This window comes from Callorhinus ursinus, unplaced genomic scaffold, assembly GCF_003265705.2.
Source record: "Callorhinus ursinus isolate GAN/ISIS: 27379988/994484 unplaced genomic scaffold, GSC_fseal_2.0 scaffold16, whole genome shotgun sequence".
Lineage (NCBI taxonomy): Eukaryota > Metazoa > Chordata > Mammalia > Carnivora > Otariidae > Callorhinus > Callorhinus ursinus.
Genome location: NW_027397078.1, coordinates 3,054,210 through 3,168,577, shown reverse-complemented (window position 1 = coordinate 3,168,577; position 114,368 = coordinate 3,054,210). Strand labels below are relative to the sequence as shown.

The 114,368-nt window shown below is 48.5% G+C and overlaps 4 protein-coding genes and 1 long non-coding RNA gene across 25 annotated transcripts in view; all 5 read left to right on the top strand.

Annotated features, from left to right (window-relative positions):
* The window catches only part of RBM10 (RNA binding motif protein 10), a 29,679-nt gene extending 28,882 nt beyond the window's left edge, over positions 1–797 (top strand). For all 7 annotated transcript variants that reach the window (XM_025857919.2, XM_025857917.2, XM_025857918.2 and 4 more), the window contains 3 exons: positions 58–164; positions 241–370; positions 467–797. In XM_025857919.2, coding sequence (XP_025713704.1) covers positions 58–164; positions 241–370; positions 467–592 — 363 coding nt within the window. In that variant the 3' untranslated portion in view covers positions 593–797. The remainder of the gene's footprint in view (positions 1–57; positions 165–240; positions 371–466) is intronic.
* A 3,455-nt stretch (positions 798–4,252) lies between these two features.
* UBA1 (ubiquitin like modifier activating enzyme 1) lies at positions 4,253–27,093 on the top strand. Of its 4 annotated transcripts, XM_073901853.1 has the most exons (27): positions 7,532–7,746; positions 12,054–12,176; positions 12,327–12,443; positions 12,578–12,636; positions 12,736–12,904; positions 12,993–13,127; positions 14,174–14,280; positions 14,537–14,627; positions 14,741–14,873; positions 15,394–15,491; positions 15,566–15,712; positions 15,868–16,044; positions 16,166–16,270; positions 16,358–16,438; positions 16,811–16,966; positions 18,649–18,814; positions 18,961–19,157; positions 21,207–21,271; positions 21,513–21,708; positions 22,410–22,484; positions 22,604–22,793; positions 24,349–24,437; positions 24,730–24,822; positions 24,974–25,165; positions 26,342–26,443; positions 26,554–26,654; positions 26,770–27,093. In XM_073901853.1, exons 3-27 carry the CDS (start codon positions 12,327–12,329, stop codon positions 26,903–26,905), a joined length of 3,177 nt encoding a protein of 1,058 aa, XP_073757954.1. In that variant the 5' UTR covers positions 7,532–7,746; positions 12,054–12,176; the 3' UTR covers positions 26,906–27,093. The 4 variants fall into 4 exon arrangements, with proteins under 4 accessions (XP_073757955.1, XP_073757956.1, XP_073757954.1 ...); XM_073901854.1 differs by lacking the exons at positions 7,532–7,746; positions 12,054–12,176 and adding an exon at positions 4,253–4,395; XM_073901855.1 differs by lacking the exons at positions 7,532–7,746; positions 12,054–12,176 and adding an exon at positions 5,115–5,217.
* Positions 27,094–30,424: 3,331 nt separating this feature from the next.
* CDK16 (cyclin dependent kinase 16) lies at positions 30,425–41,372 on the top strand. 9 transcript variants are annotated; one of them, XM_073901880.1, is made up of 18 exons: positions 30,849–31,232; positions 34,190–34,259; positions 34,368–34,451; positions 35,650–35,857; positions 36,418–36,551; positions 36,652–36,777; positions 36,879–36,935; positions 37,033–37,147; positions 37,834–37,928; positions 38,021–38,083; positions 38,341–38,464; positions 38,663–38,783; positions 38,892–38,989; positions 39,072–39,177; positions 39,242–39,305; positions 39,485–39,575; positions 40,939–41,016; positions 41,102–41,372. In XM_073901880.1, the coding sequence occupies exons 3-18, from the start codon at positions 34,446–34,448 to the stop codon at positions 41,137–41,139; spliced, it is 1,524 nt and encodes a 507-aa protein (XP_073757981.1). In that variant the 5' UTR covers positions 30,849–31,232; positions 34,190–34,259; positions 34,368–34,445; the 3' UTR covers positions 41,140–41,372. The 9 variants fall into 9 exon arrangements, with proteins under 9 accessions (XP_073757979.1, XP_073757983.1, XP_073757981.1 ...); XM_073901881.1 differs by lacking the exon at positions 34,190–34,259; XM_073901879.1 differs by having other exon boundaries at positions 34,190–34,451.
* Positions 41,373–44,972: 3,600 nt separating this feature from the next.
* USP11 (ubiquitin specific peptidase 11) lies at positions 44,973–61,103 on the top strand. 4 transcript variants are annotated; one of them, XM_073901857.1, is made up of 21 exons: positions 44,973–45,403; positions 52,568–52,677; positions 52,854–52,984; positions 53,267–53,384; positions 53,770–53,915; positions 54,041–54,102; positions 54,228–54,327; positions 54,691–54,864; positions 54,956–55,114; positions 55,452–55,676; positions 55,812–55,895; positions 55,993–56,087; positions 57,080–57,286; positions 57,978–58,030; positions 58,177–58,419; positions 58,508–58,578; positions 58,775–58,887; positions 59,855–60,004; positions 60,108–60,223; positions 60,408–60,496; positions 60,585–61,103. In XM_073901857.1, exons 1-21 carry the CDS (start codon positions 44,988–44,990, stop codon positions 60,720–60,722), a joined length of 3,000 nt encoding a protein of 999 aa, XP_073757958.1. In that variant the 5' UTR covers positions 44,973–44,987; the 3' UTR covers positions 60,723–61,103. The 4 variants fall into 4 exon arrangements, with proteins under 4 accessions (XP_073757958.1, XP_073757957.1, XP_073757959.1 ...); XM_073901856.1 differs by having other exon boundaries at positions 58,177–58,434; XM_073901858.1 differs by lacking the exon at positions 44,973–45,403 and adding an exon at positions 45,949–46,106 and having other exon boundaries at positions 53,368–53,384; positions 58,177–58,434.
* A 12,723-nt stretch (positions 61,104–73,826) lies between these two features.
* Positions 73,827–81,806, top strand: LOC141374268 (uncharacterized). The gene is made up of 3 exons (XR_012381015.1): positions 73,827–74,029; positions 79,988–80,046; positions 81,011–81,806. It is a non-coding gene; the product is annotated as an uncharacterized lncRNA (long non-coding RNA).
* Positions 81,807–114,368: the final 32,562 nt, after the last annotated feature.

The following is a 114,368-nucleotide window of genomic DNA, read 5'->3' as shown; positions in this document are numbered from 1 at the left end:
CACACACACACACACACACACACACACACACACACACACACACACACGTGTTTTCAGCAAATGAAGTACCGGGACCGTGCAGCTGAACGCAGAGAGAAGTACGGCATCCCTGAGCCACCAGAGCCCAAGAGGAGGAAGTATGGGGGCATGTCCGCAGCTTCTGTGTAAGTGCCCGGGGCCAAGGGGAGGGGCTTGGGGCCGGCAGGCCAGTCACTCACACTGTCTCACTGGCCCCTGCAGGGACTTTGAGCAGCCCACGCGGGATGGGCTGGGCAGTGACAACATCGGCAGCCGCATGCTCCAGGCCATGGGCTGGAAAGAGGGTAGTGGCCTGGGCCGCAAGAAGCAGGGCATTGTGACGCCCATTGAGGTGAGTCTCCTGTGATCCCATCCCCATCCTCCAACATCCTCTCTCTGCTGCACCCCCATCCCGCAGCCGACCTGACAGCTTGCCTCTCTCACGTAGGCCCAGACACGGGTGCGGGGTTCCGGCTTGGGTGCCCGAGGCAGCTCCTATGGGGTCACTTCAACCGAGTCCTACAAGGAGACACTGCACAAGACAATGGTGACCCGCTTCAACGAGGCCCAGTGAGCAGCTGCAAGAGCTGCTGCTACATATGTTGGGTCCAGCAGGGGAGGGTGAAGTGTGGGTGGTCTGAGTGGGGCCCTGCACCTGTCTACCAGCCCACTCCCCATCCAGAGAGGCCCTGACCAAGTCAGACTTTGAGTTGGTGACTTTTGTTGGCAAACTGGGCTGGGATCATGCTCTTTTTTTTTTGTAATAAAAGCTGAAAAGTCCATAGCCTGCATGTCTCTCTCTCATGCACCAGTGTGGTTTGTGGCCCACACGCAGGGACATAAACACAGGTGGACGAGGGACCTCATCAGGCCAAGGTAGGTGGCAGTGGTAGCATTCATGGCGTCTGGTGCATGGGGGCTACCGGCTTGGGATGAAGGTGGGGGTTATAACAGGAAGTTCTGGCCTGTGCCCCGACCCACAAGATCCTGGTCACGGCCCCCTGGCCATTGTCAAGTCCAGCAGGTCTCCATATACCAGGAAATCCCACACCAGTAGGACACCATCGGGCTTGAAGTCCCCTTGAGTCAGAGCCAGCACTGGGAACTTCCCACCCCTGGCCTTGCCACCCAGCAGCTGCACCCACTGTACAATCGCAGGGCTAAACCTAAACCACACTTGGCCCTCCCTGGGGCTGGGGACTGCCCAAGGGCATCTCCCAATTGGACGACAGTGGGCACTCTGGCCCCAGTCACCCCTCTGCCCTCAATGGGCAGATGACCTCAGAGGGGTGGAGCTAGAGAGGCTCAGCCTGCCAATCCCAGGTCAGAGATGCCCCATCAGGACCAGTTGGGCCCACACTTATTCCCATCCTCTCCACGACTGTTAGCACAGGACCCACCCTTCTGGTCACTGCCGACCAGTCTGCACCCTGTGATTCCCAAGTATGTGTGTGCTCTCAGCACAGGTTTGGGTGCAGTGGAACATGAAGCTGAGGCTGCCCTCTCCCGGCTGGCCCTGAAGGTTTGGGCGGGAAATAGGGCCAGGAACTGCCCCGGCCCCAAACAGAGGCTTGTGAGGTGAGAAGGTGAAAGGGGAGGTGCTAAGGGAAAAGCAGTGGGCACAAAGCCCCTCCCCCACTTATTGGCCTGCATTGTGACACCTCCCTGCACCAGCTGTAGGAGGCAAGGTGAGAAAGAAGGGGCCCCCAGAGGTGATGTGGTGATTCGGGGTGGGGGTGTTGCCCAGGGACAGAGGAGGGTGGTGTGGGAGAGGGGAGAGGGACAGGAAATAGGAATAGAAGGAGGCCACCTGTAAGAACCTGTCTCAGGTTGGGTGGGTTTTAGCCTGGAGGCGCCTATATGTTCCCTTCCCGCTTCCCACCCCCCAGGGCTCTCAGAATCCCACAGCAAGGAACCCTTATATATGGTTGGAAGTAGTAAATGGTGCAGCCACTGTGGAAAACTGGTTGTTTCATATAAAAGTAAACATATACTTACCCCATGACCCAACAATTTAATTCTTAGATATTTACCCCCAAATAAATGCAAACACGCCAACAAAAAGACCTGTTATACGTACATGGAAAGCAGCAGCTACGTTCACAGTAGCCAAAAACTAGGAACCCAAACATAAAACAAGAGGAGAATGGATAAATTACGGTCTATTCATACAATGGACTACAACTCAGCAATAAAGAAGAACAAAATACTGATATAAACATCAACATGAATGAATCTCACAAACATGAGTGAAAAAAGACACAAAAGAGTACACACTCTATAATTCCATTTATGTGAAGTTCTCAGTCAAAACATGTTGGTGGGGCACCTGGCTGGCATGCAGCTCAGTAGAGCATGCGACTCTTGATCTCAAAGTTGTGTAAGTTTGAGCCCCGAGTTGGCTGTAGAGATTAAAGTCAAAAAAAAAAAAAAAAAAACCATTTTGGTGATAGAGCAGAGTGGAGGTGGGGAGGGTGTCTTTCACTGGAAAGGGTTGCAAGGTAGCTTTCTGGAATAATGAATAAGTTCTAGATCTTGACTGGGGTTACTGGCCACATGGGTGTATATGTAGGTAAAAATTCAAGCTGTACAATTAAAATCTGAAGTTGTGCCAGGTACTAGAAAAGAATAAAAGATGTCTATTTTATGAAGCTAGTGTAATCTCTATCCCTGAAACAGGTAAGATAATACAAGAAAATCTTGCCCCACACCTGGTTCCTAATGGAGTATTTCCCATGTCGGTTGATGACAACTCCATCCTCCCAGGTGCTCAGGCTAATGACCTGGGGGGTCGGCCAGGACTCCTCTCTACTTTTCATGTCCTCTGTCTGATCTCTTGGCATATCCTGGCGTCTTTTCCTTCAAAATCAGCCCAAAATCAAATCTCTCCTCACCCCTTCCACTTTTACCATCTTAGTCTGATCCTCTCTCATCGCTTCTGGAGTCTTGCAGTGGCCTTTCCGCTGGTGTCTCTGCTCCCATCTTTCCCCTTACAGTTTGTTCTCTCTCCACCCAGAGCAGCCAGCTGGTTTACACTGAAACATAATTTATATAATGTGACACCTCCGCTTAAAATCCTTTCACGGCTCCCCACGGATCTTAGAACAAAACCCAAACATCTCAGCCTGGCTTATAATACCCTCCTTGACCCGGCCTCAGAGCTCATCACCAGTGTTCTCCCTTCCGCACTCCTCTCTGACTACACAGATCTCTGCACTCTTCCTCAGACAGGAACTTACAACCTCAAGGCTTTGCACCCGATGATCCCTCTGTCCGGAATGCTTTTCCCCATGTGCAGTCTCCTTCCTATGTTCTTTGCTGTGTTCCCAGTGCTCTGCACTTAGTGGGCACTCAAGAAATCCTTTTCAAATGAATAAATTTGGAGGTTGTTGACAGGATACAGGATATAGAATTTGGGATAAGGTGCTCAAACATCACCTCAGCGAGACCGCCTTTGATCACACGAAAAATGCAACCTGACCCCAGAGATTTCCCCTTATCTTGTTCTATTTCTCTCCATAGCACTTGGCAGTTGTCACATACATCTATACAACACGCATTTACATATATATTTAAGTATATATTATGAATATATGAATATAGAATGAATATAGAGTACATACAATGTATTTAAGACATTTACTATATACAATGTAAATTATTTACATATTGACACTAGCTATCATGTTTTGTCAACTATGTATTTATATGTATATTTTATTACATATAACTTACACAGTCATCTATCATAATAAATATTTGTATGAGAAACTATAATTTTTACTCATTTCCTGTATTTATGGTCTATCTCTCTCGCTAGAACGTCTGCTCCGTGAGGGCAAGCAAAGAATCCCTAGTGCCTGGCCCACAGCTTGAACTCCATAAATGTCAAATGAATGAACTCCTTTGACTGCCTTCCCATCTGTAGGATGGGTGTGCCTTTACATCTGGTGGTACCCCACGTTCCACTCCCTTTTCCCGTTCCCCCCCCGCCCCGCTCCAGAGCACAGATCCTGGAATTCCACAGCCCAGGTTTACATTTTCCCATGCTCTGGGCGCTGTAGCCCACCACGTGCACCGGGCACCGGGCACCAGACAGGACTACCACCCCCAGCATGCCTCGCGCGCTCGGGAAGTACCACAACCCACAGGGTTGTCTGGGTCTGACACGGGCGCCGACGGCGCGGGAGCAAGGGCGGCCGCCCCTCTAACTAAGCATCTGTGGTACATCCCAAACCGGGGGCCCTTCAAGGCCCCGCGCTTCCGAGCTCCGCGCAAACTCTGGCTCTTGTACGACGGAGCTGGTTTGCTCTTCCGTTGCCCCGTGGCTTCGGCTCATCTCCAGCAGGAAGGCGAGGCTTCCGCCCGGCGCAGGGGGTGAGCTGGAGCACGGTGCCCCCAAACCCTAGGCAGCATCCGGGGGAGGGGGCTCAATTTGGGGGACCCCCTAATGGGCGCATTTGGAGCTCCGGGCCCGGGATGGCGTTTCGGGGTGGCTGTTTTTGAGGAGTCCCTTAGGAAGTGGCATTTGGGGACACCGGGATGGGATTTTGAGTCTGTTTTAGGGAGTATCACTGGGAGGCAGGATTTGTATACCCCTCGGAGGCAGGGTTTAGGGGGATGTTTGAGGAGACCCTTAAGGTCCTTGTATGAGTTCTCTGTCCATGAGGCAGGATTTGGGGGTACTCCCCAAAGGGAGAGGCGAAGTTTGAGGTTCCTGAAGTCAAGGCGGCATTTGGGGACAGCTTGTTTCACGAAAGGTCCTGTGACAGTGGGAACGTTCGGGACCGACGTGGCATTGTGGATGTATCTATGGCCTTTGTGACCTCTGGTTCTATGATGAGGTCCCCCCGCGCTTGGGTACGCGGGGCGAGGCGACTGGACAGGTCGGAGCCAACACAGTTTTAGGAAGAGGGACCCCCAGGCCAGGCTGTGGAAGGGACGCTGGAACCCAGTGTGCTAGGCTCTTCCCGAGGGGACAGCGTGCTACCGGGCCTTCGTTGGCCGCGGCTTTTTCATTATTCATGAGGAGGTGGAGCCGTTGAGGAAGTCCATTTTTGCCTCTTTCGCACCTGGTCCGCAGGAAGTATCGGCTTGTGAATTATTCACGAGGGGGCGGATCAGCGTGCTGGAGGGGTGTGCTGAAGGCGAGTCCTGCAGTCGGCCGGGCAAACTACAACTCACTGATAAATCGGAAAGGTGAATAGCGCCCCGAGTTTTCTGTGGCTTTTCTAGGGGCGTAATTGTGCATAATTCATGAGGGGCGTAGCTTTTACGGTTTCATCTGCATGACCCGCTGTTAGCTTTCCCTTACAGGTTCCAGGATTTAAGCCTTAAATCTAGCGAAGGGAGGAGGCCTCCTACATTGTTCATTCCTTATGGCCCAGTAACTCCAGATTATCAACACAGGCTCTAGATTCAAATCCCATCGATCCTTGCCAGCTGTGTGATCTTTGGCAAATCTTTCCGTGAGCCTGACAATGGGTATGGGCATAATGATAATCAGATGAGTTTACACTCATTTCACACTTTATTAGCCCATTTAATCCCCACAACAATCCTAGGAGATAGGTTGTTATTATCCCATTTTATAGATGAGGAAACTGGGACACCGGGAAGCTAAGTAATTTGCCTAAAGTTAGTTACTCACAGTCAGTGAGTGGCTGAGCCAGGATTCAAACCTGGTCAATCTAGTTCCGGAGTCTGTAGTCTTAATCAAATGCCATAATGTCTCCCTCCGCCCCCCCCCCCCGCCCACCACCACCACTTTAATGGCCTGTACTACTACTAGTTTTAGTCATATAGCACTTGTGCATGGCACTGTTCTAAGCCCTTTCTGCCCATTTACTCATTTAAACTCCATCACAAGGTAGGTTACTATTGTTCTCATTTTATGGGTGGGGAAACAGTGGCCCAGAGAAGTGAAGTCTCTGGCCCCAGGTCACACAGCTAGTCACCGGTGGGTGGAAATGATTTTTGTGAGGGTTCAAGAACTCTCTAAGGAGGTCACCTTTGAACTAAGACCTGAAGGCCAGGAAGGAACCGATTTCCTGCTCTGCATTCCTGAGATCAGTGGCACAATGCATGGAAAGGACACATCACCATAATATGCGATCTGTTAACATGATCTGTTGTTATTTGAGAGAAATGTATTGGGTGCTTATTGTGAGCCTGAGGCTTTGGTATACAGTTGTATCTCTGGTGACCTGGTCCTCTATCCTACCTATTCAGTGGACACTGGTGGCCTTAGCATTCTGTTTTCCATTGTCCTTCTAGGCGGTTGGTTGTCTCAAGGCATTTTGTTTGTTTGTTGGTTTTTCTTTTTAGTCCTGAATAAGATTTCATTGCCTGGTCAAGACATTGTTTTTTAAATAATGCCCCAAGTTGGGGGTTTCTCTAGTGGCTGAGTATACCCTCACCCATAACTAATTTTATATTAATATAAATATATATTTACATAGTTCTTTTATGTTAATATATAATACTTAAATTTAACATCGCCCTGTGTCAGCACTGCTAGCTCACACCTTAATCCGTATTCTCTGATTTTCATAATAGCACATTTTGCCTTCATGAGGTAAATGGGTTCTATTACTATCCCCATTTTACAGTTGTGGAAACTGAAGCACCTGCCAAAGGCATATTAGTCTAGATTCGGTTGGACCAAGGCAGCCCTGATGTTAGTCAGGGGTGGGGAGAAGGCAGCTACACTTCCCCCTGGGTTTCCCCTGTGGCTCTGCAGCATCGGCTTTCATTATTCATGAACAGGAAGGCGTGGCTGTGTTGCCTTGGCTGGAGTACTATAATCCCTACTAGCTGGGCAGGGCTGTCTTGAGTGTTTCTGTCCATCCAGCCTCATACATAATTCATAAGTAACTAGGTGGGACCTTTCTTGACCTCTCTGAGTTTCCAGGTTGAGCTGCTGCAGCAGCATCATTCATTATTTATGAGCCGGGGGAGTGTGTTTTCCCTGTGGTAGCCCTTTTTCCCTGCTTACAGGGTATTAGATGAAGCAATAGGCGGACCCGTACCTTTTGTTCCAGCCCACCGGGCCTCATGCATTATTCATGATAAGATGTGGCCTTGGTCTCCTTGGCTTCCGGGCTGCTATAAGATCATTAATTATTCATGAGCAGCGGGGCGTGGCTGCCGTGTTTTAACATTGGCTTTTTGGTTGCCGGGAGTTAGTCCACCAACCACCCGGCCTCATGCATAATTCATGATCAGGAAATGTAGCCTTGAGGTCGTTTCTTAGTTTCCTTGTCAGCCTGGCTGCAACAATGTATTCATTATTCACGTTCCATGGGTCGTGGCTTCTATGGTTTTTTGGGTTTTTTTTTTTTAACTTGTTTTCCTAGTTGTGGCCACCTTCGCCACCAGGTGGAGCTCTTCCTCTTCGAATGAGTTACAGCGGGCCGGGAACATTTATACATGATTCATGAATGGGCGCGGCCTGCCTGCATCCGGGTTCCTGGGGGTGGGGCTCAAGGTTTTGTTCCGGCCTCAGGCTCTGCGGCCGCCATCTTGTGTCGGCGGCGGAGGTGAAGGAGGTGGCTGGAACGAGCACTGCCACTACGGCTGGGGGAGGAGAAGGCGGCCCAGGCGGCGGCGATTCTAGGCGGCCCAGGCGGCGGGGAGGAGGAGGAGGAGAAGGAGGAGGGTGGCGGCCGGGCTTGGCTTCGGCTCCTAGAGGAGTTGGCGGCGGCGCGACCCGGGGAACCGGCATTGGTAACAAACGGCCTTTCTCAGCGCCTTGGCCGGGGCAGGGGTTTCGGGAAGCATTGGATGAACCTGGGTCGGCGCTGGGCCAGGCTGATGTCGGGATGGGCGGTGGTGACTCGGATGCTAGGGATCCGTGGGGAGGAGGGAGGGGGACAGATCTTGGGGCGGGGTCGACATTTCCCATCCTGGACCAGCCCTCGCGCTCCGAAGTCTGACCTTGGGGTCAGATCCCCCCGCCCCCCCCCCCCCCCCCCCCCCCCCGCGGATCTGGCTTTGGAGACTCAGGCCCAGTATTCCTAGTCAGGGACCGGGACCCTGTCCTGAACCTTGTATCGCAACTCAGAACGCCTCTCAGTCGCCAACAGAGACTTACGGGATTGACATTCCTGGTCGAAGCCTCCCACCAATGTATGCCATTAAAGCCCTACCCCCAGAGTCTTCTTTCAGACCCTCCTAGTCCTTCAGTATTGGCTCTCACAGTTTCCAAGAGGGGCTAGACCCCCGGGAGGACCTTCATTTCTCTAAGTCTTCTCTAGCAGCTTCCTTCAGATCGCTCTGCCTCCTCCCCCAACTCACACAGGCGTTATCTGCCCTTAGAGCCTCCAAGGAAACTAGACCCTGTGAAAGACGATTTGGGCCTGTCCTCCATGTCAGAGACCGGTTCGCCACATCTCCAACCCCAACCTGGCCCTAGCATCTTCCATCAGAAAGCCCTCTGGGCCCAGCATTTCTAATCAGAGGTTCTCTTCAACATTTACCCTTAGAGACTCCTTTCATTTCTAGCATCCGCTTTTAGAGACTTCCTCTACTTTGAGGGAATGCCCTTTTCCATGGTCTCAGTATTCTCTTTGGAGACTGCCTCTTGTGGGCCTCAGCAGCTCCCTGATCACACACTCCTAACTCCCAGGATGTTCCCTCAGAGCCTCCCGAAGGACCAAATACCAGGGCGGAACTGTTTGGATACATAATTCTCCATCACAGATTCCCCCGGCCAGCACCTGCCCTTGCAGACCCTGTTGCCTTCCAGCTGCCTCCATCAGACTCACCTCAAACCCCACCCTTCACTCAACATCTGCCTTCAAAAGCCGTCCGGGGTTTCAGCTTCTCTCACAGATCCCTTAACCTCACATCAGGCCTGAGAATCTGTCCTCAGAGTCTTTCAAGGTCCCCAGCGTCAGTTAGAGGCCTTCAGGTTCGTAAGACCCCAGCATCATTGTCAGATGTCCCTTTTTCCAACAGGCCTAGTTGTCTTCAGTCAGAGTAGAAAACCTCCTCTTCAGCATCTACTCTCAGAGCCTCCATGGGATTCCACATAATTGGTCAGAGAAACCCAATCCTACTTGGAGACCTAGCCAGTATCTGCTTACTGAACTTTTTAGGGCCAGAACTGTCTGGGCTCAGCCTCCCCTTTCCACTCTGTTAGAGCAGCTGCTGTACCTAGCATGTACGAATCAGAGATCGACACAAGGCCTTTGTGCTCCATTAGAAATCCCTCCCCAACCCTACCCTAGGACTCAGCATTCACCTTCATAGATAGCCTCCTGGGACTCTTGACATCGATGTCAGAGACACCTGTCTCCCCACAGGTCCCTGTTATTTTTGGTCAAAAGGTTTTTCTGTGCCAACAGCATCCATCTGCAGAGACCCCTAGAGCCCCAGCATCCTCCTGATGGAGAGCACACCTCCCCCTAGACCCCAGCATCTTCCTGCAGCCTCCCTGGGCCCCAGAATCCCCCACCCATTCCCTGTGTAGCTTCCATGCGGCCCAGCTACTGTTCTCCTACCTCCTTGCAGCCTCAGGGGGCCTGTAGTGCAATTTCCTGGCCTTTCCCTCAAAGATCCTTTCCAAAGACCCAGATATGAGTCTTAACAATCTGGCCTGGCCCTCCCCTGCCCGCCTCCCATGACTTCTAACCCCCTTTTCCATCTCCCTCTGAGCCTCCATGGGCTCAAACAACTACCTCCTGACTCTTCTCTTATGTTCCCAGGGACTTCTCAGTTAATCCCTCCCAGGAGGCTTGACAGGCCCCAGCATCCTGTGCCCTAGCTTCTCCATCTCGATAACCTGACCCTGTGCCTGCCCCCTCTCAAACCTGCTCCAGGATTCCTGCCTCAAACCTTCTTCTCTGGTTTGGGTGGTAGAGAATGCTCAGGCTTCAAAATCACCAGTGTGGAGACCTCAGGCAAGTTCTGAAACTCTCTCAGCCCCATTTCAGCTTTGCTGAAGAACGGATAGTATATGCGTCCTAATTGGGGCCTGAGCATATGTTGAAGGGAAAAAAGGGTATCGATTTTGTACTGGGGGTAGGGGGAATTTTTAGCTCCTCTCTGGGGTTTCTGCCCTAGAATCCTCCTGCTTGCCTTGAGACTGGGCTGTTGCAAATCTCTGCAGTTGAAATCTTTTTGGAACAGTTACCCAAAACCTGCTTAGACCCTTGCTGGCAGCAACAGGAATGTGGAGATAAAAAGTGCAGATATTAAAGATCTCTCTGGCCCTGGGTCATCTCTGATTTAGGAAGTAAACGAGATGGTGTGTCCCAGACGAGCAAAGCAGTGACAAAGCAAAGAGATAACTAAGTAATGGAGGCCACTGCAGGTGTCCAGGGAGGAGCTTGCTTAGGTCTTCAAGTCGCTGAGTTCTGACCACAGAAGTTGACTTTTTTTAACCTCGGCAGCTTCTTGAGGATAGTTCTGTTTGTCCCTGCCTTTTGAGAAAATGGGGCTCAGTAAATGAGAGCCCTTCCCCAGGTCACAGAGTCAGTAAATGGAAAAATTATGATTTGCTTTTGTCTCCACACTAATTCACCAACTTTTTCTTGTCTAGGTTAGTGCTCTGCATTCCCAGTAATTAGGTTGGTTGGCTCCAGGGCCCTAGCCAGCCTCCTGCCTTCTGGGTCCTCCTCCCTCACACCTCATCCCTTAGCCCTGTGGGCTGGGTCCTGAGCTTGATCCTGAGTCTGTTCTCCCAGGAGGCATTTGGCAAACAGGCCCGCACCAGCTGCGTGACTGTGGGCAAGTGACTGAGTTCTCCGAGCCTTTTTTTTTTCTTTCTTGTGTTGTGGGCGTGAGGTTATCTCGTTCGTGGGCATTGTTGGGATTGGACAAAGCCCTTTACCCTGTGATTGACGGGCAGTGAGCTCTTGGTAGATGATGGGGAGGGAGCTCCTGTCTTCTTGCCTAGTGTCAGAGTGTGACAGGTGCCAAGATGGAACCTTAGGTACACTGGGGGTGCTCAGTGTGATATGGGGGGGAGGGTCAGAAAAGGCCCAGGGTAGGAGGACAGTGGCTTAGGAGAGCATTGGTGGTGAGGGGAAATGGTCGAGGGTCCTGTTGTCTCCGGCATGTGGATCCAGTCACACACAGATTTCACTCCCACAGCAGGCTCTGTCTATTGTTCTGACTCTGGGACCCAGTATGTGATGCTTGGCAGGTTAACTTGACCTCATGAGCTCAGGTTTTCTCATTTGTCTGGCAAGGGTGCTCAACCCTGCCTTGCAGGGTCAGGACCATGGAGGGGAGGAAATGTGATAATACCAGGCGGCGGCAGCCTAGGCTTCAGGGTCAGCAGGTCCTGGTCCGGGCCCCGCTTGGCCACTGTGTTTGTGGGAACCTCGGTCAAGTCACCACATGTCCCCGAGTGAATTTTTTTTCCTCCGGTGTGAGTTGGGGGATGTTATTGATAGATAGTAGTCCAGATCTCACAGAGACGCCCTGAGGACAAAGTGAGGCAAGGCTCATAAAGTGCTTACTTAGTATGACATTTGGCACAGGGAGGGTTCCTGATAAATGTTCATCCACCATTATTGTTAACCTGTTTAAGGGGCTCCACGTGCAGACAGGGCTTGGGAAGTTGTGTGTTGTCTCTCCCCGTGACCTCTTTCATTGGCCTGGGCCTTTCCCCTCCCAGAGCTGGGGGGAGGGGTGCGGTGGGCTTTGGAAAACTCTCTTCCCTGGGCCCCTCTGGGGACTGGGTCTCTGGCAAGGTGTCTCCCGCCATCATGCCACCCTGATGGAAGCCTAAGCCGCGTTTCCCTCCTGCGCCCCTGTCACCGGGGTTAAGGGGGAGGAGAACGGCTGCTTGTTGTTGCCTGCCCGCTCTGTGTCAGGCTCTGTGGTCTGGGCTCTCTTTCATCACTTCAGCAACTCCGTGGGGTAGGTAAGTGGCCCTGTCAGCCCTGTTGCACAGGTGAGGGAACCAAGCCCACAGGGCTTAAATGAGGTCTGTCAAGGAGTGGCAAGGTCTGACCTGAGCCTACAGCCTCCTCTGACTTTCCCACAAGGACATTCTTCATGTCACTCCTCTCACCCTGCAGGACTGGAGTCTCTCCCTCATGCTGGGCTGGGGAGAAAGGCGAATGGCCTAGTGGTCAGCAGCATGGATTGCAAGCCAGACCACCTGGGTTCAGATCTTAGCTCTGACAGCTGTGTGACCCTGGGCAAGTCACCTCACCTCTCTGTACCTGCCTCCTCCTCCGTAAAATGGAGATACCAGCCCTTAAGTCTTCCCTTCCCCCGACAGTCACCACTAACCAGCTGCAGCACTCACATGCCCCAGGCTCACCTCTGACCCTCCTTTTCCCTTCCAGATGTCCAGCTCGCCGCTGTCCAAGAAACGTCGCGTGTCCGGGCCTGATCCAAAGCCGGGTTCTAACTGTTCCCCTGCCCACTCCGTGTTGTCCGAAGTGCCCTCGGTGCCAACCAACGTAAGTGTCTTCTTTCTGCACCCTGGCGGGCAGGGTGGTGGGAGTGGTGGGTGGGAGAGCCTTCCGTATCACTGTGCATCTGTCCACGCTCTCTTCTGTATCTCCCCAAACCTGTTCTTCTCCTCTATTCCTAGGGAATGGCGAAGAACGGCAGTGAAGCAGACATAGATGAGGGCCTTTACTCCCGGCAGCTGTAAGTGGGGCCTAGGTTGGGCCAAGCAGCGGGAGGGGCACTGGGAGGACAGGGTCTGGAGGGCCAGACCTTGACCCGGAACACCCCCCAACCTGGCAGGTACGTGTTGGGCCATGAGGCCATGAAGCGGCTCCAGACCTCGAGCGTCCTGGTGTCAGGCCTGCGGGGCCTGGGCGTGGAGATTGCCAAGAACATCATCCTTGGTGGGGTCAAGGCTGTCACCCTGCATGACCAGGGCACTGCCCAGTGGGCTGACCTCTCCTCCCAGGTACTTCTTGGCAGCCCTTCTCCCTGGCAGAGGTGCTAGTCCTCCGGGCTCTGCCACCACTCCCTTCCTCCCTGGTTCCCCTTTGCAGTTCTACCTGCGGGAGGAGGACATTGGTAAGAACCGGGCTGAGGTCTCCCAGCCCCGCCTCGCCGAGCTCAACAGCTATGTGCCTGTCAGTGCCTACACTGGGCCTCTGGTTGACGACTTCCTTAGTGGCTTTCAGGTACCTTGCGGAGGGGTGGGGGGGGGGGGGGGGGGGCGCACCGCCCAGCCTCCTGCCCACTCTTCTCCCAGTCCATCTTGCTTTGTTCATTAGTTCTCTGGTAAATGGGCTAGCCTCTGTGCCAGGTTTCGTGTTGGGGACGCAGGTGGGATTTAGACCCCGGACCTGCCTTTTCGGGGGGGCAGGGCTGTGAATGGGCAGACCCACGGAGCGTGGTGGTGGCAGGCAGGAGCCAGACTGCCCTGGCGTGGGTCTCCAGTTCTACTAGGATGCCCTCAGGCAGGCCACTGGATCTCCTCTGCTTCATTTTGTTCTTGTTTGTGGACTTGGGACCCGTAGTAGTACCTACTTCATTGAGTTTTTGTGAGGGCTAAGTGCTTGGGATACCAGCTGGCACGCACTAAGGGCCGTCTGCTTGTTTGTTGAATAAAAACTGAGCCGGAAAGAGGAGCTCTGGGGGGCCGAGATTCTGCCCTGGGGCATCCCGGTGGGCCAGGGCGCCGCCGCCGAGCCTGAGGTAGTTGGAGGAGCTGGCCCTGGCGGGGAAGGGTGGGCGTTCCGGCAGAGAGCGAAGTCCCAAGGCACCTGGTTCAGCAGGCACTATCTCGAGAATTGGGAGCGAGTGGGTGTGGTAGGAGTGAGCTCAGACTTGGGCTGCGGAGGGAGGTTTACTCCCGTGTCTCATGGGGCAAGGCAGGGTTGTAGGCGGGTGGCAGTGGGTGTTGGTGCGTAAATGAGTTCCCTGTTCTCCACACTCTCTCCTCCTGGCTGCCTCATTGCCTTGCCGGCTACCTTGCCTGCCCTGATGCAGGAATGCAGGGATTCGCGTTTCCCTTTTCTCTGGGTCTTACCCTGGCTGAATTTGATACATAGTAGATACTTTGTGGAAGTATCTACTGAACCGCGGTAAATACTTTGAAAGCTTTAAAGTCTCTTCTGAGCCCACCTTCCCCCGCCTGCCGGCCCCAGGCACCAGTCTTCCTCCATTATTCTCTCCCCTTTGCCCCAGTGCCGGGCCCTTGCCCTGAGCCTCCACCTCTCCACAGGTGGTGGTCCTCACCAACACTCCCCTGGAGGACCAGCTGCGGGTCGGTGAGTTCTGTCACAACCGTGGCATCAAGCTGGTAGTGGCAGACACGCGGGGCCTGTTTGGGTGAGTGCCCCCACCCTGGTTCCCCGACCCCTGCCAGGCCCAGACCAAGACCCCTGAGCTGTCACCGCCCTGCCCCTCAGCCACTCGGGTTTTGGATTCTGTGTGTCCACTTCTCCCCACGTGACATGAGGGCTGTGTGATTCCCCGCAGTGATGGGCTGAATTTGCTCAGCAAGTATTCGCTGCATCTCAGGGGACACGCAGGTCCCCGTGAGCATGGGACTCTGGGGCATCAGCCCTGTTGCCTCCCTTTACAGGCAGCTCTTCTGTGACTTTGGAGAGGAAATGATCCTCACAGATTCCAACGGGGAGCAGCCACTCAGTGCTATGGTTTCTATGGTCACCAAGGTGAGGAGACCAGCCTCAGGGGTCCTGGCAGGCGGGTGGGCAGCCCCAGGCTTTCTGTCTGCTCCTGGTACCCTGAACCCGCCTCTGAGGTTCACTTCTCCTTTAATAATCAGGACAACCCCGGTGTGGTCACCTGCCTGGATGAGGCCCGACATGGGTTTGAGAATGGCGACTTTGTCTCCTTTTCAGAAGTACAGGGCATGGTTGAACTCAACGGAAGTCAGCCCATGGAGATCAAAGTCTTGGGTGAGCTAGGGCTGTGGAGGAATCAGGGATGATAAGAGGTATGACCCAGGGCTCTGAGCGAGGGGAGACAGACACATGCTGGGTGTCTGAGATGAATCAGAGACAGACCCCCCCCCCCCCGGGGTCTAGCCAGAGCTGGTGGGCCTGGGGTAGAGGTGCTGTCTCGTGTTTGAGCTGTTCGTAGGAGAATAGGTCCCTGGTATCTGCGCTGACGAGGAAGAAGTCTCTGGTGTGTGAACAGAGGAGGTCAGAGGATCCACTCATGTCTGAGCTGATGTGGGCAGGGAGCAGAGAATGTCTTTGAGTGTAGACTTGGATCCAAGAGCACAGGGTCTCGTGGCTTCTGAGCCTGGATCTTGGGCAGAGGGGAGATGGTTTCTGATGTCCAAGTAGAACCTGGGGTGGGGGTCTTGCCTCCCGAGGACCAAGCTCCCTGAAAATCCATGGATTTTTCCCTTATCTCGGGGTGTTTTGGGCTTTAGGGAGGGCAGGTAGCCTGATCCCTTCCTTGTCTACCTAGGTCCTTACACCTTTAGCATCTGTGACACCTCCAACTTCTCCGATTACATCCGTGGAGGCATTGTCAGTCAGGTCAAAGTACCTAAGAAGATCAGCTTTGTGAGTGTGGTGGGTAGTGGGGGGTCAGGGGTGGTTCTGGGCATTTCTAGGCTCTGATGCCCTGTCCCCCACAGAAATCCTTGCTGGCCTCACTGGCAGAGCCTGACTTCGTGATGACAGACTTTGCCAAGTATTCCCGGCCCGCCCAGCTGCACATTGGCTTCCAGGCCCTACACCAGTTCTGTGCTCAGCATGGCCGGCCCCCTCGGCCCCGCAATGAGGTGGGTGAGTGGGTGGGCCAACCAGGGCAGGTGACCTTGGCACTGAAGGCCCACTGTTCCTCTATGCGTCTACTCTTCCCGCCCCTCTTCCCCTCCCCATCCCTCTTCCCGCAGTGGCGTGACAGGTGCCTTCTTGGTTTCTTCTGCCCCACCAGGAAGATGCGACAGAGCTGGTGACCTTAGCCCGGGCCATGAATGCGCGAGCCCTGCGGGCAGTGCAGCAGGACAACCTGGACGAGGACCTCATCCGAAAGCTGGCCTATGTGGCTGCTGGGGACCTGGCACCCGTAAACGCTTTCATTGGGGGCCTGGCTGCCCAGGAGGTCATGAAGGTCAGTGTGGGTAGAGAAGGGCAGGGTCGGGGTGGGCCGGGCACCTCCCCGACTCCATCACTTACTGTCCGTCTGTCCCAATTAACCACTGACTGCTTCCTCTCTCCTCCCCAATCCCCAGGCCTGCTCTGGGAAGTTTATGCCCATAATGCAGTGGCTATACTTTGATGCCCTGGAGTGTCTCCCGGAGGACAAAGAGGCCCTCACGGAGGACAAGTGCCACCCGGTATGCGAGTGGGGCCCACGGGGAAGACATCATTGGGGGCATTTCTGGCGGGACCCCCTCTGACCCTCCTCCCTTCGCACTCTTCAGCGCCAGAACCGTTATGATGGGCAGGTGGCCGTGTTTGGCTCTGACCTGCAAGAGAAGTTGGGCAAGCAGAAGTACTTCCTAGTGAGTGATCCCCTTAGAGGCTCTCTACCTGCACCTTCCCAGGCCTCTGGCCACCTCTTCTGGAGTCTCTTGCCTCCCGAGGGAAGGGCTTTCGGTTCTGGTACCTCCGTTGCGTGCCTTTTGCCACTTTCTTTATCTCAAGGGAAAGCCTGGTGCGTCCTTCTGTGTCGTGTCCCCCCCACCCCGGTGCTGCCTTCCCTCAGATGGCTCTGGGTTATTTCTTAGAGTTCTGGGACTTGAGGATGTGGCACTAGCCCCACTTCGCCTCCCCTGCTGTCTTCGGGGGGGGGGGGGGTGAGGAATAATGCGTACCGTCACAGTCACCTGTGTTACCCCAACCAGCCTCTGTCTCTCTTCTCGGCTGCCTCCTAGGTGGGTGCAGGAGCCATTGGCTGTGAGCTGCTCAAGAACTTCGCCATGATTGGGCTGGGCTGTGGGGAGGGCGGAGAAATTGTTGTCACCGACATGGACACTATTGAGAAGTCAAATCTGAACCGGCAGTTTCTGTTCCGGCCCTGGGACGTCACGGTGAGTGGGGTGGGGAGAGGGGGTGGGATTTTGTCCTCTGGCTTTCCTTTTGTCTTTTGTTTCCATTCTTTCTGGAAAGGCGGGAGGCCTTTCCACCTTTTTCCTTCAGCTCTTTGTCTCAGCTTCTCTGCCTCACTCATTCAGCAAACGTTTCTTGAGTATCCTTGCGTTGGATCTGCCATTTTTCATCTCTTTTTTTTTTTTCCTTGACCTCTTATCAGTGCTGGTTGGGACAGTGTGTTGGGGGTCCCCCAAACCACCCCCAAGTTCGATGATTGACTAGGAGGACTCACAGGACTGAGCTCATAGCCGTATTCACAGCTATGAATTTTTTACAGCAAAAGGATGCAGAGCACAATCAGCAAAGGGAAAAGGCGCCCAGGGCAAAGCCTGGGGGAGACCAGGCGTGAGCTTCCGAGACTCCTCTCCCCCTGGAGTCACACAGGATGTACTTAACTCCCCCAGTAGCAAGTTGTGGCAACACATGTGAAATGTTGCCAACCAGGGAAGCTCATTAGAGACTCATTGCCCAGGGCTTTTACTATGGGCTGGTCACGTAGGCACCCTCTGCTGGGCACGTACCCAAATTCCAGCCTCCCAGAAGGAAAGCAGGAGTTCAGCAGAATCCGTATTTTGCATAAGCAGTCTAGGCACAGGGAGCCACCCACCCTTACCAGGTAAGGCATGGTGCAAACCCTCCCGAAATCCAGGTTCCCAGGTGCCAACCAAGGGCCGGCTTTGCCAGCAGGCCTTCCCTAGGAGGACATTTGTGTTAGGTTCACTCTTCCCTGCCAGATGGACCCCGGGCCGTACACGGCTCGAGCTATGAAGCCTTCCGTGGGTGACAGTGCCATGTGTGCCTGCCCAGGATCTGTTCCCCTCGCCATTCATTGACTTGGTAACCAGGTAGCCACTGGCCTAGGCACTGCTCTTGGCACTTGGGATACAGCGAGGAAAGAAAGCTTCTGGAGTGGGGAGGGCAGACCATAAGCAAGCAACACAGTGTAAGTGTGAGGTTTGGAGTTAACGCTGATAAGTGCTGCGCAAAGGAAACAACAAAAGCAAGCCAAGGGAAGTCAGGCACCCCCGGAAGATGGGTTGGCAGTTTTGGTTATAGTGGTTAGGGAAGGGCTCGGTTCTGCAGACCTGGAGGGTGGAAGGGAGTAGAGCCCCCCTTTTCTGGGTTCAGAGCGCTCCAGGCCAGGATCCTGATGGTGGGGAGAGGGGTAGGAGATGAGCTAGGGGAAGTGGGGACCAACTCCTTTTCCCCACTGTGGAGAGGGGGAGCCAGGGGGAGAGTTGAGCAGAGGAGGAACGTGACCTGACCTGGCCTTTGAAAGGATCGTTTGTTTGAGAGGATGGATCCCAGCTCTGGGTGCTGTTATCTGAAAGAACAGTAGATGTTGGGTAGGCATAGAAACAGAGTGGCTGGCCTCTTGCCTCTGATCTGCATTTGTTCACTGCTTCCTTTCCTTGAGCCCCTGCCATCTCTGTCCCAGCCCTGGCCATGTGGCGCTGTCGAACACTGTCTCCTGCTAAATTGAGGAGCCTTCTGAACTCAGAACCTGGTTCTTCCCGGGCATTAAGTAAATCCGTGTTTAGGAGGACGCGCTATAGAAGTTTGTTGGGTGAATGCATGAAGAGCTGAGCCCTGTGTTCCCATCCTGCCCTCGTCCCCCTAGAAGTTAAAGTCTGACACGGCTGCTGCAGCTGTGCGTCAGATGAATCCGCACATCCGGGTGACAAGCCACCAGAACCGTGTGGGCCCTGACACAGAGCGCGTCTATGATGACGATTTCTTCCAAAACCTGGATGGTGTGGCCAATGCCCTCGACAATGTGGATGCCCGTGAGTTTGGAGGCGGGCGAGGAGGTCAGGGGCAGAGGTGGTGTGCGCACGCACGCGTGTGTATGTATTAGGGGTGTCTGTCTTTACATTCTCTATTGACATTCCTGACACACACACGGTCTGCCCACCCCCCACCCCCCCAATAGGCATGTACATGGACCGCCGCTGTGTGTACTACCGTAAGCCGCTGCTGGAGTCTGGCACACTGGGCACCAAGGGCAACGTGCAGGTGGTGATCCCCTTCCTGACAGAGTCCTACAGCTCTAGCCAGGATCCGCCTGAGAAGTCCATCCCCATCTGCACTCTGAAGAACTTCCCTAACGCCATTGAGCACACCCTGCAGGTGATCAGCTGTTGGGGGGAGAGGGGTGGGGGCAGGCACCTTCTTGGCCACTAGGCCCCCTCAGGTGTCACAAGCCTAAAGTTCAGGATGTGCTTTCTCTTGAAACCTTCCTCCCTCGCTTCTCATCCAATAGCCTGGGTTTCTAGAATGATTCATTCATTTTTTTTTTATTTTGAGACGTTTTCAACATGTAGAGAAACACAAAGAGTGGTATGATGAATACTCAAATATCATTCCTCACCTAGATTTAATAGTTGTTAATGTTTTGACACATTTTTTTCTTAGATTGCTGTGTTTTTCCTTCTTTGTGCTGAAATGTATCATGGATATCATAACACCTCTTTAATCTAATATGCTTCTGCAAGGGAAGTGCGCTCTGCATAACCAGGGTCTCGACCTTGGCATTATTGACATTTGGGGCCAGATATTTCTTTGTCGGTGGGGGCTGGCGTCCTCTGCTCTGTCCAGTGCTTAGCAGCATCCCTGGCTTCTGCCCACTAGATGCCACTAGCTTTCTGCAGTTGCAGCAACTCAGAATGTCTCCTAGACGTTGCCAAATATCCCCCTCCCCTCCTGGGTGGCGGTGGGGGGGGGGGGGCAAAATCGCTCCCAGGTGAGAACTGCTGCTGTCTAACCAAGAGCCTACTTTCATGCTGAACACAATGGTAATTTCTTATTACCTCCTGCAGTTATTTAGGCCTTTCATGCTTAGTTCCTCTTCAGGTGTGCACAGCTATTGCTTGTTTCTCAGGATGATTCTGTTTGTGTGATGCGTGTGCATACATTGTACAGCCCAGTGCTCCTATCATCAGGCTGACTTTTTACAAAGTGAACGCACCTAGGCCGCTGGCCCCAGGGCCACGAACCAGAACCCAAGGGCGGCCCGAGGAAAACTCTTGTGCTATGAGAATGACCCTGTTGTCTTCGGGAACAAACTGTTTAGAATGTTTAGTTAGGAGTGTGGGGGTGAGAACCAAATAGGGAAAAACCGGTTTCCTCGGCCACTTTCCCTTCTGCCTGGAGTTCCAGAGTGGGCATGTTCATATTTGTGTCCCCACTGCTCTCTCACTGGGCTGTGTGTGATTTCAGACTCCAGCGCTCCGTGCCTGACTCCTCCTCTGTGAAATGGGGCTAATAGCAGTGTCGGCCTCCCGGGTTCAGAAAGCACTGGGCATTTACTGTGTATCTGTGGCCGGTTTAGGAAAGTTTCAGTAGATACGTAGTTGCTCGTTCTTTCTTTGCAACCCCACCACAGTCATTACTGTTACAGTATCTGTTTTAGAAAGGAGGGTGTGAAGGTAAGTGTTGCCGTGTGTTTCTGAAGTCCCCGAACTAGATACTAGGTAGCAGAGCTGGGGATTGAACCTAGATGCTCTCTCCTCCAAACTCCCTCACCAGTGAATGCATTTACTGTCCTTGGGAATTTTCAGAGTGCAGAGCGTCTGTCTTGTTTGCTGCTCAGCGCCAGGGCCTGAATGGCAATCGTTTTTGGTTTGGGTCTGAATTTTTTTTTTTTAATTATGGTAAAATAGAACTAAATTTTTTTTAATCGAGATATAACATCGCTAGTAAGGCACACAGATCTTTAAGAATCTTTTTTTTTCACGCATAGGCTAGTATAACCACCACCCAAATCAAGTTCATTGGGGGTTTTTTTGTTTGTTTTTTAAAGATTACATTTATTTATTTGACAGAGAGACAGGGAGAAAGGGAACACAAGCAGGGGGAGTGGGAGAGGGAGAAGCAGGCTCCTTGCCAAGCAGGGAGTCTGATGCGGGGCTCGATCCCAGGACCCTGGCATCATGACCTGAGCTGAAGGCAGATGCTTAACACCTGAGCCACCCAGGCGCCCCTCGTTCATTGGGTTTTAAATTGAGGCGCCGGAGGGTGGGAGAGTGGGGACGGTTGGGGAGCAGTGACAGAGGGCTTCCCTTTTCTCAAAGCAGCGGTGTTCTTCTGTTTGGATGCATTCCCTGATGGTCTCTCTAATGACAAATCCCCAGTTGTCAACCATCACTCCATGTCGTCCATCTGCTCTGTGTCTTACAGTGGGCTCGGGATGAGTTTGAAGGCCTCTTCAAGCAGCCGGCAGAAAACGTGAACCAGTACCTCACGTAAGTATCCAGGTGCCCCTTCAGCCCATCCCCTGCCTGCCCGCCAAGGCATCCTGCCTGCTTTCCGCACCAGTGACACCCAGCACCAGGCACACTTTGCAGATGAGGCAAGTGAAGGCTCGGGCCTCATATCGCCGGGGGTCAGGACTAGCTTTCCATGGAGAAAGTGGGGTGGCCCTGGAGCCCACTCCTAGGGCCGCTGTGTAATCCTGCCCCTCTGACCCCCTCCAATTCCTGATAGAGACCCCAAGTTTGTGGAGCGGACCCTGCGGCTGGCGGGCACCCAACCCCTGGAGGTGCTGGAGGCCGTGCAGCGCAGCCTGGTGCTGCAGCGGCCACAGACCTGGGCCGACTGCGTGAGCTGGGCCTGCCACCACTGGCACACCCAGTACTCTAACAACATCCGGCAGCTGCTGCATAACTTCCCTCCCGACCAGGTAATGCCCATTTGCCAGGTCCGTTTGGCGCAATGCGTTTTTCCAACATAGGAACCTGCTGTGGGCTCTCCACATGCTCTTCCCAGTCGATCGAGAGTCTGGCTGTGGCCTGTACCCCAGGGCATGGGGCTCTCAGAAGACGGCTTAAGTCTGACCCGTTTTTCCTGTAGCCTTGCCTTCGAGCAGGAGACTTGTGTTTCTGTTTCCTTTGCCTGTGGCGTGCTCTGAGCCCTGCTAGACTCCCAGGGCCATACAGATTATGGGGGAGAAATTTTGTAGTCCAGAGCACAAGAATCCGTATGGGTTCGCTTCCCAGCTCCATTTGCACTTGGGCAAGTCACATAACTTCCTCTGCACTTCAGTCTTCTCACGTGCGAAGTAGACATAATAGTAATCTATCTCACGGGGAGTTTTGTGAGGATTTATTGGTACTTACTAATAGTAAGTTAGTACAATGCCTGGCAGTCCGTAAGAGTTTGTGAAATGGCTGCATATCTTGCACAAAGCGAGTGCCCAGGAATTGGTAGTTGTTTGCTCAGCGAGGTCCCTGGTTCAGCCTGGCATCAGAACTTCCATCTACAGGACCCTACAGTCTGGGTCTTTCATGACTGACTCCAGGGCCCTGTGTGTGCCCAGCCAGGAGTTAGGCTTGTTAGAGAGCCCTCAAGTCCTGCCCCTCAAAAATCTCTTTACTTCTTTAGCTCACGAGCTCGGGAGCTCCGTTCTGGTCTGGGCCCAAACGCTGTCCACACCCGCTCACCTTTGATGTCAACAATGTAAGTCTCTTCCTTGGGGTCTTCTTGGGTCAGGTGGAGGGTGGGTGGGAGGGAAGGAGGCTGAGACGCATCAGGCGAGAGCCGATGTCCTCACCCTCCTGGGCCCTGCCTTCCCCCAGCCCCTGCATCTGGACTACGTGATGGCTGCCGCCAACCTGTTTGCCCAGACCTATGGGCTGACGGGCTCTCAGGACCGAGATGCTGTGGCCACACTCCTACGGTCTGTGCAGGTCCCCGAGTTTACTCCCAAGTCTGGCGTCAAGATCCACGTCTCTGACCAGGAGCTGCAAAGCGCCAATGCCTCAGTTGGTGAGGGTGTTTGGCCAGGAGTCACCACCCCCCTTGCCCCTGCCCAGGCCAGCCTCCCCACCTGTTCTCTGCCCCTGGTTCTGCTCTGCTGCCCCAGGCCTGGGACTTCCCCGCACCTTCCTTTGAGCCTCCCTTCTCCTGAAGTATGAGGAAGGTCGGTCGGTTGGGGCAGATTGTCTCCCTCACTCCTCCTCCCCACTCTCTGGTCTTCTGTGTGTGTTTGCCTTGGAAAAAAGAACTTCTGTTTCTTTTTTTTTATGTTTCTCCGGGGGCTGTGATCTCCACCAGTGGTCTCTCTGCCTTGACATCTGGCCCCTGTGTTCCTCTGTATGCTGCTTCACCCTAATACTGCCCTCCATATATCTTTCCCCAGAACTCCCTCCTTGTCTTCCTCTCCACGTCTCTCCCCTCCAACTCCGCATCTCTCTCCATCTCTTTCTTTCAGCTCATGCTGCATGTTAGGTGAGGGGCCACACAGTGACTCCCAGGCTTTGCAGGCCATAGAGTGTCTGCGGCTAATCGCCTGTGGCGGTGGAAGCATAAAAGCAGCCATATACAATGTGTAAATGAACGTGTGTGGCTGTTTTCCAGTAACATTTTATTGATCCAGCAGCTGGCGGGCTGACCTGGGCTCAGTGCTGTAGTTTGCTGACCCCCCAGTCTGTGGATTTTTGTCTTCCGCTCCGTACCTCTCCCCGTCCGCAGACTAGATCCAGCATCTGCAGCTATGTGGCTCTCCCTGCATTACCTTCCGTGCTCCCCATCGTCCTCTCCATCGGTCTTCTCCCTTCTCCTGTTATCTCCCCCGTTGGCTCCCCATCTCCCTTCCCAAATCTCTACCCCCTCATGTTACCCTCCGTATGTTTCTTCCCATCTCTCCTTCCACATCTCCATTCGCTTCATCCCTGTATTTCCTGTTTTTCTCCTCACGTACATATGTACACACATGCGTATAGCTGCGTAACTGTGCCCTGAGATCTGTGTGATGTACGTAAGGTATACATAAAATGTATATAAATGATATATACGTAATTGCGTATGGGATACGTAACATCTACATGTCTCATGCCCCCATTCTCCCCTCTTCATATCTTCTTTTCCCTCCCCGTATCTTTCCTCTATCTCCACATCTGCGTTTCCCCCCACCCCAGTATCCCCTCTGTATATTTTTTTCATACCCCTGTCGCACCCCCCCCCCGTATTCTCCATGTCTCCCCACCTCTTTCTGTAACATTCTCCCCAAGATCTACGGATCTCCCAGCCAGATCTCTGGATCTGTCCATGTTCACTTCCTCCTGACGTTTTCCTTAGGGTCTCTGGAGAGCTCCCTCTCCACATACCTGCCCCCGTTCTGTCTCCTTCAGGTTTGTGCTCTCGTGTCCTGCTCTGCCTCTCCGCCTTGCACCTCCTCTCTCCCAGGATAACTTTCCCTTTCAAGTGTTCTCTACCTGAACATCTTTTGCTCTCCCTGCCCCCACCCCTGCCCCGGCTCCCGTTTCCACCTCAGACATTGGCCTGGGATCTAAAGAGTCAGGGTGTCCTTTTCTTCCTGCAGATGACAGCCGTCTCGAGGAGCTCAAGGCCACACTGCCCAGTCCAGAAAAGCTCCCTGGATTCAAGATGTATCCCATCGACTTTGAGAAGGTGCTAGGTCGGGTCCCTGGGCAGGCAGGGGAGGGGGATGGCTACACAGAACGGGTCTGTGGGGATCTGGAGGCAGCCGCAGGCCTTTACGGGGATCGGATCATGGGCCTGCCACATGGCCCTGAACGTATAGATGTTCCCAGCCATGCCTTTGTGATCTAAGAGAACCCTGCGGGTAATTGCAGTGGAGGATACTGGTGTCCCCAGGGGCCGGGAATCCTTTTCCTCCCCCGACTCGGATCCTCTCATCATCTCCCCGTCCTTCCCCTTCTCCCTCCCCTGCTACTAACAGGATGATGACAGCAATTTCCATATGGATTTCATTGTGGCTGCATCCAACCTCCGGGCAGAGAACTATGACATTCCCCCTGCAGACCGGCACAAGGTGAGGGGAGTCTGGACCTGATTCCACTCCCCCCCCCCCCCCCCCCCCCCCCCACCCCCGGCTTGAGTTTTCCACGTTCCATTCATTCAGTGTAGGCTCTGAGCCTCTTCTACCTTAACTACCACGTGTCTTGATCCTTCCTGCCTCACAGAGTAAGCTGATTGCAGGGAAGATCATCCCCGCCATTGCCACGACCACAGCAGCTGTGGTTGGTCTTGTGTGTCTGGAGTTGTATAAAGTGGTGCATGGGCACCGACAGCTGGACTCCTACAAGAATGGTTTCCTCAACTTGGCCCTGCCCTTCTTTGCCTTCTCTGAACCCCTTGCCGCACCCCGTCACCAGGTAAGGGCCTGCATCAGGGCCGCTGGGTTTGTGAGTGGGATGTTTCTCTGTAGAGCAGCTCGCTTTTAGTCTGCTTTCAGAGCCTGTCACCAGGTGAGGGTTTCTGTCAGCATGCACCTACTTACCCCCTTTGTGCACACATTATTCGTTTATTCACTGACCCTGTTTTGTGCTAAGCACTGGTCTGAATCTGCCTGTGGAAGCCCTCAGAAAAGATGGGATTTTTTAATTGCATTCCAGGAGATTATTAGTAACATAAGAATAGCAACCAACATGTATCTGGTGCTTATTACGGTAAATACTTTCACTTGCGTCATTCATTGATTCCCTTCAAATATTTACTGAGCATCTGTGTGCCAGATACTCTTGGAGGTGCTAGGATTGTACTTGTGCAATAGATTCTTTTTTTTTCTTTTTTAGTTTAAGATTTTATTTATTTATTTATTTGAGAGAGAGAATGAGAGAGAGAGCACATAAGACGGGGGGGGAGGGTCAGAGGGAGAAGCAGACTCCCCGCTGAGCAGGGAGCCCGATGCGGGACTCGATCCTGGGACTCCAGGATCATGACCTGAGCCGAAGGCAGTCGCTTAACCAACTGAGCCACCCAGGCGCCCCTGTGCAATAGATTCTATAAATAACAGGATAAATTATTTTAGAACCTCCAAAAAAGAGCGCAGGGTAAGGAAGACTTGAGTACCAGGTGGCAAGGGCTTGGGTTGGGGTCTTTAAATGTGGGATGGTCAGGAAAGGCCCTGCTGAAAAGATGACCTGTGAGCCCAGACTTGGAGGAGGGGAGGAAGCAGACCACGCAGGCTCCTGGCGGGGGAGAGCATTCCAGGCAGAGGGATGAGTCTCTCCAAGGGTCCTGAGGTAGGAGCATGCCTGGCATGTTTGAGGAAGAATAAGTCACTAGAGCAGAGTGAGAGAAAGGATGAGGGGCGGTAGGAGATGAGAACAGAGCAGGACCCCAGCGACTGGGCCACGTCGGTCATCGGTCACTGAAGGGTGTCAGTGCTCAAGGTGCGACGGAAGCCGCACGTTTTTGACAAAAGGGGCTTGTGATCTGACTTAGCATGTTAGCCTGAGCTAACATGTGGTGGGCGGGTGAGGACGGGACTGACGGGGCCGGACCCTGTGGTGGCCCCCAGCCCATCAGCCCCGTTCCTTGTCCCGCAGTACTATAACCAGGAGTGGACGTTGTGGGATCGCTTTGAGGTCCAGGGGCTGCAGCCTAACGGCGAGGAGATGACACTCAAACAGTTCCTGGACTACTTTAAGGTGAGACCCCCCTCCCTCACTCTCATCCCACCTGCGGGCAGGGTGCGGGCGGGGCTCGCTGGGCCGTCCACCCCCATGACGCTGCTGTCCCCCCCCCCCCCCCCCCCCAGACAGAGCACAAGTTGGAGATCACCATGCTGTCCCAGGGTGTGTCCATGCTCTATTCCTTCTTCATGCCGGCCGCCAAGCTCAAAGAACGGTTGGATCAGCCGTGAGTTGGGGGGGGGAGGGTGGCGGAGGGCCTCCACTTGCAGCCCTTCCACCTCCGTTCACTGCCCTTCACCTCTGCCCCTGCCTCCCTGAGCCTCTGCTCCCCCGCCCCCCAGGATGACTGAGATCGTGAGCCGTGTGTCGAAGCGAAAGCTGGGCCGCCACGTGCGGGCGCTGGTGCTTGAGCTGTGCTGCAACGACGAGAGTGGCGAGGACGTTGAGGTCCCCTATGTACGATACACCATCCGCTGACCCCCGTCCACACGCAGTAGGCTGGCCCCAGCCCCGCCCCCCTCCAGCCCAGGGCTCCCTCCGGGCCTCTGGCAGTGGCCCAGCTAGCCATGCCTGGTGTTCCCTCCTCACCCCCCGCCCCGCACCCCTCTTGCCGCTGCTTTCTACCTTGTTTGGAACCTGGATCCTAATAAAGAATTATTAACCCAGATGTGGCATGCCCTGGTGCTTCTAGGGAAGGGAGGGACTTCCGGAGCTGTCGGTTCAGGTGGTAGCCCAGAGGGTTCAGCCCCACCCTAGCTGTGCCAGTTGCCTGGGCAGAGAAAAGGTGGGAATTGCCACTTCTTCCTCCCACCCTCCCCGCTTGGGAAGAGATGGAGGCACAGGGCACAGGTACCTGGGTCTGTGTGACTGTATTTGAGCTGGATTCAAATTCCACCTTGTCCGGCTCCAGCTCCTAACTCCCTGCCGTGTTGAGTTTGAGAGGTAGTAGTCGTGTTTGAGTAAGTCTTGTAACCTCTCTCACCTTGTTCCTCCTGTGAAGAAGAAAGCTAACTGCGACCCGTCAGCCAGGGCTTGGTCAGCATGGCTTATGTCCTGGCCGGTGGGGGGACAGATGCCTTCCTATCTGGCTTAAAGCACTGAGCCCCTGGACAAGTCTTTATCATCAGTGGTTCCTGTGGTGCCCTTGTTCAACTTCCCAGCTGCAGGGGGGGCCTAAACAACTCTGTTGGACTGAGGAATGTCCGTAACTATGTAGACTTCGCAGTTTTTAATGAAAATATTTGGCTAAGAACATCTGTGGAGGAAAAGCCCCTTTCCCACTCCACCCTGCTCCCCCTCAGGCCTGGTCTGCTTGTCCCGAGGCGGCCTACCTTTGAGAAGAGAGACAGCTGTGGGTTGTTGATTAGTTAGAGCAGGCTCAGCACGGCACCCCCCGCCCCGGCCCCCAACAGGACTGCAGGGCTGCCTATGCTTGTCCTTGGTCTTGACGGAACACTCCAGACAGTTGAAAGCACCAATCAGACTGGCCACCTGATGCCTGGGGATGCCACTCATATCTCTTCCCTCACCCAGCCAGAAGCCCAACTTCTTCCTCCCACTTGGAAACAGACCCCTCCTTCCTTCATTCAAACCTGGGTACTGGGAATAGCACAAGCTATTCCTGAACCCGGCCTGACACTCATCATAGCCTGCCCCCACATCTGCTGCCTCCTGAGCCAGCTCCAGACCCCAGGCACAGTGTGTGCCCTTGTCCACTTCCCCCTCGTGATTATTTTTTTCCTTGGCCTACTCTGCTTCGGTGATCTCATCCTTCCATACTTCCTTTTTATTCCCCTCCAGGACATTGGGGACTGAAGTGCTTTACCTCTGGCATCTACTTAGTGGTGATGCTAACTGCTTAGGTCAAGTGGAGAGGTTTTCCCTCCAGAGATACTTTCCCATTGCTGCTCAAGAGTACCCCCCAAACACTCCACACCTTTGTCCACTGTTGCTACCATCTTAAGACCCAAACTTTTTTTTTTTTTTAAGATTTTATTTACTTATTTGACAGAGACACAGCAAGAGAAGGAACACAAGCAGGGGGAGTGGGAGAGGGAGAAGCAGGCTTCCCGCTGAGCAGGGAGCCCAATGCTGCTGGGCTCGATCCCAGGACCCTGGGATCATGACCTGAGCCGAAGGCAGACGCTTAATGACTGAGTCACCCAGGCGCCCCGAACACAAACTTTTTCTGCCCCCTTTCTCTACTATCCCAGCTCCTTGTCCACTATCTCCCCCATTACAGCTCTTGATTCTCCAGACACTTTTGTCCCTTTGTTCACCACCCCAGCTCCTGGATCACCTTCCTACCTCATTCGTACCTGAAACACTTCTTTATCAAGAACAGCTTCAGCAGGAACCCTGGAATCCTGGTTGTGTCTTAGTTCTCCCACATGTGCCATTTTCTGTCCTGTTTGGCTACCATTGTAACACCAACAAGATAGAAGACCAGAGTTCTTCGGGTCACTTCACTGAGCCCCCTGTACCGGGCAGGCAGGCACAAAGAAAAGGGTGTACACGGTTGTCTTTTCTTGACCCAGAGCTATTTGCCATCAAACATTTGCCATAACATTTGCTGAGGGCTTACTATGGACCAGGCACTATTCTAGGCATTGGAGACAGTAATGGATCAAAAAAAAAAAAAAAAAATCCCTGCCTTGAGGCCTGTGGGCGTGTTGGGGGGGGGGTTATGTTCTGCCAGGGTGAGACCCAGAATAGAAAAACACAAGTAAATTTTAAGAAGTTGACCGGTGTCATTCAAAAGGTCTGTAGGGCCAGGTCTGGGGGTCTCCAGTGATGGGGGTGCAGGTAGGCACTTTTAAATAGGGCATTCAGGGAAGGCTTCATGAAGGTGACATTGAAGCAAGGACTTGGAAGAAGTGAAGGGATGAAGCATGTGGGTATCTAGAAGAATATTCCTGGCCAAGGGAACAGCAAGTGCAAAGTCCCTGAGGCTGGATTGTGCCTGCTTTATTCAGAAACAGCTTGAAGGGAACAAATACGTCTGGAGTGGAGTGAGAGGAAGAAGGGTAGGAAATGAGAATGAGGTCAGGGAAGTGATGGACCTGATGGTCTAGCCCGCGGTGGACTTTCTGTCTTCGTCAAGTATTTCCACTCCCATCATGCTCTGGTAATCCTCGCTAGTATGAACCTTACTGAAAACTCTAACCGGTGTGATCAAGGCTGCCATAAAAGGAAGCCCAGAAGAGGCGGGGAAGCTGGCTTTGGACTGGGGTGCAGTGTAAAGATGTCCCAGAAGGCCTGCCAAAAGCTGCCGCCATTTGAGCTGGGCTTGTTGATATCGTGTAGAGAGTTTTCCAGGCACAGAGGAGTGAGGGCTTAGGTGTGCTGGCAGTGCTTGACACACAAAAGGCGCGCAATAGATACAACAGAAAACCGCAGACCTGGGGAAAACCACGGCGGGGCTCTGGCAGGCAAGAGGCAGCTGAGAGACGGCAGGCGAGAAAACCCAATTCAGGGTGCATACGCAAATGCTCGCGTGAGGCGGCAACGAGGACTCCCTCCGTCCTAAAGTCCCAAGCATGCGCAGTAACGCACCCTCCCCTCTAAAGGTCCGCCTTTCTTTTCTCAGCCTAGGCTCCACCCCGTGAGTCTTGCTGCGGGGCGGGGGGAATGGGAGGGGTTAGAGGCGGGACGAAAGACGATTGAACGCTCTTTTGACCAATAACCTTGCGGAATATTCGGCCTATAGTGAGAGAGGCGCTCAGAACAAAAAGAAGTGCCCGCCCCTGGCGCCGAAAGCCAATGAAAGTCTGGCAGAGGCGTGGTACGGGGCAGTGAAATCACGCCTCTTCAGCTCAGCAACGCCCTTCATTCTTGCTCTGCCTCGCCCCAGGGGGCAAATCCGATTGGCTGGGCGACAACCTCAAAGGGCGGGGCCGCACACGTTCACAGTGGGAATGAGCTAGCGGAGGTGGGGGGGGGGAGCTGGGCGGGGCTAGACTCTGGCCTAAGGGGGTAAAGGCCAGTGATTCTCCAGGCCGCCTCTCCTAGAAAAGTCATCCTCTCGCGAACCTTTAAAATTTCCTGCCTTCTGAGGCACCTCAAGGGACTCAGACTGACTGCCTCATCTGTCTTTTTCCTCCTTGCAAAAGTCCCGTTTGCCACCATGGGGATGTACCAAGTGAGACCAAGTAGGGGGACCGAGTGGTGACCGGCGCCCTGGTTACTGGCTGCTGCCCACTTCGGCGCTAGCAAACTTCTAACAAGCTCGGAACTGAGTACTAAGCAACCTCTACATTTCCCCCTGGCGCCGTTCCAGGGCTGGCGCCACATTCCCCGGTGGGCGCGCAATGGCCGCGCCCCCTCCCGCTGCGGACGGGTCTTTTGGTACATGCAGTCCGAGGTGAGTCCCCTCCTTCCCACTTCAGCCTTTTCGGCGCGTGCGTGCGCATGCGCGGAGCGCGGCGCGCGCGGCGGTTGGGCCGTTGGGTGTTCGGCCCTGGGATCCGCCGCGTCTCCGCAAGCAGTCGGCTCTGAGCCGCGAGCCGCCGTGAGCTCTCGGATTCGAGCGGGCGCCAGCGAGCCCGGGGGCATCGCCCGCAGCGGCCAAGCTCATGGCCGGCTGAGCGGGACGCCGCCTCCGCCTCAACCGCCGCCGCCGCCGCCGCCTCCTCCTCCTCAGCCGGCGGCGGCCCGGGCCCAGCAGCCATGGCCGAAGACTACTGGGACGGGCGCCTGCGGCGAACAGGAGGAGAAGGAGGTCGCGCGGCCTCAGCCCGGGCCGCCGCCCCAGGCGCCGCCGCGCCGGCCCCGCGGCGCTGAGGTTGCTCGCGCGCCCCCGCCGGTGAGCGCGTCCCCGAGACGTGGGGTGGGGGCTGCCCTTCCTCTTGCAGAACCAACCCAGACCCCGGGCGGTGCCCAGGGGTCTGGGCTGCACCGCTGGCATGTGCCCCCTCCCCCAGCGAGTTTCCCAGAGTGCACCGGGGCGGGGGGTCATTCGGGGCCTCCCTGACCTTGGCCCCGCCCTGGGCCCGGTCTTGGAACTGGGGATGGGCAGTCCTGTGGGTGCTAATGGGAAGCAGGGTGATCAAAGGACCAGAGGATGTGGAAGTGGGTGGTGCAAGGCTCGAGGTTCGCTAATGGCCTGAGCTGTGGAGGGGTCGGAGCATGTGATAATAAGTCTTACAGCTGTGTAGGGCTTGAGGCCCAGCGTGTGCTAATGGGGGGGGGGGCAGTGAAGGGCCCCGACGGTGTGTGATAGGGGGGAGCATGTCAGGGGAATGCTGAGGTATGCAAACGGGGTTAAAGGTGTGCAGAGACCCCGTGTGTGTTAATGGGGGATAAAGTGGTAGAGATAGCAGAAGGTATGCTAATAGGATCAGGGCTCTGAAGCCCTGTGTGTGTGGTAATGAGCGTCAGGATGGTGTTAATACTGTGTATCTGCCCATGAGGGACTGCAGCGTGCAGGGGTCCAGAGAGTGCCCATGGAGGTCAGGGTAGTGGAAGAACTCGAATGTTGAGAGTGTGCTAATGGGGGTCATAGCTGTAGAGGGTACGTGCGTGTGTTAATAAAGGTCTGGGTAGTGTGAGGCCCAGGATATGCTAATGGGGACAGAGTGGTGGAAGACCTGAGCCTGTGCTGCTGGGTACCAGAAGTTAGGAATATATGTGCGGTGGGAGGGCACAGTGGTGAGGGAAATGTCTTAGCACTGTAAGAGATTCAGTATATTAAGGATCAAGATGGTGTGAGGCCAGTGTGTGTGTCCATGAGGACAGGGGACGTGAGACTCCAGGATGCGATAAGGGACAGTTATATGTGAAGTTCTAGTGACCGTGGATATGGGTTTAGAGCCTTGGAGGTGCGTAAATGTGTGCCATTGGGGGAAGAGTCAGAGCAGTATGGGGTCTGGAAAATGCTAGTGTCAGAATATTGTGAAGACAGTGTATGCTTGTGTCCACGGGGGACTGGGGTGTGTTGAGGTTCCAGGGGGTGCAGTAAGGAGGATCGGGGTTGTGAAGGGATTCAAATGTGAACCAACAGGCATTATAGGTGTGGAGGAGTTGAAGCAAAGAGAAATAAAGGACAGGAATATGTGAAGGTCTAGGTGTGATAAAGTGGATTTAGAACCATGGAGGGCTGAAGTGTGTGCTCGCTCATGGGGCTCCAGGCTGAATGGAGACCTGTGTGCGCTAATGAGGGTCAGGCCATTATAGAACACTGTGTTTGTGTGCCCCTGGGGAATGGGGCTGAGTAAGGGTTCAGGGTGTGCTAATGGGGAGGCACTGTAAGAGGCCCAGTGTGTGCTAATAGAGGTCAGGGTGAAGTGAAGGTCCAGCTTGTGCTGATGGGAGGTGGTGGGGACAGGGTAGTGAGAGGACCAGAATATGGGTTTAATGATGGTTATAGCTGTCGAGGGGTCTGAGTGTGGGCAAAAACAGTCAGGTCAGGGATTGGCAAGTTTCACTTTGTGTTAATGAGATTCAGGGCAGTGTGAAGGTCCAGTGAGTGCTAATTTGGGTCAGCTGTAGAGGGTCCCAAGTGCATGTTAATAGGGGTCAGAATTAGGCATGGGGAACAGTGTGTTAATGGGGGTGAGTGCTTTGGAGAAGCTAACAGGCAGCTGGGCCTAGGAGACGCCCAAGAATGTGGCGCTGAGCGTTAACTTAGAGGGGCCTGAGCCTATGCAAACAGAGTGCTCTGCTCTGCTGGGGCTTCCTATGCTGATGGGGGTTAGAAATGGGAAATTTCAGGTGCTGATAGTTAAAATGCAGAGAGGCCTTCTTGAGGGGCCTGTGTGTGCTTATGGGGGTCTGGAAGGGATGGGGATGGTGTGTTCTTGGTGGGAGTTGTGTGGTGACTGTGTCCTCAGTGGACAGTGTGGTGTGAGGTGATGAGTGCCCTTGGGTGTGAGAGTATTCTGAGGAAGGGTGTATGTCGTCAGGGGTCAGGAAGGACAAATGCCCCCTTTTTTTTTTTTTGAGTGGAGTTGTGTATCCAGTTTCTTGTTCCTTCCTTCACTATACTGAAATCTAAAAAGCTCAGAAAATGGAAATAATAATATTTAAAAGTTTTACTGTATATTAATGTTCAAGTGTCTCTGTTCACAAAGGTCTGCCCAGGGCACCCCTGCTGGGAATGTTGCGTGATACACAGATGTTGTATCCTGTCTTCCTAAAATCCCCAAAAAACTGAACTCTGGAACATGTCCAGCCCTTGGAGTTTCCAGTTAGAGGTCATGGACCCTGGCTCCTTCTGGCTCCCTCCTCATCTTCCATCCAGCCCTACTTACTGTCCCCCCAGATGCCCCATTCCCTGCCACAACAGGCAAAGCCGGCTGGGTATTCGTACCATGGATGCAAGACTGCCTTTGGGGCTGGCCATGCTTCTCCTTCTTCAGCTTCAGGTCCAGTGTACGGCCTACTGGGTCAGAATTTTTTTGTTATCCTGGGTTCTCTGAATGGACCTCATCCTCTTTACTGGGGTCTTTCCGCTAGGCTGGCCCCTCTGCTCCTGCTGGGGGTGGTGAGGCCAGGCAAGCGGAAGCAGGGTGTAAGGACCAGTGCGGTAAGCACCTGATTTCAAGGTAACAGATGACCCACTTCTCTCCTCGAATCCAGCCCCAGCCTCATCCTCCCACCTCCTATCTAGCTCCACTTCCCTTGGGCCCAGGGCCATCTTAGGCCCTGCTGTGAGTCCAGATGGTTCCTAGGCCAGGTCTTTCCCCCTCCTTGCTGGCCTGGAGCCCAGGAGGAAGCAGAAGAAGGCCAGCCTAAGCCTTTTGGTGGCCCTGTTCCCTCCAGCAGCCCCATCTAGGTCATCTTCCTGCCGATGCTAGTGTCCCTGGGCCACGTTTTCTGGAGTTGTTCACGGGTAGCAAACTTACCCTGCCCATCCTGGTAGAGATTGGTCTTAGGCCCTCAGCCCCCTGATTCATTAATTTCTGCCGTAAGCACTTTTTGAGCGTCTACTCTGTGTCAGTCACTGTTCCAGGTCCTCAGGATATAGCCGTGACCTAAACAGACAGAAATCTACCCTGGCGGAGCTGATCTTCTAGTTATGGCGGTGAGGAGACAGACAGTTAAGAATATAGAAACCAATAAGTAGTTGGTATCATTTCTGAGGAGGTGATAAGTGCTGGGGGGATAATTTGGCAAAGTGAGGGGGAGCTCAGTGTGGTTGAGATTTTAAATAGGGTTATTTGTGGAGGGTTATCCATGAAAAAGGTGGTATTTGAGCAAGGGTCCGAAGGGGGTGAGGGAGTGAGCTATTTTGAAATCTGGGGGAAGGGTGTTTCACGTACCAGGAACAGCCAGTGCAAAGGCCCTAAGGTGGGACTGCTGGGTGTGGTTGCAAAACAGCTAGCAATGGTTGAGGGGGAGGTGAAGCCAGAGAGATAATAGGGGTGAATAGGGTGAGACCTTGTGGACCACCCTTGAGGACTGGGACATTTATTTGGGGTGATAAGGGAGATGTGCACTCTCAAGTAGAGGAGAAATGAGGCTAGGCCTGGCTTATAAAAGTCTGAGTGGGACCCATAGGGTCCCAACCTGATTGAAACTTTCTAGCGGCCCTCAGGACAGCTGGTGTCTATTGAGATCCCCCCCTCCAGAACCTACCCAGTGGTTGGGTCTGGGTAGGACTCCCCTCTCTGTACACCCCTCACTTGAGTAGACCAGTGGGATAGTCCACTTACCAGTGGGGTAGTGACAATGGTTGCTGGGGAAGGCGGGCGGGTCCTTGTGGTTGTGGGGAGCATTCTGCCTTGGCAGTTGGGGGTGATGTGGGGCTGGTGCCGGCTGAGTATGCCATTCTCTGGGCAAGCCCGGGGTCGTATTGGTGGCCCCTCGGTCCTGGGCGAGCCGCTTGTCCCACCCACAGCTGGGCCCATCACCACTGCTGCACCTGAGAATGCCTGCTGTGGAGGTCTTTGTTCCCACAGTGAGGCTGCTCGCATAGAGGCCAACAGTCCACCAGTTGGGCCCTTGCCCTCAGCCAGCCACCCAGGCCTCAACTCCCAGGTGCGCTACTTAGGAGCAGGGTCCCCAGGGGCTGGCTTTAGGTGGGCAGGCACTGACAAGGGTCCCCATCTATGCCAGGTTTCCGGGAATCCCGAGTGGTTCAGGCCTCCACAGTGGTTGGGTGGGCACTGACACAAGTTCATGTCAGTGTACCTCGCTAAGTTGTCTTGGGCTTTAGGGGGCCCGTGGTGGTCAGGCAAGTGTTAACGTGGGACCCGTTCCCTCTATTCCCCCCTGCTCAGGTCGCCATGGATCGGATGAAGAAGATCAAGCGGCAGCTGTCGATGACACTCCGAGGGGGCCGAGGTGTGGACAAGACCAATGGTGCCCCTGAACAGATAGGCCTGGATGAGAGTGGGGGTGGCGGTGGCAGTGACCTTGGAGAGGTACCCACTCGTGCCGCTCCTGGGGAACCTCGCTCTGGACGGGGCCCCCTCAGCTCTGCACCAGGTAGGTCCACTGACCACTCCTGCCCCCGAGACTGGTCCCTAAGGTGCTGCCTCCCAGCCGAGCTCCCTTTAGACTTGTTTTATTTCCGTTTTCCTTTCTCCATTTTCTCCCCCTTCCCTGCCATCCTCTCAACACCCTCTCTCTATCTGTCCATCTGTGTCCCTTTCCTTGGCTTTGTGCCCAGGCCTCGAGGGAGGAAGAGTGCCCTGCCTGCTATAGCTGCCCCAACCTTCCTTTGCCCTTCTCCTGCACTCTGCTATGGCCCCCTCAGGCCTACGGGTGCCTGCCGGCCCTGGGCCAGCACCAGTCTCAGCTCACCCCTGGAATGGGGTGCTCCACTAGGTGACTATTGCCCCTCCGCCCCTATTCAGCCCATCCCGACTTGTCTGAACTTCCCTGGGCCTTGCCACCCTCTCCCTGAGGGACTCCAGGCTGCCCTGGGGGCTTGCTTGTGTGGACATGTGTGATGAAGGAATGTGTTATGCTGGGGAGGGGGTTCCTGGGGCTCCAGACCTCAACTGGTCTGCCCTCCTCCCCCCCTCCCCCGTCCTCACCACCAGAGATTGTACATGAGGACTTGAAGATGGGGTCTGATGGGGAAAGTGACCAGGCTTCAGCCACGTCCTCGGATGAGGTGCAGTCGCCAGTGAGGGTGCGCATGCGCAACCATCCCCCACGCAAGATCTCCACTGAGGTGCTTAACCCCCGTCTGGCTGGTGGTGGGGCTAGAAAAGAGGGTTAAACCCAGGGAGGTGGAGCTCATGGTCCTGTTTCCCACCTGTCTTGCCCGCTAGGACATCAACAAGCGCCTGTCACTGCCAGCCGACATCCGGCTGCCTGAGGGCTACCTTGAGAAGCTGACCCTCAATAGCCCCATCTTCGACAAGCCCCTCAGCCGCCGCCTCCGCCGTGTCAGCCTGGTGAGCATCTTCTGTTTCTGTCCTCTCCCCCCCACCCCCGACTTCTCTCCTCCCCAGTCCCCTCCCAGGAGCCTGCTTCAATCTGCCCCTTTACCCCACAGTCTGAGATTGGCTTTGGGAAACTGGAGACCTACATCAAGCTGGACAAGCTGGGTGAGGTGAGAGACCATCATGAGGCCTATGGTGGGGATGGGAGTCCGTGAGAACTTCCTGCAGCCTCCAGCTCCTTTCCTCTCACTCTTCCTCACACCCCAGGGTACCTATGCCACCGTCTACAAAGGCAAAAGCAAGCTCACGGACAACCTTGTGGCACTCAAGGAGATCAGACTGGAACATGAAGAGGGGGCACCCTGCACCGCCATCCGGGAAGGTATAAACACCCGGGAAGGCTGTCCCAGGGTTCCCGGCCTCTCCCCATGGCACATACATACAGGCCCCATGGTGAGAAGAGAGACTGGGGGTTTTGAGACTTCCCTTCTGACGCTCTGAGCTTCATATGAAAGTGCCCATTGTGCAAATCTCTAGATAATAATCAAGGTAACCAGGAATCTGTTCCTGTTTGGAGAGGAGACCAAGGAATTAGAAAGCAGGGTGCTTACTTTGGTTCTGAGAGAACCCATGAAAGTGCTCACCAGTGTCCTTGACACGATTTCTAGGCAGACTATCACACGAATGAATTTGAGTTGCATAGAAATTATATGCACAAACTCAATTTCACACGAAGCTGCAGGCCTCTGTCCCGAGGGTTGAAACAAAACCCCTTTCCAGAAATCAAAAACGGGTTGTCAAAATCTAATGTCACGTAAGCCTGGAGCTCCAACAGTCCCAGGTTCTTGCTCCCTACTCTTCTCTGAGCCTTAGTTTCCACATCCGGAACCTAGGGACACACCTTCCTGGCATTGCGTGGGATAGAGCCGGTGGCTGTGAGCCACCACCCCAAAGTGCACAGGGAAAGAAAGAAACCCCGGGCTCATCCCTGTCTGGTCCTCGTCCTTGCCTCTGGCCTGAGGGTGGGGTCCTGACTCTTCCCCCGTCTCACTCCCATGCTTGCTGCAGTGTCCCTGCTCAAGGACCTCAAACATGCCAACATCGTCACGCTACATGACATTATCCACACGGAGAAGTCACTCACCCTTGTCTTTGAGTACCTGGTAAGCTTGAGTGGCAGTGGGTCCTGAAGGGGGGAGGTGGGCAGATGGCCACTATCTCCTCTTTTCTCCTCTGTTTCCTCTCCTCTCCTCAGGACAAGGACCTGAAGCAGTACCTGGATGACTGTGGGAACGTTATCAACATGCACAACGTGAAAGTGGGTGTGGGGCAGGAAGCAGGGGCACATGGGGGCCCCCACTCACCCACTCCACCCCACAAATCTCCCAGAAACAGACTTTTCCTGTTTGGCTTTTTTGCCGGGAGCCCTTGGAGGGCATTGGGACCCTGTCCTCTTTCGTGAACTAAGGCTCTGGGCTCAGTGTCTTTGGGGGCGGGGCGGGGGGAAAGCAGTGTCTGCTGGGGGTCAGGCTGCCGGATACCCTTTGACCTCCACCTGCCCTTCCGGGTTCCTAGCTGTTCCTGTTCCAGCTGCTCCGTGGCCTGGCCTACTGCCACCGGCAGAAGGTGCTACACCGAGACCTCAAGCCCCAAAACCTGCTCATCAACGAGAGAGGAGAGCTGAAGCTGGCAGACTTTGGTACCCTGGCCTCCCCCTTCTTCTCAGTGATGCCCCAGCCTCACCCTCCTACACTCCCCCCTTCCTCATGACCACCTAATCTCCGTCCCCTTCAGCTTCTCCAGGCTTTGCTTAAGACGCCCTCAGTCCCAACTGTACAGTCCCCCAGACTGCCGGGGGCCTCCTCAATTCCAGCTGCCCCTTCTCTCAACCTATCAGGCCTGGCCCGAGCTAAGTCAATCCCAACAAAGACCTACTCCAACGAGGTGGTGACACTGTGGTACCGACCCCCCGACATTCTGCTTGGGTCCACGGACTACTCTACCCAGATTGACATGTGGTGAGGACAGGTGGAAGTGCGGCAGGGGCCGTGTGGTGAAGGGGGTGGCTCGGTCACAATGGCCACCAAGCCAGCTGCCTCCCTGTTCACTGTGCCCTCCCTGCCTAGGGGTGTGGGCTGCATCTTCTACGAGATGGCCACAGGCCGGCCCCTCTTCCCAGGCTCCACAGTGGAGGAACAGCTGCACTTCATCTTCCGCATCTTGGGTGAGGAGGGGGGTGAGGCCTAGGAGCCATGGGGACATTAAGAGATGCCCTGTGGATGCTTAGGGTAATTTTTCCCCGCCAGGAACCCCAACTGAGGAGACGTGGCCAGGCATTCTGTCCAACGAAGAGTTCAAGACATACAACTACCCCAAGTATCGAGCCGAGGCCCTTTTGAGCCATGCACCCCGGTGAGACTGGTGGGTAGGTGGGTGGGTATGAGGGGCCAGAGTGCCCAAACTCAATTTAAAGCAGGTCCCCTTGTCCTTGCTGTAGACTTGACAGCGACGGGGCTGACCTCCTCAACAAGCTGCTGCAGGTGAGTCCACCTTCCTGGGCCAGCCTTGGGGGTTAGGGGATTCTAGGTGTGGGGAAATGGACGAGCTCCAGGGGTACGGTCTGGGGTGGGGAGGAAGAGAGGCCTACTTGTTGAAGGTGTTCAATACACCACCCCTGCCGCCGCTGCCCCTGCCCTCCCCCGACCTGTCCCCCACTCAGTTTGAAGGTCGCAATCGGATCTCCGCAGAGGACGCCATGAAACATCCATTCTTCCTCAGTCTTGGGGAGCGGATCCACAAACTTCCTGACAGTGAGTGAAGTTGGTGGGGGGCTGTGGGGAGCAGGGCTCTGGCTGTGTCACCTCTAAGGGGGCACACCCTTGTTCAGACATGTGATGTGTTTGTTACAAAAATTATTTGCTTTTTGGTTCCTTTTTACCTTTCATGGGAATTTTCAAACATACATAAAAATAGATGCAACATCGTTTTTCTCTTTTTAGTAAACATTTTCTCATAAAATGTACAGGAAATGCACAGATCGTAAGTATACAGCAGAACGAATTTTTTTTTTTAATTTAATTCATTTGAGACACAGAGATAGAGCATGAGCAGGGGGAGAAGCAGGCTCCTCACTGAGCCAGGAGCCGGACGCGGGGCTCCATCCCCGGACCCTGGGATCATGACCAGAGCCGAAGGCAGACGCTTAACCATCTGAGCCACCAAGGCACACCGACACAATGAATTTTCACAAACTAAACACACCCATGTAACTGGCATACAGGTCAAAAACTAGGATGTGAGGGATGCCTGGGTGGCTCAGTTTGTTAAGCGTCTGCTTAACATAAAGTAACATAAAATAAAAAGATTTTATCTATTTGTCTGACAGAGAGAGACACAGCGAGAGAGGGAACACGAGCAGGGGGAGTGGGAGAGGGAGAAGCAGGCTCCCCACGGAGCAGGGAGCCCAATGTGGGCCTCCATCCCAGGATCGTGGAATCATGACCTGAGCCGAAGGCGGATGCTTAACGACTGAGCCACCCAGGCGCCCCTCCCTCTGGTTATTTTGAATCAGCTCCCAGAGATATCATTCATCTATAAATTTCAGCATGTGTCTCTAAGTTATTTTTTAGGGGCGCCTGGGTGGCTCACTCGTTAAGTGTCTGCCTTCGGCTCAGGTCATGATTTCCGGGGTCCTGGGTTCGAGCCCCGCATCGGGCTCCCTGCTCCGCGGGGAGCCTGCTTCTCCCTCTGCTTGTGTTCCCTCTCTCGCTGTGTGTCGCTGTCAAATAAATAAAATCTTTAAAAAAAAATAAAAATAAAATATTTTTTAATAACGATATCATTATCATATCTTAAGAAAAAATTGGCTCACTTCCTGTATCTCCCCCACTGGATAAACTAAATCAAATCTCAAACACCATTCATCACCTAAACTCAACAGATGGTAATTGCAATACCATTATCATGCTTGACAAAATTACTGATTTCCTGGTGTCGTGTAGTAGTCCATATTTCCTAGTTGTAGCTGGTTTGTGTGTAAGGATTATTTGATAGGTGAAAGTCAAGCCTCTCAAAGAAAAGGCAACTTTTTGTAATTCCCCCAATGGTGCCATGTGGGAGGTGATCCTGGATGGCCCTGTGGGTCATTTCCCACTGTCTCTCTTCCATCCACAGCTACTTCCATATTTGCACTAAAGGAGATCCAGCTACAAAAGGAGGCCAGCCTTCGGTCTTCGTCAATGCCTGACTCAGGTAGGTGTGGCCCTCGCCCTCTTCCCTGCCCCAGCCACCTACCTGCTTACCCACCAACAGCCATCCGCTCTGCTTTCCCCTGCAGGCAGGCCAGCTTTCCGAGTGGTGGACACCGAGTTCTAAGCTGAATTCTAAGCCACAGACCGAGGCCCCCGCAGGCAGCAGCTGAAGGGATGCTACTCCCCTCACAGGGCAGCCCGCAACTGCATCCTCCTCGCTTGCTGTCTGCTACCTGCCTGACTCATGCTCGCCTGCCCACATGTCCCCTGCTGCCTGTCCGAACACCCGACCATTGGCCTGTCAGCCCACCCATTGGCCTGTCTGCTGGGTGCTAACAAAGCTCTCATCGCTCCTTCGCCTGGTTTGTCTGTCTTGTCTGTCTGTCTGTCTCTCTCTGTCTCGGTAGTTGCCGGTGGACAGCATGGCCGTGCCAGCCTCCCACACTGAGGCCAGGCCTATCCCCCCTCCCCATCATATCCTCCCCCAGGACCACTACCCCACGGCCAGCCAGGGGTCCGGAGCTAGCCCAGGCTGGGGATCTCGACTCAGACAAGATGTGGCAATGCCTTGGGTCTGAGGCTTCCCCTGCCTGCTTTCCTGCCTGCCCCACCTGCCTCATGTTGTGTGGGCCTTTTTTTTTGTTTGTTTGTTTCATTTCATTGTTGTTTTTTTAATTATTTTAAATGAGGTTTTCATTTTTTAAATGCAATATCTCTGTATACAGACTGGCTGGGCCCCACCCCCTGCGTGTGGCCCTCCCACAGTATTTTGTGCAATGAAGCCCCGCTCCCAGCCTTTCCAAGGCAGGGACACAGCCCCTATTTTGAACCCTGACCATCACCAGACCCTGGGGTCGGCTAAGGGAAAGCATGTCTCGACCATTCGCCTTCCTACCCACCCCCCCGCCTGCCATCCCCGGCCACAGGGGAACCTGGGGACTACCGGAGACTCTCTGGGAGGTGGACGAGGTGGGGGGCCCCCACTCTTTCCCCCCTGCAGTCCCATAGCTGGGGCCTCCTTCCTTCTCAGGGTCTCCTTAGCCCAACCCTCCTGCCCCTGTCCCACTCGGTGCTGTTGCGTAGGGCCCTGCCAGGAACTGACCAACTCTTCAAGGAGCCATAGTGTGTATATGTGCACAAGCAGGGGCAGAGGGATGCATGGGGGTCTGTGCCCAGCTGTTATCCCTGAACCCCTGGGGAGGGTGAGGCAGGGCAGGGACAGTCTCTGGGGTCAGTCCCAGATGGGTGGTTACCTCCCCGTCCTCCACTCTAAACCTGGGGCCCTCAAATGGGGTGGGAGGGCTGGGGTGGGGGCCCTCCTAGTGGGGTTTGGGGGGTTGGGTTCCTGAATGCACCATAATCGCTGTATGAAATATTAAAAAGTCTAAAGTGAAAAACCTGATTGCAAGTCCCTGCAGGGGTGGGGGTGGGCTCAATCCAAGGTGAGTCCTGGGACCTTGGAGAATTCATAACTGGCCCCCATCATCTAGGAGAGCACTGAGCTGGGCCAGGGACATGGCACGACTATGAAAGGCATCTGAGGGGTTGCACACGCAACAGTGGAACATTGAGTTGAAGCAGGTAGGGCAGGCTGAATAGAGGATGAATTAAGAATCAAGCAGAGAGAAGAGATTCACCCAAGAGGATGAGGAAGCCAGATAGTGGTGGGGCCTGGTGTTCATAGAGGGGCTGTTTGCAAGACACTTGGGAAGGCCCAATAAAACGAGGTAGGGAGGAGAGGTCCAGTTTGACCACATGTCAGAACTGGACACCATGAGGCAGGCCAGTTGGAGAGGGAGTATGAGAGAGGCTAAATTTTGGACCACTGAGAGGTGGGGGAATCCTTAAATGGGTCAAATTCAGGAGTGGGGCCATCGATGGATGGAACTAGAAGTTTGGATTATTGGTGTCCAGAAAGTAACAGAAACCCTGGGCATGGGTGAGATAACCCCGAGGAAGGATGCAATGGCTACTGCAGGTAATAAGCCTAACTAAGGCTGGTTACTAAAGTCCAATGGTGGTGGCCCAAGGACCTCTAACCATTCCACTGTGGTAAGCATTTGGTGATATCTCAGCCTGCAGCCTTACGGTTGCATGGTGGCTGCCATGTTCCCAGAGATGGGGAAGCAAGCAACAAACAGGACATCCTTCCTGTCTTACTTCCTTGTAACAGGGCTGAACCTTCCACAAGCTCAACAGACCTCCAGGGCCATTCCGTGGCTAGAGTAAGATGATATGGCCACCTCTGGCAGCAAGGGAGGCTGGGAAAATGAGGACCTTGCAAAGGGAGGCAGGATTGCTAGGCCAGACTTCAAAGGACTAGAATTCACACAACTGCTCTGGGAAGTGGTAGGCCTTTGGAAGGTGAGGAAACCAAACAGTCTAGGCCTGGGAGGGGAGGCCTCTTGTTGAATTGTAGGAAGGACAGGCTACCCAGTGAATGGGGAGGGGGAGTCTGCGGAGGGGCAGTGAGGAGAGGCAATTCCGAGAATCTGACAACATTCAGCTGGGCTTGAAGAGCAGCTACTCGCCATGTGCCAGACCCAACTCGGTGCCATTATAGAGACCCTGGGGTGAATGGGCTGTTCTCTTCTCCCTCAGGGTTTACACAACCGAGTTTAACCCCTCAGCACTGCTGGGTCTGGGCTAGGGGCTGGAATCACAGCAATAAAGACACAATCCCTGCTCTACAGAGGTTAACTGAATAGAGAGGTAAATTATGATGTCCGGTGGATGGGTGGGGTTTGAAAATGTGCAGGAAGAGGGTATTCTGGACACTTCAGGCCCAGGGAGCTGTGTGCACCAGCCTAGAGGTGTGGGAAGGCAAGCTGTGGTCTTGCTTGTGGGGATGGGTGGTAAGGAAGTCACTGAACCAGAGCCACAATCACCAGCCTGTCTTAGGGGGCAGCCAACAGGCAGGTAGATACAGGGAGCCAGAGACTGAAATGCTCAAGTTATCAACAAGAGGTAGGGCTGCAAGCCCCAGAAGATAAGGATGGCAGAGCCTAGTCCAGTGGTTCTCAACCAGTGATCTCCACCCCCCCACCCCCCGCCCAGTGAACACTGGCAATGTCTAGAGACACTTTTGGGAATGAGACAATTAGGGCATGATAACTTGCTATTCAGTGGGTAAAGGGCAGGGATGCAGCTAAATATGCTACAATGCTTCCCATAACAAATGTCGGTAGCGCCTAGGTTGAGAACCCCTGGCCTGGTGCAATGGTTCCAAACTTTTTGGTCACAGTCCCCATATAGTCTTAAAAATTGAGGACGTCCAAAGAGCTTTTGCTTACGTAGCCTCGGAACATTCCACACACACGCAAGAGAGAATGACAATGAAAAAGTATTGTGAAAATAGTTTTGACTTTGTGAACGCTCCTGAGAAGGTCTGAACTAGTAGTAGGAAGACTCGAACCACAGACGGAGAATCTATGGCCTGGTGCTTAAGGTCACAGCTCTTGAGTTCGAACCACAGCTCAGCCATTTACCAGCCCAAACAAAATGAATTAACGTTTCTGGTCCTCAGCTTGCCCCACTGAAGTCCATAGGTGACCAGGATATTTATCTACTGCCTAAGGCTACTCTTTACATGCAATAAAGCACTTAAACAGGGCCAATTATTAGTTATCATTGCTATAACGCCAACAAATACACTGGGCCTGAGGCTGACTTGCCTTCAACACGTTTGCCAAGAAAATAAATCTAGTTCAGGCAGGGAAGCGGCCCGCAGGCCTGGGTGGTGACCTTTTTTGTACCAGGTTTTGATGGACGAGAGAAGAGCAGTGCAATGAAGGTAGGGCATTCTGGTCAGGCTAACAAAAACTCCCAGGGCAGGGGCCGCGGTTCCCCAGCAGAGCACGGGACCGAGAAAGCCCGGAACCTTTGTGTCCCTGAGCATTCCCCAAAATGTTCTCGTCCATATCGGGGACCTCCGCCTCCACCGTTCCACACAACTTTTTGCCCAGACTCAACATGGCGTTAAAATCCTACAAAGCACCTTTGTCTTTCTTCCCATCTGGAGGTTTTACCCCGCCCATTGGCCACCGAGATCCCCGCCCAGAGTCCGATGCCCGCCTAGCCCCTCCGCGCGTCCGAGTGTGGGGTCCCTTTCCAAGATGGCAGGAGCCCCCTGGCTGTTTGGGGGGCTCTGTTTCCGTTTCCGGGACCAGAATCCGGAAGTGGCCGTTGAGGGGCCTCTTCCTATCTCCAGCTGCGGTAGCTGTGAGAAGAGGGCGAACGGTGATGGCGGCGGTCGCAGCGAATGTGGCGGCTGCGGCCGAGGACCGAGAGCCGCAGCGCGAAAACGTGCCGGGCCTTGAGAGCCAGCGGCGCCAGATCGAGAACGGCGAGAGTGGGCGAGAGCGTCCACTGCGGGCCGGCGAAAGCTGGTGAGGCAGGGCGGCGAGCAGAGCCTCGGCTGAGGGGACAAGTGGGGGCGTTTGCGACGGTGGGGGGAACGTGACGGCCGAGGTCCGAGGAACTGCCGTGGGGGCGGGGGAGTGGCTTGTGGGACTGAGGACAGGAGGGGCGGGGCGGGGAAGTGCCTGCGAGTGGATCGCCTTGTCTGGGGAAAGAGGCGGGGCCTGTATGGTGGCGCCCGAGGCCTGAGAACAGGAGAGGGTTTGTTGTGGAGCGGCGGGAGGGCGGGGCCTGAGAAGAAACGGCCGTGTGGGTGGGGCCGGGCCTGCGTGATGGCACTCGGAACCTGGGAAAGGGCGGTCTCGGCGGCCGAGGCCGAGGGGCGTGGTCTACGTGGCGTTAAGTAGCATTTGGCGGCAGGGGCGGCCTGCGGTTGCCTGGAGCCTGAGAGTTAGGCAAGGCGGATGACGTCAGGCAGAAGAGCGGAATCCGAGCCGTAGGGCTGTGGGCGGGAGGGAGGGACTCGGAGCCTGCGTGGTAGAGGGAGCTGGCGCCTGGGAACGAGGCTTGTGACGTGGGCCGAGGGGCGTGTCCTGAGGCCGGGGAAAGACTGCAGAGGGGAGGTGGCGCCTGTGAAGCAGAAAATGGCGCCTGCGAATGAGCAAAGTTTGTGACGCGGCGAGGTTTTTGCCTCTGGCCGAGGCCTTCTTCCCGGGACGGGAGAAAGTGCAGGTGATTGGCACGGGAGGGGCCTTCGATGTTACATTTGCTTTCTGTTTTAGTACTGTTTTGTTTTTGTAATCAGGAGAAATAGCTATTTAAAAAAATGTCAATGCGTATCTTGATAAATCAGCTTGTTTTACTGATTTTGGCTAACCAGTGCTTGAAATGTACTGTTTCTGGGTTTATTTTGTTTCTCGCCGAGTTGCATCTCATTGTTTAAATTGTGATATACGTAAGACCTAAAAAGATTGCATAAAACGTTTACGTAGCCCAGATTGATGGACATTCTGTAAAAAATAAACGGCCTGTGCTCTTCAAAAATCTCAAGGTCGTGAAAGACAAAGGATGAAGAACTGTTCCAGATTGAAGGAATTAATGGGATTTAAAGAGTCACGATAACTAAATGCAATGTGTGATCCTGAATTGGATCCTGGAGCAGAAAAAAAAATAAATTATTTTTTAAAAAATCAGGGGTTTTTCTCATAAAATTAATTTTCGCTTTTTTACTGTAAAAGATGTTAATGGGAAAATTGGTGAAATTTGACTGAGACTTGTAGATTAGATATTAGTAGTGATAATTTCTTGCTTTGGATAATTGTATTGTGGTTATGAAAGAGAGTATCTTTTTTTTTAAGGGAATACATACCGAAATTTTTACGGATAAAGAACCATCGTGTAAGCCGCTTACTCGCAAATGGTTGGAAAAAATAGCGTATATAAAGATGTATTTAAAGAAACAATGATCGGGCGAATGGCAAAAATGTTAAAAATTTGGGGAATCTGGATGAAGGGTATACGGGAATTCTTTATATTATTTTTGCAATTTTTCTGAGTTTATTTCAGAGTAAAAAAAATTAAAGAATAATAAAACAAAAATTTGTGAATTTCACCATTCAGGTTAAGAATCAGACTGTTAGCTTAAGAAATCCTGTGCCCCTCGGATGAAAATCCCTCTCCCTGCGCCACTATTACCCTGAATTTTTCAATTTGTTAACGCTTTTCCCACTTCTGTACGCATCCCTAAGTAGTATTTGTGGTCTAAGCTTTCATTTTATGGAGGATATATGTGAAACCATACTAGATGCCTGCGGTGTGCCCTTCGCATCATATCAGGTGGTACATGGTATCCACATGACGTCATTGGTGACGTTAGCCTTGATCATTTGGTGAAGGTGGTATCTGCCCTGTTTCTCCACTGTAAAGATACTATTTTTCTCTTTCCGTACACAGTAATTCTTTTAAAAACATTCCTCAAAACGTTTTAACAGCTTCCCATCTCGTGCAGTGTAAATGGTAACATTCTTACAATGACTAGCGAGGCTGGTCCCTGGCTGATTGCTTCTCTGATCTCGCCTTTGATTACCACCGCCCCCCCTACCCCCCAAACTCTCCATCCGGCCATATTGGACTGTTACTGTTTCTCTCACACCGCGGGCATGCTCTCACCTGAGGGCTTTTCTGAGTGAGGTTTGCTCATTTTACAGAGTTTCTAATCACTGTGCTAGTGAGATACATGTATCCCTGTTACTGGAGAGTACAGAGACAAGTTGAGATTCCCCCAATAGGGAGTAAGAAACCTTTTTTTTTTTTAACTGTTGCGCTGTAGCTCTCCAGCAAGGAAAAGCTTCATTCCATCCTGAGAATAAACAACAGTAACTGGAACGTTTTTTATAGTTCATTTGGATGTGTTCAGACAGGGTTGGGGGCTTCTGTTCCTGCCGCATCCTCCCTTTACAGCGTCCTGGTGACAGTACCCTTTAAAATTACCTCACGGGTATGGGTTTCCTTTTGGGGTGTTGAAAATGTTTTGGAACTAGATAGAGGTCGTGGTTGCACAATATTGTGAATGTACTAAATGCCACCGAACTGTTCACTTGAAAATGGTTAATTTTATGTGAATTTTTAAAAATTATGTTCTGTCAATAAAAAAAAATTACCCCACCAATGTTGGTTCAGTATTGAAGCCAGTTCATCTCTGCAGTTGTGGCTGATGTGAAGCGTTTTACCTTACCTCCATTTTTTAAATGCTGATCTACTTAGGTGAGAGCAAAGCATCTCAAGGTTCTTTAATTTGCTTTTCATTTTATAGAGGTTTGCTGCAGTGGTCAGGAAATTTGTGTTTACAAAGCATTTCGAAGTCATGGACTAAATCCCCAAATCATATAATATCAGTATTAATATTTTGCACCTTCTTTTTTGTCAGCTGGCAGATCTGGGCAAGGGCAAGTAATTTGGCCTTCTGAACTGATTTAATTTCTAGAAGTTTCTATTTTAAGAGTAAATTCAAATCTATGATAATAAAGCTTTCTTGGCAAATTCCAGTTTTTCTTTTTAAGGGTGAACCACCTACAAACATAATTAAATCAGGGAGAGTGGAGGGAGTCTCTAGAAGGTTTGTGCAGGGTGCGGGTAGTTTCCTAGAAGGTAAGCAGGCAAGGGGTTCTTTGTTCAGGTAAAGGAAGGAGTGTGGCTGGGTTCAGTATTGCAGAGTGGATGGAGATGTGTGAAGGGAAAGTGACCGTGTTCCATTAGAGGTTAAGGACTAGCCTAGGAGTGTTGAGGGTTTTCTGTCAGTGGAGAAGCCTGCACAGCACAGGGGACCATTGAGGGTAAAGACGTTAGAACCAAATCAACAATTTTCACGTTTGCTTGATGATTGCTGCTATAGCTCTTAAACAGGGTGGATATGCCTTGACTTCTGGATCTCAAGAAAGACTGAAATAAACAATAGGCCTCTGGCAATTCCCTTGTCATTGAGTCGGTCCCCCTAGTGCTTGTTCAGACTTTTCATGAACCACGGGGAAGAGAGTTGGTGAGTTTAGGGTCCTGGACTGGGGAATCTTTTGGTAGATAGTAACTGCACCATTCTTTGTTGCTTGAACATGAATATGCTTTTTAGCTTGAAAAATATGCAATTATTGAAAGATTTGCAATTCTAATTCTGATTAATGTAATTAAGCTAGGAAGATAAACTTCCTTTTTGATTTGTCATCTTTAAAAAATACCGATTTTTTTTTTAAGATTTTATTTATTTATTTGACACACAGAGAGAGAGCAGGAACACAAGCAGGGGCAGCGGGAGAGGGAGAAGCAGGCTCCCCGCGGAGCAGGGAGCCTGATGCGGGGCTCGATCCCAGCATCCTGGGATCATGACCTGAGCCGAAGGCAGACGCTTAACGACTGAGCCACGCAGGTGCCCCAAAAATACCGAGTTTGTGAAAGAGTACACTTATCACGACCACTGAGTAATGTATAGAATTGTTGAGTCACTATATTGTACACCTGAAACTAACTCTGTGTTAACTGTACTAGAATTAAAAACTTAATAAAATTTAAAGAAAATGTTAAGTTTGGAAAATGAAAGAGCTTTTATAAAAATTTTAAATTCATTGAAATTTGGAGACTTTTGAATAAACCTAATTATGCCTGTTGCCATTCCTTTTATGGGGCAATGGAGTAAATCTTTGTGTTATCTCCCAGACATAGTTTAGCCATAAAAGAACATTTGAACAGTATTATTATTCAGAATTGGGGAAAGACAAATCAAGAATAGTTGTTAGGAAAAAAAGATATAAATTGAAGTAAGGACAAAAAAATACTTATAGTCAACTTTGTAAAAACGCAGTGATAAATAACAAAGATGATTAGAAGCTTAACTTTTTTGATGTCAGAAAACACCAAGAGTTAATAATTTGGTGATAAAAAAGGAACTTATAATCTGGGCATAAAATAATGACATTTGACAGAAAAGGCCCGAATTCTAATTTTCCTCCTTTGGTACATTATTGATGTAACAATTTATAGTAAAGGATTCATTTATATGCCTCTATGTACATCTATTTAGGCTTATACGGATATATAAATAATAAACTTAGAACGACATAGTATTACATTTACCATCTGAATAGGCTAACAAAGCTTTTAATAAACAGAAAAAAAATGGGAAATCCTACTTCCTCATTTATATCCATATTTCTATTTCTCTCTGATTATTGTATCTAGTATAATCGACCTGTTATGTATATTGTTATCTTAACCAGTGTAACCAATTTTCTTCAGACACGAGAGAAAACCCGAGGACAAAAAGCATTGTTTAGTAATTTTTTCCATAGGCACATATTTCATAGGCATTTCAGCAAAGTTGAGGAAACACAAACATAAGTGACTTTAGCATGATCTGTTGTATTTCTATATACTAACAGGAAGAAACTGGAAAATTAAAATTTAAAAGCTACCTTTTATGATCGCATCCTCCCAAGTCAGATACCTAGGGGTAAATCTAATAATGTGGGTTCTTCCCTATCAGACAATGACAACTCTGTCATGACTGCCATCTGGGCGGACAGATTATGAGACATCCCAATTTCAGAGATGTTAAACATTTTTAAAGTGTCTTTGAATTGGCGAAATCTGGTGTTCTTATTCTGTGAAAATTGGTATAAAACTTCAGGCTCCTGTGAAGACTTTAGAGATTCAGGTTGTAGCCAGGTACGAGGGGTTTTGCTTACTGCTGCAGGGTAATTTTTTTTTTAAATTGAAGTATAGTTGATACACTGTGTTACATTAGTTTCAGGTGTATGCTGCAGAGTGGTTTTAATGTTAATTTTCCTTAAAAATCTGCTCTTAAAAAAGTTGAGTAGTGCCTCCCCTTGCGTTGAAAGTCCCAGTAACCCTAAAGGAGCTTTAGGGAAGAAGTTAACCTCACAAGACTGTCAGTGGAGGCAGTGAAAGCCTCAGGGAAGGGCAGAGGTGGGTTTGCAGGTATGAGTGGCGGAGGGGTAGGGGTCAGGGATGGGGTATTCCAGAAGAGTGATGGGAGATTTGTGGCATAGGCCACTGGGGCAGGGAGGGTGTGTGTTCCTAGTACGAGTGACGTGCAGGGGGGTCAGTGCAGCAAAAACAAAACAACAAAACCCCACCAAAATATGTGTCTGTCTGGGGGACTTGTGACGATTGCAAGGTTTTCTAGGCCTCCATCCCCCCTCACCTCTCTCATCCTTTTATGAACACAAGAAAAGTTGCCATTTTAAAAGAATCCCATTGATGGGGTTAAATTGCTGGAACACTAATCACTACAGCGTGAGAGTAATATTTTAAAAAAGTGTTTATTTGAGGCAGTTAACTATCTGGGATAGCCTCTTACGTGTCAAAAATCCCATAGCAGAGCAGGTTTGTGAGTGAGTGTGGGACCGGGGTTGTGTGTCTCTGTATGTAAGCTCTGAGGTCCAGGCCCTGGGACTGAAACAGTAACTGCTGACATTCATTCTATGTCAAGTCTTTTCTGGACTTGAGAATTGCTCATGACATTTTACAGGGGCAGGCCTCAGCAGTCCTGAATGTTTATCCTAGGTGTCGTGCACATAGGAGTTTCTCTTTTAAAAGAGAGCTGGCCAAGCTGTACACTTTAAAATGGTTCAGGTCATGATCCCAGGGTCCTGGGATCGAGCCCCACATCGGGCGCTCTGCTCAGCGGGAAGCCTGCTTCTCCCTCTGCTTGTGTTGCCTCCCTCGCTGTCTCTCTCTCTCTCTCAAATAAATAAAATCTTAAAAAATTAAATAAATGGTTCAGATGGTAAATTTTAATGGTATGTGCTGCTTTTTGCCACAATTAAAAAACATAGAGGGACGCCTGGGTGTCTCAGTCAGTTAAGCATCTGCCTTCGGCTCAGGTCATGATCCCGGGGTCCTGGGATCGAGCCCCGCTTCGGGCTCCCTGCTCAGCAGGGAGTCTGCTTCTCCCTCTCCTCCCCGCTCCTGTGCTCTCTCACTATCTCTGTCTCTCTCTCAAATCAATGAATAAAATAAGCTCGAAGATCTATTATAAAGCTAAAATAAATCCTCAAATCAAAAATGACGAAAAATGGTGAGATGCAGTCTTTGAAGGAAAACCTTGTGATTTCTTTTAGCATTTTAAATTCTTCTCAGTTTCTGAGCACGTTTCCAGAATTTAATAATTCATTTCTCATTCCTTATGTATCCTTTACAAACACTGCACACTTAATAGCTAAATCTTTAAAACATTAGCTGTAAATAACAGGTAATTTTCAGCCTAATTCTTTGTTCTGTAATAAAACCTCATTATTTCCTGGCACCATGGATGTGGGTTTGTGGTTTGTTTTGTCTTGTTTTGTTTGGGGTTTTGCCATTTTCTGTTTTTTAATCAAATCTCTTAGTGTCCTAAGAAATTAGGTAACATATTCAAACCTGAGTTTCGCTGAGTAAATTTTGCTTCTAATTATTTTTATATGATGGGGAAGCTTTTGTTTTTTCATGTTGAGTTCTAGGAGAGATTTCCCTTTTTTGAGATATAATTGACATACAACTAATACAACAAGGTATTAGTTTTAGGTGTACGTGAAATTTGTCATGTCGACTTGCAGTGTGTTGATCCTTTTAGTCTCATAACCATGGGAAGTGGTACCACTAACTCCAGGTAACCATGTGACACCCTTGTTACCTGTCTGGTCCAGGTTCCTCGTGGAGCAGCACTGGTACAAACAGTGGGAAGTGTACGTGCAGGGAGGAGACCAGGACTCCAGCACCTTCCCTGGCTGCATCAATAATGCTGACCTCTTTGAAGGTACCAGGCCTCTCCCTCCCCACCCCAGCCAAGCCCTGGAGTTCTTGTCCCCTCTGTACTTAAACAAACGATCATAAGCCTCTTCACTGAATTATGTCATTGGTGAGATGGCCAGAGTGACTTAACCACTTTCCTTCCCTGATTTTTCCTCTGCCACCTTCCTCTGCCCCCGGCAGACCAGGTAAACTGGCGCCTCAAGAAGGGTCTAGTGGAAGGTGAAGACTATGTGCTGCTCCCGGCGGCTGCTTGGCATTACCTGGTCGACTGGTACGGTCTAGAGCATGGCCAGCCCCCCATTGAACGCAAGGTATAGCAGATGGGAAGGGTGCTCGGGGTAGATTCTCGGGGGATGGATTAGGAGAAAGGCCTTGTAGGCCCAGGATGGGTCTAGACCAGTGTGTACCTGGGTCTCCACGTATGCTGTGTAGATAACAGCTTGTCTGTGCTCCTGTCCCCTCAAGTATCTTAGTGTGTGCCAGGTGTGCGTGCGTCTGCGTGCATGTTCCTCTGATCTTAGAGGTCGTCGTGCCTGCGTCTGTGTGTCTGTGTTCTGTGGGTGCGCCCGTGTACGCACCCCTCCACCTTCCAGGTTGTGGAGCTGCCCAGCGTCCAGAAGGTCGAAGTGTACCCAGTAGAACTGCTGCTTGTCCGGCACAGTGATATGGACACACCTCACATTGCTCAATTCAGCCACACAGATTCTGTTGGTGAGTCTGAGGGCCGCAGAATGAGGCAGCCTTCCCACGGCTCAGTGACCTAAGAATGCCTGGGCTTTGGCTGTGGCCGACTGAGGAAGCATCGGTCAGACTTTGGAGGACCAAGAAGGTATTGATCAAGTTGGGCGGAGGCCCTGAGGGGGTGCCCTAGAGTCCTGAGGCGGGGTGCGAGCTGCATTCCCGTGGCTTAGGTGGTATGGCAGGCTGGGGGTCTCAAGTCCCGAGCGGGCATCTGTCATTCGGAGAGCGTTCGGGGACACAAGGTATTGACCAAAGTGTGCCCAGTCTGTGAGGATGAGTCAGGGGCTGATGCTGAGATGGGTCGATCATTCAGGGTCTCAGGAAGACCTTGAGTGTGCTCTGCCACCTTCGACAGACCTCGTTTTGCGCACCGCCCGAGAGCAATTTCTGGTGAGCCCCCAGGAGGAGACACGGCTGTGGATCAAGAACGCAGAGGGCTCTTTTGAGAGATTGTGCAACACACGCGTCACGCTTCTTGACGCTGCCCTCAAGACTGGGCAGGTGAGGGTGGGGAGGGCCCTCCTGCTCACCACCCGTGCTCTCAGGTTGGGGGAAGTGAGGGTGAGGTGCCCATAGGCCCTCCCATGAGTGCCTTTCCTGCTTTTCTTTTCTCTTCCTCAACCCAGGTGGTCATCATGGAGACCCGAAACAAGGATGGCACTTGGCCCAGTGCCCAGCCACAGGCTGTGTAAGCCCCTAGAGTGTCTGGCTCAGAGCGGGGTCCCCCCAGTAGGCAGGATGACTGAGTTCATGAGCCCATTTCACCTGCACGTCTTTGGCCTTCAGCTGATAACCGTTTCCCCTCCACCCTAGGAACACTGCGTTGGAGGAGGATGAGGAATTCCAGGGCCAGCCAGGCATCTGTGGTCTCACCAACCTGGGCAACACGTGCTTCATGAACTCGGCCCTGCAGGTTGGGCGAGTAGAGCTGTGTCTGGCACAGCTGCAGGGGTGGGCTTCAAGTGACAAGGATTGGGGAGGGGGACTGCAGGGCAAGGGGTCAGGTTGGAAGCTGGGGCCTGACACGTCGGACTTGACGTGCCCACGGTCCTCCCTGAGACATCAGTACCTTCTCCCTCTGCTTGCCCGTTTCCCGGTTCTTCTCTTCCTTTGTCACCACGTTCTTCCTTTTCTCGAAATGCTGCTGCCTTCTCTCCCCCACCTTTTTGTCCCCCCTTTCTCTCTCCTTCCTCTTTGCTTCCTTCTCTCTGTCTCCACCTTGGTCACCCCTCTCTCCTCTCCTCTGCCTCATTTTCCCGGGCCCTGCCTCCTGCAGTGCCTCAGCAATGTGCCACAGCTCACCGAGTACTTCCTCAAAAACCACTACCTGGAGGAGCTCAACTTCTGCAACCCGCTGGGCATGAAGGGGGAGATCGCAGAGGCCTACGCGGACCTGGTGAAGCAGGCCTGGTCTGGCCACCACCGGTCCATCGTGCCTCATGTGTTCAAGGTGTGACTCGGGCCTGGGCTGCCCCTGCCCACGCCCCCCCCCCCCCACCCCCGAGTCCCTATCGCTCTGACCACCCTGCCCATCTTCTCAGACCAAGGTCGGCCACTTTGCGTCCCAGTTTCTGGGCTACCAACAGCATGACTCACAGGAGCTGCTGTCGTTCCTCCTGGATGGGCTGCATGAGGACCTCAATCGTGTCAAGAAGAAGGAATATGTGGAGTTGTGCGATGCTGCTGGGCGGCCAGATCAGGTGAGGGCACTCCTCAGAGACCCCTATGCTGAGAGCTCCATTAAAGCCACCAGGGCCTTTGCTCCGGGGATCCTATGGCCTCCCTGGGGTATCCCACACCCCACCTGACCTCCTCTCCAACCCTAGTCCCAGCCCGGGCTCCCGCCCAGAGTTAACCCTCCTACCCAAAGAAACCCCAGCCTGACCGTGAGCACAGCCTCCAGATAGCCCTAGCTGTAACTGTCTCTGGACTTTGCCATGGCCCTCACCTTGACTTCATCCCTATTCACATCCACCCCGAACTACGGTTTCCCCTGCCCCAGGCAAGCCTTATCACCCAACATGACACTCTCAACAGGAGGTCGCTCAGGAGGCCTGGCAGAACCACAAACGGCGGAATGATTCTGTGATCGTGGACACTTTCCACGGTCTCTTCAAGTCCACGCTGGTGTGCCCGGATTGTGGCAACGTGTCTGTGACCTTCGACCCCTTCTGCTACCTCAGTGTCCCACTGCCTGTCAGCCACAAGAGGGTCATGGAGGTCTTCTTTGTCTCCATGGATCCTCGCCGCAAGCCAGAGCAGGTATGGGGTCATGGTGACATGGGAACGTAACAAGGGATGTAGTCAGAGTCTGATGACTCTGCTATACCTTAATGTTGCCCACACTGACTTAGCACACCCCCTTCTGCTCTTTTGTGGACACCGTTTCTCCCTCAGCACCGGCTCGTGGTCCCCAAGAAGGGCAAGATCTCAGATCTGTGTGTGGCTCTGGCCAAACACACTGGCATGTCGCCAGAGAGGGTGAGGCTCTTGGAGGCACAGGGAGGGTGGGATTTAGGGGCAGGGGGCCCAGGGAGACCTTGCAGACTGACCAGCCGCCTCTGCATTCCGTTCCCAGATGATGGTGGCCGATGTCTTCAGTCACCGCTTCTATAAGATCTACCAGCTGGAGGAGTCTCTGAGCAGCATCTTGGACCGAGATGATATTTTCATGTGAGTGAGGGGACCAGGAGATTTAGGGGTTCCTCAGGAATCTCCTCCTCTTAACCAACTTCCCTGCGCCCCCTTTGGCCTGACTCACAGGGCACCTGCCTTGTGCAGGGCTTCGGTCATGGGCCTTAGTAGGGCAGGAGGCTTGGGGCTGTCAGTGGGGTGGGTGAGGCATCCTTATGCAGGGTGTTCTTGGGTGTTTTCTTTCTTGTTACATGACGAAGGCTCCTGTTTCTTCTCCGTTATATTTAGCAGTCACTGAGTACCTCCTATGTACCAGGTGCTCGAAGCTCGTTCCTTACTCCTGTTGCAGTCCTCAAAAACCAAAAGGGGTTTTGGAAATAGGGAATGCTAAGATATTTTCTGAACATAAGAGTATTCAGAATAAACTTGAAATCTTTGGATAACTAAAATAGAAAGGGCAGGGGCGCCTGGGTGGCTCAGTTAGTTAAACATCCGACTCATGATTTTGGCTCAGGTCATGATCTCAATGGTTGTGAGATGGAGCCCCGCATCAGGCTCTGTGCTCAGTGGGGGGCGGGGGGGCGTCTGCTTGAGATTCTTTCCCTCTGCCTCTCCCCCCACTTGCACTTGTGTGCGCGCGCTCTCTCTCTCTCGCTTGTTCTCTCAAATAAATAAATAAATCTCTAAAAAAATAAAAATAAAATAGAAAGTGCATCCTGAGTAGAGAAAGTCTTTTTAAACCAAGGAGCGTTTTCCAAAAAGAAAATGGTTTTCGATCCCTTCGTCACTAAAAATTTCTGTTCTTCTCCTCAGCGCGTTCTTACCACCAGAGCGCTTTGTAAAACATCACGCAAACAAAGTGTTGTACCATCTACCAGTCTGTAAAGCACCAAACACGGGGTGGCTCTTCAGACCCTTTAAAGAAATATTTTCAGGCCGTGAGGGGTGGGTGGGTGAAGCAAGTGGGGCAGAGTCCCCGAGTCCCTCTGGCGTGTCCTGATCAGGTGTGACCCGACGTTCACCCCCTACAGATACGAGGTGTCAGGCAGGTCTGCTATTGGTGAGAACTCCAGGGAGGACGTCGTGCTTCCTATCTACCTGCGGGAGCGCACCCCAGCCCGGGACTACAACAACTCTTACTACGGCCTCATGCTCTTTGGGCACCCGCTCCTGGTGTCGGTGCCCCGTGACCGGCTCTCCTGGGATGCCCTCTATCACATCCTGCTCTACCGCCTCTCGTGAGTCTGCCTTTTGGGGGGCCGGGGTGGGGGGAGGTGGAGTCTGAACTCAGACCTGGGTGTCGAGCTGCTTATTGCCAACCGTCTTCCACTTCCAAAAGACAGCTAAGCTTAACGTGGCCAGAGAGGAGCTTGGAGGTTTGTTTTTTTTTTCTTGGTCTAAACCTCTGGCTTTGCCACTGCCTCTCCTGGGTGTTGGGGATAACGGGGGTCAACAGAATGGATAAAATACACACGACTTTGTCTCGTACTTGAGTACCCGGTCCTTGGTGAGGCGCGGTTATTTGGGTTTTTACGAAGAGATTTCCACTGTGCCTAGAATCCAGAGTCCCTGGCGAGGCAAACAGAGCGGTGCGCTCTCTGACTTAATCTCTCCTTCGTGTTGCACTAACAAGTCCATTGCTCAGAGGCCTGCCACGATCAAAGTTTGCAGTTGATGGTGTGTTTATTTAAGGTGGCTCACCGTACTTAAGGTCCGTACTCCTTAGCCGTGGCTCACGAGGCCCTACCTTGTCAAGCCACCTCTTCGTGCATTTCTGTGTCATCTCTTGAGACCTTCCAGGCTCAGCACGAACGACCGCTTGTGCGGGGCTTTGCTGGTGGCTTCCCATCGGAAGCAAAGTAGAATCCTGGGCCCTGGCCGCCCTGGCCTCGTGCCCCTCCTCCAGAGCCTCCTGTGCTCTCTCGGCAGGCGCTATGTGACCAGACCCAGCTCGGACGACGAGGACGACGGGGACGAGAAAGGTGAGGGGAGGGAGAGACGACTGACAAGGGTGAGGGTCTGCACGGGCCGCGCCGGGGCCCGAGGGCGGGTCAGTGGGGCCGGCGGGCGGGCCGCCTGGAGCTCACACGGACCCGTGCCCCCCCCCCCCCCCCGCCCGCCCCAGCAGACATGGAGGATAAGGACAGCATGCCCAAGCCGGGACATGTGGCTGGGGGCAGCTCCCAAGATTCTGGGCCGGAGCAGGCTGGGCCCAGTTCCGGAGTCGCGGGCGGGAGCCGGGCCCCCGTGGACAGCTCCCCCGGACCGTCCCACTGGCCCCAGAGGGCGCGGCGCAAGCACCTGTTCACCCTGCAGACAGTGAACTCCAACGGGACCAGCGACCGCTCGACCTTCAACGAGGATACCCATGGTGTCTCCTTCAGCTGTGAGCCAGGGTTGGGAGGCGGGAGGGGGGTTTCCTTGGCAGCAGGGCCCATGACCACCTCCCTCGCCCCCAGCCCAGCCGTACATTGCCATCGACTGGGAGCCAGAGATGAAGAAGCGTTACTATGACGAGGTGGAGGCTGAGGTAAACAAGATCCCGGTTGCTTGCGTCCCCTGCCTCCACCCCGCACCCCTTCACCCCCGCCCCTCCCACCTCCAAGCCACGACCGCAGAGTCCCCAGGGCCTCAGATTCCTAGCTTTGGGGTCCATGTCCTTCACCACGGGGCACGTGTCTTCTGCCCCCGCCCCCTTTCATGCGCTGTCCTCACTCCTGGCCTAGGGCTATGTGAAGCACGACTGTGTCGGGTACGTGCTGAAGAAGGCTCCCGTGCGGCTGCAGGAGTGCATTGAGCTCTTCACCACTGTCGAGACTCTAGAGAAGGAAAATCCCTGGTGAGGGGCCAGGCTGGGGCCTCGGGGGTGTAGCTGGGTAGGACCCCCTGCCCAGATCGCTCTTACCTGCAAATATCCCTCACTCGGACCTTTCCTGCTGCTCTGGCCACCAACACACAGGCTTAGTCCCACTTGAGAGCCTTTGCCCGTTTGTCCCTCCTTCCAGCCCGGTTACCTGCAGGACCGGACTCCTTCGTTTTGCTCAGGTCTCTGATCAAACGTCAGCTTATCAGAGATCTCTCTCACTACCCTGTTAGAAGCCACTCCCCCCAAGCCATCCCTCCTTCTCTTCCCTCCCCAGGCTCCCTCTGGCCCAGCAGCATCACTCTGTTCCTAGCTCGGTAATACCACTTGTTGGCATGTCCTAGATCCCCTTTTGCTCATTCTCTGTTTTTTTCCATTAGAGTAAACCCTTGAGGGTGAAGACTTTTAAGTATCTGTTGTGTGTCTCTTCTCTCTGGTTATAATGGTGGGGGGGCGGGTGCAGGAGGCGCTCAGTAGCTCCTTGCAGGATGAACAAAATATAAGGGGACAACTGAAAAGACAAAACCGGTCTCAGAAACTAGAGCAACATTTCCGTGGGGCAGGGAGGGACAGAAGTACAAAGTAGTGGCCACAGGACTCGGCAGTAGGTGGTCGGTAAGTACCTGGCAAGTGAGTGAGTAGGTAAAATGGAGAAGTAGAGGGACAGAGGCAGGCTCTAAAATAAGACGAGCATCTCATGGACCAGAAACGAAAGCAAAACACACGGTAGTGTAAAAGCGTGATAGCCTGGGCAGGTAGATAGTACCTGATGAATGGCAGGATTTTAACACGTGGAGAGAGCCGACCGGAGTAATGGGCGGGCTGGAAGGAAGAGCAGCGTCTCTGTGGACCAGACGGGGCCCGTGGGGGCCCCACAGAACAAAGAGCATGCAGCAGGTGCTCAGCGAGTGTCTTGTGTGCTGACTCGGGCTCTTGTTTGCAGGTACTGCCCCACCTGCAAGCAGCACCAGCTGGCCACCAAGAAGCTGGACCTGTGGATGCTCCCTGAGACGCTCATCATCCACCTGAAGCGCTTTTCCTACACCAAGTTCTCCCGCGAGAAGCTGGACACCCTTGTGGAGTTTCCTATCCGGTCTGGGCTGGGGCCAGAGCAGGGTGGTTGGGTGGCGGTGGGTGGGGAGGGGGCAAGGAGCGGAGAAGGGGCGCCCTGGGAGTAACCCTGTCCTCCCCGGCAGGGACTTGGACTTCTCCGAGTTTGTCATCAAGCCGCAGAATGAGTCAGCGCCAGAGCTGTACAAATACGATCTCATTGCGGTTTCCAACCATTATGGGGGCCTGCGTGACGGACACTGTATGTGCCGGGCTGTGGCAGGGCTGGCCCGGGGTCGGGGGGCAGGATATCCCGTGTGTGACAAAGATAAGTGAGCGGGGTGGGGGGGCGGGGGGCCAGTTGTCATGGTGGGCGGAGTGGCGCGGGAACGTGGGAAGCTCTCGGGGGCAGGGGAGTAGATGTGGACAGCACCCCTCTCTTGCAGACACGACATTTGCCTGCAACAAGGACAGTGGCCAGTGGCACTACTTCGATGACAACAGCGTCTCACCCGTAACCGAGAACCAGATTGAGGTGGGCGCTCCCTCCTCCCCCCTCCCCTCCTCCCGACCCCCACCCCGCAGCCAGCCGGGCCACACTGACTGCTGTCCTCTCGCCGCAGTCCAAGGCAGCCTATGTTCTCTTCTACCAACGCCAGGATGTGGCGCGTCGCCTGCAGCCCCAGCCCGGCGTAGCTGAGCCCCCAGCATCCCCTGCCTGCGGCCCCCCGCCCAACTCTGAGTTCATGGATGTAAACTGAGGGGCCCCGGCCCTGCCGCAGGGAAGGAAGCCATCTCCGCTCTCTTCCTTCCCGCCCCCGCCCCCCCCCCCTTACCCGTGTTAGGCGCCCCGTGCCAGGCATCGCAGGCTTAGTTGTGGCTGCTGTTCTCGTGCCGCTGTATTGCTCTCTCCCGGGGAAGCAGAGGTCGTGTCTCCTCCCGGCAGTGTGTTCCCCGCCTGTGTTTGCCCCTTAGAGCATTAACCTTCCCTTCTATTCTCTATTTATGGTTGTCCCCTTCCCTCTGTCCTCAACCTGGGCTGTTCTGAGGGGGTGGTGGTGGGGTGCACCTGAACACAGAGTGTATTTTCTTATCGAGACCCTGTACCTTCCGCTGTGTATATATAAAGTGCCAGTGTGTTCCTTGGCGGTGTGGTTTTTTTTCCCCAGGTGGTTCCCGAGCGCCGGTTGGATGCCTGTGTGCTTGCGTGTGCTTACCGAATGCCAGGTTGTGTGATGAATGCCGTGCCGAGTGCTTGTCGAGCACCATTTTGGGGGTATTTGTTAGCACCATCTGAACGCCAGACACGATCCTCAGCACTAACCGCGTGCCCAGGGTTTTCCTGAGCACTTTACACACTGACTCACAATCCTCACAACGGTCTCGTGTGGGAGTTGTCATCTCCAGTTTCAGATGGGTAAACTGAGGTACAGAGATCAAGTAATTGCCCAGGTTCTGCCAGATCAGCACACCTCATTCGTTAACACTGGTGTGGGTTCCCGGAGGGGGCGTTGGACCTCTCTGGACCCAAGACAGAAATCTTTCTGTGGACATGGCCTGCCCTACGGCGGATGTGGGAAACGTACCCCTGGAACAGACAGGCATCCCTGTGGGCAAATGTGTGGTTTCTGGACACAAAGATACTAACCAGACGACCTCCCGGACTCCCAGCGGTGTCCTCAGAGGAGAACTGCGGAGGTGGTACCTGACCCAAACCGGCCAACCCGACAGGACACATGTGCTGTGTCTCTGTTGTCCTATACTTAGCCCCTCTGCACACACACACCCCACCACCAGGCAGGGTCCCTCCAGCCTCATCCCGGAGAAGAGGAAGATGGAACACCTACCACGGAACGGGAGCAGCAGAGTGCGTATGGGTATAAGACACCATTTAAACAGCGAGCGTCTCCCAGCTGACCCTTCGCATAGGTGCCAACCACCTCCTCTAAGAAACAGCACCCATGGGAGCCGCTGCGGGGTGGAGCAGTGTGGACAGACGTGTGGGATGTAGTTGTAAGCAAGCCCCCAGCCCCTCACGCTGAGGAAGGGAATCTTGCACAGCGGCGGTTGGGGGACCGTTCCCACAGGAAGGGCCTCAACATCCCCCTGGCAAAGCCCCGCTCAGGGTCACTCGGCCCAGCATTAGTGCCCGCAAACCTCCCAGTCACGCCGTTGACCCGGGCGAAAAGAGAAGTAGTTGCTGCGAGGAACCCAGCTCAAACTGAAGTAGGCAAAGGTAAATACTGTTTCAGGTAGGACCAGATCCAGGAACTCAAAAAAGCCGTCATTTAATCCTCACAAAGACCATATGATTTGAACACTGTGACCCCATTTTGTAGATGAGGAAGCAGGTGTAAAGAGCTGATTCAGAATGGGCTTTAAGTACAGAAAGACCTCATTACCTATGCATCATCAGTCCTGGACGAAGACCTCCTAAAGTGAACCCATTTAAAATAACTTCCCTGATTTAACCAAAAATGTCTTGAAATGACAACACGAGGGGCACCTGGGTGGCTCAGTCGGTTAAGCGGCTGCCTTCGGCCCAGGTCGTGATTTCTGGGTCCTGGGATCGAGTCTCACGTCAGGCTTGCTGCCCAGTAGGGAGTCTGCTTCTGTCTCTCCGTCTGCCCCTCCCAACCGCTCATTCTCTCTCTCTCTCTCTCTCTCTCTCTCTCTCTCTCTCAAGTAAAATCTTTTTAAAAAATGACAGCACACGTAAGAATCAGAAGAGAATCATAAGAATCAGAATCACACGGGCGCCTGGGTGGCTCAGTCGTTAAGCGTCTGCCTTCAGCTCAGGTCATGGTCTGAGGGTCCTGGGATCAAGCCCCGCATCGGGCTCCCTGCTCAGCGGGGAGTCTGCTTCTCCCTCTCCCACTCCCCCTGCTTGGGTTTCCTCTCTCACTGTGTCTCTCCCTCTGTCAAATAAATAAACAAAATCTTTAAAAAAAAAAAAAAAGAACCAAGTAGAAATGATAAGCCTGAGATAGGTAATACAATTTAAGAAACCAATGGATGAGGGGCGCCTGGGTGGCTCAGTTAAGCGTCTGCCTTCTGCTCAGGTCAATGATTCCAGGGTCCTGGGATGGAACTCCGAGTTGGGCTCCCTGCTCTGCAGGGGGCTTGCTTCTCCCTCTTCTGCCCCTCCCCTTGCTTGTGCTCTCTCTCTCTCTCTCTCTGTGTGTGTGTGTGTGTCACATAAGTAATTAAAAAATCTTTAAAAAAAAACAATGGATGAGTTGAACAACACATTACATGTAGCCAAGGAGGAAATGGGTGAATTGGATAGAGGTTAAAGCAGAGGCACCTGGCCGCCTCAGTTGGTAGAGCACGTGACTCTTGATCTCCGGGTTGTGAGTTTAAGCACACGTTGAGCACAGAGCTTACTTAAAATAAGTAAATAAAATACATTATGGATAGAGGTTAAAGTGTTGACCAAGGAATGCATCTTCTAGACCTTAAGTTAGACTAATACTATATTTTGATAAACTAGGGCTAACCAACTAAAGAATAGGAAAGGTATATGTTTCAAACAAGTGGAGGGAAACAGAATGATGAATAAATCAATCCAGAAGGGAAAATAGAGCAAGGCGGATGGCTAGAGAGCCCATACATGCGCATTTACAAAGTCAGCTCTGTCCCCTCAGTTCAAGGGAGGGAACTGGGAGCTGGGCTGCACTTTGAGACCATGGCTGCCACCATGCCAGGGAGGCGGTCGGGTGAGCGTGGGTAAGAATGCCTAAAACTTTCCTACGACTTTGAAGATGGCTTTCTCTTGGATAGATCTTGCTCCGTTGCTGTAAAACTCTGTTCTCCAGGGCTCTGACATGGTTTGTTCTGACAATTCGGCTTGGTATTTGTTTGTTTGTTGATGTTTCTGTTGGAGAGTGAGAGCTTGGAGCTCCCTAGTCTGCCATTTTGCTGATGCCACTCCCCTGGTGTATTATGTTTTAAGTGTGTTTCTTAACACACTTAGGTAGCATGTAGTTGGATCTTTAATCTGATCTGACAATATCTGTGTTGTAATTGGGGTGTTTAGACTATTCAGTTAATGTGATTATTGACATATTTAACTATAAGTTGAGTCTTTCATTTGGCCGTTGGTTTTCTATTTATCCTCTTCCCTCTTCTTTTCCCTCTTTTTCTGTTTTATTTTGGGTTAGATATTTTTTTTAAAGATTTTATTTATTTATTTGAGAGAGAGAGAATGAGAGATAGAGAGCGCGAGAGGGAAGAGGGTCAGAGGGAGAAGCAGACTCCCTGCTGAGCAGGGAGCCCGATGCGGGACTCAATCCCGGGACTCCAGGATCATGACCTGAGCCGAAGGCAGTCGCTTAACCAACTGAGCCACCCAGGCACCCCAGATATTTTTTTTAATGATTCCGCTTTAGCTCTTTTGTTGACTTATTAGCTCTAACTCTTGGTTTTATTTACTGATTGCTTTGGGGTTTATAGTATACATCTTTTTTTTTTTTTAAAGATTTTATTTATTTATTTGACAGCAAGAGACACAGTGAGAGAGGGAACACAAGCAGGGGGAGAGGGAGAGGGAGAAGCAGGCTTCCCGCGGAGCAGGGAGCCCGATGTGGGGCTCGATCCCAGGACCCTGGGATCATGACCTGAGCCGAAGGCAGATGCTTAACGACTGAGCCACCCAGGCACCCTATAGTATACATCTTTAACTTCAAGTGACAGATACCACTTCGCATATAGTATAAGAACTTTCTGAGAGCATGCTTCCATTTCTCCCTGCTTAGCCTTTAAGTTGTTGTTGTCATCATGCATTTTACTTTTCCATATGTTATAAACCCCATGATACATTGGGTTTTTTTCTTTAAACAGCCAATTGCTTTAAAGAGATTTAAATAATAAGAAAAGGAATCGCATATATTTACCATGCCATACCGTGGTTACTACTTCCAGTGCTCTTCATTCCTTTGGTCTAGGTCCTGATTTCCATCTGGTGTCACTTGCCTTCTGCCCGAAGGGCATCCTTTAACATCTCTAAGAGTGTAGGTCTGCTGGTGATGAATTCTCTCAGTTCTGGAATGTCTGGAAATGTCTTTGTTTCACCTTATTTTTTTTAAAAGATATTTTCGTGGGTATAGAATTCTAGGTACACAGTTTCTAGTTCTTTCAGTACGTTAAAGATGTTACTCCAGGGGCACATGGGTGGCTCAGTCAGTTAAGCGGCTGCCTTCTGCTCGGGTCATGGTCTCCGGGTCCTGGGATCGAGCCCCGCATCGGGCTCCCTGCTCAGCAGGGCGTCTGCCTCTCCCTCTGCCTCCTCCCCCCTGTTCATGCCCTCTCTCTCTCAAATAAATAAATAAAATCTTTAAAAAATTTTAAAAAATGGAGATGTTACTCCACTGTCTTCTTGCTTGCGTTGTTTTCCAATGAGAAATCTGTCACCCTTATCCTTGTGCTTGTGTACCTAGCATGTCCTTTTTGGCCCCTGGCTGCTTTGAATATTTTCTCTTTAGCACCAGTGTTGAGCAGTTTGATTATGATAAGCCTTGGTGTAGTTTCTCCATGTTTCTTGTGTTTGGGTTTCTTTGAGATTCTTGGATCTCTGGATCTCTAATATTTGTCAAATTTGGAAAACATTTTAGCCAGGATTTCTTCAAAAAAATTTTTTTTTTTTTTTTCTGAAGCTCCCCTCTCTCTTCTCCTTCATGGACTTCAGTTATTCATATATTAGGCTGCTTGAAGTTGTCCCACAGCTCATGGATGCACTTTTCATTTTTTAAATTCTTTTTACTCTATGCGTCTCTCTCTCTCTTTTTTAATTTTATTTATTTATTTGAGAGAGAGAGAGAGAGAGAATGAGAGACAGAGAGCACGAGAGGGAAGAGGGTCAGAGGGAGAAGCAGACCCCCTGCTGAGCAGGGAGCCCGACGCGGGACCCGATCCCAGGACTCCAGGATCATGACCTGAGCCGAAGGCAGTCGCTCAACCAACTGAGCCACCCAGGCGCCCCTACTCTATGTGTTTCATTTTCTTTTCTTTTTTTATAGAATATTTTATGTATGTATGTATGTATGTATGTAGTATGTATGTATGTAATCTCCCCACCCAACGTAACGTGGGGCTCAAACTCATGACCCTGGGATCAAGAGTTGCATGCTCCGCCCACTGAGCCAGTCAGGAGCCCCTGTGTGTTTCATTTTCAGTAGTTTCTATTGCTGTGCCTTCGAGTTGACTAATATTTTCTTCTGCAATGCCCAATGTGCTGTTAATCCCACTAGTGTATTTTTCAACTAGGGCATTGTAGCTGCTCAGTTTGGGTCCTTTTTTATATCCTCAGTGTCTCTATTTAACTTTTGGAACATACGGCATACAGTCATGCTAATAACCGTTAATGACCTCTGATAATTTATCAGGGTCAATTCTAAGTCGGTCTTGATTAACTGATGATTCTCCTTATTATGGGTCACGTTTCCCAGCAAAGACATTTCTGGTAATCTTTGGTTAGATCCTAGACATTGTGAATTTTATCTTACTGGCTGCTGGATATTTTTGTCTTCCTGTAAATCTCCTGGATCTTTGTTCTGTGATGCATCTAATTATCTTAGAAACAGTTTGATCCTTTCAGGTCTTGCTTTTATGACTTGTTAGGCAGTTCCAAAGAAGTGTTTGTTCTGAGGCTAATTATTCCCCACTACCGAGTCCTCTAGCTCATGACCTGTGAATTATGAGTGTTTCCAGTCTTGCCGATTAGATTAGCCTCTGTTCCCCACCCTGTGTGAATGCTACGCATTGTTCCCTATAACCCTTTCAGATGGCTCTTTCCCTAGTCTCGGGCAGTTTCCTCACACACGTGCTCTGACTGATACTCTGCTGACTGTTCGAGGAGGACCCTCTGCAGATCTCCAGGGTCCTCTGTGCATTAATCTCCTCTCTGCTACTCTGCCCTATGGACTGTAGCCATCCTGGTTTCCATGGACTCTCTGCTCTGTCTCTTTGAGTTGAGGGGTCTGCTGGGCTCTGCCTGGGTGCCCCTCCCCACCCTGTGGCCTGGACAATGCCTCTAGGCAGCAAGCTGAGGAATTCCTAGGGCTCATCTCAATTGTTTCCTATCTCTCAGGGACCGCTGTCCTTCATTTCCTGATGACCCTTATTTTGAAAACGATTGTTTTATGTGTTTTGTCCGGTTCTATTGTAGTTTCAGGCAGGAAGATGAGTCTTGTCCCTGTTGCCCTACTGTGGCTGGAAGCAGAAGCACTTTTCCTCAACGTTGTTAAATTGACTTAGCTGTTCGTTTTCTCACTTCTTGAGATGAAGGCTTAGTCCATTAACTATTCCAACCTTTTGTCTCGATATATTTGTACTCTTAGGTACTAAAAGACAGAAATATGGATTGTAAAAACCTCACAGACATTGATTTGTTACTTTTAACACTGTTGGGTTCTTTAAATTCATTGAGTAAAAAAAAAAGTGATACATTTGTGAAATGCTTATAGTTTTTTTGTGCCATTGTAATCCTTGTCTTGAAAAAGTTTCCTTAACAACTGGACAAAAATGGATATAAACATGAGTATCTATATTTTATTTTTTAATACAGTTTTTTTTTAAAGATTTTATTTATTTGAGAGAGAGAGAGAGAGAGCATGAGCAGTAGGAGGGGCAGAGGGAGAAGGAGACTCCCTGCTGAGCAGGGAGCCCCGATGCAGGACTCCATCCCAGGACCCTGAGATCATGACTTGAGCTGAAGGCAGACACTTAACTGACTGAGCCACCCAGGTGCCCCAAGTATCTATACTTTAAAAACATTTTTGGGCGTCTGGGTGGTTCAGTTGGTTAAGCATCTGCCTTCAGCTCAGGTCATGATCCCCACCCAGGTCCTGGGATCAAGCCCTACATGGGGCTCCCTGCTCAGTGGGGAGTCTGCTTCTCCCTCTCCCTCAGCCACTCCCCCTGCTTGTGATCTTTCTCTCTCTCTCTCCCTCTCTCTCAAATAAATAAATAAAATCTTTAAAAACATTTTCTTACATGACCTTCTAAAATTGTATGTTCTTTCAGTGCAGTAAGGAGATAGGAGAGAAAGCAATCTGGACGTTAAAAAGAAATACGGAAGGCAGAAGAAAGCAAGAAAGGGAAACAGAAAAGTAGAACAAATGAATAGCGCATGGATAAGGTTTACAGTTACAGTTTCCAGAGAATGTGATGCACAGCTGGTCACGGTCCACATGCATTTGCCAGCCACCCATTAAGCGGGTCACTGCCTACATTAGCTACTCTATGAAATGGTAAAAGCACCATAGAAGAAAACTTAATTGTGAATATAGGTTTTTGGTGTTAGGAATGAACAACGTCTGAAAACAGGGCTTCAAGGGACCCTCCCCCCCCCCCCCCCCCGCCAAACTGCCATGGAAGATCCATGTCCCAATCTTTGAGCAGCTCTGGAATCTTGATTCTTTCCATTCTAGATCCTAACAAAATTTCGGTTTGGGTTTGCTCCAGCAGTTACACTCACCAAGGGGCTTCTCTCCTTCCCTCCCTCCTCCCTTCCTCCCTCAGTCAATAGGCTTTTCTGTGCCCAGTTGGAAATGGGGGAGGGGTAGAGAGGATCTTTCCTCTTTCCAAAAGGAGACTGTGCTGAAAGCAGCAGATTTTGTATCCATTTGGAAACATTCCTGCCTCTTCCCAAGCTCCTGCCCTCGGCTTTCAGCCAGCTTTTTTTGTGTGTGTGACATATGAAGAGGGCTATGACTTTCAGTGAAGGTAATATATGTGTTTCAAAATACATTTCAAAATACAATCTGTTTCTGAACCTATTCTGGAAACAAAAATACTTTTAATGATTATTAAAAATTGTCCTGCTCTGTCATAAATACAATAATACAAATGGGACTTCAGGAATTCCAGATATATTCTCATTTGCCCCTCGTGATAACACTATGGAATGTGGTGTTATTGTTGCCATGTTAACAGATGATAGAGCCAAGCGGCTGCTGAGGTTCCGCAGTCTGCCCTTGCCCAAGGTCAGGTAGCAAACAAGTAGTATCTTTTAGCCAGGTATTCTGTCTGAAGCCTCACCCTTTCTACTGCTCTATTCCTTCTAACATGTGCTAAAGAGCAATTTTATTTGTTTGAAGAAAAAGAAAATCCTTTCAGTCCTCCTACTGATTTTGATCATGTGTGAGCTTTAAAAAAAAAAAAGGAACTGCAGTTGTATAATTTGAAGGAGTAAGCCATGTTGGTAGGGCCGACTGTTTACAGATTAGTTCATTATTTTAGATCGTCTCATTCCTTAGTTTTATTCCTTTGCACCCTGCCACGGTGGGATTAATGCCATCCTAGTTTGTGAAAGGCTCTTCATCATTGGATGGTTAAGGGAGAGGCATCTCTGGCATTGCTACTTTCTTAGTGGTTCTGGCATGAGGTTTGAAAATTGACAGTTTATTATTTTTTAAAGATTTTATTCATTTGTCAGAGAGAGCACAAGCAGGGGGAGTGGCAGGCCGAAGTAGATTCGGGACTCGATCCCAGGACCCCGGGATCATGACCTGAGCCAAAGGCAGACGCTTAACCCACTGAGCCACCCAGGCATCCTGAAAAATCAGCAGTTTAAAAAAAGCCGGCCTTCTTTTGGAATTTTGCACACACACACACACACACACCCCATTTCAGCTATTTGTGTAGCTCTTTGTTTTAACCCAGGATCAAAAGAGGACGTGGTTATTTTGTTGTCCACGCAGAGACAACATTACTTTCGCTGACTGCTACAATGTAATTCCTCCATGTCTCCATCCCTATCTTTGGCGTGTTTTGTGAACTCCCACAATGGAACAGCACAGGGCTTCTCTGTTTTTACAGGACACAGAAATACTAGAAACTTCAGAGTGTGCTGTTGTATTCAGCTGAAGTGATCTTTTTTAAAAATTATTTCTTTATTGATGTCATCTCTGTGCCCAACGTGGGGCTTGAACTCACGACCCGAGATCAAGAGTCACATGCTCTTCCCACGGAGCCAGCCAGCTGCCCCTCAGCCAAAGTACTCTTATTTACAAGACAACAAGTTAAAGAAATAAAGATTATCGGGCGCCTGGGTGGCTCAGTCCTTAAGCACCTGCCTTCAGCTCAGGTCCTGATCCCAGGGTCCTGGGATCGAGCCCCGCCTCAGGCTCCCTGCTCAGCGGGGAGCCTGCTTCTCCCTCTGCCCCTGCCCCCTGCTTGTGCGCACTCTCTCTCTCAAAGAAGTAAATAAAATCTTAAAAAAACAACTCAGAAGAAAACCAACAGAAATTGTTTTGTTGGCAGTAGGTCAGGGAACTACCCCACAGAGTTAGACACATCTAGTAGGTGACTTTTACTGGGTTTACTGAATTAAATCAATGACGAGGAAATGTATTAGGTGCCTGTACTACTTGTTGACTACATCTGAAGCCCTAAATCTCTGAGCAAAGGAGGTGTGAGTCTGCAGGGAAAGTGAATGCTGAACCCACAGCAGGTGTATGTTCTCCCGAAATCTTTATGTTTTTTAGTTATTTTTATTTTTTCCGGTTTTATTGAGATATAACATTGTATTAGTTTTCAGCTTCTGATATGATAATATGATTTATGTATACTGTGAAATGATCACCACAGTACATTTAGTGAACACCCATCATCTCATACACCAAGATCTTTTTGGAGGAAGAACAGACATCTTTAAAAAAAATTTTTTTTTTTAAGAGGAAAAATAACCATGTTTATTTATCCTGTAAATAGGGTTACCTTGGGTAACCTCACATTTGCTGAGAATAGCCGTTCATATTTCTGGGCTGCTAGGTGGGCCTTCCCCATATTTTATTTTATTATGTTATGTTAGTCACCATACAGTACGTCGTTAGTTTTTGATGTGGTGATCCACGATTCATTGTTTTCGTATAACACCCAGTGCTCTATGCAGTACGTGCCCTCCTTAATACCCGTCACCGGGCTAACCCATCCCCCCACCCCCTCCCCTCTAGAACCCTCAGTTTGTTTCTCAGAGTCCATAGTCTCTCATGATTCATCTCTCCCTCCGATTTCCCCCCTTCATTTTTCCCTTCCTTCTCCTAATGTCCTCCATGCTGTTCCTTATGTTCCACAAATAAGTGAAACCAGATGATAATTGACTTTCTCTGCTTGACTTATTTCACTTAGCATAATCTCCTCCAGTCCCATCCATGTCGATGTAAAAGTTGGGTATTCATCCTTTCTGATGGCTGAGTCATAGTCCATTGTCTATATGGACCACATCTTCTTGATCCATTCATCTGTTGAAGGGCATCTCGGCTCTTTCCACAGTTTGGCTATTGCGGACATTGCTGCTATGAACATTGGGGTGCATATGGCCCTTCTTTTCACTACATCTGTGTCTTTGGGGTCAATACCCAGGAGTGCAATTGCTGGGTCATAGGGTAGCTCTATTTTTAATTTTTTGAGGCACCTCCACACTGTTTTCCAAAGTGGCTGTACCAACTGGCATTCCCACCGACAGTGTAAGAGGGTTCCCCTTTCTCCACAACCTCTCCAACATTTGTTGTTTCTTTCCTGTCCATTTTTGCCACTCTAACTGGTGTAAGGTGGTATCTCGGTGTGGTTTTTTTTTTTTTTTATTTCAGCTTTGTCCCTTTTTTTTTTTAAGATTTTATTTATTTATTTGAGAGAGAGAATGAGAGATAGAAAGCACAAGAGGGAAGAGGGTCAGAGGGAGAAGCAGACTCCCCGCTGAGCAGGGAGCCCGATGCGGGACTCGATCCCGGGACTCCAGGATCATGACCTGAGCCAAAGGCAGTCGCTTAACCAACTGAGCCACCCAGGCGCCCTCAGTGTGGTTTTGTTTTGAATTTCCCTGATGGCTAATGATGATGAACATTTTTTCATTTTATTCGAATACTGTGATGTTTCTTATTTTTTCCACTGTCTCCTAACACCCCTCCTTATCTCCTCACCCGCATTTCCTCCAGCAGTTTCCTGAGGTAGAATTTGTGGGAAACCTGTGTTTTTTTAAAGTTGCAATATTTTTTTAAGATCTTATTTATTTATTTGACAGAGAGAGACACAGCGAGAGAGGGAACACAAGCAGGGGGAGTGGGAGAGGGAGAAGCAGGCTTCCCGCTGAGCGGGGAGCCCGACGTGGGGCTCGATCCCAGGACCCCGGGACCATGACCTGAGCCGAAAGCAGACGCTTAACAAACAACTGAGCCACCCAGGTGCCCGAAAAAGTTGGAATTTTTAAAAGAGATTTTATTTATTTATTTGAGAGAGAGAGAGAGAGCACAAGCAGGGGAGCGGCAGAGGGAGAGGGAGAAGCAGACTCCCTGCTGAGCAGGGAGCCCGATGCAGGGCTCGATCCCAGGACCCTGAGATCATGATCTGAGCCCAAGACAGACGCTTAACTGAGTCACCCAGGCACCCCTAAAGTTGGAATGTTATGAGACCAGCCCCTTCTGTGATAAGTATTCCCAAGAAATCAGGAGTTAGGTCTCTATTTTGGAAGTACAATTTTTAAAACTGCAGCAGTCACTTATTGATTTCACTGAAAGTATAGCATCAACAAGTGATATTTGCACTTTTAAAGCATTATTAGATGATAAACATGAGACAAAGGAATAATTCCCATTTCAGAGCTCAGTAATGTCCTCAAAAGGGTGCTTTATTTATGACAGACCTCATTCTCCAATGCCACAGGGTGCCTCCTTTGTCAGAAGGTAGCATTTTCCAGAGGTCTCCACCATGCCACCTTACTCTAGGTATAGTTAGAAAGCGGCTCAGGTCATGGTCCCAGGGTCCTGGGATCGAGCCCCGAGTCGGGCTCCCTGCTCAGCGGGAAGCCTGCTTCTCCCTCTCCCACTCCCCCTGCTTGTGTTCCCTCTCGCGCTGTCTCTCTCCCTTTTTCTGTCAAATAAATAAATAAAATCTTAAAAAAAAAAAAAGAGCACAGATGAAAGAACAGTGTAACCTAAATTTTGTTTTTTTTGTTTTTCTTAAGTGACTAGATTTTTTTAATAATTTTTTATTTTATGTTAATCACTGTAACCTAAATTTTGTGAGAATGTGTCACTTGACAGTGCTCAGCCTCTGTGTGTGTGTGTGTGTGTGTGTGTGTGTGTGTGTGTGTATTCTAGGAGGAATATAGTTATGGTGGATGCATTCCTGAGCAGCGATAAACAGTGAAACTGGGAACAATATAGCCAATTGTCTCTATGGTAACCTCCACTGGCCATGTGTATGCATATTTTACTCATTTTGTAATGCGTATTTTAAAATATAAATGATTTTATGCTCATGATCATGCATTCGTGATCATCAGTTACTTGTGACCCCAGTGATTATTAGTTTTTGTTTCTGCTCTGGAATCATAAGAGCTGTGGAGGAGGTGGGTGGAGGAGAGGCAGGGAAAGAGATGATTCATTTTAACCTTTTCGGGAACCAACAGGTGATGACTTGAGGAAAAAAAAAGGATTTTAGTATCTACTTCCCCCCACCAACCACCCCCACAAAACCTTTCCCAGTGATGTAATGCCTTTCTGCATTGACCCTGTCCTTCAGCCATGGCAGCCAGGCTGGGGCTACTTTTCTTTTCTTTCTTTCTTTTTTTTTTTTTAGTTAAAGATTTATGTATGTATGTATGTATGTATGTATGTATGTATGTATTTAAGAGAGAGAAAGCCAGGGCCAGAGCATGAGCGGAGGGGGTGGGGGGGAGAGGGAGAGGGAGAAGCAGGCTCCTTGCCAAGCAGGACCCTGGGATGATGACCTGAGCCAAAGGCAGACGCTTAACCGCCTGAACCCTTCAGCCACCCCTGGGGCCACTTTTGGAGTGATGCCTGGACTTGAGAACACTTTGCATTTAAGTGAGTCTGGGGGAATCTTTTCAGCTGAGCTGCTCAGTTGTCTTAGGTTTGTTGGGGACAATTCTCTGAGGTCTTCATTTGGTAAAGTCTCCCGGGGAGAATCTAAGAACTGCTACAGACCATCTTCGTCACCCTCATTAAACCAGACGGCTGAACAAACCGTCACATTGGGAACCTGAGCTCATAAGTAAGACGACCAGCTGTATATTCAGGCCACGACTTCATCAAGGCACATGGAGTTGGTAAGTCATTTCTCCCCATGGCCTTCCAGTAGCTCTCACGGTGCTCTTAGAAATGTACCAAGTGTCCCTGGTGAATTTACCTGCTTCACTGTCATCCCCCACGTGAGGTGTGAAAATGCATATTATCAGAAGGACCCACAGAGAGCAGGAGTCCCTCTGTGATCCGTGTTGGCCTAAGGAAGCATGCATTTACTTTGTTTGAGCATTGCTGAGGACCAAGGGTTGAATTGACAGTTGAGTGGCCTGATTTGTCACAAGAAGAGCTGATTTCTGAAGTCTCTCTCTTTTTTTTAAAGATTTTATTTATTTGAGGAGAGAGAGAGAGTGTGTGGGGGAGGAGGAGCAGAGGGAGAGGGAGAGGGACAAGCAGACGCCCTGCTGAGCACAGAGCCCAACGACAATGTGGGGCTCAGTCCCAGGACCCTGAGATCATGATCTGAGTTGAAACCAAGAGTCCAACGCTCAACCGAGTGCGCCATCCAGGTGCCCCTGAGGCCTTTCTTATAACACCTAAACAACAATGCAGAAATGTAGGGCGCCTGGGTGGCTCAGTTGGTTAAGTGACTGCCTTCGGCTCAGGTCATGATCCTGGAGTTCCGGGATCGAGTCCCACATCGGGCTCCCTGCTCAGCGGGGAGTCTGCTTCTCCCTCTGACCCTCCCCCCTCTCATGCTCTCTATCTCATTCTCTCTCTCAAATAAATAAATGAAATCTTTGGGGAAAAAAAAGGAAAAAAACAACGCCGAAATCCCAATTAGCGTCTCTCTAAATATATTTTGGAAAAAAAATAATGCTTGGGACTTGAATGCCCCATCACAGATTTCTTCTCATCAAGAAACCCTAGGCTTTCCCACTTTAAACCTCCATGTTTCCCATAGCAGGACGACCAGTCTTCATCAGTCTCAAAGGCTAGCAGAGCTTTTCCTCGCAGAGAGTTATGGCTTCGAAAGCCTTCTAAAGCAATGACATATTCAGAACTCTTGCTTATGGCTCGAAGGTTCCAGCAAATCTCTCTGCCATCTGCCTGCCTGCTTTTTCTGTCCCTCCCGAAATTCCGACCTCATGCCCATGGTCAAAGCCATTCCTATGGCTATTTAAATTTGTTTCCTACTTTTCTATCCTTTTTCTGGTTTTCATGCTGCTGTCAAACTCAGTTTCTTATTCACAGAAGTTCTCTCTCTCTCTTTTTTAAGATTTTATTTATTTGACAGAGAGAGACACAGCGAGAGAGGGAACCCAAGCAGGGGGAGTGGGAGAGGGAGAAGCAGACTCCACCCTGAGCAGGGAGCCCGATGTGGGGCTCGATCCCAGGACCCTGGGACCATGACCTGAGCCGAAGGCAGCCGCTTAACTGACTGAGCCACCCGGGGCCCCGAAATTCTCTCTTTTTAAAAAAAAAATGATTTATTTGAAGCAGGGGCAGGGAGGAACAGAGAGGGAGGGAGAGGGACATACGCATGGCTTGATCCCACGACCCTGAGATCATGACAGGAGGCCAAACCAAGAGTCTGAGGCTTAACTGACTGAACCACCCAGGGGCCCCTCACAGTAATTCTCTTAGTGAGAATCATAAGAGGTTTCGATTCTCAAGACATAGAACCCGATTTTCCTGCTTGTTCTGACATTCTTTCCTTGTCCTTGTTATTGTCCTTAGACCCAGAGAAGTAACATTTTCTTCTGCATTGGTAAAAATGTCTACTTTTCCTCCCAAAGATCTTTCAGCACCGTTGGCTATTTGTACCACGCGTTTCTTTCATTAGTCCTTGAAAATAATTTTCAGCTTTTGTTCTGCTATATTGTTATTCCCCACGACTTTTTTCTACTAGTCCAGTTGCTACTCTTATAAAGGCCACAGTGATTAAAAAGCAAACAAGCAAAGCTCTCATTTTATCACCCCCACAGTCCTAATGCGTCCATCAAAGATTGTGGAATGGCCAGGGACCTGTTTGTGCTACAGAAAGGATATCTTTGTTTCTTAGCAGAGTGGCAAAACGCAGGCACCTACAGCTCAACAGGACCGTGACCCACTTTCTCCCTTGTGAAATGAAGTTGAAACGATCTTCATCAGATTCAGCGGCAAATTTTTTGCATTCCAATTCTTGGAAAAACTAATAATCTGGGTGTGGTATGGGGGGGTAGCATTTCATTAATCAGATTAGTAAGCTGCTGGATCCCAGTATTCTTCGCTTTACCAAACAGAAGAGCTTTCTGTAGAATTCTGCTAGACCCAAACAGGCTTTTCCTCTGAGTCCTAGTGATAAAGTGGTCTCACTATGTGAATCGCAGAATTCTTGTTTTCTTCCAGAAAAAAGGTGAAAGATCAGTTGGAGGATTTTTGTGAACATACTTTGTTTCTTTTTTTTAATTTTTATTTTTTTAAAGATTTTACTTATTTGAGAGAGAGAGAGAGCACGAGCAGGGGGAGGGGGCAGAAGGAGAGAGGGAAGTGGACTCTGAGCTGAGCAGGGAGCCCAACACCGGGCTCAATCCCAGATCCCAGGACCCTGGGATCAAGACCTGAGCCGAAGGCAGACCCTTAACGACTGAGCCACCCAGGCAGGCGCACCTTATACTTTTTTGTTCCTTAATGACTATTTTGCCTTATAGATGGACCAACTCAGCTGTCACCTGTGAGAGGTGGCCAGAGAAAGGAGGCAGGGGGTGAGTTGTTGGGGCCAGCCCTCATTTGCTAGGCTTTGAGCAAATAGTCAGTGAATATAATTTATGGAATGGGTGTTAAAGTATAGTTGCAACCTTTTTATAAATTTTAATATTGGCCTTTTGAACATTTGGATTTTAGAGAGTACATTAAAATGGTTTGCTTTACAGGATTGACCTATTTTAAACTCTGTGGAATAAATATCCACCCCCCCACCCAATTTTTGACACTAAAGGGCAATATTTTGAATTGAAATGTCCCATAATGCCGCCACCCCCTTTTAAAAAAGATTTACTTATTTATTTGAGAGAGAGAGAGAGAGAGAGAACATGAGCTGGGAGGGTGGGGTAAGGGGAGAGAGAGAAGGGAAGCAGACTCTTTGCTAAGCGGGGAGCCCGCCCCAGGGCTCAAGATCTCATGACTCTGAGATCACTAGCTGAGCCGAAACCAAGAGTCGGATGCTTAACTGACTGAGCCAGCCAGGCGCCCCTAATGCCCCTCGTTTTTAAAAAAAAAACTCACCCATAACAGTGCATAATTATGTCCTAATGGAAATGTGTTCAACATAAATCCTTCCTTTGACACATTTATGTTGTGTGAACACTGTGAAATATATCAATTTCCGTTCCCATTACCATATGTTTTTCCTATCATTTTTCCAGTTACCACGCACACAGCATAGTAGAAACCACTCGAGCCCTGGACCAGTGGAGAAATGGTTTGAGTCCCGCTTACTAATCAAGTGGTGCTCGAAACACCATGGCAAAGGGTCACAGAAGTCCATTCTCTGAAGTTGGTATATGATATATTAATTTATAGCCTAATTTTCCCAGTGACTGCTCCTCAATTCACTCTGCCATAAATATTTTTTGTTAAAGATTTTATTTTTTTCAAGTAATCTCTACACCCAACGTGGGGCTCGAATTTACAACCCCACGATCAAGAGTCACATGCTCTACCCACTGAGGCAGCCAGGTGCCCCTCTGTCATAAAGATTTTAGCTGTAAATGGAAGAAAAAAAGAAATCCAGAGACTCTGATATTTTCTTCATAATTTCCAGAGCTTTAAAATGTATGGTATATATAAAAACTAGATATTTGGATTTCACATTCTATGTGTTACGTATGACAGAGGTGACATACAGCTGTGACGCATACATATAAAACACATACACATATAAGATGGTGTGCAGTGCTGATTTCAGTAATTCATGTGCGACCATCACTACTTTTGCCATATCCATATACCACATGAACATTATTTATTCCTTATGTTGCTTTAAACAGATGCACATTTTGGGGCACCTGGGTGGCTCAGTCGTTAAGCGTCTGCCTTCGGCTCAAGTCATGATCCCAGGGTCCTGGGATCGAGCCCCGCGTCGGGCTCCCTGCTCTGTGGGGAGCCTGCTTCTCCCTCCCCCTCTGCCCCCCAGCTCCTGCTCTCTCTCTCAAATAAACAAAATATTTTTTAAAAACCTGATGCACATTTTTAACACACTTTATTTTTTTCTTTAAGTAAGCTCTACTCTCAATGGGGGGCCTGAACTCAACCCCCCCCACCCCCCCATCAAGAGTCGTATTCATCACCGACTGAGCCGGCCAGGCATCCCTCAACTGATGCATATTTTGAAGGTTAAATAAAATGACGTTCAGTACTAAGTGCAGGCTGCTTTTATCACTGGTGGTAACTATGGACGCAGCACTAAATAACAGTGACTCACGGGTGAGAGAGATGCTGCCTTCCGTAGGCTCCTTCAGCATCTGTGGATATGGCAGGTAGAAGGTCTCGTTTTGGAAGTTGTGACAACGGAAAAACAGGCCTCGGGCCCAGAGTCTCCACCAAACAGTAGGATTTAGCTATGATTCAGTAAGACTATTTTGTTTTCGTTGTACCGACTCCCAGTATATAAAGGGGAAAAAAAGCAATAACTTAGAAACCAAAGTTTTGTGATCACATACACATTCTCCTTCCAGATCGTAGATTGTCAAACAAAGTTCATCTTATTTAGGAAGATGCCAGTGAACATGTTAGAATGGACGTGTCACTACTCTTTCATTGAATCAAAGCAATTCACAATTATTGCAGAGATTTTTCAAATAGCCACACTGAAACTCAGAAAAGAAATAGGAATGCCAGAGGAAGAAACCAGATCTTTCAAGTAGTTTGCTTCTTTCTCAAATATTTGAGACTATGTTATATAACTAACTGTGAGTTGCTATGCAGATGACCTTGAACAACAGGGGTATGAACTGTGCAGGCCCACGATATACCCGAATTTGTTTTTATAAATACGGTAGGGTGCTGGAAATGTATTTTCGCTTCCTTGTAACTATTTTTTTCTTATAAGTTTCTGAATAACCTTTTCTTTTCTCTAGCTTACTGGATCGTAAGAATGCGGCATATTGGGGCGCCTGGGTGGCTCAATCGGTTAAGCATCTGCCTTCTGCTCAGGTCAAGATCCCAGGGTCCTGGGATGGAGCCCCGCGACGGGCTCCCTGCTCAGCGGGAAGCCTGCTTCTCCCTCTCCCACTCCCCCTGCTTGTGTTCCCTCTCTCGCTGTCTCTCTCTCTGTCAAATAAATAAATAAAATCTTAAAAAAAAAAAAGAATACAGCATATAATTGATAGAACATAAAAAAGAAATATGTTTTCATTAACTCTTCTCAGTAAGACTTCTGGTCAACAGTAGGCTATTCCTAGTTAAGTTTCTAGGAAGCCAAAAGTTACACATGGATTTTTGACTGCATGGGGTGGGGATCAGCACCTGTAACCTCTGCTTTGTTCAGGGGTCAAGTGCATAGCTACGGTGCAATTCTAAGTTTGATTAATGCATTTGATCAAAAACTGCAAATAAAATAAGCTTTTGGTGCTCTTGCTAATCACCCCCCCAAGCCCAAATATACATCTCCAAATGCAACAGGTTCCGGGGGGGGGGGGCGGTGACAGCCTCAGAACCAAGATCGGGAGCGAGAGGGCAGCCAGGCACAAAGGAGAAGTCCTTCCGAACGCAGGAACACCAGCGAGCAGGCGGCCGGCGCCCTTCATGCGTGAGCGAGGCGAGAGGACTGGCTTGCACACCGGCTGTTGCAGGACAGCACCCAGCGGGGCTACGCGTTAGTGTTGGTGACATCACCCGAGCATGCCAAGTAGTCTCATTTGTAGGGCAGGCATTTTCCGTAAGAGTGAAAGTGTTCATCTGTGCCTGCTTTGTCTAATGTAACACTATAGCGTTTTAAGAAAGTGTAATGAAAAAAATTGTAATTCCAGTATAATTAACATACGGTGTTATATTGGTTTCAGGTGTGCAGTCTGGTGATTCAACACTTCCATGTATGACTCAGTGCTCGGAGGCCCGAGAGGTGAACTCTTAATCCCCATGCCCTATTTCGCCCGTTCCCCTGCGCCCGACCTCCCCTCTGGCAACCTCCAGTTTGTTCTCTGTATCTTAAGAGTTAGGCTTTAACTTTTCCAAGGGGGGAAAGAATCACCAACTGAAGAGCGAGCACATACTCCTTGTCATTGTTGCTGTTTGCTGCTTGTGTAAAGGAGCCTGACTGTAGGTGCAAGAAAGGGACACGGTCCATCCCAACTCCATGCCGGGGTAGGGGTGGGGGGGTTGGGGACAAGGCACCTTACAGGTCGGTGGCCCCGTTTCTGGCCTGTAAGATGGGTACAGAAATCCGCGCCCGTGTGATGGAGACTGTTGGTCTAACTAACCTCCAAATCTCCTTTTCACTGTTGACATGTCTGTGATCTGTGTTGTTAGGTTACACGGATGAACTAATTTCTTTTCCATGGGGGTTTTCTTCTAGAGAAATGGCAGTGAGGGTTTCCTGTCTTGCCTTTGAGGATCTCTTAAGCAGCATCGAAGCTTCCAGGGGGCTCGCAAGGGCTAACGTGCGGCAGACTTGTCAGGGGCAGTGTGACTCCGGGCACTGACGTGGGCAATTGGACGATAAGGTGACACTGGGAAGGTGTTTCATCAAAATGCCAAAGTGAGAGGAAGCGTATCCTCCCCCGCGTTTCAGCACATTTGTGTCACTCAGGAAAAACAGTTCTTTAGCGACAGTGCGGTGGCAGCTGCTAGGCTAGCTTGTCACATGTCCCCAGATAGAGCCAAGAAAGAGACAACGAGCCCACATCATTCGCTTTATTGCCTACAGAGACAGCAAAAGTAAGGCCAGCGTGGTGATGGCTGCCACGTCCCTAGTTCCCCCAGGTGACCCGGAACGGGAGCCACACAGATGACAGACAGGCAGCACAGGCGGTGAGTTGCTCTGTTAGAGAAGAGCCAACTCTAAACAGGAGTCGCTCTGTTTCCAGAACTACACGACTCTGGGCAGTTTTGGAGACTTACACAGAAGCCTGCGGCTGGACCCCCCGTGCAGTCAAGGTGGGAAGTCCCAGCAGCACCCTAGCCAGGGACACGAGGGACACTCCTCACCAGGCTGCCCGTCCTGCCATGTCCCAGAGAAGACCTCAGGACCCTCCGCCAAGACTCATGTGGGACTTCGCTCAAGCCTTTGCCCTTTGCGGTTCATGCGAGACTGTGCAAAGTCGCCATGGCGTCATGACCGACGGAGCTGTCCCCTACAACTGCCCCGCCCCATCTTTCACGTGATCATCTAAGAATTCTTCTTAGAAGCCCAGGGCACCCCATCAGATGCCCCAAGTAACTGTACTGAGAGGGGCTTGGAAGAAAGACTTTCTATTTGTCTTGAGTGCAAACAGATGGGAGTGACCATGACTATGACTCCCAGTAGAATGACCAGACCTGGTCTGATCCCAGACAGACCACAGCCAGGCTCCTGGTCCAGAGGCAAACCCCCTAAACATGTCCTGAGTCCAGGTGGGGCAAGAGGTGTTGGCAACCGCAGGCAGCCTGCCTTGGGGTGGCCAACAGGAAGTCCGGGGCCGTGGGATTGTCCGTCCCCAGTCATGCCAGGGAGTTGAGACTGGTTTGTGTGTGGCAGGCAAGTACCACAGAAATGGTACCCTAGGGGCGCCTGGGTGGCTCAGATGGTTAAGCAACTGCCTTTGGCTCAGGACATGATCCCAGGGGCCTGGGATCGAGCCCCACATCGGGCTCCTGGCTCAGTGGGGGAGCCTGCTTCTCCCTCTGCCTCTGCCGCACCCCCCCCCCACACACACACAGTCGTGCTCTCTCTCTCTCTCTAATGAATAAATAAAAATTTAAAAAAAAAAGAAGTGGTACCCTATTGGGGCAGAAACTGTAGCAGGATGGAATCATTTATTACACTTCTGATAACTGGAATAAACCAGTTTTGCGTCCCTTATACAGACCAACCCTTTGAGCCGGCTCAAGTGTTTCTGCAGAGAACAATGAGGCTACTCCAGCCGGCACAGCCCCCTGCCACGGCCTGCTCACGGGGAACTGGATTCGCCTAGCAGGCTTGTAGACAACTCAGCAGCAGCATTTTGTTGACTTGGGGTCTAGAAAAGTTTTCCTCAGCTTTCTGAGATGACAGGACAAGTCAGGGGTCCTGCAGGCAGGAGCAAAGCAAACCCTAATGGTTCCCCCCCAACCCCTCGCTGCACCAAATCCCCTAGGCCTGATGGGTTCCTTCCCCACCAGCCCAAGATGTCGTTGTCCTTTGGTGGCCACGTGATGGGTATGCCCGGTCTCTGAAGCACCCAGGCCTTGTCATCTCCCCCATATCTGCCCCACCCGTGTGTGTGGTTGCTCCAGGACCAACTTAGACATCATCCCCTCATACCTACTGCCATTGTCATCAGTCTCTAACCATCCAGCCCCGCTGGCTAATGGGAGGGGAAGAGAAACACCAGGTTAGCACCCCCCATCTCTTCTCTGCCACTCACGAGGTCCAGTTGCCCTACTTCCTGCTGGCAAGCGTGGGAGGGGAAGACATAAGGTGAAATGGGAGGTTCTCTGGGGGCACCTGGGTGGCTCAGTAGGTTAAGCATCTGCCTTCAGCTCAGGTTATGGTCCCAGGGTCCCGGGATCCAGCCCCACATCGGGCTCCCTGCTCAGCGGGGGTCTGCTTCTCTCTGCCTCTGCTCCTGCTCTCTCTCTCTCTCTAATAAATACAATCTTAAAAAAAAAAAGAAAGAAAGAAAAAAACAAATGGGAGGTTCTCTGGCAGAGAACTGCCACTTCTCAAGCCCACATTGCCTGTTTAAAATGTGTGCTCCCCGACGAGCAGCGCCTTGGTGACTCAGTTACCTTTCATTTTCTCTTTCACGAATCCATTTTATGTTTTAATGGCATTCCTATCGGGGGGTGACCCAGGGCAGGGAATGTGCAGCCAACGGCCCTCTGCCTGGCCATCTTTGCTGAAAGGTGGCACCATTTGGTGCGATCGGATGTGTTTGGGGAATTCCAAATGCAGCTCCACCCAGTGAAGAGTCCTTGGATCCAAGGCCTCACCTGCTGCACAGGCAGGAGCCGCAGTGCCGAGCCCAAAGAGGCACCTGCTGCAGTCCATGCGCCCCACCCTCGAGAGCCGGGGAGGGCACTTGCCTAGAGGGCCATGTGCCCTGAAGCTCTCTCCGTCACCCTACCGTGTGACTGGCAGTCTCAGCACATTTGCTGGCTTACCATGCTCTGTGCGGCTGGGGTCCGGTTGTCCATGGTCCTGACCCACGCGGTGCAGGGCTCACTAGCCTGTTGATCCACTGACACGCATCCTGAAAGGGTCCCATCCCGTGGCATCCGTTCACATAAGGTCCCGAACAGGGGTCTTGGGCAATCCGCTGCCACAGTGTTTGTCCCCATAGAGGTTGACACTCGGTCATCCAGTGGCCTCGCTGCCAGGCTACAGTCTGTGAGTTCAGGGCTCAGGGCAGCTCCACAGCCCGCCGCTCTGCCCACAGAAGCCAGTCCCCTTCTCCATGCCGATTGGTTTTTAATTTTTAATTTTGAAATAAGAGATTCACACGAAATTGCTCAAACAAATGATACAAAGAGATTCCATGTGTCCTTCATTTAGCTTTTGCATGAATATAGTACAACATCAAAAAGAGGAAATCCGGGGTGCTTGGGTGCCTCGGTCGGTTAAGCGTCCAACTCTTGATATCGGCTCAGGTCATGATCTCAAGGTCGTGGGATTGAGCCCTGCATCGGGCTCCCTGCTCAGGGGGGCGTCTGAGGATTCTCTCTTCCTCTCCCTCTGCCCCTCCCCCTGCTCGTGCTTTCTCTCTCTCAAATAAATAAATCTTTAAAAAAAAGTGGAAACTGACATTGGCGCAACCCACCAACTTTATTCAGATTTCACTAGCTTTACGTGCACTTGTGTGTGTGTGTGTGTGTGTGTGTGGTGTTGTGCAATTCTATCACATGTGTAGATTCTGCAGTAAAGACAGAACTGTTTCTTAGCACAAAGAGCCCTGTGCTATGCCTTTACAGGCCCCCTCCCCCATCCCTGTCCCCTTGGCAACCACTAATCCTTTCTCCATCTCTATAATTGTGTTATTTCAAGAATGTTACATAAATGGAACCACACAATATGAAACCTTTGGAGATTGGCTTTTCCACTCAGCATGATTCCTTTGAGATCCGACTAAGTTGTTGCATGTTTTAATAGACCGTTGCTTTTTATCCCTGAGAATATTCCATCGCATGGATGTGTCTGCTGCTTGTTAACCAGTCACCCACTGAAGGACATTTTTGCCTATTATGAACAAAGCTGCTAAGACCATTCATGTACATGTTTTTGTGTGAATGTAAGTTTTCCTTTCTCCGGGATAAATGCCCAGGAATGCAATGCTGGACCATATGGTGGTTGCATGTTCAGTTGTATAAGAAACTGCCAAACTATTTTCCAGAGTAGCTGTATCATTTTGCATTCTCTCTAGCAACGGACAGTTAACCCTTGAACAACACAGGTTTAAACTGCGTAGGTCCACTTGTAGGTGGATTTTTTTCCATAAATACAGTACAGTTGTGTAAGTATATTTTCTCTTCTTTATGATTTTCTTAATAACATTTCCCTTTCTCTAGCTTACTTGATTGTAAGAATATAGCATACAATATGGAATATGTGTTCCTCGATTGTTTATGTTATCAGTAAAACTTTTGGTCAACAGTAGGCTATTAGTAGTTAGGAGAGTCACAAGTTACACATGACTGGGGGGGTCAGCGCCCCTAACCCCTGCATTGTTCAAGAGTCCACTGTATAAGTGATCCAGTTTCTCTACATCCTCTCCAGCATTTAGTATCGTCACTATTTTTTATTTTAGCCATTTTGATAGGTGTGTAGGGATATCTCATTGTGGTTTTCATTTGCATTTCCCTGGTGGCTAATGATATAGACATCATTATTTGCCATCTGTACATCCTCTGAGGTGAAATGTTTCTTCATGTCTTTTGCACCATTTGCTAATGGGATTGTTTGGTTTTCTAATTGGGTTGTTCAGTTGAATTTTGAGAGGTTTTTTTATATATATATTTTAGATACAAGTCCTTTGTTGGATGTATGTTTTGCAACCACTTTTTCCCAGCCTGTAGCTCTTTTCATCTCTTCCAGGGCAAAAAGTTTTAGTTTTGATGAAGCCCGATTTGTCACATTTTCCTTCTATGGATTGTGCTTTTGGTATCATGTATAAGAACTCTCTGTCTAGTCTGATGTACTGAAGATTTTCTCCTGTTTTCTTTTTAGAAGTTTTATATGTAAGTCTATGATCCATTTTGAGTTAATTTTGTATAAGGTGCAAGGTTTGGTCCAGGTTCATGCTTTTTCCCATTGATGCCCACTTGGCTCTAGCACCTTTGTTGAATAGGCTGTCCTTCCCTTGAATTGCTTTTGCTCCCTTGACCAAAATCAGTTAGGCCTATTTGTGTGAGTCTGTGCCTGGGTTCTATATTCTGTTCCATCCATCTATGTCTATCCCTCTACCAGTACCATGCACTCTTGATTCCTGTAGCTATATAATAAGCCTTAATATCAGGTAGAGTGATTTCTCCTGCTTTTTTCTTCCTTGCTCAAAACTGTTTTAGTCTTTGCTATTTTACTCTTTGCTTTTCCATATAAATTTTAGAAAAAGCTTGTCTCTGTCTACGGAAAACTTTGCTGGTATTTTTATAGTAATCGCATTAACCCTATAGATCAGTTTGGGGAGAATTGACTTTTTTTTTTTTTTTACCATGTTGACTCTTCCAATTCGTAACACAAAATGTCTCTCCATTTATTTAGATCTCCTCTTATTTTCTTCATCAATATTTTATAATTTTTAGCATACAGATCCTGTACGTTTTTTGTTAACTGTATACCCAAGTATTTTATGTTCTTTGGAGCAATTATATATGGTATTGTGTTTTTACCTTTCATTGTTAGTATATAAAAATGCTATTGTTTTGTGTGTGTGTGTTGCAATAAAACTTTACTTACAAAAACAGAGGTCCATATTTGGTCATGGGCCGTGGTTTGCTGGTCTTTATTCTAAGAGAACACAAGAATAACTTAAAGCAGAAAATATCCCAAGTTTCCTCTCAAAGTCAGATTTCCATTATTACTAAATAAACAACAAAAAAGACAATCAACTGTCTTTTCCAGTTCAAAAATTTCTAAGGTATAATCCCCAATAGTAATATTATAGTTACTTTAGGCCACAGGCACATAACCTAATGCATATCTCTGTGGCTAAGTCATATAAATTCTGAATCCCTTTCATAGTTTTCCTAATCAAATGAAAATAATCTCTTTGATGCTTTTTTCCTCTGGATGAAATAGTTAGACAGAAGATCACTCATGGCCAGGAATGTAAATAGCTCGTCTGTCTTTATTACTATGATATTGTGACTTATAATAAGAAATACTATTTAGGGCGCCTGGGTGGCTCAGTCGTTAAGCGTCTGCCTTCGGCTCAGGTCATGGTCTCAGGGTCCTGGGATCGAGTCCCACATCAGGCTCCCGGCTCCGCGGGAAGCCTGCTTCTCCCTCTCCCACTCCCCCTGCTTGTGTTCCTGCTCTCGCTGTCTCTGTCAAATAAATAAATAAAATCTTGAAAGAAAGAAAGAAAGAAAGAAAGAAAGAAAGAAAGAAAGAAAGAAAGAAAGAAAGAAAGAAAGAAAGAAAAGAAAGAAAGAAAGAAATACTATTTATTTGATCATTGCTCCAGGTTCCCTAACTAGTGCTAGAAATAGGAAGAGGTGTGTCCACTCCATCTTCTCCAGGAACCACAAGTCCGGCATTGGAGTTTGTCAGATACTGGGGGTTTGTGTGTGTGTTTGCATCAATTGATATGATCATACGATTTGTCTTTTTTGATATGGTGGATTACATTGACTGATTTTTGAATATTGAACAAGTCTTTCTTACCTAGAATAAATCCCATTTGGTTGTGGTATACTGCATAATTCTTTTTTTTAAACATTGCCAGATTTGATTTGCTACTGTTTTGTTGAATTTCTCTGGCTGAATTCAAGAGATCTCTCCATCTGTAGTTGTCTTTTTCTTTGTGTGCTTTTTTTCCTGGTTTTGGTGGCAAAGTGAAACTAGCCTCATAAAATGAGGTGGGAAATGTTTTCTTATCTGGAAGAGATCCTACAAAGTTGGTTCTAATTTCTCTTTCAAAGTTTGGTAGAATTCTCCACTGAAAACATCTGCATCTGGAGGTTCCTTTCTGGAGGGCAAAACAACACATGTAATCTCTTTAATGGTTCTGGGACTATTTGGATGAGTTTTGTCGTTTGTAGTCTTGGAGCACTTGCTCAATTTCTTCTAAGTTGTTGAATTTATGAGTTTTATTTATAAAGTTATTTGTAGGGTTACCTTACTATCTTTTTAATTGCTGCAGGATCTGCAGAGATATCCCGTGTTTCATTCCTGATGTTGGTGATTTGTATTTTCTCTTTCTTTCTCGGTCTTCCCAGAGGTTTTCAATTTTATTGATCTTTTCAATGATCTAGCCTTTTTGTTTCATTGATTTTACCTATTACTTTTCTACTTTCCGTTTTTTGCGGTTTTGCTCTTATCTTTATAATTGCCCTCCTTCTGCTTGCTTTGGGTCTGTTTCACTCTTCTTTTTCTAGTTTGGGGGTAGGAACCAGATTATTGATTTGAAAACTTTCTTCCTTTCTTTACTTTTTTTGAATTTATTTTTTTAAATTGGAGTGCAGTTGACACAATATTACATTAGTTTCTTTCTTTTCTTTTTAAGATTGGTCAAATTATTTTTTTTTAAGGATTTATTTATCTAGGACACCTGGGTGGCTCTGTCGGTTAAGTGTCTGCCTTCAGATCAGGTCGAGGGATCAAGTCCTGCATCGGGCTCCCTGCTCAGCGGGGAGCTTGCTTCTCCCTTTCCCTCTGCCACTCCCCCTACTTGTGCTTTCTCTCTCTGACAAATATCAGAGAGAGAGAGGGAGAGGGAGAGAGAGAACACAAACAGCGGGAGTGGCAGGCAGAGGCAGAGGGAGAAGCAGGCTTTCCACTGAGCAAGAAGCCCGACGTAGGACTCGATCCCAGGACCCTGGGATCATGACCTGAGCTGAAGGCAGACGTTTAACCCACTGAGCCACCCAGGGGTCCCAATAAATAAAATCTTTTTTTCTTTTATCTTTTTTATTATGTTATGTTAGTCACCATACAGTACATCATTAGTTTTTGATGTAGTGTTCTATGATCAAGAAATGAAATCTTAAAAAAAGATTTATTTATCTATTTTAGAGAGAGAGAGAGAGGACGAGTGGGAGCGGCAAAAGGAGAGGGAGAGAGAATCCCAAGCCAACTCCGCAGTGAGCACAGAGCCAAACATGGGGCTGGATTCCACAACCCTGAGATCGCAACCTGAGCAGAAACCTAGAGCTGGATGCTTAGCCAACTGCGCCACCCAGGCGCCATTGAATACTATAGACATTTGAACAATGCTTGTTCTTCCTATCCATGAGCATGGAATGTTTTCCCCCTTCTTTGCATCATCTTCAATTTCTTCCATACGTGTTTCACAGTTTTTAGAGTACACATCTTTTACCTCTTCGGTTAGGTTAATTCCTAGATATCTTACGGCTTTGGGTGCAATTATAAATGGGATCGATTCCTTGATTTCTCTTTCTGCTGCTTCATTATTGGTGTACAGAAATGCAACCGATTTCTGTACATTGATTTTGCATCCTGTGACTTCGCTGAATTTGTGTAGCTGTTTCAGCAATTTTTTGGTGGAGTTTTTCAGGTTTTCTACATAGAGCATCATGTCTTTGAAGAGTGAAAGTTTGACTTCTTCCTTTCTGATTTGGTTGCCTTTTATTTCCTTTTGTTGTCTGATTGCTGATGCTAGGACTTCCAGTGCTATGTTAAATAACACCAGTGAGAGTGGACATCCCTGTCTTGTTCCTGACGGTAGAGGAAAAGCTCTCAGTTTTTCCCCATTGAGGATGACACTAGCTGTGGGTCTTCCTTTATGATGTTGAGCTATGTTCCCTCTATCCCTTCTTTGTTGAGGGTTTTTATCAAGAATGGATGGCATAGGGGCACCTGGGTGGCTGAGTTGGTTAAGCATCCGACTCTTTTTTTTTTTTAAAGATTTTGCTTATTTATTTGTCAGAGAGAGCACAAGCAGAGGGAATGGCAGGCAGAGGGAGACGCAGGCTCCCCGCTGAGCAAGGAGCCTGATGTTGAACTCGATCCCAGGACCCTGGGATCATGACCTGAGCCAAAGGCAGATGCTTCACTGACTGAGCCACCCAGGCGTCCCCAAACGTCCGACTCTTGATTTTGGCTCAGGTCATGATCTTGGGGTTGTGGGATCAAGCCCCGCATCAGGCAGGCTCCCTGCTCAGTGCAGAGTCTGTTTGTCCCTCTCCCTCTGCTCCTCACCCTGCTTGGGCTCATTCAAACACGCACGCCCTCTCGCAAAGAAATAAATAAAATCTTAAAAAAAAAGAAAGAACATTAACATAACAATAAAAAAATAAAGAACGGATGCTGTGCTCTGTCAAATGCCTTTTCTGCATCTGCTGAAAGGATCATATGGTTCTTTTCTTTTATTAGTGTGGTGCATCACGTTGATTGAACCACCCTCGCAACCCAGGAATAAATCTCACTTGATCAAGGTGAATGATTCTCTTAATGTACTGTTGGATTGAATTTGCTAGTATTTTGTTGAGAATTTTTGTATCCATGTTCATCAGGAATATTGGCCTATAGTTCTCTTTTTTTAGTGGGGTCTTTGTCTGGTTTTGGAATCCAGGTAATGTTGGCCTCATAGAATGAGTTTGGAAGTTTTCTTTCCATTTCTATTTTTTGGAACAGTTTGAGAAGAATAGGTATTAACTCTTCTTTGAATGTTTAGTAGAGGGCGCCTGGGTTGCTCAGATGCTTAAGTGTCTGCCTTCGGCTCAGGTCATGATCCCAGAGTCCTGGGATCGAGTCCCGCATTGAGCTCCCTGCTCAGTGGGGAGCCTGCTTCTCCTTCTGCCTCTCTCTTTCTCCCTCTCTCTGTCTCTCATGAATAAATAAATAAAATCTTTAAAAAAAAAATAAATGTTTAGTAGAATTCCCCTGGGAAGCCATCTGGCCTTGGACTTTTGTTTGTTGGGAGATTTTTGATTACTGATGCAATTTCTTTGCTGGTTATGGGTCTGTTTATGTTTTCTATTTCTTCCTGTTTCGGTTTTGGTAGTTTATATGTTTCTAGGAATTTATCCACTTCTTCCAGAATGCCTAGTTTGTTGGCATAAAGTTTTCATAATATTCCCTTACACTTGGTTGTAATTCTGTGGTTTTGGTTGTGATCTCCTCTCTCATTCATAATTTTATTTCTTTGGGTATTTTCTATTTTCATTTGGTAAGTCTGGCTAGGGATTTACCAATTTTATTAATTCTTTCAAAGAGCCAGTTCCTAGTTTCATTGATCTATTCTACTGGGTGTTTTTTTGTTTGTTTCTATATAAAATATTTCTGTTCTAATCTTTATTATTTCCCTTCTGCTATCTTTAGGCTTCATTTGCCATTCTTTTTCTAGCTCTTTTAGGTGTAAAGTTAGGTTGTATATTTTTCTTGCTTCTTGAGGAAGGCCTACATTATTATATACTTCCCTCTTATGACCACTTTTGCTGTCTCCCAAAGGTTTTGGACCATCTTGTTTGTTTTTTTTTTTTTTAAGATTTTTAAAAAAATTTATTTGACAGAGAGAGACACAGTGAGAGAGGGAACACCAGCAGGGGGAGTGGGAGAGGGAGAAGCAGGCTCCCCGCTGAGCAGGGAGCCCAATGCAGGGCTTGACCCCAGGACCCTGAGATCATGACCTGAGCCAAAGGCAGACGCTTAATGGCTGAGCCACCCAGGTGCCCCTGAACCATCGTGTTTTCATTTTCATTTGTTTCCACATATTATTTTTTTTTAATTTCTTCTTTAATTTCCTAGTAGACCCATTCATTCTTCAGTAGGATGTTCTTTAACCTCCATGTATTTGTGGTCTTTCCAAATACTTTTCTTGTGGTTGACTTCAAGTTTCGTAGCGTTGTGGTCAGAAAATATGCATGGTACGATCTCAATCTCTTTGTACTTGTTGAGGCCTGATTTGTGACCCAGTATGTTATCTGTTCTGGAGAATGTCCAACGTGCACTTGAAAAGAATGTGTCTTCTGTTGCTTTAGGATAAAATGTTCTGAATATATCTGTTAAGTCCATCTGGTCCAGTGTGTCATTCAAAGCCATTATTTCCTTGTTGATTTTCTGCTTAGATGATCTGTCCATTGCTGTGAGTGGCGTGTTAAAGTCCCCTATTATTATTGTATTATTAACAATGAGGTCCTTTATATTCGTTATTAGTTTTATATATTTGGACGCTCCCAAGTTGGGGGCATAAATATTTACAATTGTTAGATCTTCTTGTTGTAGTTCCTTTCTTCATCTTTTGTTGCAGTCTTTGGTTTAAATCTAGTCTTTCTGGGGTGCCTGGGTGGCTCAGATGGTTAAGCATCTGCCTTATGCTCAGGTCATGATCTCAGGGTCCTGGGATCAAGCCCCGAGTCAGGCTTCCTGCTCAGCGGAAAGCCTGCTTCTCCCTCTCCCTCTACTGCTCCCCCTGCTTGTACTCTCTCACTCTCTCTGTCGAATAAATAAATAAAATCTTAAAAAATAAAATAAAATCTAGTTTTTCTGGGGTGCCTAGGTGGCTCAGTCGGTTAAGCATCTGACTCTTGATCTTAGCTCAGGTCTTGATCTCAGGATCATGAGTTCAAGCCCTGCATTGGGCTCCACACTGGGAATGGAGCTTACTTAAAAAAAAAAATCTAGTTTTTCTGATATAAGTATTGTTACTCCAGCTTTCTTTTGACATCCATTTGCATGATAAATATTTCTCTATCCTCTCATTTTCTACAGGTGTCTTAAAGTCTAAAATAAGTCTCTTGTTACTAACATAACATAATAAAATAAAATTTAAAATAAAATAAAATAAGTCTCTTGTAGGCAGAATATAGATGGGCCTTATATTTTTATCCATTCTGACACCCTATGTCTTTTGATTGGAGCATTTAGTCCATTTACATTCAGAGTAACTTTTTTTAAAGATTTTATTTATTCATTTCACAGAGAGATAGCGACAGCAGGAACACAGGCAGGGGGAGTGGGAGAGGGAGAAGCAGGCTTCCTGCTGAGCAGGGAGCCCAATGCAGGGCTCGATCCCAGGACCCTGGGATCATGACCTGAGCTGAAGGCAGACGTTTAACGACTGAGCCACCCAGGCGCCCCTACATTCAGAGTAATTTTGTTTTAGATTTTATTTTTAAGTAATCTCTATACCTAACATAAGGCTCAGATTTACAATCCCAAGATTAAGAGTCACATGCTCCACTGACTGAGCCAGCCAGGCACCCCCAGGGTAATTATTATGATTATTTTTGGAGTAATTATTGATATGAATTTCTGTCACTTTATTACTTGTTTTGTCGTCATTTTGGGGCACTTTCTCTTTCCTTTCTAGTCTTTGTTGCCTTGGTCTTTCTTTCCCACTCACAGAGTCTCCTTTAATATTTCTTGCAGAGCTGGTTTAATGGTCACAAACTCTTTTAGTTTTTGTTTGTCTGGGAAGCTCTTTATCTCTCCTTCTATTCTGAATGACAGCCTTGCTGGATAAAGTATTCTTGGCTGCATATTTTTCCTGTTCAGCATGTTGAATATACCATGGCACTCTCTTCTGACCTGCTAAGTTTCTGTGGATAGATCTGCTGCTAACCTTACTTGTCTTCCCTTGTAAGTTAGGGACTTCTTTTGTCTTGCTGCTTTTAGGATTTTTTCTTTAGCTCTATATTTTGCAAATTTAACTATAATATGTTATGGTGTTGGCCTGCTTTTGTTGATTTTATTGGGAGTTCTCTGTGCCTCCTGGATTTGGAAGTCTGTTTCCTTCCCCACATTAGAGAAGTTTTCAGCTATAATTTCCTCAAATAAACTTTCTGCCCCCCTTTCCTTCTTTTCTTCTTCTGGGACTACTGTGGTACGAATGTTATTATGCTTTATAAGTCTATATTCTATATTAAGTCTATATTCATGATCCAATATTTTTCTTTCCCTTTTCTTTTCACCTTCATTATTTTCCATAATTTTATCTTATCATTCATTTGTTCCCCTGCTTCTTCTGTCCTTTGGTCATTACATCCAGTCAGTTTGAAATCTCGGTTATAGGATTTTTATTTTGGCCTGACTAAATAGGCCTAAATGGTTTTTAGGTCTTTTACCTCTGTGGTAAGGGTCTCCCTGGTGTCTTCTATGCTTTTCAAAGCCAGCTAGTCTCCTTATGATTGTTCCTTTAAATTCTGAATCAGGCATATTACTTAATCTGTTTTGACCAGATCCCTGGCTGTGATCTTTCCTTGTTCTTTCTTTTGGGATGAATTCCATTGTCTTGGCATTTTGTCTAGGTCTCTGTCTTCTTCTGTGTGTTAGGAAAGCCTGTTATGGGGGCGCCTCGGTGGCTCAGTCAGTTAAGTGTCCTACTCTTGATCTCAGCTCAGGTCTTGATCTCAGCGTTGTGAGTTCAAGCCCTAGGCTGGGCTCCACATCCAGTATGGAGCCTACTTTAAAAAAAAAAAAAGGAAAGCCTGTATGTTTCCTGCTTCTGAATATACTACCTTTATGAAGAAGGGGTCATACACTGTCCAGGACTTGGTGCTTCAGAGAGTGTCTCTGGTGTGTGCTGTGTTCACTCTGCTGCTGTGTTTTGGCTGCTTTTCCCCACAGAGTTCTTCCTTGCTTGCAGTGGGGAGTGTTTGGACCTTGGCCAGAGCATGGCAAGTTTTAACGAGATGTGCTCCAGTCTGCTTGTTAAAAGAGACCTGATGCAGGGCTCCTGGGTGGCTCAGATGGTTAAGCATCTGCCTTCGGCTCAGGTCATGATCCCAGGGTCCTGGGATCGAGCCCTGCATTGGGCTCCCTGCTCAGCGGGAAGCCTGCTTCTCCCTCTCCCACTCCCCCTGCTTGTCTTCCCTCTCTCGCTGTGTCTCTCTCTGTCAAATAAATAAATAAAATCTTTAAAAAAAAGAGAGAGAGACCTGATGCTATTTCCACTAGAGCTGAAGCTTTGCAGCACTCTGTGGTCAGGAGATGTGGCGCGCAGTTGGAGGGGAGGGGGTGTGTGTGCTGGTCTTCTGGGGAGGGGCTGCTGCTGTGATTCTCAGACACACTTGCCCTAGTAAAGAAGCACTTGCAGAGGGCAGGGGGGCGGGGCTTGGTGTAAGCAGTTTAGAACACTGCTGCTTATTTAAGTTAGTTTATGCTGAGGGACAGGGAGGGAAACGGTGCCAGCCATCTCCCTCATCACAGAGAGGGGAGTTTGCACCTGCCGCTGTCTGGGAAGTCCTCCCAGAAGGGCGAACAATCTCCCCTCATGTGTACCAGGTGTCCCTCAAGCTGGCTACCCTCATCCTGTCTGTGTCTGAGCCACCTGCACAACCAGCAGCACAGTGCACCTTGGGCTCTATTCAAGGCAGGCCAGCTGAGTTTTAAAACTCCAAACTTTAGGGACCTGGCATGTCAGGGACCCATGATGGTCCTCTGAGGGAGGGTCTTGCTGAGCTGAGACTGATACAGGTCTGTCCCAGAAAAGGCAGTTGTACCAAAGTGCAAGGCCTTGGAATCTGGAGTAAAGAGCAAAGAGCAGCAAAGAGCTGGTGTCCAGGTTAGCCACCCTCAGCAGGTGTCTCTGCCCCTATGCTGTGGGGCAGGGGAGGGTAATGGCGCCCACCAGCTCTTTTGTCCCCTGAGAGGAAATGCCACCTCTCCCAGATGTGCTCCAAGAAGGCAGAACCATCTCTCCCAGGAGGATCCTCAGATTATGCTGTCTGCCCCTGGCCTATCTGCCCCTCTTCTCCACGGGAGCACTGCAGTGCTCTCAGGGCTCTGTACCAGCCACACTGCGGGTCTCTAGAACTCCAGTCTTTGAGCCCTGCTGCTTGTAAAACTTCACAAACATCAGCTCCTCTTGTTTACCCAGTCAATAGTTTTGGGGAAATGTTTTCCTTGTATGATCCCCTGTGCACTACTCTCCCTTGCCTCTTTTGGTGACCAGGGCTCCCTCCTCTCTGCAGCACATTTCATCTCCACACCTCCTACCTTCCATGATGTGGCCTCCTCTCTGCCTCTTCTGCAGTTTGTTCTGTCAGTCCTCGGATCGATTTTGTGGGTATTCAGAATGATTTGACATTAATCTAGCTGTGTTATCAAGGAAGTATAGGGTTCTCCTACTACTCTGCCATCTTAGCTCCTCCTCCCTTTAAAAATTTTTTTGGTGGGGCGCCTGGGTGGCTCAGTCATTAAGCTTCTGCCTTGGGCTCAGGTCATGATCCCAGGGTCCTGAGATTGAGCCCTGCATCAGGCTCCCTGCTCAGTGGAGAGCCTGCTTCTCCTTCTCCCACTCCCCCTGCTTGTGTTCCCAATCTCGCTGTCTCTCTATGTCAAAAATTAAATACAATCTTTAAAAAAATATAAATAAATAAAAATTTTTTGTGTGTATCTCTACACTCAATGTGGGGTTTGAACTCATGACTCCAAGATCAAGAGTCATATGCTCTACCAACTGAGCCAGCCAAGTGCCCTCAGTTCCACATATTCATAAAATTTCCTTTTGGCTTCCATCTTCACCCATGGATTATTGAGAAGCATGTTTTTAAATAAGTGTCTTAGAGATTTTACTGTTGTCTCTCCATTATTGATTTCTAGTTTGATTCCATACGGTCAGAGAACATACACTGTATGTTTTCGGTTCTTCTGACTTTGTTGAGGTATTTTTTTATGGCTCAGAAATTGTCCATCTTGGTGAATGTTCCATAGGCACTTGAAAATAATGTGTGTTGTCGTTGCGTTGAATGTTTTATAAATATCAGTTAGGTCCTGTTAATCAATGGTGCTGTTCAGTTTTTCTTTATCATTGTTGAAATTCTCTCCAGTAGTTCTATTAATTGCTGATGTGAGGTGTTGATGTCCTTAATTATAATTGTGGATTTGTCTATTTCTCCTTTCAGCCCAATCACTGTTGCTTTTGCATTTTTTGAAGCTATTTTACTGGAGCATACACATTTAGGATTGCTATATATTCTTGGTGGATTGATTCTTCTATCATTATGTAATGTTCCTCTTTGTCCCTATAGGTTTATTTGCTCTGAGATCTACTTTTTAAAAATTCACGTTAACATTTCATATCTTTTTCCTTCTCTTTACTTTCAACCTACCTTTGTCATCATATTTGAAGTGAATTTCTTATAGACGGCATATAGTTGTGTTGTGTTTTGTATGTACTCTGCTAATCTCTGTCTTTTAACTGGCATATTTGGACCATTTACACTAAAAGTAATTAGTAAGATATGTTTGGACTTATAGCTGCCATTTTATTATTTGTTTTCCAGTTCTCATTCTGATTCTCATTCTGTTTCTCTCCTTTTGCCTTCCTTTGGATACACAAACATTTCTTAGAATTCCATTTTTATATATTTATGTAATTTTTGAGTATATCTCTTTGTGTCATTTTCTTAGTGGTTGCTGTAGTATTACAACGTGCAGATGTCACTTATCACAGTTTACTGATAGTGGTGTTTTACCACTTGATTGAACTGTAGAAAACTTAATTTCCTTTTGGTCCCTTTACCCTTCTGACTTTTAAAATATAATTGTCCTAAGTATCTCCTTTGCATACGTTGAGCACCATATCAGATGTTGTTATAATTTTTACTTCAATCATTAAATATGGTTTAAAAAGCTCATGAGGAGAAGGACATTTACTCCTATTTTAACCCATTCTGTTGTTCTTTTTTTCCTTTTTGAAGTTTCAAGTTTTTGTCTATTATTATTTTATTTCTGTTTGGAGAACTTCTTTTAGCCATTCTTGAAGGGTAGATCTGCTAGCAACAAATTGTTTAATTTTCTTTCATCTGAGAATGTCTTTATTTCCCTTTCATTCCTGAGGATTATTTTGCCCAATATAGAATTCTCAGTTGACAGTTCTTGTCTTTCAGTATCCAAAAAATGTGTCATTTCTTTTTTTTTTAAAGATTTTATTTATTTATTTGAGAGAGAGAATGAGAGACAGAGAGAGCATGAGAGGGAGGAGGGTCAGAGGGAGAAGCAGACTCCCTGCTGAGCAGGGAGCCCGATGTGGGACTCGATCCCGGGACTCGAGGATCATGACCTGAGCCGAAGGCAGTCGCTTAACCAACTGAGCCACCTAGGCGCCCTGTGTCATTTCTTTTTAGTCTCCATGGTTTCCGATGAGAAATCCACCATTATTCTAATCAGTGTTCCCCTATACATAATGTGTCATTTTTATCTAGCTGCTTTCAAGGTTTTTTTCTTTGTTTTTAGTTTTCAGAAATTTATTTTATTTTATTTTTAAAAGGATTTTATTTATTTATTGGAGAGAGAGAGAGAGAGAGAGAGAGAACACGAGTGGGGGTGAGGCAGAGGGAGAGGAAGAAGCAGACTCCCTGCTGAGCAGGGATTCCCCCACATGGGGCTCTATCCCAAGACCCTGAGATCATGACCTGAGCCAAAGGCAGATGCTTAACCAACTGAGCCACCCAGGTGCCCCATTTTATTTTATTTTAGTAATCTCTGCATCCAACCTGGGGCTTGAACTCACGAGCTCAAGATCAAGAGTTGCATGCTCTTCTGCCTGAGGCAGCCAGGTGTCCCTAGTTTTCAGAAATTTAATTATGATATATTGGCATGGATTTCTTTTGGTTTATCCTACTGGGGTTTTCTCAGCTTCTTGAATCTGTAGGTTTATGTCTTTTGCCTAACTTGATAAGGTTTCAATAATCGAGTCCCGCATCAGGCTCCCTGCTCGGCGGGAAGTCTGCTTCTCCCTCTGACCCTCTTCCTTCTCGTGCTCTCTATCTCTCATTCTCTCTCTCTCAAATAAATAAATAAAATCTTTAAAAAATAATAATTATTATTATTTCTTTTAATACTTTTTTAATACCACTCTCTCCTCTGCTTCTGGGTAGTTCAATGGTATGAATCTTAGATCTTTGTTATTGTTCTATATGTCCCTGAGACTCTTTATCTTTTTTTTTCCAGTGTATTTTATCTCTGTTATTCAGAATGAGCAAGTTCTAATGTTCTACCTCTAAGAGCACTTCTTCTCTGTCAAATATATTCTGCCATTGATCCTTTTGCATAAGTTTTAGATTTCACTTATATTTTTCAATTACATCATTTCCATTTATTTCTTTTTAATACCTTACTCAGTGAGAATTTCTATTTGTTTCAAGTTTATTTGTAATTCCTTGTTGAATCATTTTTATAATTACCTTAAAATCCTTGTCAGATAATTCCAACATCCAATTAATCTTGGTATTGGCTTTTTTGATATCTTTTCACTCATATTGTGATTTTTTTGTTTTTTGTTATGAGATCTGATTTTTATTGTATCTCAGACATTCTGTCTATTATGTTATGATACTCTGAATCCTATTTAAATCTTCTGTTTTAGCAATCAATTATCCTGTTTAGGTTTAGCATGCAAGTCTTGACTATTTGGAGGCTGTGGTTCCAATGACAATTTAGTTTTCAGAGTCCTTGGAATGTTATTCTAGTCTGCTTCATTTACCTGGTGCCACAGGAGCACCATCTCAGTCTTTGTGTGTGCCAAGGATGGATGTTGCTTTCCTGGTCCATGGGTGTGGGATGGAAGATGTGGGATTGGGAAGTGGGAACACTCTTTTCAGTTTCTCAGTGCCTCCTGTTCCATCTGTGCTGGTGTTGCCTCAGGAGTACAACCCCTTCCTGGGTCTGCATGCTCCATGCAAAGCTTTAAATAGTTTCGTTTTGTTTTTTGGTGGTTGCACTGCTGCAAGTGGCCCAGAGTGCTTCATCAGACTTTAACTTCATTGATCCATCTGTGAATCAGGTCCAGTTATCCTCAGGAATCTTGACGTACGAAAGCAAATGCCATGGGGCACCTGGGTGGGTCCGTCGGTTAAGCGTCTGCCTTCGGCTCAGGTCATGATCCCAGAGTCCTGGGATCGAGCCCCGAGTCAGGCTCCATGCTCGGTGGGAGCCTGCTTCTTCCTCTCCCTCTGCCTCTCCTCCCCACTCATGCTCCTTCTGTCTTACTCAAATAAATAAAATCTTAAAAAAAAAAAAAAAAAGCAAATGCCATGTGCAAAACCATAGCAGAGATTATGGCCTTAGAGGTAACATATATATTTTAAAAGATTTTATTTATTTATTTGACAGAGAGATATAGCGAGAGAGGGAACACAAGCAGGGGGAGTGGGAGAGGAAGAAGCAGGCTTCCTACGGAGCAGGGACCCCAATGTGGGGCTTGATCCTAGGACTCTGGGATCATGACCTGAGCCGAAGGCAGACACTTAAGGACTGAGCCACCCAAGCACCCCATTGGCAACGTATTTTTGCAACAGGTTCCAGTCTGCCTAATTATCAGTCACTGACACTTGTAGTTCAAAAAGCTCATTAGGCCTGGGCGCCTGGATGGCTCAGTTGGTTAAGCGACTGCCTTCAGCTCAGGTCATGATCCTGGAGTCCTGGGATCAAGTCCCGCATCGGGCTCCCTGCTCAGCAGGGAGTCTGCTTCTCCCTCTGACTCTCCCCCCTCTCATGTGCGCTCTCTCTCTCTCTCTCTCTCTCTCATTCTCTCTCTTTCAAGTAAATAAATAAATAAATCTTTAAAAAAAAAAAAGCTCATTAGGCCTGACTGACCTAAGCAGGATAGCAATCTGTTGGATATTTTTTATTATTTTATTTTACTTTATTTTTATTATTATTTTTAAAGAAAAGCAAACTGTCACATGCAGCAATTCATTTGGATGTGTCTGGAGTCTTGGAAGCTTGACTGCCCTACATTCTCCTACAAATGGACCTTGAGAGCTTGTTTGGAGGTTCTAGCAGGGGAGTGCAGCTACTCATTTATCCTTGACCTTCTCTATCAGAGAAGGTTGTCCTCTATGAACAAGCACACAGCTTCAGGAGGGACGCACATGGAGCAGTAAGGGAGGAAGGGGACACCCACCTAGCCAGCCAGATCAGCCAAATCAACCCTGGCAATCAATGGGGTGACAGATGTCATAGCCAGATCACCCTCTCATCCTGGATATTTTTAAAAGCACTTCCATCTCTATTAGGTTTTTGTTTAATAAAAAGATCAGCACCCTCTCTCCCATCTTGTGTTATTTTAGTGACACCATATGGCTGGGCTGGGGAAGACAGATGCAGTCCTGGCTGTATCTTATCCTACCACACTACTGTTTGAATTGTGGCATTTCTCCACTGGAAACGTCCTACACAATCAGAAGAAGTATTACTCCTACTTAAAATGTTTGTTACTCCAGTACTTTCAGCAGCATCTGTTACCACCATTTGAGTGTGTGTTCGTCAAGTAAAACATGGCACATTTTGAACAAATATCAACTGGGATGAGGTCCCACTGATAACCTGCAAGGGTGTCACAGAGCTGATGTTGATCTATTAGGAGTGGGTGGGGCCAATGCCCAGTGTAATGGGAACTTTTTGGTAACAAGACTTTGCCAGAAATTGTAAGTCTGGCATGCACTAGTGGTTTCTTATCAGAAACATAAAGTCCTCTGCTTTGTAAGAGATAGTAAGCTGTGTTCTTTGGCTTCCAGAAGGATGGAGTGTTATAAATTCACCCATGTGGATCCAAAAAACTTTAGTTGGCAAGCAGGACTCTGGATTTTGTTGGGGTTGATCAGCTACCCCTACTGGTGAAGGTGAAATGACACCATAGACAAGGCTGCTAAGATTAAGGCTTCTGACTTGCCAAGCAACAGAATATCATCTGTGTAGTGAAAGCTTTGGACATCAGAGGGTAGAGGTACTTGCATTAAATCCTGACTCACACGTTGGTGACAAATTGTGGAGGGAGGTTTCCTCACGAGTGCTTTTTACACATGGCAGTGCCCTGAAAAGAGAAAGAGCACGTACTCCCAGATCCCAAGGGTTCTCCTAACTTGGCCTGCATGGCTCCTGTCTTTTCTCCAAAAAGGCATTGTGACTTTACTGGCCCCACCTTGGGTGCCAATTTGTCAAGTGGTCAAGCAGTCCCTAAGCAGCAGCACAGTTAAGTTGGCTTGTCTTATTTCCATAGATTCAGCTGGTAAGAAGACAGTGAACCATACCATAAGGATTTATTATTTACACAAACAATAAAAGCAAGGTCAGTATTGTGTTGCTCCCCATATGCCCAGTCTTACAGGACGACATTGATCCAGAGGGGCCAGATGACAGAAAGCACGCATGGTGGGTCACTCTGTCATTGAGAACTCTCCTATAAACTATAACCAAACAGTTTTACAGACTTACACAGAGGTTTGCAGCTTACCCTAAGGGGGGCATCAAAGCAGAAAGTTCCATGCCTCACCTGAAGCAGAGAGGCAGATGAGAAAATGCTTTGTGGGAGCCTCTGGCAAGATAGCAAGGTTTCTGGGACATAGGGAGGCAGATGAGAAATGGCCATGTGACAACTCCTCACAAGACCATGGTGTTCCAGGGGAGGATCACAGGGCGTTCTGCCAGGACTTGGGCGACTGCCGTCAAAACTTGACAAAGTGACCTATGTGGAGAGAAGCAAGATGGCCACCATGCCATTTTGGATCTGTTCACTTACAATTTATAAATGAACATGGAGACCTAGTAGCTTAGAATCTTATTAGCATTTCTTAGGAAATGACAGTCTAGGTGTGAATAATTAGTGACTAGAGAATTTTAAGTGGTAACATTAGCTGGAAGTTTGTCTTATTAAATATTGGTCAATATAGTTCAAATAGAAATTCCTTTGTTAAAAATATTAGAACACAAAAATAAATATTTTCTTATTATTCATGTGCCATTTTTACAACTTCGTAATTTACCTAATAAAAATGGAGAAGCAAATACATAAAATCAGAACTAGAAGCCAAATAAGGGTTCCACAATCAGCTCCAGTTTTATTATAAGAGGATAAGTCTAAGACAAAATCTTTATGCTTTTGGGCAGAATAATCTTATACATTTAAATTTAAAGGTTCTGACATTTATTCTTTGTACAATTGCTTTATATTCACAGTCACTTTTTCTAAACCCTGAAATAGTGTAAGTAAAACAGCTTTCTGTTGCCACAGGGTTATATTTAAATCAACATTACTGACCAAACATTTGGATTTCTTTTAACACATGGTTACTTGTTTATTTCTTCTATATTCTTCCAGGCAGGGTAAATTGAGACTCGTCTCAGGTTTTAAATTAAACTAGATTAAAAAATATTTTGTATTGCTGGAAATATTTTCATGAAGGGAAATTTCTTATAAGGATACATCAGAAAGCAGAGGGAGGGTAAAGTTATAGGAGTAAACGAGAAGAATGAGAGAAGAAAATGAAGGTAAAAGGAAAAAAGGAAGAAGAAAGGTGTTTCACTTCTTTATATTTTGGGGAGGAATGTGCCAATTTTTTAGACTTCACTATTTCTTTTTTTAAAGATTTTATTTCTAAGTAATCTCTACACTCAACATGGGGCTCAAAGTTACAATCCCAAGATCAACAGTTGCATGCTCTGGGGGCGCCTGGGTGACTCAATCGGTTGAGCATCTGCCTTTGGCTCGGGTCATGATCCTGGGATCCTGGGATGGAGTCCCATGTTGGGCTCCCTGCTCGGCCGGGAGCCTGCTTCTCCTTCTGCCTGCTACTCTCCCTGCTTGTGTTCTCTCTCTCTCTCTCTCTTTCTCTCTCACTCTCTCTCATTCTGTCAAATACATAAAAATCTTAAAAAAAAAAGTTGCATGCTCTGCTGACTGAGCCAGCCAGGTGCCCCTAGACTTTTCTATTTCTGAAAAATGTTAGGACAGTTAATCTCTAAGAATCTTAAACTTTGTAATTTCCAATAATGAAAATCACCACTGGAAAAATTACAAGATTCAGGAATGGAAAATCATATTTTAATTGAGATTTTTATTCCTAGCTAATAGTTTCCTGTAAAAATTCTTGTCAAATGCTGGAGACCTTTCTCGAGATAATATCATGCTTGGTGTGCATTCATTATAAACATTTTTCTTTTGGCTATGAGAGGCTATTAATCCTTCTAAACCTCTTTTTAAAAGAGGTTTGTACATGCAATGCAGTTATGAGAATTACATAAAGAAGCAGTAAAAATACTTTGTTCAACTTAAGCTTAAACTTGTGTAAAGCTATCGGGGACATAAAATGTTATATGTCAAATATATTTCTACTTAAAGATTGAAAAATGTTTTAAAACTTCCCCTACTATAGGGGAAGTAGTGAGAAGTGAATGGGAGTGGGCACTTGTTTGGGGTCTGGCCCAACTTGGAAACAACAGAAGGTGCATTGCACTTCACCAGCCTCAGCTCTCACTGAGGCTTCTGGAGAAACTGTAATCCTCTCAGCATTGAGCCCTTGAACTCTTCCTCCTACTGCCCTAGGAAGATGGTTGTTTAAAGCTCTTCCTATTGGTATCAGGCAGGATACTGTGTTCAAAGGATCATCAGATATGCAGACTATGATGTTTGGGATCAAAGTGGAAATCTGTTAAAAAACAAAATTCAGGGGGCGCCTGGGTGGCTCAGTTGGTTGGGCGTCTGCCTTCGGCTTGGGTCATGATCCCGGGGTCCTGGGATTGAGTTCCGCATTGGGCTCCTTGCTTGGTGGGGAGCCTGCTTCTCCCTCTCCCTCAGTCTCTCCCCCTGCTTGTGCTCGAGCTCTCTCTCTCTTTCTCTCTCTCTCTGTCAAATAAATAAATAAAATCTTTAAAAAAAAAAACAAAATTCAACTAAGTAAACCTGAAAGATTTTATTGGCTTTATTTGGCAATTCATGAATCAGACAGCATCCCATCTAGAAGATAGAAAGGAGCCCTGAAGAGCTGAACAAAATGGGAGACTTTTCTAGGTAGAAAGAGGCAGGGACAAGAGTCCATTAACCTCATCTTTCTTTGGTGGACAAGGGGAGTCAATCAGGCAGATTACCTCACTAATGCTGACCAGGAAATTCCAGATTTATTGGTTGAAACTGCAATTAGGTTACATATTAAGTCTTGGTTTGGTGACATGGGGTTAGCATAAGTGACTCCAAATTGGGCCTGTTGTATCTTCTTTAACAGTAGTCAAATATTTAAGAGTAAGATATGATTTCAGCCAAATAGTGTTTTGGAAAACCATGTATACAAAAGTTTCAATTCATGGGGGTAGGTGGGTAGATGGGGATCATACCCTTTATATCCAGGTTAATGCATGTGAATCTCCCATACTGTGGCCCAAAATAGAAGCAGCGTCCTTATTCCTGAGACCTGCCTTAGGTATAGGAGTTTATGATAGTTATAAAGATAATGAACACTAATACTAAGGAAAGCCAGTAATGAAAAACTCAGCCCATATAAACCTGCAGAATGAAAGTGATTTGGGGGGCGCCTGGGTGGCTCAGTTGGTTAAGCGACTGCCTTCGGCTCAGGTCATGACCCTGGAGTCCCGGGATCGAGTCCCACATCGGGCTCCCTGCTCGGCGGGGAGTCTGCTTCTCCCTCTGACCCTCTTCCCTCTTGTGCTCTCTATCTCTCATTCTCTCTCTCTCAAATAAATAAATAAAATCTTTAAAAAAAAAAAAAGAAAGTGATTTGGGTAGGGGTCACCTCCTTACCTCCAGCTTTTACAGCAACACAATGTTATTCAAGTGTCATCTCTAGCCATGACCTCCCCTGACATTTCAGAAAGGGTTGCTTGTTGCCAATACTTAGAGAAATGTAAAAAAAAAAAAAAATGCCTTTACAAATAAATTTACAAAAATACTTAACAATGCCAAGTGTTGATAAGACTATGGAGCAATGGGAACTCTCATACACTGCTGGTGACAGTGACTCTAGAAAACTGTTTGGCATGATCTACTAAATTTTAACATACACATGCACTATGATCCAGCTATTGCACTCCTGGGCATACACCCAGCAGAAACACATTTGTATGCACACCAAAAGTCCTGTAGATTAATGTTTATATCACTGTTCTTTATTAAAATAAGAACTTGGAAACAACACAAGTGTTTATCAATAATAGAGTGGATAGGGGCGCCAGGGTGGCTCAGTTGGTTAAGCAGCTGCCTTCGGCTCAGGTCATGATCCTGGAGTCCAGGGATCAAGCTCCGCATTGGTCTCCCTGCTCAGTGGAGAGCCTGCTTCTCCCTCTGATCCTCCCCTCTCTCATACTCTCTCTCAAATAAATAAATAAAATCTTTATAAAAACAATAGAATGGGTAAATGGTGGTATATTCCACACTATGTTGCAGAAATACTATGCTGCAACTAAAAAAAGAAAGTGCAGCGTGCCTGGCTGACTCAGTTGGTAGAGCATGTGACTCTTAAATATGTTTATCTTATGTTATTTTTAAGTAGGCTCCACACCCAATGTGGGGCTCGAACTCATGACCTCAAGATCAAGAGTCACATGCATTACCGACTGAGCCAGCCAGGCGCCCCTAAAGCATATGACTCTTGATCTCGGGGTCATGAGTTTGAGCCCCATGCCAGGAATAGCAATTACTTAAAAAAAATAAAAATAAAAGAACAAATTGCAAGTATATGCAATAACATGGATGAATCCCATAACGTGATGTTGAGTGAACGAAACCAGACACCAAATAGTGTGATTCTACTTCTGAAGAAAGTTCAAACCCAGACGAAACCAATGTATGGTGTAACAAGTCAGCATAGCGGTTACTTATTTTGAGGAGGTGGGAGGAGATACTTGAGAGGGGCCCAAAGGGAGTTTCTGGGGTTCTTGACCTGGACATCATTCCCTGGGTGTGTGGTTCACTTTAGAATAATCCAGTCAGCTGTATACTTAGGATTTGTGCATTTTTCTAATAAAAGCATCAATGAAAGGTTTAAAAAACCAACTGAAAGAATAAAATATTAAGAGGAAAATGTCATGGAAAACTATGCTTTATTATAGATAAACCTAACCTGACACAAGCTATGACTAGTTCTAGGTGTCCTTTCGAAAGCTCTTTCTTTTGCCTTCAAACTCTGTCCTCAGTCATCATTTCTTCTCACTCCATATGCTTTGTAGTGATCTTATCATTTCCATGCCCTCTGTTGCCATGTTAACAGAAAGCTCCTATGTTGCTATTCCATACTGTTCTCCCTTGAGCTCAAAACAAGCGCTTTTGGAAGCGTTCTTTGGAACAAGTCCCCCAAGATACTCTATGGAAAGAAAAACAGGTCTATGGTCAAATAATTTGGGGAAATGCCTTTACTCTTGGAAATTCACAATGTACCTTAACATACTGAAGGCTCCACTCCTGTTTAACTTCATGTAACCAAACTTCTCCCCTAACTTCTTGTACATGAAGCTTTCTTCCTTCATTTATCCTTTTAAATTTGCTAATGCCTTAGAGAACAAGCATTTTTTTGGCAACTGCTTTGGGATAAAGCCGCCTGCCCTTGACCCTTTATCCAACTATCTGATGGATGTCTCTATCTGGATGTCATGTAGATACATCAAATACATTTTGCTTGAAACAGATCTCATACTATGACTATAACCTTCAATTCCTGTGTGTAATCAGTCATCAAATCCCAGAGCATATTCTTCAAATCTCCCTCAACCCACAGTCTTCACTATTTTTACTTTAGACCATGATGACATTTCTCACCTGGACTATTGCTGGACTATTTCAGCAGTATCCTAAATATCTCTCTTATCCCATTCTACCCTCTTCCCTTAAAGCCACACCCACACTGCCGCCAGATGGATTGTCTAAAAATATAGAGTGATTGCTATTGCCACCAGTTAAAACTAAGGATTATTTCTCCATTTGCTTCAACAAAAAGCCTGAATTCCTTAACTGGGTCTACAGGGTGCCTTGTGACCAGTTCTTGCTCAGCTGCAAGACTCTCATATCTACCCATCTTCTTTTCTGCTGCACCATATACATATTGCAGAAAACAGCAAACCACTTCCTACCCTCCACTCCTTCTGCCTAGAATTTATCGTGCTTGTTGATTCAGAACTGAGTTCAAATTCCAGCTTTACACCTTACTAGCCATGTCACCTTACGCAAGGTACTTTAGCACTACAAGTTTGATTTTTCTCATCTGTAAGTTGGGGGTCATCATAGTCTCAGTGATTAGAAGGAAAAAATCTATACGTCACACATTTTTAAAAAATAAAGCAGTGACAACTTTATATTTTAAGACCCAAATTTTAGCAGTAATCTTGAAGAATCTCTATTCAAGTTTACATAGGAAACCAGTACCATTTTACTTTTCCTAACTGCTCTTTTGTCCCCCAGCTATATTGAGATATAATTGACATATAACACCATGTAAGTTTAAGGTGTAAAATGTGCCGATTTGATACATTTATTTATTGCAGTATGATTACCACCATAGCATTAGCTAACACCTCCATCTTGTCACATAGCTACCTTTCCTTTTTTGTGGTGAGAATATTTAAGATCTATTCTCTTAGCAACTTTCCAGTGTATGATACGGTATCATTAGTTAGAATCACCATGTTGTACCTTAGATCCCCAGAACTTACTCATCTTCTAACTGGGAGTTTGTACACTTTGGCCAACATCTCCCCAGTTCCCTCACCCCCCCCAGCCTCTGGTAACCACCATTCTACTCGCTGCTTCTCTGAGTGCAACTGTTTAAAAATTCCACATAAGTGAGATCATACAGTATGTACCTTTCTCTGCAAGACCCAAAGTTTTATACACAGCCATTATTCTAACTTTGAATCTAACATTCAACCAGAAGTTACACATCTCAGGCCAGGCTCACCCATAACACTGCTGGAGAGTGTCAGCACCCTTGACCCTGCCTCTGAGTGTGATGAAGCCTACAGAGAAGGTGTGCTGTGTGTGTGTCCCTGCCCCATGAGGTCTGATTCCTTGTCACCTTATTGACAACCTCCCCTTCCAATCCACCCTCTCCCCCACTCACTTTCCTTAAGCCATACTGGCCTTTCTGCCATGGGCTCCTAATACCCAGTAATTTCCCACTTCAAGCCTGCATGTTTGCTTTTCCTTCTTCTTGATATACTCTTCCTCCAGGTGCCCATGTGGTTTGCTGCTTCCCCCTGCTCTGCTCAAAGGTCACCTTTGCAGAGAGGCCTTCCTTGACCTCCTTTCCCCAAGTCAGAAAACCACCATGCTGAATTTAAAAAAAGAAAAAAATATATATATATAAAATCCTTCAATTACTTCCTGTCCACTAATTTGTTTATCTGATTGCTTGTGTTCCCCACTAGAATATAATGTTTATGTGGGCAAGGATTTTTGTGTCTTTTCCACACACAACTGACACCAAATATTATATATTATTTTCTTTATCTAGCAAATGAAAACAAATATTACAAATACTATAAGTTTTGGGGAGGGCATGGAGTTTGTCTTCTTTGAGCTTTAGTAGAATTCCTGGGGTTCAAGATGGGCCACTAGCCCAGAATTAACTTCTTTTTTTTTTTTTTAAAGATTTTATTTATTTATTTGAGAGAGAGAGAATGAGAGATAGAGAGCACGAGAGGGAAGAGGGTCAGAGGGAGGAGCAGACTCCCTGCCGAGCAGGGAGCCCGATGTGGGACTCGATCCCGGGACTCCGGGATCATGACCTGAGCCGAAGGCAGTCGCTTAACCAACTGAGCCACCCAGGCGCCCCAGAATTAACTTCTTGCTGCTGAAGACAAACTCAAGTCTTCCCCCACTGTGCCCAAAGTGGGTGTCCACAGTCTCATGGATGACAAATATCAATGGGCTGGTGTCAAGGACTCCAAGGTCATGACCCTCACTTCCTGAGACTCTGGTTCCTGCCTCAAGGTGTTTGTGAAGGTCCTGGGTGATGGTGGTGAATGCTGGCCATTCACGCAGAGGCCTGCTCCTTCTCTCTTGGACCAACCATGAGAGGTGTGTGTTCATGTCTAAGAGCTAAAATTCACAACCCCCATGGCCCAGCATGTGAACCACAGCCAGAACAGGTTGGTTAGGTCATGGCCTGCTGATCCTGCAGAAGCAAGGAGGGGTGCCTGGGAGGCTGTGGAGGAGGGAGGAGAAGGGAAGGATAGTGTCTAAAGATGAAGGGGACAGCCTGAGGGAAAGGGCCTAATGGTATTTCTGTCCTGACCCCTATGTCTCTCACACTGTTCTCTCCTCCCCCTTAGCTGGCTCCTAGCTACCTTCCCCACAACCAACTCTCTGTCCCCAGGGTACTATATCTCCTCCCTCAGCGTGCACTATCTGGGCAGGCTGGAGAGGGAGACGACTACCTACCTCTCCTACACCAACACTCTCCACCACAGGGTCTTCCAGAACCTGACATGCAGAAATGGGGACAAGGGACATAGCTTGGGGTCCTGGGAAGCCACAAGACAAAGCTACTGAGCAGTGGGCAAGGGGCTAGAATAAACTCTTCTGTGTCATGTCGCCCTGCTATTCACTTCAGAATGGGGCCAGATGGCCAACGGAGAGTCGGACATGGTCCAGAGTACCACACTGAGACTAACTTTTACCATTCAAGTCAAGGGTGGGTCTGAGAGTGGAGGCAGGTGGGAGATTCAGATTGGTGTGTGTACTCCTTCTTGGCTGAGGTGCACAAATTTGGCCTTGGTGATCAGTTTGGGGATTGACATTGCATCTAGGTCTGGTATTTGTGGTCTTGTTTGGCATAAAGTCCCCAGGCTGGAATCTAGCTGTAGCGAAACTCCTAGCAAGAAGCCAGCTCCTTAGCTACAAGGAGGGCACTAGGAATTCAGGCCTGGAACCTCCCCTTAGAATGTTTGGCAAGTCGCACTGAGGCCTGGACATCACGCTTAGAGACTGGAATGCTTGGCAGAGAATGGGTGTTATGGAGACTAAGCCTGGCACCAAGGCCTGGCAGGGTGGAGTGAGGAAGACTGGATTTAGACACAGAAGGGGAAGAGGAGTTAGCTCAAGTTGAGGTGGACATAGCTGACACATAATCCAAGATGGCTGCACCCAAGGAGAAGCTGCTGTGTGGGTGCTGCCTGCTTCCTTAAAGTTTAGGGATGAAGGATGCTCAAGGGTGCACATCAGAGCTATGGGGACTGCTATGTTGGTTTAAAGCACTCATCTACAACCTTAAATCCTCAGTGAGCACTGTAGAAGACTGTCAGCTTCCCAGATGGAGCCTAAAGAGATTAAGATTGTTGTGTTAGGTTTAAAAACGTGGTTAACTTAATAAAATCTTAATGTCAGACCATACTTTTATTTTACTTGTTTAAATTTTTTTTAAAGCTGTACATTTATTTATTTTTTTTTACATAAACTCAACACCCAATGTGGGGCTCGAACTCACAACTCCAAGATCAAGGGTCCAACCCTCTGTAGACTGAACCCACCAGGTGCTCCAAGACCATAATTTTAGAGGGAAGAACTTTTATACCAATAAGGGAAACCAAGAAGCTATAAATTTAGAAATGTGCATGTTTTACTATATAACAATATTTGGTAAGGCAAAAAGATATAATGAATAAAGTCACCAAGGAAAACTTAGACTAAAAATAGAGTCGGGGCGCCTGGGTGGCTCAGTCATTAAGGGTCTGCCTTTGCCCGGGTCATGATCCCAGGGTCTTGGGATCGAGCCCCACGTCGGGCTCCCTGCTCGGCGGGAAGCCTGCTTCTCCCTCTCCCACTCCCCCTGCTTGTGTTCCCTCTCTAGCTGTCTCTATCTCTGTGTGTCAAATAAATATATAAAATCTTAAAAAAAAAATAGTGTCTTTTGGGGCACCTAGGTGGCTCAATCAGTTAAGCATCTGCCTTCGGCTCAGGTCATGATCCCAGAGTCCTGGGATCAAGCCCCGCGTCGGGCTCCCTGCTCTGCGGGAAGCCTGCTTCTTCCCTTTCCACCACTTGTGCTCTCTTACATGCTCTCTCGCTCTCTCAAACAAATAAATAAAATCTTCCCAAAAAAAATATAAAGATGATGTGGTATTTATTTTAGTGTTTAAGATAGGGTGCCTGGGTGGCTCAGTCGGTTAAGCGACTGCCCTTCGGCTCAGGTCATGATCCTGGAGTTCCGGGATCGAGTCCCGCATCGGGCTCCCCGCTCAGCAGGGAGTCTGCTTCTCCCTCTGACCCTCCCCCCTCTCATGTGCTCTCTCTCTCTCTCTCATTCTCGCTCTCTCAAATAAATAAATAAAAATCTTTAAAAAAATAAGATATGAACAAGGTTAAAAATTAAATGTTGCCCACTTTTAAAACAAACTCCATTGGTAACTCCTCTATATTACTGATCAATGTTTACATTGCTATTTCTCCTTATTCTTCTTTTACTTTTTTAAAAAAGATTTTATTTTTAAGTAATCTCCACACCCAACGTGGGTTCGAATTCACAACTTCAAGATCAAGAGTCGCATGCTGTACCGATTGAGCCAGCCAAGCGCCCCCTCCTTTTACTTTTTAATTGAAGTGTAACATATAATAGAGTTCACAAATCTTAAGTATACACCTCAATCATATTTTGTACACTACACCTGTGTAGCTACCACCAAGATCAAGATATAAAACATTGCCAGAACCTCAAAAGCCTCCCTCATACCTTCTCCAGTCAATATTCAACCCCCAATCATAACCACTGTTGTGACCTCTACTATCACAGATTAGTTTTGCCTGTCCTGGCATTTCGTATCTATTGAATCATACAGTGTGTAGTCTTTTGTGTCTGGCTCAACAAAATGTTTGTGAGATTCACCCATGTTGTGTGTAGTGGTAGTTCATCCTTTTTATCACTGCATATTATTCCTTTGGGCTAATACACTGTGATTTATTTATCCCCTCTCTTGTGGATGAGCAATTTGGGTTGGTTCCAGTTTTGGGCTATTACAAATAGTCTTTCTACTAACAATCTTTCTTTTGGTAAGCATATGTACCCACTTCTGCAATGTACATAACCATTAGTGCCATTTCTGGGTAGGCATATATTCAGCTTTCCAAACCAGTTGTACTAATTTAAAATCTCATAGGCAATGTATGAAGGTCCCCGTTGTTCCACATTCTTGCCAATACTTGGCACTGTCAGTCCTTTTATTTTTAAACATTCTGGTGAGTGGGCATCTTGACTTATCATTTTTATATGTCATCTATGTAATATTTATAACTATTATCTATTAACATCCTGCCATGATATAATTATGCCTACATGATACCATATATTACTCTGCATATTTGAACTTATTTAGTTTTACATAGAAAAGCCCTGAAAGGACAAGGGAAAACTAACAAAGATGTTTATTTAGGGCGCCTGGGTGGCTCAGTTGGTAAAGCGACTGCCTTCAGCTCAGGACATGATCCTGGAGTCACCGGATCGAGTCCCACATCGGGCTCCCTGCTCGACGGGGAGTCTGCTTCTCCCTCTGACCCTCTTCCCTCTAGTGCTCTCTATCTCTCATTCTCTCTCTCTCAAATAAATAAATAAAATCTTAAAAAAAAAAGATGATTATTTAAAGGTGTCTGGAGTGGATCAGTTGGATGAGACAGGAGAAGGAAGAAGATTTGCCAATGTTCACTTCTCTTAATGTTTTGGTTTTTGAACCATGTGCATGTGTTATCTATTCCAGATTTAAAAAAGGAAAAAAATGAAAAAAAATATTGCAGATCCAAGTCCTACATACGAGTTATATGTGAGGGCATCTGGGTGGCTCAGTCAATTAAGCATCTGACTTCTGATTTTGGGTCAGGTCGTGATCTCAGGGTCGTGAAATCAAGCCCTGCATTGGGTTCCATGCTGGGCATGGATCCTGCTTAAGATTCTCTCTCTCTCTCGGGCGCCTGGGTGGCTCAGATGGTTGAGCGTCTGCCTTCGGCTCAGGTCATGATCCCAGGGTCCTGGGATCGAGTCCCGCATTGGGCTCCCTGCTCCTTGGGAGCCTGCTTCTCCCTCTGCCTCTCTCTCTCTCTCTGTCTTTCATGAACAAATAAATAAAATCTTTAAAAAAAAAGATTCTCTCTCTCTCTCTCCCTCTAAAAAAACAAAAAGAGTTATATGTAGTAAAAATCCATAACTGTCTAAACCAGCTGTTTCAGTAAGTATAAAATTAAAAATTCATGTGCTAAGAAAGCATTATGTCATTGTTCGATTGACAGCATTTTTTTCTTTCTTGATGATACATAAAATAATGGTATGTCTTACAACTGTTTTAGATTTTCAGAAATACAGGACATATAGCTTCTATTATATTTTATATTCCATAACATTAATAATTATAGTCCATGCATGAGCTTCATTACTTTGCTAATCTGGCCAATCAACTTTCTGACGTTAAAAAAAAAAAATCCTAGTACCCAGAATGAACAATATGATTATTAATGAGTGTTTTTTTTGCATAATATTTTACATTAAAAGTTAAATATGGGGGCGCCTGGGTGACTCAGTCATTAAGCGTCTGCTTTCGGCTCAGGTCATGATCCCAGGGTCCTGGGATCGAGCCATGCATTGGGGTCCCTGCTCAGCAGGAAGCCTGCTTCTCCCTCTCCCACTCCCCCTGCTTGTGTTCCTTCTCTCGCTGTCTCTCTGTCAAATAAATAAATAAAATCTTAAAAAAAAACTTAAATATGAATTAGTATTTGGCAATGATTTTATAGATAAATATATGTAGATATACACAGATAGTTAAAACAAGTAAGTAATTATGTCAATGTTGTTAGGAACCAAGATTTTCAGACGAAGAAAAGACCCATAAATACAAAATCAAAGAAGTTAAGTAAAAACCCTGTAGTCTTATATTTGAATGGAAAACAATGGTATGAATTTATGATGCATTTTTTTTCCATCTCAAATACATACCTTTCCTTGCCTTGTCTACTGAAAAATCCTGGAAACAATGACCTACCTGGTAGCAATAAGTAGTTCTAGCACCCAGGTTATGGCCTTTAAATATCATTTCCCACTAAAAGGAGCTAAATCTCTTTGGAGAAAAAGGCACATTCTAAACCTGTGACAAGGAAAAATGTAAATGAGCCTGGAATATCCTATCATCCCAGATAGCTGTCAAAGATTACTGGACACATGTCATAGGACACCAGAGCCAAAGTGAAGGCTTCCCACTGGCTAAAGGTAGGGCAATTTTAGCATCAGTAAGGATACTAATGATAATGACCTGAAACACCGCAAAATACTAAAACCCATGAGTTAATAATAATCTTAGCCATTCCCCCCCAAAAAAACCCAAAATAAAAAACAAACTTCATTTGTTACATTTGGACCAATAAAAAGAAAGAATGATATTTATAGCCT

Coding starts and splice junctions, on each gene's coding strand:
- UBA1 (XM_073901854.1), top strand. CDS start 12,327: ATGTCCAGCTCGCCGCTGTCCAAGAAACGTCGCGTGTCCGGGCCTGAT. Junction 16,967..18,648: donor TCCGGCCCTGGGACGTCACG/GTGAGTGGGGTG, acceptor TCGTCCCCCTAG/AAGTTAAAGTCTGACACGGC. Junction 22,485..22,603: donor TCACCTTTGATGTCAACAAT/GTAAGTCTCTTC, acceptor GCCTTCCCCCAG/CCCCTGCATCTGGACTACGT.
- CDK16 (XM_025857946.2), top strand. CDS start 35,099: ATGGTTGCTGGGGAAGGCGGGCGGGTCCTTGTGGTTGTGGGGAGCATT. Junction 37,929..38,020: donor CCCTTGTCTTTGAGTACCTG/GTAAGCTTGAGT, acceptor TCCTCTCCTCAG/GACAAGGACCTGAAGCAGTA. Junction 41,017..41,101: donor TTCGTCAATGCCTGACTCAG/GTAGGTGTGGCC, acceptor TTTCCCCTGCAG/GCAGGCCAGCTTTCCGAGTG.
- USP11 (XM_073901856.1), top strand. CDS start 44,988: ATGGCGTTAAAATCCTACAAAGCACCTTTGTCTTTCTTCCCATCTGGA. Junction 54,865..54,955: donor TCGTGCCTCATGTGTTCAAG/GTGTGACTCGGG, acceptor CCATCTTCTCAG/ACCAAGGTCGGCCACTTTGC. Junction 57,287..57,977: donor ATCCTGCTCTACCGCCTCTC/GTGAGTCTGCCT, acceptor CTCTCTCGGCAG/GCGCTATGTGACCAGACCCA.